This window comes from Saccopteryx bilineata, chromosome 4 (genome assembly GCF_036850765.1).
Source record: "Saccopteryx bilineata isolate mSacBil1 chromosome 4, mSacBil1_pri_phased_curated, whole genome shotgun sequence".
NCBI classification, from domain to species: Eukaryota; Metazoa; Chordata; class Mammalia; order Chiroptera; family Emballonuridae; genus Saccopteryx; species Saccopteryx bilineata.
This window is the reverse complement of record NC_089493.1, coordinates 25005538-25148147: the sequence shown is the minus strand read 5'-3', so window position 1 is coordinate 25148147 and position 142610 is coordinate 25005538. Positions and strand designations below refer to the sequence as shown.

At 48.4% G+C, this 142610-nt stretch overlaps 3 protein-coding genes across 11 annotated transcripts; 2 read left to right on the top strand and 1 right to left on the bottom strand.

The window, feature by feature from the left end:
* Nucleotides 1-51458: 51458 nt before the first annotated feature.
* VASH1 (vasohibin 1) lies at nt 51459-71668 on the top strand. Of its 7 annotated transcripts, none has more exons than XM_066272241.1 (9): nt 51459-52175; nt 52488-52550; nt 52755-53133; nt 58698-58786; nt 60061-60117; nt 61787-61861; nt 63702-64083; nt 66660-66772; nt 67631-71668. In XM_066272241.1, the coding sequence occupies exons 3-9, from the start codon at nt 52837-52839 to the stop codon at nt 67701-67703; spliced, it is 1086 nt and encodes a 361-aa protein (XP_066128338.1). In that variant the 5' UTR covers nt 51459-52175; nt 52488-52550; nt 52755-52836; the 3' UTR covers nt 67704-71668. The 7 variants fall into 7 exon arrangements, with proteins under 7 accessions (XP_066128338.1, XP_066128337.1, XP_066128331.1 ...); XM_066272240.1 differs by having other exon boundaries at nt 52483-52550; XM_066272234.1 differs by lacking the exon at nt 52488-52550 and having other exon boundaries at nt 52805-53133.
* Nucleotides 71669-74119: 2451 nt separating this feature from the next.
* Nucleotides 74120-105676, bottom strand: ANGEL1 (angel homolog 1). Its single transcript, XM_066273648.1, has 10 exons — nt 105546-105676; nt 101701-102276; nt 99847-100073; nt 99326-99395; nt 98299-98732; nt 95913-96039; nt 95518-95628; nt 78465-78534; nt 77786-77949; nt 74120-77070 (listed from the first exon to the last, which is right to left on the bottom strand). Exons 1-10 carry the CDS (start codon nt 105607-105609, stop codon nt 76910-76912), a joined length of 2004 nt encoding a protein of 667 aa, XP_066129745.1. The 5' UTR covers nt 105610-105676; the 3' UTR covers nt 74120-76909.
* Nucleotides 105677-114693: 9017 nt separating this feature from the next.
* Nucleotides 114694-140182, top strand: LRRC74A (leucine rich repeat containing 74A). 3 transcript variants are annotated; one of them, XM_066273650.1, is made up of 13 exons: nt 114694-114730; nt 116544-116672; nt 119312-119481; nt 121324-121431; nt 122274-122370; nt 125071-125120; nt 125492-125573; nt 130700-130785; nt 131260-131436; nt 134120-134215; nt 136978-137124; nt 139296-139403; nt 139554-140182. In XM_066273650.1, exons 1-13 carry the CDS (start codon nt 114694-114696, stop codon nt 140028-140030), a joined length of 1764 nt encoding a protein of 587 aa, XP_066129747.1. In that variant the 3' UTR covers nt 140031-140182. The 3 variants fall into 3 exon arrangements, with proteins under 3 accessions (XP_066129747.1, XP_066129746.1, XP_066129749.1); XM_066273649.1 differs by having other exon boundaries at nt 131242-131436; XM_066273652.1 differs by lacking the exons at nt 125071-125120; nt 125492-125573 and having other exon boundaries at nt 131242-131436.
* Nucleotides 140183-142610: the final 2428 nt, after the last annotated feature.

The following is a 142610-nucleotide window of genomic DNA, read 5'->3' as shown; positions in this document are numbered from 1 at the left end:
TGAAGACCAGCCCATCAGAGGAAGGGGTCATTTCAGATCCTTCAAATCATGTCTTGGCAACACAAGGAGCCACACCTATCAGGCTCCTGTGACTCCAACCTGTGGGCTTCTGCCCTAAAAGAATTCCCTTACTGTCTGTCACCCTCTGACACAGGTTCCTCTAGGCTTGCACAGAGGGCTGGTGTCTCTACCTCCTCCATGCAGCTAGTCGCACTTGTGCAAGGCTCCAGGACAAAGGCCCGCAAGATTCTGCCTCTTTTTCAGCACCGCCCCTTCTCTTTCATCCCCAGCCTTTGCTGCTCCCAGGACATCCAGCCCTGGGGGGGGGGGGGGTAAAAACTCAACCCTGCTCACCCTCCCCCGTCCCCAGCCACGGCCCCTGCCTGTGGCATCAGTGCCCTGCACTGCTGGGCCTCCCGGGAATCTGAGGACACCAAGAAGGCTTCCAGGAAAGCCAGGCTGGGTGGGTCTCAAGACGTGGGCTCTGCTGTACAAACTCGGCTGGCTCTTTCTAGAAGTGAGGGCAGAAACCTGATCCTACAAACTGTGACACATCAGACCAGCGAGTGTAAGACACGGGGCGACGTACTATTTCCCCTGATGCATTAAATTTGGGGACATCTCAGCCAGCCAGGATGGGCTGTAGCCACTAGCTGGGGGGCGGAAGGGAGAGAGGCCGGAGGAAGATGCTGAAGGAGAACCAGCCAGGAGGAAACAGACAAGCCAGGGGGACTCCACGGGACTCGCTGCTCCAGAGCTGAACTTACAGCTCCGACAAGGCTGACTTTAAGCCGACCTTCAGCGCTGCTCTTTAGCAATGTACACCGGGCAATCGCTGGTAAATCTTTATTAATTTTAATTGGCGGCACCCATTTATAAGAACCATTAAAAAGGATAAATTGAGCCCATCCGGCGTAATGTCTTTTGTTAATTAGTTTGTCAGCACTGTTTTAATATCCCCTAATGACTTCATATTTCAGACCTGACATTAAAGGAGACGCCGTGAGAGAGGAAATGGTCTTATCGCCGTGTACGGTAACGTTTTTCTTTTCTGAACAAAAAGTGTCCTTCCACACGCTGACCAAGGTTAGGTGTCATTTAATTCTCAAAGGTGGGCGGGTGCCCGAGGACCGCGGCCTCCCATTCCGTAGCCGCATCCTGTGGGGCCCAGCACCTCCACTCGCCTCCCTGACAACCGCCTCCCACCTCCCCCAAAACGCGCGTTCATTTCTTCCTTCCCTCCTTCATTTATTCGGCAAGCATGGGTCCAGTCCCTCAGAAGCAGGGAACGAGGTTGGAATGAAGTCAAGCAAGACACAGATACCTTCTAGAAAAGAGACATAAAGGCTTTGCATTCTCCAAACCACTGAAAGGGCTTTTCTCACAGATTTGGGGCTATTGTTTTCGTTGGGGCAGGAAACAAAAAACAGAGAAGAGAAAAGACAGAGAGCTCAAATGGGCCTTGACTCCTGCTTCGGATGAGTTTTGCTCTGAAATCAAATGAAAAGCAAAACTGACATCCAGGCGGTTCTCCCTTGGGAGGAGAGAGAGAGAGAGAGAGAGAGAGAACTTAAAGGATAGGGCCCCAGGGAGCACTGAGTGCTGGAAGCCTTTAAAGCTAGTGACACACTGCTAAAGACTAAACAGAAACAAGGGCACGAGGCTTTGCTGACGTGCAATGTAAGGTGTCCGTGGGCCTCTGTGACTTAGAGTAAGGTGACAGCGTGGGGGGCGTTGTTATGAGGGAGGGAAGTCCACAACACCCGCGTGGGCTTGGTTGCTTCCTGCATGTGGCCCCACTGCAGCGTACCCCTGCCCCGCTCAGTGAATTTACAGGTGCTGTTATGTAAGCCGAATTAAAGGACGCTCCCAAAAAGCACAATTAGAAATCGTCGCGTAAACCTCAAGCTGACATGAAAAATGGCAGAGCTGAAATTTCTCCCAGTCCTGGTACACGCTCTTTGTCAACCAAATTATGAGGCAAAAATAATGTTGATCTAATCACATCTGACAAGCAATTGGCTAAAAAAAAAAAAAAAAAGTATGAAAAATTATCAAGAAGACTATTTGAAATGTGGGTTTTACATCTACTATCATTCACAGTAAACCTTGCCCTGGGCACATCCTGGGCCTTGAGATATCAGCTAATTTGTGCTGTATGGATAAATAAATAGACATACGTGGAGGTGCGTGCATGCTTTGAAAAATTCTTGCTGATAAGGATTGAGACCATAAATGTCTGGAGACCATCCCAGTGTGGGACTACTGGCAAGTACTGAACTCCTCGGCTCCTCAGTTTTCTCATCTGCAAAATTGTAACACTTCCACTACTTTGCAGGATTGCTGTAATGACTAAAGACGAAACATTTTAAAGTGCCCGTCACAGAGCCTGACACTGGATGTACGTACATCACAGAGAGAGCTATCAGCATCACGCTCACCAACATCTCCATCCTCATCATCACACCAGCAAGAGATAGTCTGTGATCCTTTCAACAGCCGGTAGTATGATTGAATCACTGAAGATTTATAAAGAAAAAACTTGAGCCCCCTTTAAAGAGGCAATACGAGTTTCCTGCAGAACTTGAAGCTCTCTGGATGGGCTTTCTCAGAACTCTCCCCTGCTCCCCATTTCCTGGTTTTGGTAGAGAAGGCCTCCCAGCTCCAACAGACACAATGAATACTAGTGAAGACAGCCTCAGGGGTTCGGGGGACCACTGATACGGTAGTTTTCAACTCTAGAAGTCCATTTGATTCATTTTATTTATTTATTTATTTATTTATTTATTTATTTATTTTTTACAGAGGCAGATAGAGAGAGTGAAGGATAAACAAGGACAGACAGGAACGGAGAGATGAGAAGCATCAATTATTAGTTTTTCGTTGCGCATTGCGACACCTTAGTTGTTTATTGATTGCTTTCTCATATGTGCCTTGACCATGGGCCTTCAGCAGACCGAGCAACCCCTTGCTTGAGCCAGTGACCTTGGGTCCAAGCTGGTGAATTTTTGCTCAAACCAGATGAGCCCACGCTCAAGCTGGTGACCTCGGGGTCTCGAACGTGGGTCTTCCGCATCCTAGTCTTCCGCATCCTAGTCTGCGCCACCACCTGGTCAGTGGATTCATTTTTATATCACTAATTTCTTCCATCATTATGCTCATGTTTTCCTTAAACCCATGTATATTGAGCATATTTTTTTCTTTTAAATATTCTTTTTTTAGAGCAGTTTTAGGCTCACAACACAACTAAGCAGAAATCAGAGTTCTCGTAAACTCCCTGCCCCCCCCCACACACAGACTCCCCCACTATTAACTCCCTGCTCCAGAGTGGGACATGTGTTACAACTGATGAGCCGACACGGACACCTCCCCACCACCCCAGTCCATGGTTTACGTTAGGGCTCACTCTTGGTGCTGTACATTCTATGGGTTTTGACAAACGTATAATGACAGGTGCTTTGTCTATTTATCAGTTCCAGCCTTCCTAAACCCTGGCAACTACTGGTCTTTTTACCGTCTACATAGATTTGCCTTCTTCATAATGTAATATGGTTGGAATCATACAGTATGTAGCCTCTTTAGGACTCTTTAACTTAGTAATATCCACTTAAGTTTCCATGTCCTTTTGCGACTTGATAGCTAATTTCTTTCTAGCACTGAAAAACTACAGTTTATTTATTCATTTGCCTACTGAAGGACATCTGACTGCTTTGAAGTTTTGGCAGTTATGAATAAAGTGGTTATATATGTGTGTGTAGGCAGGGTTTTGTGTGAACATAAGTTTTCAACTCATCTGGGAGCACGATTGCTGTATCACATGGTGAGAGTGTGTTTAGTTTGGTAAGAAACCACCAAACTGTCTTCTGTTTTTCATTCTCACATGGAGTCAATGAGAGTTCCTGATGCTCCACATTCCTGTCAGCATTTGGTGTTGTCCGTGTTTGGTTTGGGGCCATTCTGAAAGGTCTGTAGTGGTAACTTCCTGTTGTTTTAATTTGCATTTCCCTAAATTATATAGTATGTGGAACATATTTTCATGTGCTTGTTTGCCATATTCTTCTTTGATGAGGTGTCTATTCAGGTCTTTTGTCCATTTTTTTAATTTTTTTATTTTTCTGAAGCTGGAAACGGGGAGAGACAGACAGACTCCCGCATGCGCCCGACCGAGATCCACCCGGTACGCCCACCAGGGGGCGATGCTCTGCCTACCAGGGGGCAATGCCCTGCCCCTCTGGGGCATTGCTCTGTTGCGACCAGAGCCACTCTAGCACCTGGGGCAGAGGCCAAGGAGCCATCCCCAGCGCCAGGGCCATCTTTGCTCCAATGGAGCCTCGACTGCAGGAAGGGAAGAGAGAGACAGAGAGGAAGGAGAGGGGGAGGGGCGGAGAAGCAGATGGGCGCCTCTCCTGTGTGCCCTGGCCGGGAATCAAACCCAGGACTTCTGCACGCCAGGCCGACGCTCTACCACTGAGCCAACCGGCCAGGGCCTGTCCATTTTTTAACCAGACTGTTCATTTTCTTACTATTGAGTGTTAAGGGTTCTTTGTATATTTTGGATAACAGTTCTTTATCAGTTGTGTTTTTTGCAAATATTTTTTCCCAGTCTGTGGATTATCTTTTCATTCTCTTGAGTACTGAGCATATTTATGGTGCTGATGTAAACGCAGTAAACTTCACATATTCTGCCCAGGGTTCTAGGTGTTGACAGTGGGAGGGTCATTTTGGAAGCTGTTACTCCCTCACTGCCTCCCGTAGAAGTCTTCTCGTGCATTTCTAGTGCTCTTTTTCTACCAATTCATGTATTGGCGTGTAAGAGAAAGAGTTTATGTGAGTATCTCTAAGAAAATGTCATTAACATTTATTTGCAACAACCCAGTTGCCTAAGTCAAAGTCCAGAGATGCATCTGAGACCTGCTGGACCTTTCCCTCGCTTCCCCTGTGACCAGGGCCCCTGTGTCCATTATGAAGCCGCCCCCCACCTCAGTGTTCACTCCTTTCATCAGACCATAGAATAAACAGAACCCTTGGCCAAGACGACACTTTTAAAGAAATAAGTTGGTTTCTGCGTTTGTTTACCCTGGTGTGGCTGGGCCCCGTGAGGACAAGCTTAGGTGCCTCCAAGCTCTCCGTACTCTGGGTCACCCTCCACGTTTATACCTGGGTGCAATCTCATCGTCCCCACACTAACAAATCTTCAGTGAATCCCCAATTTCTTTAAGAAGATAGTCCAAATATTAGGCAGGTTTCCAATCTGGTTCCTAACAGAACCTCATCCACTCTTACTCTCCGCCTAGTGCCCTAGGGCTTTCTTCCAAGTGCCCAAGTACCCAGATATATTCTAGGCTAGCCTGTTCTTTGGGCGCTTGGGGGCAGGGAGATTTACCTTGTCCCCTGTGCCATCACATCCCCAAGTTCTATCACTTCAAAAGAATAGTACATTTTGGTATCCAATATGGGGTCAAAACTATCAAAGATGGGGTAAAAGTATAGATTCTAGTCTACTTCTTATAGGGTAGTCACTTTGCATTATGACGGCCCATTTTTGAGCCGCGATGTCTGTAACTGCTGTGGGAGTCACAATACCAGCCCCAACTCACACACAGTGTGGAAATGCAAGAGGCTTTCTGTGTCAGTCAAGGTCCAAACAGGAAACAAGAACCAATCCACGTGTTTACCACAGACAGAAGCTAATGTACAAAGTGATGGAAGACTGAGGAGCTGACATAGGACAGTGAGGCAGCCCAGGGCTTAGGAAGGCAGGAAGCCACTACCACCCCTAGGCTGCAAGACCAAAGTGATGGAAGACTGAGGAGCCAACACAGGACAGCGAGGCAGCCCAGAGCTTAGGAAGGCAGCAAGCCACTACCACCCCTAGGCTGCAAGACCAAAGTGATGGAAGACTTAGGAGCCAACACAGGACAGTGAGGCAGCCCAGGGCTTAGGAAGGCAGGAAACCACTACCACCCCTAGGCTGCAAGACCAAAGTGATGGAAGACTTAGGAGCCAACACAGGACAGTGAGGCAGCCCAGGGCTTAGAAAGGCAGGAAGCCACTACCACCCCTAGGCTGCAAAACCAAATGGAGAAAGGAGAGTTAGCACCGTCTTGGAGCCACGGGAGAGCAGAGGAGCATCGTGCAGGAGCTGAGCCCTGGGCCAGACACAGATGCTCTGGGGGTACACCCTGAGCCAAAGAGGGAAAGAGCACTGGCTTCTCCCTTCCTCCCACCCTCCACTTTCCCACAGGGCTGCCCCTTGGCTCCACGCAGCCAGGTGACTTGGGAGCCTGGGAGTCACAGCAGAGATCAGTTCCCAGGTAAAGAGCTAAGTAACAGATCAGAGGGCTCACAGGCCCAAGATCAGCCCAGTGTTCAAGAAAATACTTAGAAATACGAATGCCTTTTAGAAGTGTTGGTCATAATAATAGGCTATCTGGAGTGAGGCACCCATTCACCAACCCTTAAAAGAACTTCCTTTCTAAAATCCCCACTTCACAGATGAGCTCACTGAGGCTCAGAGAGAGACTCAAATAAATGCCAGAGAGACTCATGAAACTTCAAGTAATTTTAAGTACGTGCTTGTGACTAAAATGACTGCAATCACCAGTGAGCGGTGTGATTCTGAAACTAAGGCCATAAAAGGCATTGGACTCCTTCCTTGTTTTCTCAGATCACTTACTCTGCAGGAAACCAGCTGCCAGGATGTGAGGAGAGGCCGAGGTGGCAAAGATCTGAAACATCCCACCACAGCCAGAGAAGAACTGAGACCTTCTGTCATTGGCCCTGAGCGAACCATCCTGGGAGCAGCTGCTCCCTCCCCACTCAGGCCTTCAAGATCACAGTCCCTGTTGACATCTTGACCACGGCCTCACGAGAGACCATAAGCCCAAACGACCCTGATAAGCCGCTTCCAAATTCCTGACCCACAGAAACTAAGATAGTAAATGCTCACTGCCTTCAGCCACTAAATTTTAGAGGCAGTTATTTGTGCAGCAATAGACAATACTATGGTGAATTGCTCCCCTAAGACCTTTGAAAATCCTTTACCATTTCCCTTTTTGCCATCTAGGTGAGCATGGCTGCCCCAGTCCGCCCCAAATGGTTCAAGATCTCAGAGTAAAGAAGACTGAGTCTTGATCCCTTCCTTTCCAACTCTGCCACATTCAGCAGCTGCCAAGCTCCCCCTGCCGATGGGCGTGGGGGCGTGGGGGCGTGGGGGCGTGGGGGCGTGGGGGCGTGGGGGCGTGGGGGCGTGGGGGCGTGGGGGCGTGGGGGCGTGGGGGCGTGGGGGCGTGGGGGCGTGGGGGCGTGGGGGCGTGGCAACAGGACGCCAGGCCCTGCCGGGAAAATGTTTAGCTCTCCCACTCCCGCAGAGCAATGAGGTAGCTACTTGCTTTCCATTTGTACCTCTTGAGCGTCTAAGTTTGATTTCCCCACAACAACCAGCTGCTGTCGCAGGGTGAACTGACAGAAAACTCCAGAGACAGAACACTGCTAGCAAAATGCGGAGATCTGTTCTCCAATTTCAAAACAAAGCAAAATTTTTAGAAGCGTTTCTCTTGGCTCCTGCCTACAATACTGTTTCCATTGACCCTCCCTGTGGGTCACAGAACAGAAAGTTTTATAAGCACTTCTGCCAGATGACCAGTGAGCACATCCACAGCCCCCGCCCCAGGCACAGACACACAAACGTAGCATGTTGCACCGTTCAGGGCCTTCTGCCATAGACACCCAATAGCTATTGTTGAGGGTCGCAGGGCCTGCCTCCCACCATGGAATCTGGGAAAAGGACATGTGACCACTTGGGACCCACAAAGACATAGAGAAGTGGGGACTGTGAAGATCCTGCCTTAGTGACAACAGCCCCAGCTTTCAGGGCCAGCAGGGTGGCCGTGCCTGCAGTCCCACGCCCATGTCTGACAGTGAGGCCAGGCACATGGAGTGGCCAGTGTTTAACAGCCGTGGCGGCAGCTCTGTCACCGTCGGGCTGGTCCTTGGGATCATCTCTACACTTCTCGGTCTCCACATCTGCCCAGACTGACTCCCCAGCCTCCCTAGGCAGCTGGAGGCTCCCCACATCTTTTCCAAAAGACCTACGTTCTGTAACTTACAACTAAAACCTTCCTTCCCTAAATCAGACCAACAAAACTTCAATGTAAATTCAAGGTTGTGTGAGTGAATTCCGAAGAACCCCAAACCTGAAACTAACTCTAATCACCACCAATTAATGGTTGTTTTCCATGACCTGTGTTTGCATTGTTGTAGGTAACATAATACCCCTGAAATGATTAACTTTTTTTTTTAAAGTGTAACCTTCTTTTTCAGAAGAAATAAAGGGTACATAGGTGAAGGCTTAGACAAAAAAACCAGAAAACCAAAGCAAAAAAAAAAAAATGAAACATAATTTATGAACTGAGCACATAAAAGGCACAGAAAAACAGGCTTCAAAGATATTACAAGAAAGAGGAGAATAAAGAAAAATGCTGCTACTTTATTAGATGGGGACAGAGAGGAATGAGTAGCAGATGATAGGGGAAAAAAATAAAAAATAACATTTTGATCTTGATCAATATAAAAAAATGATAAGGTGCAGAAAAGCCTAGTTCACACATGGACTTGGAAAAAGAAAGGACGACATTACAGACAGCTTGCAACTAGGTAAGAAACAAAGAGAGTTCATTCAAACGAGAGCCGAGGCCCTGCAGACAAGGATCTTAGGAAACTAAGCAAAGTCACTGCCAACAACTGGGAACTCGACAAGCATACATGGAATATTACTATTTTCACAGGGCCGGTGATTTCAGACACGTCCCACTTTATCCTCACAGTAGTGCGTTCCAATAAGAATGCTTATCCCTAATCCATAGGTTAAGAAACTGGGGGTAAAAATCATGCGATAGATGTGGCAGAGTTGGGGCTAAACTATGCCCAGTCCCAGTGCAACCCTTTCCACATCTACCTTCCTCGGTGGGGAGATGGAGAGAGAGATACTGAGACAGAGAGACAGGGAGAGACACAGAGACCACAGGAGAACCAGCCTAGACCCTGCGCCAGATTCACGTTAGCAGACACTGCAGGGTAGGTAGTGGCAGAAACAGAAAAGCTGAAAGTGCAATGGACCACAGATCAGATCTAGGTCCTCCCCCAACTCTAAAGCCTGCTAGTGTGTGACCTTGAGAAAGTTAACTTCCTGCTCTGGGTCTCAGTTCCCTAGTAAAGTGTGGAGACTGATCCAGAAGGCCTTTGCCATTGCTTCAAATTCTAAGTCTGTGATCTTAGCTATGATTCCAGAATTCATAGACAGATTCTGGGGAAGCTTAAAAAGCCTGAGAAAGACTGTAGTTTTCCATTTACAGAGTAAATACATATTTATCTGGATTTTTGTTGATTTACCCAACATCCCTCTCAGCCTCTTTCTGAGGATAACACCCTGCTCTCACCTTCCTGTCTTTCCTTGATACACTATCCTTCCCACATTCCATGGGATTCTGGGAGGCTGCCAGTCACAGCACTGAGCCCCACCTCTGGACATAGTGACTGGCAAAGGTTGGGCACCTGACCCAAAAAGACCAATTAGAATTTTTTCCTGAATGTTTATATGTGGATACAAGGAGGGAAAAGGTACTCACTTCTGGTGTTGTAGGACTGATAGACACCTGGAAATATCCTCTCCCCACCTTCATTCCCCTCTTCTATATAGGGACTTCCTCACTTTTTCACCTCACTGAGGGGCTTACCCAGCATGGAAGAGAAAAGTGAGGGCAGGAGACAGCAGGAGGAAGCTAGGACAGGCTCTGTGGGACTATATTGCTTGAGCACCTAAAATATTAGCTCCACTCATGGCTCCTCAGCATGTAAACTGCCAAATTCTACATATTTGAGGGGCATATTCATTTCTTATGGCTGTTGTGGCAAATTACCACAAACTTGGTGGCTTGAAACAACAAAAATTTATTCTCTTATGGTTTCAGAGGCTAGAGGTCAGAAATCAGTGTCACTGGGCCAAAATCAAGGACTTAGCAGGGCAGTGCTCCCTCAGGCTCCCAGGGAGGATCATTCCTTGCTTCTAGCCCCTGGTGGCTGCCAGCATTCCTTGAGTTGTGGTCACATCACTCCAATCTCTGCCTCTGGGCTCACATTGCCCCCTATTCTGTCTCCATCAAACCTGCCCCTTTCTCTTAAAATCACACTTTTTTTTTTTCTGAAGCTGGAAACGGGGAGAGACAGTCAGACAGACTCCCGCATGCGCCCGACCGGGATCCACCCGGCACGCCCACCAGGGGCGACGCTCTGCCGCGACCAGAGCCACTCTAGCGCCTGGGGCAGCGGCCAAGGAACCATCCCCAGCGCCCGGGCCATCTTTGCTCCAATGGAGCCTTGGCTGCGGGAGGGGAAGAGAGAGACAGAGAGGAAGGAGAGGGGGAGGGGGGTGGAGAAGCAAATGGGCGCTTCTCCTATGTGCCCTGGCCGGGAATCGAACCTGGGTTCCCTGCACGCCAGGCCGATGCTCTACCGCTGAGCCAACCGGCCAGGGCCAAATCACACTTTTGATGGCATTTAGGGCCCACCCAGATAATCCTCATCACTGGATCCTTAATTTAATCACATCTGCAAAGGCCCTTTTCCCAAATAAACTAACATTTACAAGTTCCAGGGATAAGAGCCTGATATCTTTGGGTGACCATTATTCACTCTAACTATTAGTGGGTGAAACCTCCCAAAAAACAAAAGTCCTGGACCAGATGGTTTCACAGATGAATTAATACCTATCCTTTTCAAACTTTTCCAAAAAATTAAAGAGGAGAGAAAGCTCTCAAACTCATCTTATGAGACCAGCATTGCTCTGATAACAAAAACAGATAAAGACACTACAAAACAAGAAAAGAAATTACTGGCAAATATACCTGTAAAGCCAGTAGCCAGGGCCACCATCACAGCAGCCAGTCCTCTACTCCACCACTCAAAGGTGGTAGTGGCTCCATACCAATCTGTATTGAATCCTGCCACAGACTGCGCCAAATGTAAAGCCAGTGGCCAGGGCCACCATCACAGCAGCCGCCTGGCCCATGCAGGTTCACATTGGATTCGGACAGTCGGTAAAGAAACAACGGAGCCAAAAACTGATGGGCTGTCATCTTTAATCTTAGCTTGCACCCGGCGGGCAAGTAAAAACACACACTGGGCTCCAAAACCCACTCACATTCAGTGCTCACAAAGCTACTGACTTATCCGAGTTTCCTAGAATCAAAAGTTTCTAGCTCACCATTCTTATTCACCTCTGTTTCCCATCTCCTTCCTCCTCCCCGCACAAACTGCACAAATTGGTTTCTCACTCAACACTCCGCCATCTTGGCTGCTTCTCGTGGCCTTTCTCCCCTCTCCTCTCTGCTCTCTCCTCTAATGATAATCTCAGGAACCAAGAGCGCAAGCTCCTGTTCTGCCCCCATTTTATAGTGTAGATTCAAAACCTTTAATCCAATATACAAAATAGGGAAGTCTCCAATACAAAGTCACTTCTCTGAGGCATGATTGGATTGTACCACCCCACATCAAAAAGGGTGGGAAAGGCTTAATCCCAAAACCAAGCCCCAGGCTACAACGATCCTGCCTGCCCACAGCCTGCCCCCAACACACGTTAATATCACCTGGGCAACAGCCTCCACGTGGGCAGCGCCATCTTTAAAAAAGTGAGCATAATACATTTTATCTGCCCAACAATACCTGATGAACATAGTTGCAAAAATCCTCAAAAAAAAAATTAGGAAGCCAAATTCAGCAATACATTAATCCTTTGAGTAGTATAAATGTTCATGTACGTCCTCATGCCTCCTGACCATCCAGAGTACAATCATACAAAAATTTTTATTTTTTAATGTTGTAAGGCAACATTAAAATAAGACAAACATATGTTCTTCTTGTTTCCATAAATTGGTTATCAAACAAACATGATTATAAGTTAATAAAACTGGAACTGGAACTAATTTCATTTTTTTTTGGAAAAAAAACTCACTTCTGGGGATCAGCGAGCATAAAACAACTCACTACTCAAAGGATTAAAAAGACCATATACCATCATCAAGTGGGATTTATTTCAAGCATGCAAGTTTGGTTCAATAGTTGCTGTTGGGCAGATAAAATGTATTATGCTCACTTTGTTAAAGAGGCCGTTGCCCAGGTGATATTAATGTGTGTTGAGAATTGTTGTAGCCTGAGGCTTGGTTTTGGGATTAAGCCTGTCCCACCCTTTTTGGTGTGAGGTGGTACAATCCTATCATGCCTCATAGAAGTGATTTTGTATTAGAGACTTCCCCATTATGTATATTGGATTAAGGGTTTGGATTTCTACACTATAAAATGGGAACGGAGCGGGAGTTTGCGCGCTTGGTTCCTGAGGTTAGCATGAGAGAGCAGAGAGAATAGAGCCAGCAGCGGGAGGAGGCCACGTGGAGAAGGCCAGGAAAAGCAGCCAAGATGGCGGAGTACTGAGTGAGATGCCAGTTTGTACAGAGTTTGTATCTGGGATAAGGAAGGAAATGGGGAACTGAGGAGAATAAGGCTGTTGAGCTAGAAACCTTTGATTCTAGGAAACTCGGATAAATCAGTAGCTTTGTGAGCACTGAATGTGACTGGGTTTTGGAGCCCAGTGTGTATTTTTACTTGCCCGCTGGGTGCAAGCTAGATTAAAGACTATGGCCCACCAGTTTTTGGCTCCATGGTTTCTTTACTGACTGTCCGAATCCAATGCGAACCTGCATGGGCTGGGCTCCTCTGATAGTGGCCCTGGCCTTGGCTCCTGGCTTTACAGTTGCAAATCAATTAAAGTGATACACCACATTAACAAAATGAAGGATAAAAATCATATAATCGTATTGATAAATGCAGAAAAAGCATTTGACAAAATCCAACATCCATTTATGATAAAAACTCTCAGCACAATGGGGATAGAGGAACATAGCTAACATAATAAAGGCCATACATGACAAGCCTACAGCTAACATCACACTCAGTGAAAAGCTGAAAGCTTTTTCTTAAGATCAGAAACAAGTTAAGGATGTCTACTCTTACCACTTTTATTCTACACAGTATTGGAAGTCTTAACCACAGCAATCAGACAAGAGAAAGAAAGAAAGAAAAAAAGAAAGAAAGAAAGAAAGAAAGAGAAAGAAAGAAAAAAGAAAGAAAGAAAGAAAAGAAAGGGAAAAAAAGGCACCCAAATTGGAAAGAAGTAAAACTGTCATTATTTGCAGATGACATGATACTATATATAGAGAATCCTAAAAATTCCACCAAAAAACTACTAGAACTAATAAATAAACTCAGTAAAGTAACAGGGTACAAAATTAATATTCATAAATCAGGTACATTTTTATACACCAATAATGAACTATCAGAAAGAGAAATTAAGAAAACAATCCTAGGTCCTGGCCAGAGAGCTCAGTTGATTAGAATATTATCCCAATATACCAAAGTTGCACGTTTGATCCTCAGTCAAGGCACATACAAGAATCAACCAATGAATGCATAAATGATTATGTAACAAAAAATAATCAATATGTCTCTCTCTCTCCCCACTTCCTTTCTCTCTAAAATCAATTTTTTAAAAAATGAATCCTATTTATAATTGCATCAGAAAGAATAAAATGCCTAGGAACAAATTTCACCAAGGTGGTAAAAGATCTGTACTCAGAAAACCAAAAGACATTGAAGAAAAAAACTGAAGAAGACAAAAATAAACAGGACATACCATGTCCATGGATAGAAAAAGTTAACATCATTATAATGTCCATACTATTCAAAGCAATCTACAAATTCAATGCAATCCCTGTCAAAATGCCAAAGGTGTTTTTCACAGAACTAAAATAAATAATCTTAAAATTTATATGAACCCACAAAAGAACTCAAATAACTAAAGTAATAATAAGAATTAATAAAGTTGGAGGTATCACACTACCTGATATCAAACAATACTATAAGATTACAGTAATCAAAACAGCATGGTACTGGCATTATAACAGACACACAGGTCAATGAAACAAAATCCAGAGCCCAGAAATAAACTCAGGCCTAGATGGTCAATTAACCTATGATAAAGGAGACAAAAATATACAATGGGGTAAAGACAGTCTTTTTCAATAAATGGTGTTGGGAAAACAGGACAGATACATGCAAAAAAAAAAAAAAGAAAGAAAGAAAGAAACTAAACCACTCTATTATACCATATATAAAAATGAACTCAAAATGGATTAAAGACTTAATATAAATCTGAAACCATAAAAGTCCTAGAAGAAAACATAAGTAATATACTCTTTGACATTGATCTTAGCAATACATATTTTTTTGGATATGTCTTCTAAGGTAGTGGTCCCTAACCCCCAGGACGTGGACCAGTACCAGTCCGTGGGCCATTTAGTACCGGTCCGCAGAGAAAGAATAAATAACTTACATTATTTCCGTTTTATTTATATTTAAGTCTGAACGATGTTTTATTTTTTAAAAATGACCAGATTCCCTCTGTTACATCCATCTAAAACTCATTCTTGGAGCTTGTCTCAGTCACGTTATACATTTATCCGTCCCACCCTAAAGGCCAGTTCGTGAAAATATTTTCTGATATTAAACCAGTCTGGTCCCTGGCCAGTTGGCTCAGTGGTAGAGCGTCGGCCTGGTGTGCAGAAGTCCTGGGTTCGATTCCCGGCCAGGGCACACAGGAGAAGCGTCCATCTGCTTCTCCACCCCTCCCCCTTTCCTTCCTCTCTGTCTCTCTCATCCCCTCCCGCAGCCAAGGCTCCATTGGAGCAAAAGTTGGCCCGGGCACTGGGGATGGCTCCTTGGCCTCTGCCCCAGGCGCTAGAGTGGCTCTGGTCGCGACAGAGCGACGCCCCGGAGGGCAGAGCATCGCCCCCTGGTGGGCATGCTGGGTGGATCCCGGTCGGGCACATGCGGGAGTCTGTCTGACTGCCTCCCCGTTTCCAGCTTCAGAAAAATACAAATAAATAGATAGATAGATAGATAGATAGATAAATAAATAAACTGGTCTGTGGCCCAAAAAAGGTTGGGGACCACTGTTCTAAGGCACAAACAACAAAAGCAAAAATAAACAAATGGGACTACATCAAAGTAAAAAGTTTTCACACCACGAAATAAACCAACAACAAAACAAAAAGGCAACCTACTGAATGGTAGAAGATATTTGCAAATGATATATCCAATAAGGGATTAATATCTAAAATATATAAAGAATTTATACAGCTCAACATAAAAAAACAATAAATAATCCAATTAAAAATGGACAGAAGACATGAATAGACATTTCTCTAAAAGGAACATACAGATGGACAACAGACACAAGAAAAATGCTCAACATCACTAATCATTAGGGAAATGCAAATCAAAATCACAGTGAGGTATCAGCTCACACCTGTCAGAATGACTATTATCCATAAATCAACAAACAACAGGTGTTGTTGAGGATATGAAGAAAAAGGAACCCTCATGCACTGCTGGTGGGATTATAAACTGGTGTAGCTCCTATGGAAAACAGTATGGAGGTTCCTGAAGAAATTAAAAATAGAACTACTATATGAGGCAGCAATTCCACTTCTGGGTATTTGTCTGAAGGAATCCAAAACACTAATTCAAAAAGATGCATGCATGCCTATATTCAGTGAAGCATTACTTACAATAACCAAGATGTGGAAGCAACCTAAGTGTTCATCAATATGCAAATGTCTAAAGAAATTATGGTACATATATACACAGTGGAGTATTACTCTGCCATAAAAAAGGACAAAATCTTACCATTTGTAGCAACATGGGTGAACCTAGGGGGTATTATGCTAAGTGAAATGTTAGAGAAAGACAAACATCATATGATTTCACTGATATATGTAGAATCTAAAAAACAAAATAAATAAGGTAGAAATAAACTCATAGATACAGAGAACAAATAGATGGTCACCAGGTATTAGGGGGGTTGGATAGGTGGGTGAAAATGGTTAAAGAGATTAAGAGGCACAAACTGGTAGTTATAAAAATAGTCACAGGGATATAAAGTACAGCATAGGAAATATAGTCAATAATATTGCAATAACTATGTGTGGGACTAAATGGGTACTGGACTTAGGATAAGATATATAAATGTCTGACCACTATACTGTATACTGGAAGCTAATATAATATTATATGTCAACTATAACTGAAAAATACATTTCAAAAACCATCTACAAAAAAGAAAGAAAGACTAAGAGGAATTAGACCAAAAGGTTAACAATAAAAGTCTCAGTAAGAAGAATTATGGGGGCCCTGGCCAGTTGGCTCAGTGGTAGAGCATCTGCCCAGCATGTTGATGTCCTGGGTTCATTTCCCAGTCAAGGCATACAGGAGAAGTGGCTGTCTGCTTCTCCACCCTTCCCCCTCTCCTCTCTCTTATGACTCAGTTGGAGCAAGTTGGCTCTGGGTGCTGAGGATGGCTCCATGGCCTCACCTCATGCTCTAAAGTAGCTCATTTGTCAAGCAACAGAGCTACGGCTCCAGATGGGCAGAGCACCACCATAGGGGGCTTGCTGGGTGGGTCCCAGTCAAGGCACATGTGGGAGTCTGTCTCTCTGCCTCCCCACTTCTCATTTAAAAAATTAAAAAAAAATAAAGAAGAAGAAGGATTATGTGTAATGTGGGATGTGGAGATATGAGCTATTTTTATGTTTTTACATTTTCCAAATTTCCCGTGTGCATGATACAGTGAGTGGGTGCAGGAAATTAAAGGGAAGGTGTCTTTTTCTCAAATTCCCAATTCAGAAAAATATCAATGTGAATATAGAATATTTTTAAAGTCTCAAAGGTAAGTATTCAATGTGTTTATAGAGATAGCTGTGTGGAATTTATTAAACTATTGTAGCTGCCAATTAATTAATGGTGATAAAATAGATAAAAATAATTTATAATTAACAAATTGATTGCTTTGAAAAGAGTCCTTCTAAAATTCTTGAACTTCTTTCACATGGACTAATCATACCCCATATAACCCTGTTTATATTCCATACATTTGGGGCTACTTTAACAGCTTCAAAGGAAAACCTGCCTAATCCCTGCTTCACTTATCACAAATTTGTGCACTCCATGGACATCTTATTTTCTTCTTCTTCTTCTTCTTCTTCTTCTTCTTCTTCTTCTTCTTCTTCTTCTTCTTCCTATTATTATTATTATTATTCTCCTCCTCCTCCTCCTCCTCCTCCTCCTCCTCCTCTTCCTCCTCCTTCTACTTCTTAAGTGAAAAGCAGGGAGGCAGAAACAGACTCGCACATGCGCCCCAACCAGACTCCACCAGCAAGCCCCCTACCAGGCAATGCTTTACCCATCTGAAGTTGTTGCTTTCTTGCTGGTCAACCAAGCTATTTTAGCTCCTGAGGTGAGGTTATGGAGCCATTCTCAGCACCCAGGGCCAACTTGCTCCAACCGAGCTATGGCTGCAGGAGGAAGTGAGTGAGAGAGAGAGAGAGAGAGAGGTGGAGAAGCAGATGGTCGCTTCTCCTGTGTGCCTTGACCAGGAATCAAACCCGAAACATCCACACACAGGGCCAACACTCTACCGCTGAACCAACTGGCCAGGGCCTCCATGTAGCTCTGACCTGAGCCTTTCACCCTGGCCAGTCACAAAGGGGAGACCACCCTGAAGGAAAAGGCCGAGAGGCTCTCATCCCAGCTGTCCCAATTCCCTGGGACGTTGTTGGGGGTCATCAGTCCCTATCTCCTCCTGGACTCAGTTTGCTGACCTGTAAAATGAGGGGTGTGGCCCAGACGTGTCAAAAGTCTCGACACACTGTTCACTTACTCATCCTTACTTAGTGAGCACTCGCAGCTCCTGGCACTGGAGACGGCACTGAATGAAGCAAAGCCCTGGTTTCCTTGGTGTTGGCTCTTCTTCCTGCACACATGCAGCTTTGACCTCTAACCTTAATTACAGACCAGGCCCCTTTCTGCACTTAGTCATACCCTACTTTGTGCCATGTGAGCTTAACTAACCCGCCAACTCAGTTGAGAACCCCAAGGGAGAGAAGACCAGGATTTCTTCTACTGTACTACATAGTCCTTAACACAACTGTAGGCACCCTTAACATTTCAACAGGAAGGCTTAGTATCTGCACATGGTGAGGACTGGATGAATGTCTGTTGAGTGACTAGTAAAGGTCAGACAATATGTTGGACATTTACAGACATTATCTCTGATAGTCCTCATAACAGCTGTAAATGGTGGCAATTTATGGACAACAAAAGAAGAGTTTATGGGACCTGCTCAAGACAGACAGTTAAGTCCCGGTGGATCCTAAATGCAAGCCCAGATCTCCACATTCATGAAATACAATGCAATATGAAACAAGGCCGTTTCCGAGTCATGCTACACGCATGGTGGGGACAGTAAGTTCTTCAGAGATGGGAAGGGTTTGTGAGGGCCGAGCGGGCAGGGAAGAAATTATGGCAGAGATGGGGCTTCAGCTGGACAGACACTGAAAGATGGGGGAAGGGAGAAGGGTGGCAACAATAACACAGCATGAACCCAGGAGACGGACTCACGGTGCCTTACCCAACTGATCAGCCGGATGCAACAGCTGGAAAGTGATGAGAAAATAATTGTTCAATATGTGCCAGAGATCACTAGGCTAACCAAGCATGTGGACGAGCTTGAAACAAAGCCAGACGCCCTCCCCGGCGTGAAGTCCAGACGGCAAGGCAGAGCGGATGGCGCTGAGGCGCCCAAGCCTGACCCTGTGCAAGGTGCTCTGGAAGGGACCAGATATCCCACTGGGGTCTCAGTGAGGTAGGGGAGGTCCCTTAATGCACTGTTTCTGCACAGCCTCGACCTCGGCTGTGCACACCCTGATCTAGTGGCCTTCGGGGAAGAGGTTATTTCACAGATGCCGAGACACACCCTCAGGCCTCCCAGGATGACACGGGCAGAGCACCCTGGATGTTGATCCTGGCGACCAGGCTTCTGGAGCTAGCTCACCATGCACGGCTGTATGACTTCGAACAATTCACAGCGCCGCTTCTGGTCTCTAAGTAGCAGTCTAGAGCAGTGCCATGCCTGCCTCGAGTCGTGTACGGTCCTCACTTAAAATCAATTCAGTGCATCAAGACCCAGCAAGACTTCTTGGAGTGGTATGAAATAGTATAGAACTGGAAATACCTACGTGCATCACATGTTTGCTGAAGCTTACATTTCCGTTACGTACACGTAGTGGGTCGTCATGTTAAAATTATTTCTCACTGTGCACCACGCTCAAGAAAGTTTGAAAGCCCCTGGTCTGGTGTCTGAGTGTGAAGAGTGTGGAGTCAGAGAGTCTGAGTCTGAATCCGGCTCGGGCACTGGCTAGCCATGTGTCTCCGGGCAAGTTACTTCACCTCTCTGAGCCTCAGTTTCAACATCTGTAAAGTCAGGAAAACAATATTATTAATTCCATAAGGTTGTTGAGAGAATTAACTCATTCAGTAAATATATATAGAGTCCCCAGGCCAGCACTTGTCCTGAAATAAGTGAACATTGGCTGCTGCTGTTTACATGTTTGTCGCTGAGGCAGCTGGACCAGAAACTTAGCTCTGACCGTAGGCTCTGCTTGTTGGGATGAGAAAGGCCCAGTGAGGTCCCGAGACGGACCCACGGTCATCTGGCTACTGCTCAGTTCAGAGAGCCCAGTTTCACTTTCCTGAAGGCTCCACTGTGATCCACGCAGGCGCAGAAAGAAGGCTGGGTGACCAGGCATGTTTCTGAGCGGGTTCTGGCTTCTTGTGTTCAGGCCCTGAGACTTGTCCTGGGGCTGGCCTTCCCTCTGAGGCAAGAAGCACCGGCACCCTCTGACAATAGGTGTGTCCTGGAGCTCCAACATGTGCTAACTCAACCACGAGAGAAACGGGAAGAGAGTCCGGGTACTAAAGCCCTGGGGACGAGAGAGCTCGTGTTGGTAAGGAAGACGGCCAGCAGCCTTGTCATTTTGTCTTTGCTCGTTTGTTCCTCCCAAGTAACTCACAGATGTTACAAAACATGAACTGCATCATATACACATACACAATACACATACACACACATACACATACACACATACACAGACACATACATACACATACATACATACATACACATACACATACATATTCAGTATGCATGTGATACTCACTGATTTGTAAGTATTGTGAGTAAATCTATTTCCTTACAGCTTCTCCAGCATTGGATTTTACCATTTTATATTTGCAAATTTAATAAGCATGTAGGGATATCTATTCTAATATAATTACCTGTAAATACAGTATAATGAAATTGACCACCCTCCCTCCCAGGCGTTTACTTCCCACTATTCTTATTTCTTAACATATAATCCTGCTGACTTTTTAGTCAACAACACTTACTGGAGAAACCAAACCTGCGGACACCGTGCTCTTGGACTTCCAGCCTCCAGAACTGAGGGAATGTAGATTTCTCTAGTTTAAGCCAGCCAAGGTTGTGGGATTTCATTTTGGTAGATTAATATACAATGACTCAATAGGAACCTAAGGTTTGGGGACCCCAAAGAATGGACACCCCTACAATAAAGTTTTGAGGTTCCCCCTCTTAAAGTTTTCTCCATCCAAGATAGAGTTGTCACTGGTCAGCTTCTTCCTTCCAGCATCCCCCCAACACCTTGGGGACACTAGCGATGGGCCACACTGTGTCCGCAGCTGTGCACTATGTCTGTGACTCCCGGCCATTCCTCCCACACCCCTCAGGGCTCTGTGCCAACAGAGGTCACCAACTTCAGCCAGCCTTTTTTCCTCCGCACCATCCCGTCAACCTACCTGGAGCCAGGCCAGGATGTATCTTATCAGAACACCAAACATTCTTCCCTGTCATCCTTCGCCATTCTGTGTACAAAGACCAGAGCAAATTCAAATAGCTCACTGCTGTCATCTCCAACAGGCTTGTTCATTCAAGGACAATGGCGCCGGGATGGCCATGACAAGCTCTGCCATTACTGTATCAACTCTAAAAACATGTACCAAATGAATGTCACTTCTGACAAGGCCCAAGCTATCCTACTGCCAAACACAGCTTATAACAGCCACTTTGCCGACAGCCCCCCAGCCAGGAAGTCACCGAAGTCCCAACAGTCACCAGGGCCCTCTGCTCGGGAGCCTGCACTCCCCTGGGGCTGTGGCCCCTGGGCAGTCGGCCCGCCCAGTTCTCTCTCCACTCCTTCACCCCTTTCTGTCTCCCCAGCTCAGGCCACCGCCCGCTTGCTCCGGGGTTATTACAGTGGCATCCCGGCTGGCTTTCTTCATCTCCTCCTCTCCCCTGCCGTGCCCTCGTGCAATCTGTCCGCACACTGCGGCCAGGGTGAGTTTACACAATGCAGATCCGATCAAGCCCCTCTTCCTTGTTCCCACCCTTGGGAGGACAGAGGAACCAGCCCTGTGAGCTGGTCCCTGCCTGTTGTCCATCTTCATCTCATGCGCTCTCCAGCCCTCTCAGGAAGATCCGGCTGCCTTTCAGTTCCCTGGGGGAAGCCTGCCCTTTTCTGTCTCAGCAGGTTTACACTCTCTTCTACTTCTGCCTGGAACATCCCACACATGTGTGCACATACACGTGAACATGCTCTCTCTCTCTCTCTCTCTCTCTCTCTCTCACTCATATGCAACACCAGTGTTATCAACTCCCCGGATGTATGTGTTGTTATGTGCTGCTGAGTCGGCTCTGACCCTGGTGACCCTATGACTGAGCGATGTCCACAACGTCCTGTCCTCAACGGCCCCACTCAGCTCCTGTAGACCCACGTCTGTGGCTTCTTTCATGGAATCAGTCCATCCCACGTTTGCTCTTCCTCTTTTCCTGCTGCCTTCTGTTTTTCCCAGCGTTATTGTCTTTTCCAAAGAACCCTGCTTTCTCATGGTGTGTCTGAGGTAGGACAGCTACAGTTCTGCCATTTTTGCCTCCAGTGATGTTTCTGACTTAATTTGCTCCAGGGCCCACTTGATTGTCTTTCTGGTGGTCCGGGGAATCCGTAGAGCTCCAACACCATATTTCAAATGAATCAAAATTTTTCCTATGAGCCTTCCTCACCCTACAGCTTTTGCATTCAGACATGGCAACTGGGAACACGAGGGTGGGGATGATGTCAGCCTTGGCTCTCGGGACACGTCTCTGTTCTTCGTGAGCTTTCCTAATGCTTCCATTGCTGCCCTTCTGCATCTCAGCCTTCTCTTGATCTCTTGGCTACAGTTTCCATTTGAGTTGATGCTGAACCAAAGTAAGCCAGATCTTCAACAATTTCTGTGTCTTCATCGTCTGTGTTACAGTTGTATATTTCTTGCAGGATTTTTATCTCCTTGATTCAGCTGTTCAGATGCTGTCCTGCTTTCGGACTTGGTTCTCTCGCTTCACCAGAAGACATTTCAAATCGGGTGTATCCTGGTCAATGTACTCCTCTCTAGACTGTGGATTCCACCAAGATACGGGCTGTGCATTTCTACCAGCGTGAACCCCAGCACCCAGCACTGGTGGGTGCTCAATCATCCTTTTAAATTAATAATTAGTTAGGCCAGTGGTTATCAGCCTTTCGTATTCCATAACCACCAGTTCCTGTTTTATATCCCCTAAGACATGGATGGACATAAAAGTGCCTTGTATTCTTATTTTAAAAATATCTTTTGGCTAGGCAAATAGTATGATAGGTCAACTTCTTTCTAGTCTCAAGGCTGGGGGCCATCTTCAGATTCCCCTGCTACCCCTGAGCAGTTAGGTCAGTCAATTAAGAGCGTCCCACCAAAACAATAAGGTTGTAGGTTCAATCCCTGGTCAGGGCACACATGGGAGGCAATCAGTGAATGTGTGACTGAGTGGAACAACCAATGAATGCTTCTCTTGCCCCTCCCTCTCCCCTCTCTGTTCCTTCCCTTTCTCCCTCTTTCTATCTCAAAATTAAATATAAATTAAAAATAAGTAAATAAATAAATAAAATAAGCCCTGGCTAGATAGCTTGGCTGATTGGAGTAAATCCCGGTGCATGGAAGTTGCCGGTTTGATTCCCGGTCAGGGCACATAACATACAGGAGCAGCTCGATGTTCCTGTCTCTCTCTCCCTGCCTCTCAAAAAAAAAAAAAAAAAAAAAGATTCCCCTGCCAAGCCTTGATCATGGCATGCAGCTTCCTGTACTCTGCCTGTCAGAAATAAGTTATCAGTTGAGATTTTCGTCCCTCCCCGATTCACTACAGCCAGGCTTTAAGTGGGGACACATGAAGGAGATATCACCCAGGAATTAGCAGGCTGGGGGTAGAGATCCAACAATCTCCTTTATAAGGATATGCTGTAAGACAGAACTCCAGCTTGCATCCCTCCTGGGAGCCTGAAGTCTTGAGAGAGACAGTATCTTACTGATCCTTACCATCTTAGGCTTCCGGTTAGTCTGCCCAAGTGCACATTGAGGGCACAGCAGGGCCTGCAGGCATAGTTTTGTAGCAATTAACTATGAATGCAAGAGGCCTCCTTTCTCATGTGGTCAGCCAAACCACAAGTGTATTCCTTTCACTCATTATACTGTAGCTAAGACAACGAAGAATTGTAACTGTGGCACAATTAAAACCCCTGTAATTAAGGAAGGTGGCGGTGAGGAGAAAAGAACTCTTAATTCTGAAAGCTTAGCAAAAGAGCAATATATATATTCACCACTGGGTGGCAGGCTTCCTGCTTTATTCCCCACAAGCTCAATTTTAAAACTAGAAATGATTCCCAGCGGGCACTCCAACACACCAGTCCTCCAAAGTACCCAACCACATTGAAGCTCATTGAATGTTAAGGGTAGACAAAAATTTGGGGGGGGAATTTATTTATTTTTTTTTTGCTAAACTTTACATTCACAGACAAAGAGACCAAGAGGTCAGGAGGCTGGGATTACAAATTTTCCCAGGCCAGTTTGCTTTTCTGTTATTCTACCCTGCCTGTTGACAAAAGGCCATCCAAAAATACTCTGAAAAGGATGTATGATAATGGGCACTTTTCTGTGTGTATAATCCTGAAAGGGAGAATAAGTATACCACAAAAGGAGCGAGAGGTTTGCCTCCTTTTGGTCTTATAAGTATTTGTGAGCTTGGCTGTCCTTGGCTAGTGAGCAGTCTGCAATAGCGAAGGGAAAAGAGAAAGAGACAAGCTGAATGTCTAAGATCAGGGGAAAGGTTTAATAATAATAAATGTGCTTCACTAACCCAACGGAGTTATATATAAGGTCTACCGGAAAGTTCTGTCCGTTTCTATCACAACAAGTTTCGACACGTAAGCACATGTTTATTTGGCGCGTGTGTGCCTCTCTATTTTTATCACTTAATGTATACATACTGATGTAGCAAATTAACTAAAACAGAGTTGATTCACGTTAGTCTTATGTGTAAAGTGATAGTGTACCCATGGCTACTGATAAAGTTCATTTACACCACTGTAATTTTTATAAATTTCAATAAGGAAGAAATGCTACAGAAGCATGTCTGTCGCATCCACCATATTCCCCGGACTTAGCACCTTCCGACTATCACTTGTTTTTGTTCTTACAAAATTTTTTGAAGGGCAACAAATTCAAAAATGAAGAAGATATCAAACAAGCACTGGTTCAGTTTTTCGCATCAAAAGATAAAACATTTTTCAAAAATGGGATATACAAATTGCCCTCACGCTGGCAAGAAATCATTAATAATAATGGCAATTATATTATTTAATAAAGTTTATTGATGGTAAGAAAAATTTGTATTTTGTTTTATTCCAAAAACAGACAGAACTTTCCGGTAGACCTTATATTATAGGGTAATATAATAGTAACATGACTATATGATATAATGTGAAGCAAAAAGATAAAAATTGGTATTGCCACTAATTGTAAAAATGTGAGATTAGGAGAGGACCTAATTGTAAAAATAAAAACATTAGGTCCTGGCCAGTTGACTCAGCAGTAGAGCATCAGCCCAGTGTGTGGAAGGCCTGGGTTCAATTCTCAGTCAGGGCACACAGGAGAAGCACCAATCTGCTTCTCTACCCTTCCCCCCTTTTCTTTCTCTCTATCTCTCTCTTCCCCTCCCGCAGCCAAGGTTCCATTGGAGTAAAGTTGGCCAGGGCGCTGAGGATGGCTCCATGGCCTCTGCCTCAAGCACTAGAATGGCTCTGGTTGCAACGGAGCAATGCCCTGGATGGGTGGAGCATCGCCGCCTAGTGAGAATGCCGGTGGATCCAGGTCAGGCGCAAGAGGGAGTCTGTCTCTCTGCCTCCCTGCTTCTCACTTCAGAAAATAGAAAATAAATACATAAATAAAAAAAGATAAAACATTAAACACCTATTATGTTATGTTTGGATGTTGATATTATGGGTGGTTGCCTTTCATTGAACTGCATTTTTTTTTTTTTTTACCATTTCACCATGTATAATATTTTGAAAGCAGGATCTTTAAGTTAACATTTGAAGAACTGGCTCCCCCAGGTCTCACACACCAAGGCCAAGAGGTCAGACTGTCTTATTCCATTGAACAAGCTAGAAAGCTTTCTGGTTTTGAAATGCCAGCTTCCCCCAGCAGACCGCAACAGAAGCCACTGTCTCACAGGCCTGCGGGAACACTCTGTGGCAGATGGAAAGTCCGTATGAGCACACCGCCGCCCTGGCTGACGCAGCGGCACCTGAGACGGTGGGCACCCAACCAGCTCACAGCCTGGCGGCCAGCACAGGGGGTCTTTGTGAAGGGAACAAAACGTCACCTCCCCCATCACCACCAGGAGTTCTCCAGCATCCTCTCCTCTCCTGCGCTGACCCTCATGCCCCCCCACCCCCACGGGCGCGCGCGCGGACACACACACACACACACACACACACACACGTGTGGATTTGTTTTGCTTCCTAGGTGCATAATCAACTCCCTCTTAGGCAACTGCTTCTGAGGTTTTCAAGTGAAAAACATGGCCGGACGGAGGATGCATTGCTCAGGACTCCTTACCTTCAGCCCATTAACTTCCTGTGCACATCTTTCCCGAGACCATCGGGCAACTCCCCTTCTTAACTCCACACGTGCTTCTGGGACTAGTTCAGACACCCAGGGCGCCGCACTGTGCGAAAGAAATGCACCAGATAATTGAGGAGATGGCTTTATTCAACCTACTATTACGGGGAGGACACTCTTTATTGCAGAGGAACATCTCAGCGAACAGGAAAGAGGGCCTGGGGTTTTACAGAGAGGCAAGAGATGGAGGAGGAGAGCGGACAAGTCTTACTGGCGGGTGGGATGGAGCTGGCCGGAAGGGGGGATGGGATACGCCGACTTTGTGAAGGCAGGACGGTCCTTTGCAGTTTTTCTATTGTGGCGGCTCCCCAGGTCTCTGGGAGCACGGGGCTCAGACACACTTGGATGCGCGATCAACAGGTGCCAAGCATAGGCCTCCCTTGTAGCTGGGAGGGGAGGAAACAGTGGGGAAAGTGAGGTCCCAGACGTATCCAGTCGAGGTGGGGAGGGGACTGCAGGCAGTGGAGGAGGGGCGGCAGTCACGCCCCCAGGAGCTATTCTGGCAGCAGAAATCTTACTCCTCAAATTCGGAAATCAGCTCCCATGCTATTCTCTCCCTTTCTTTCTCAAATGGCAGGTAGGAAAGAAAACCAGTCCAATTCTTTCCATTCCCCGAAACCACACACATGGAGAAAACTGGGCACCACCAGAAGATTCCAGCCAAATACGGGGTTCCTTAAGAATGTCTTTTGAAGTGAAAAAAAAAGAGAGAGAGAGAGTTGAAATGGTTGAATAGCTACCGTCACAATGGAAACTTATGATTTTCCTTGGCAGTAAGAACAGCCTTTTTCCTAGCGTCTTCTTTGATAAAGGCCACCCCTCCTCAGCTCCTTCGCCCCAGCACCCTCGTTTCCCCCAATCCAGGCAGATGTGTGAGGTTTTTCCGTTCACGCGGCACGGGGTTTAAGGATGGAAGAAAAGATGAGTTGTTTCCCCGCCAGCCTCTCTTTCCAGCCCTGCAGACACCGGGGAGGATTTGTGCTGCTGGCTATAGATAAAACAAGGGGTGGGAGCTGCTTTGGAAAGAGGGGGGGCTGGGGATTTTTCCATCTGGAATCACAAGGCTGTTGGTGGCAGGGCCAGATGGAACCACGGTCTGTCCGTGGAGACAAAGCTTCTCTTTAAACTGGTCGTGCGAACAAGAATATGAGGTTTTTGACAACATGATGGCCATGAGACAGGAAACTGAGACTGGTCATGAAATGCCAAGGGCAGATTGCTCTGACTTTGGTGAATTAAGCCCCGAATATAATTCAGCAAGGAGCTTCCTTCAGATGATGAAAACAGGGATCCTAAAGCTTCACATTCAAACTGGGACGTTAGGAAAACAACTCACAGTCAGCCGGTCTCCATCCTCTGAACTTAAGCCACCTTTCAGCTGCGGGCGAGCACGCTTCCTCAGCGCACCAGAACAATGTTGGGACTGTCAAGACCGTTACAAACGCTGAGTCTCCCTGTCGACACTATTAATGAACATCCTCCTCTAAGTTGCACTTAAGCCAAATTCCAAGGTATAATTAAGGATACCGAACAATGATAGAATGGAGATTGCAAGTTTGCTGGAGCTCCCAACATCCAATTAGAGGGATGGTAGCAGATTTCCCAGAGCACTGGAGATGAAAACCATCTGTCACAGCCTGCTTCCTAAGCCCTTCCTTCCAGGAGAGCTCTCCGTGTCACCTAATGCCTAAAGGAACGCCTTCTTGGCCTTCAAACCCTCTTCCAACCAGAGATGGGTTAAGCCCTGTGCCCTACTAGATAGAGCAGGTCACTTCCCCCCCTCTGAGCCTTACTTTTCTCTTCTACAAAATGCAGCACAGATTGATGGTTTTCAAATGTTTTTAAAAAGCAGTGGAAACTTCCCTCTCCCCCCAAACAAAAACTTTATAATGGAACCCAGTTTGTAAATATCTCTGTCCTTAAGAGCAGTGGTCCCCAACCCCCAGGCCGCGGACTGGCACCGGTCCGTGGGCCATTTGGTACCGGTCCGCAGAGAAAGAATAAATAACTTACATTATTTCCGTTTTATTTATATTTAAGTCTGAACGATGTTTTGTTTTTTAAAAATGACCAGATTCCCTCTGTTACATCCGTCTAAGACTCACTCTTGATGCTTGTCTCGGTCACGTGATACATTTATCCATTCCACCCTAAAGGCCGGTCCGTGAAAATATTTTCTGACATTAAACCCATCTGTGGCCCAAAAAAGGTTGGGGACCACTGCTTTAGAGGAAGTGTAATCAATATGCCACACATCAGACTGATGGAGGGAAATGGCTCACTCAATTCTTTATGTCTTAAATCCCCAAGTAGATGAGTAGTTCCAATGTATTCGATCACTCCATGCAGATATTAAGTGTTTTATAAATATTGTGCAGAGAAATAGCGTGTGAGTCAATGGAAAACTATGCATCATTTAGAGCACACTCTTCTGGGCTATGGGCTTGTGAAGCTGTGGGGGCCCTTTCATTGCCTTTGAGCTATTTTACAACTCTGTAAATTGTAGGAAATGACAGCAATACAAATAATTCTTGTTTCTAGACATGCAAATAAATTCTGTCCTGTGGAGCTTTGATTGACATTCCTCCTCATCCCCAAGGGAAGAGCCAGTTTCCTTCTATATTTGTAAATTTATTTCATCATTCCTTTACTCCATATAAATTTGTGTTTTGACTTCTCATGTGAATGGGCTATCACATCTTACCAGCTCTCATTAATGAATGAAATAAAGTCTTTACTGTGTTTGCTTATATTGGTAGGACAGTCCTGATTTGAGCTTTCTTTGAAAATTACCTTCTGTTGAAAATGTATTATTTTATCATGATTCTTACCAATCCTAATCAAACTGGCCACCTCCAAATGAAAAGAGCCACTTTACACCAGGCTGTAAAGTCTCAACAAATACCCCAACTTGGCTTGCCCATTATGAGAGGTAACGGGGCCCCATGGAGTGAGCACTCCGTTGGGCGCAATGAACACCACCCTGCCGTCCCAACACACTGTTGTGGTCATTTGAGGAATATAACTGTGTGTGAGCCTGAATTACTCAGGAGGGTTTCTTTCCTGCTCAAATTCAGGGGCATGATGGCATAAACATTCTTTCCTTTTCCTATGAGGATACAACAATCTAGAGTTTGAGGGGCTGGAAGGAATCCAGGAGATAGTCTAATCCCTCCCCTCCTTTATGGATGAGGTCACTGGGACCCACCAGGGTGGGTCAGCAAGAGGCTGGGACTCAAACTCAAGTCCTGCAGCAAGGCCGGGTATCTTTCGTCTACTCATTCTTTCACTCACTCATTTTTTTTTTTTTTTGTATTTTTCTGAAGCTGGAAACGGGGAGAGACAGTCAGACAGACTCCCGCATGCGCCCTACCGGGATCCACCCAGCACGCCCACCAGGGGGCGTCGCTCTGTTGCGACCAGAGCCATTCCAGCGCCTGGGGCAGAGGCCAAGGAGCCATCCCCAGCGCCCGGGCCATCTTTGCTCCAATGGAGCCTTGGCTAAGGGAGGGGAAGGGAGAGACAGAGAGGAAGGAGAGAGGGAGGGGTGGAGAAGCAGATGGGTGCTTCTCCTGTGTGCCCTGGCTGGGAATCAAACCCGGGACTTCTGCACGCCAGGCCGATGCTCTACCACTGAGCCAAACGGCCAGGGCCTCATTCATTTTTAACAATCACTAAGTGCCTGCTGGGCACCATGCCTCCGGACATGCACTCAAAAGTAGGGTTACATTTTTGAGATATCTGCCTCCTTTGCCCCTCTGCCCTTTTTAAGCAGATCCATATTCTTTGCCTCTTGAAGGTAGTGAATGGGCAGAAAGCTGAGAACAGCCTGTGAGAGCTCTAAGCTTTCAGTCCCTAAAGTCTAAACACTTGCAAAGAACAAGACTGTGGAACGACTCAGGGGTGACCTACAGGACCGATAACCTGGGCCAAATGCACTGGCACAGTTAGGGTCTTGGCACCCTAAGACCCTGAAACTTAAAAGAAAAAGTGGAGTGGTATTGCAGGTAGTGGGGCAGATAATCAAAGCTGAGGAAGTTGCAGGATTTCTCCCCAAAACTGGATCCAGAGGACAGTGCCTCTTCCTGCTTGGGCCAGAGCAGTCAAACTCTGACCAGCACTGAGCAGTCACTCAGTAGGAGAAAGAATAAAATGCTTTCTGCACCCGGGTTGTAAGGAACTCAACAGAGCGATCCTGGGGGAAACGACGCTGGGTGATGGATGCTGGGGATGCTGTTAAAATACTCCCTGGGCCCTGGCCATGTAGTCAGGTGGTTAGAGCATCATCCTGGCTCACCAAGGTGGCTGGTTCCATCTCCAGTCAGGGCACATACAAGACTCAACCAGTGAGGGAATAAATAAGTGGAACAGCAGATGGATGTTTCTTTCTCTCTTCCTCTCTCTCTAAAAAAATCAGTAACTAAAATAACAGAGCCCGGATCCCGGTGTTTTCTGAGGGTCATCTCAGTCCAGGAGTAGGGCTGGAGGGGAGGGAGTAGGGGCGGTCTGCCAGGGAGGGTCAGGGAAGCACAGCCGTCTCACTTCCTCTCGCTTGGAAATGACCCTGGAATGACCCCACAGGTGTTCCCCTCCCCTGCTGGCTGCTAGCCAAAGCTCAGATGACAGTTTTTCCCACTGTTCAAGAGGACTAGACTTTTCAAAAGGGGGAAGGAAGGAAGGAAACAGGGGGAGGGAAAGAACGGATCATAAGACAATGACAAGGTTAGGAGAGGAGAGAGGGGTGAGGAGAGAGGTTGACAGGGGAGGGAAACTCAGACAGGTGGGAGAGCAGCGAGTGAGGAACTCATTGTGAGATTATGTCACCTGAGACTCGGGCACTTGTGGTCAACTCTTGCCCGGGGGGCTTATCCCAGGGGACTCAGGGGGCTGTGTTTATTCACACCACACCTCAAATTGAGATTTGCAGAGGCCTCCAAAGGAAATGCTACTGAGAAGCAGAGACCTGCATTTTACCAAGATGACGCTCAACCTTGCACTGGCAGCTCGTTGTTGTCCTGGGTCACCCCAGCGGCCGGGCACCACGCCTGGGTCAGTTCATTCACAAATTCAGTGGTCATCCTGCCCAGCCCTATTGCAGCGATTCCTTTGTATTCAAAGAGCTAATCTGTTGAAGGCAAACATTTCAAATAAGTCACCATTTTTATAATGCCGTTAGGGTTCTGCTCTTCGTTTTTTAATTTACAAGGAACCTTTAAAACCACAGGAGACCCAAGTCTCCCCCAATCTCTGAGAGGCCTCCGATGCCTCCTATTGCCCAAGGCCTCTATGGGGTCAGAGTTTAGCCTGGAGGACACCAACGTGCACCAGGACAATCCCACCAAATGCTCAGGAAGGAAGTCGATGTGACGCCGTAACTGTTAAATATCATCTGACCCCCGTCAAAACTGTAAGGAAGACTTTATTTGGGACTATCCCAATAGGTGTTAAGAGCATTGCAACCGGGAAGAGAGAGGGGGCTCCACTCCAAACACAACAAAAACAAATGGAGATTTACAGCCAAGAAGCAGGTTTGGGTGAGGGTCAGTGGACAGGAAATGACTAAGAGGAAGTATCAAGTAGTCCTTGCTAAGCTGACTTCACAGGATTCCTGCTGAAGGCGGCCTGGCCAACCAGATATCAAGGTGGGAGGACTCTCTAGAAACTGACTTAGGAGGACTCTTGCTAATAACTGGTCCAGGCAGGCCCAGCATGGACAGGGCCAACCAAGGCCAAGTGGAGAAGGGGGCCCAGAGGAGCCTGACTCCAGTTTGATCAACGAGACAGTCTTTGTCAGTTACAACCCCTTGACCCCAAAGGGACCCACAGCTATTGTGACACCACAAGAATTCATTTTCCTGCATGAGAGTCTAAGAGGAGAGGAGAAAGGAGACGATCTGGACACCAACTCAGGGAATTTTTATCCCCGGTACTGTGGCCCCCAAGTGTTGGTGACCCGCCCAACAGCCTTCCCTTGACTCCTCCCACCCACGAGGTTGCTCGCCTTCCCGGCCTCCTCTGCAGCTAGAAGTAGCTGTGTAACCCAGTTCTGGCCACCAAGGAAGAAAGAAAATTCTCCTGCGTGACTTATAGGAAATATTTTCCCTTTGGATGGGGTGGGGGGGATAACATGCCTAGTACTAAGGCATCCCCACCATTGTGAGATGGCAAGTCTTGGGGCAGGAAGCTGAAGATAGAATGAGAGAAGGGAGCTGGGTCCTCAGTGACATCACTGAGCTGTGGCACCAGCCCTTGAACTGTCTATATCTGAACTTCTTACTTATGTGAGATAATTCCATAGCTTTTTGACTTAAACTACTCTTACGCAGGTGTCCTTTCTACAGCTTGCAGCCCAGAGTATTTCTAATAGCCAGAGCTGTGCTAGGATTTGTAAAGGATACAGAGACATCTAAGCCTTGGACTCCTCCTGCTAGTGTAGATGTTTATAGTTAAGGGGGGGAGCCTAGACATATATGTACATTTGTTCAATGCCCATCCAGATTAACTCAGAATAGAATCAAGTTGTAAACCAAAAGAAACAGAGCAATTCCGTTCCTATGAATTTTTCTCCAGAAAGTGTTTAAAAATAGGCACTGAACCATAACATATAATGGAGAAAAGGCAGGCGTACCCAAATGGTCAATAATAGGGGTTGAAATTACAGCCCATACATAAATGGAAATTAAAGACGGGGAGTCGAGGCCAAGAGATATCTGTACAAACAGACCTTGTGAAGATAACTCTTACCTTCCTTTACTCTCCCCATATATCTTAGTTACCTCTCCACAATTGCTGTGCCTTGTTCACCCTATTATATGAGCACTTGGGCCTCTCTGCTTCATTTTCCTATGGCAGCCCCCAAGTACATATTGAGATCTGTATGTTTTTCTCCTGTTAATCTGTCTTACATCACTCTCAGGAGCAGCCAGAGACCCTAAAAGGGCAAAAGTAAAGTGATGCTTCATCTTACAATGGTCTACATGTATTTACTAAAACTATTGGCTGGGCGCCCTGAACCACCCAAGATCTACATAACATTTATTCATCCCACATTTTCATGGTCACTTCCACCTCTGAGCCACTTCTGCTAAATTATTTAACTTTAGGAAGTTAAATAATTCTCCCATTCCTTCATGTAGCCATTGATCTACATACCATGGACCCAGGAATTGGCTTCAGATCACCTCCCCAATTTGCAGAGGGGTGTGTGTGTGTGTGTGCGCGCACATGTGTATGTGTGTTGAAGGCTCCACTAAAAATCAATGCACCGCCCTCTCGCCTCTCTCCTGCCGCCCCCAAATGCAAGAACTGGTTTGTCTTTTTTGTTGCTTAGGCACCTGCTGGCCAGTGCCGTCAGCATCTCTGATTCTTTATTCATTCAGTCAACAACTAGTTATTGAAGGCCTACTATGTGCCAGGCACTGTGCAAAGTCCTGGCGTGGGGGGAACAGTCATGGTCCCTAACCTCAGAGCGCTTACAGTCTCATGTCAAAGACAAGCCTGATTCAAAGACTCACACAAATAGTCTCTCCAAATGCCTTTTCTTAACTTCTTATTGTGAAAATAACTTTAGACTCACGTAGAAATACATACTACAGAATTCCCTGTGCCCAACTTCCTTCAATGATAACCTCCTACATAGTCACAGTACAATGATCAAAACCAGGAAATTTACATGGGAACCTTACTATGAACTAAAGAATCTTACTGGGTTTCTCTAAGCGCTTTTTATTACACTAATCCTTTAGTACTTATAACAATTAAGGAATACTGTCACCCTTATCTGACAGATGCAGAAACTGAGATTCAGACCAGTTACATAATGGGTCAAAGATCCCTGCTTGCAAATGGCAGCGTGAGGACTGCAAACCCCGGGCGCAGGCCTTTGCTCCTTGCCGATGAACATACCGCCTCGAAACATTAGCCACGCCAGCCAGAGCAGGTTTTCTAGTCCAAACCCAAAGAACCTGACTATCACAGCACGGCACTGGACGGCTGGGGAGCTGCTAGAAAAAGTTGTAACGCTTGGATGCTGTCTTTAAAGCCAAAACATTTTCTTCCAAAATCAAAGTTTGTTTCCATGGCAAAGGCTCCCAAAGGAAATTGCTCTTTTAATCACTGTGGATGAAACAATGTCCTTTGGGGCTGAGCTTTCAAACATTTCCCTCTGGTTGAAAATAACTCTAGCTGAAACATTTTGACTCTCAAAAGGAAGTTTAAACTTTGTGAGAAACTGCAATAAATGCAGGTGCAGTTAAGGCACACCCAAAACAAAAGTTTCAGAAAACACAGGCTTCCTCTCAAAATCGCACCATTTCCAACTATTGCGTTCCCACATAACTCAAGGCAAATGAAATCTGCAAGAATACATATGTGGTTTGCGGTTTGACCCGCTTTGCATTGGAGAATATCAATTGGAGAATATCAATCCCACGGTCAGCTGGAGAGAAACAGAAAGAAATTGAACAAGAAAGAAAAAAAATTTTTTTAATTGCCTCATTATGCATCTGTGGCCTGTGTACTTGCTACCAAAATGCTGAAGTTCCTTGGTGACTGCAGAGCCCGCGAGCTCTGACGCAGCACAGCTGAGCATGCCCGAAGGTAGCTTGATGTCCACAATGGGGATTCTCTTCTTTGCAGGTATCACGGCTAACGCTAACCCTTCACGATTCCACCTACAGCAGCATCACTTAAGATTATAGTTTGGTTTTTCTCTCTGCTACTTTCATCTTTCCTGTGATTCCAAGCAGGTAGCCAGGCCCTTTGGAGTTGCTTGCCTTCTGGCTTTGGCAGAGCAGTAAACAAAAGAGCTTCAACTCAGTGCCTCCTCTGCCTCTTGTTGGGTGGGGACTGGGAACAGACAAGGCCTAGTGGAGAGCTGTGTCCTCACAGGGCAGTAAGAGTAGCAAAGGGCAGAAGAGAGAATTTCTGTCCGCAGTGGGAGGCCATGCATCTCTTTCTAGAAAGACCTGAAGGGACTGGTGGCTATCTGGTGCACGCAGACTGCTGAGTCCCAGGCACTAAGGCTTCCAGTCTTCTCAAGGGTCCCTTGCCCCAGACGTGGTACGGACGCAGCAGGGACCTGCAGGGCGCGTGCAGCTGGGACACGGGGTCTCAGAGTGACAGAGTGCTTCAGAGGAGGCCTTAGTGCTTAAGGCTCTAAGCTTTCTGTATAACCTGCAGAAGCTGGGGCGCTAAGGGGGAACCCCTCAAATCACTGAAATTTAACTTCCCACCAATTCAGCAGATGGGATAAATGCAAGCTGATTTAAAGAATCAGAGAGATGTTAATATTCTGGAGCTTCTGAGCTTGTGGACTAACATTCACACTGATGGACATTCATCCATTTGTTCATCTGAGAAACAGATGCTGAGCGTCCATCACGAGCCACACCCTGGGACAGAACCTGAGGACACTGTGGTTCCCCAGGCTCCCAGCGGTCACACACTCAGAGGTGCCCATCCCAAACCCAGGACAGGCTGCTGCAGAGCAGCCGATGCAAAGACGAGGCCCCAGGGCATCTCACAGTGCCATCATATATGACCCAGGTTGCACTCAAACTCTTCACTGTTAAATAATGCCTAATGTATTGAGTTTCAAATTTTTACATCCAGGAATTTATTCCACAGATGAATGCAACGATTTTGCTGGGAGAACGTTTGCCTTATTGTCATATATAATAGCAAAACCCTGGAGACAGCATGAATAGGTTACACATACTGCAATATAGCCACTCGTCAGAACACAATGCAGGCAGTAAGGAGGAGGCTGAACATGCTACTTTTATAATAAATAATAAAATATTAACGGAAAATATGTTAGAAAGACATTCAATAACATGGAAAGGCATGAACAATATATTGTTAAAAATTATAAAACTGAGAAAATATAAATATATTTTTATAAAAACAACATATATATCTGGGTAAATGTGTGTTATATACACGGGCAGCAGGAGGATATACAACAAAATATAAACAGTGGTTAAGTTCAGCCAGGATGGCATTTTGACTTTCATGGGTAATAGGCACATTTTTTTTTTTTTTACAGAGAGAGTCAGAGAGAAGGATAGATAGGGACAGACAGACAGGAACGGAGAGAGATAAGAAGCATCAATCATTAGTTTTTCATTGCAACACCTTAGTTGTTCATTGATTGCTTTCTCTTATGTGCCTTGACCGCGGGGCTACAGCAGACCAAGTGACCCCTTGCTCGAGCCAGCGACCTTGGGTCCAAACTGGTGAGCTTTGCTCAAACCAGATGATCCTGCACTCAAGTTGGAGACCTTGGGGTCTCGAACCTGGGTCCTCCGCATCCCAGTCTAATGCTCTATCCACTGTGCCACCGCCTGGTCAGGCGGTAATAGGCACTTTTGACTTCATGGATCCCTTCCTCCATTAAAAAAAAAAAAGTTGAAAATTATATTTTATGATGGCATTGATATAAAGACGGACACAATCCAGGCTAGATCCATTGTTATATATTCATTACTATTATAGTCATTTTCCTCCCCCCTTGTTTTAAGAGAAATAAAATTAAAACATTTGTGGGCCCTAGGCTCTGTACCTCCTGGGCGTGTGAGGAGGAACAAACAAAATTACTTGACTTTTTTTTTCTTCTTCCTTCTTTTTGTCTATTCACATTTTCTAAATTTTCAATTCCGAAGATTTATTCTTTCATTATAATGAAAAACTATTTGAACAAAGAAATTAATCTAATGGCCCATTTTCTGCGATGCCAACACACAAAAACTGGGGCCAACTGCAGCCTCCAGAGGCGCCCTCCAGGGACTTGGGGGCGTCCCCACTGGGAACAGCTGGTGTCCATCTGCTGCTGCTGCTCGGCTCTTCAGATGACTCCTGCTTTAGCCAACCAACAAGACAAAACCTTTGGTTTTGGGGACAAAGTAGCTCTCTAGTTACCAAAGAGAATGAGTTCATGCCTTGTCCTTCACACGAAGGTGTACACCACCACCCACACTGGCTTTATTTCTCTAGGGGTGGAGATGGTTTGCCAAATTCCAGCACACTCTCTGACCCAGCCTGACAAGCGTTTAGACAAGATGGGCAGGCTTAGATAATTATGGAAAGGCACTCACCAACCCTCCTGGAGTTTCACCCATGGCACCAATACATTATAAACTGGTAGTCTTTGCCAAGCTGTGAAGTTTGTCAAGACTTAATAGGTTTGATTTTACAAAGTCAGCCTTTCAAGTATGGGTTTTTGATTTATACATTCACTGATTTATTGCTATGTTTAGTAAATATTGGTTAAGTATCTATTCTGTGCCAAGCACTGTTCTGAGAGCAGGAGACACAGTGGTGAACAAGACAGACACAGGGGGTGGGAGAGGGGAGGGGCACAAAGAAAACCAGATAGAAGGTGATGGAAGACAATTTGGGTGAGGGGTATACAGCATAATCAAATGTCAAAATAATCTGGAGATGTTTTCTCTCAACATATGTACCCTGATTTATCAATGTCACTGCATTAAATTTAATAAAAAATAAATAAAAAAAAGACACAGTCCCTGTTCCCATGTCGCTGGAATGAGACACACTGAACAAGGTGCAGAGTTCTTTGAAAAGGGAGGATCACTAAGTGCATTGAGCATGTGTGGCAAGGGGACTGCACCCAGGCTAAGAACTCAGAGGACCCAGACTTCTCAAGGAATGACACCCAGGCATGGAAGGTAAGTAGGTGCGGGCCAAGCAGGGAAGGGGAAGGATCAGGGGGTAGAAGAATGTACCAGGTAGAAAATATGCTTATGCCCAGAATCTACAACTAGGTCTGTGACTCGCTAAGAACTGAAGACATCCAAAATGGTGTTATGGGAGAAGGTACGACTGAAAGGGCAGAGAGGAGCCAAAATGAGAAGTGCTAGAAGTCCCAGTTAAGGAGCTGGGACTCCTGTCCTTACTCCAATGGGAAGCCATCACAGAGTTTTAAGCAAAGAGGTCTTTGTTTCTGTGCGAAGAATGAATTTCCTAAAACTCCAGTAGTGTCCCTTGAGTCACTGGTAATGGTTGTTGTATAGCATAAACCCTATGATAAGGCTTACTCCAGTCTGGTTTATTTTTTATTTATTTATTTTTTTTTATTCAGTGAGAGGAGGGGAGGCAGAGACAGATTCCCACATGCGCCCTCATCGGGATCCACCTGGCAAGCCCACTAGGGTGCGATGCTCCGCCCGTGTGAGGTGTTGCTCCGTTGCTCAGCAACCAAACTCTTCTTAGTGCCTGAGGTGGAGGCTTTAGAGCCATCCTCAGCACCTGAGGCCAACTCACTCCAATTGAGCCATGGCTTCAGGAGGAGAAGAAAGAGAGGGGTGGGGAGGAAGGGGTGGAGAAGCAGAGGGGCGCTTCTCTTGTGTGCTCTGACTGGGAATCAAACCTGGGACATACACAAACTAGGCTGACATTCTACCACTGAGCCAACCGGCCAGGGCCTGGTTTATTTTTTTAACTTTTTTTTTTTAATTTTTAGAGAGAGAGAGAGAGAAAGAAACATCAATTTGTTGTTCCATTTATTTATGCACTCATTGGTTGATTTTATTTTTTGTTGTTGAGAGAGAGAGAGAAAGGAAGAGAAAAAGAGAGACAAGAAGGGGAGAGAGATGAGAAGCCTCAATTTGTAGTTCATCACTTTGGTTGTTCATTGATTACTTCTCATAGGTGCCTGGATCCAGGGCTTCAGCTAAGCCAGTGACCCTTTGCTCAAACCAGTGACTTTTGGGCTGAAGCCAATGACCATGGGATCATGTCAATGATCCCACACTCAAGCTGGTAACCCCGCACTCAAACCAGATGAGCCCGTGCTCAAGCCGACAACCTTGGGGTTTTGAACCTAGGACTTCAGCATCCCATGTCAATGTTCTATCCACTGTGCCATCACCAGCCAGGTCCATTAGTTGATTCTTGTATGTACCTTGACTGGGGATTGAACCTGCAACCTTGACATATTGGGATGATGCTCTAACCAACTGATTTACCCAGTCAGGACCAGCCTGGTTTAGACAACTGAAAAAGGCAAATCTGTGCACGGGGGCCTCTGTGCTTCCTCAGTTCTCCATCCCAGCCTTCAGACCAGACAAGTAATACAGAATAAAATGGGGCCAAAGGAGGAACACGTGCTGCCCTCAGCACTACAGATTTATAACATCCTGATTCTTCTGGCATACATCTCCCAGCATTCCTTTTCTTCTTCCAGATTAACTTTACTCTGGGCTCTTTGAATTTCCATATGAATTTTAGAATCAGCTTGTCAGTTTCCACAAAATAAAATCTGCCGGTATTTTGACATGGCTTGCACTGACTCTAGAGATTAATTTGAGGAACAATGACATCTTTGCAGTATTAAAGCTTCCAATCTATGAATGAGGGCTCACCCTCCATTTATTTAGGCTTTCTTTCATTTCTTTCAATAATGATATGCTCTTTTCGGCAAAGAGGTCTTGCATGTTTTGTTAAACTTATTCCTCGTTTTGTGATATTTTTAGGTGATTAGAATAGGCACATGTTAAAGATATTAATTAAATGAAATAATAGCCTGAGAAAGGACTTTACCACATGTAAAACTTGACATAAATTTGGGATACTTGTTCTCACTAGCCACCGAACCGATCATTTTGGAAAGCCAGCCCCGCACAGTCTTACGGCTCCTCTCCCACTAGCTATTAATTAACCAAGATGCTGCAACTATACAAGCAGGACAGCCAAAAAAGTGACATCAGAGGTCAAGAAGAAAATTACTGACCTGGAATAAACTCTAAGAAGAAAACAAGTTCTCACTGTGAGTTTGAATTTTACCCAACAGCCACCAGATGGCCCCAGGAGAAAAATATCTCAAAAAGCACATAATTCAATCAAAACTCAGGGACTTGATATACTGGATACAAGGTCTCGTTCAATCTGAAACTGTTGCTGAACATTAGCCTCGACCAGCCCTCAGGGTAGCTGAGGTCCCACTGCATCTTCACGGGGATTCTCATCTGCAGAACAGACAGAGGCCCAACCTGGCTTCTTTCTGAGAACAGTCCCTGCCACTACTGATGTTCTCACTGTCAGCTGCCTTTGAGCCTGAACCAAGAACCAGTGACCTACGCCACCTCCCCCAAGCCAAGCCTCACAGGCAGCCCCCTCCGCCTGCCAAGCCCTGCCTGCCACAGACACGGGTCTGGTTCTCACCTCCTTCCGCTTTCCACCAGCCCGGTTGAGAAAAGGGCCAAGAAAGAGGTCTTTGGGACACTAAGATTACCTATAAAACACAGAAAAGGAGAAAGACTTTGCTGTTACTTAACCCCATGTAACTCCATTCCAGTCTCTTGGTCCTCCCTCCGACCTTGATCAATGTAGTAATAATCATTATTCATTGAAGCAACAAATATTTACTGAGCATCTACCATGAATCAACAACTATATTAAGCACCTGAGATACAGCACAATAAAAAATCCCTTCCTTGCTGTAGCTTATGTCGCTGGGAGGAGAGGTGAGCAAGCCCCCAGGGAAAGCAGAAACAGGTAGGGAACGGGGCCATCAGTTGCAAATCTAAAGGATTTTAGAAGCCTGGGGCCTCAGTTTGGGTTTCCCCAAAAGCAGACACTAGGATAATTTGAGAGTCAGTTGCGTATTGAGAAAGTGATCCCAGCAAACAGGTGAGCAAGTAGGAAAGTGACAGGAAAGGAGCAAAGCCAACGACAGTTCGTTAATGAGAGAGTTACTATTATGGGCAACTGAGGCTCAGTCCTTGGGGTCCCTCCAGAGACCATACATAATGTGCTGCAACAGTATCTCCCTGAAGGGCAAGGAAGCTCAGGAGTTTCCCCTCCAACTCCAATCCCTCATTAGTAGAGGGTTTGCTCCTGGGGTCTTCACTCCCTGGAACCTCAGGCAGAGGGTGGCATGTGCCCTGAGCATGTACAGGAACTGTCTGCGGTGACTCTGGGACGGATTATGGGTATGTGGGTGGTGCTGGCAGCATCTGCTACTCCCAACCATCGTATTCCGTTATAGGCCCAGCATACATAATACAGACTTCAGGTTCATAGCAGACACTTAATAACATTTGTTGAGTAACTGGATGATTTACCATTTGGAGATGTCTTTAAAGCTGTTCCAGAGTCAGCAGAACTTGGGACTTAGAAATAGTGGGTTTAAAGCACATTAGGCTGTGTGACCTTGGGAGAGTCCGTTCTCTCTCCCTATCTCTGTCTTCACCGTCATAAGACACGGACTCGAACACCTACCTGCCTTGCCTGCTGCACTGGATAGTGATGAGGAGTCAATGAGAGAAATGCTATGAAAGTGCTTTATAAAAAACTAAATTTTTAAATTGAATTTATTGAGGTGACTAGTTAACAACATTAGACAGGTTCCACGTGCATAATTCTACAACACACCTTCTCTATGCTGTAACCGTGGGGTGACTGCTGGGGGTAGGGTGTGGAGGAGGAAAGGGTACATGGTGATAAAGGCTTGACTTTGGGGCGGGGGGTGGTGAAAGTGCTTTGAAATACCAGAATATTCTAGAACTACTGTCTTGTGGAAAGAGCCTAGACTATGAAATAAGATCTGAAAAGATAGATTCTAGGTCAAGTAAATTCTCTGAGTCGGTTTCCTCACTTATACAACAGGCACAATGATAGTCAGGCCACACCATGTCTCTGGGTGCTGTTCTGGGGCACACGAGGCAAGAGCATGGATGCAATAGGAAGGACGCACCCGTCCTTCTGAAGCTCCACTAAAATGGCAATTAAGGGACGTGGGTTTTTAAAGGGACAGGGTCATGATGACGAAACAACAGGAGAGGAAATGAGGGCATCACAATGCTGGAAGCCAGCAGTAGACAGCCAATTAACAAATTAACAAATGACATAGAAGAGAGAGTTAAATATTAAAATAACACTGAGGACAGCCAAGAAGAAAGGTAGCTTGGCCCAAACATTAAGGCAAAGAACAGGAAGATTGTCTGAAAGTCTTTTTAAGAAATTAAGAGTTCCAGGCTGGTGGCTCAGTGGATAGACCATCAGCCCAGTGTATGGACATCCCACGTTCAATTTCTGGTCAGGGCACACAGGAGAAGTGACCATCTGCTTCTCTCCCCCTCCCCCTCCCCCTTATTTCCCTCTTCCCCTCTTGCAGCCAGTGGCTCAATTGGTTCGAGCATGCCTCTGGGCACTGAGGATAGCTTGGTTGGTCTGAGCATCAGCCTCGGGCACTAAAAATAGCTTGGTACTCAAGCATCAGCCCTAGATGGTGTTGCCAGGTGGATCCTGGTCAGGAACATGTGGGAGTCTGTCTCACTATCTCTCCTCCTCTCACTTAAAAAAAAGAAATTAAGAGTTTCTCGACGACCTTGGCAGGAACTTGGGGGGAGGGACCTAGGAATGTGTGTTCTACAAGGCGTCCAAATGACAGAATGGACTCTCTGGGGGTTATCTGATCCTACAGGCTTGCACACAGTGGTTGTCTTTCTATGGATGAGGCTATTTTACATCCCTATAAGGATAGAGGTTTCCTTGTAGAAAAACTGATACTGATGCAATTTTTTCCTGTCCACAGAAAGGCAAGATAAAATTTGCCCAGTAGAGATGCACTGGTTTTTAGAAAAGATTCCAGTTTATTACCCTACAGAATATTAGCCAGTGTCATTTCCACTGGCAAATTCATTCCAGTATTACTAATTATATACATATATATCTGTTCAGATTTTCCCCTGAACTGGTTTTAACAACTTCCTGGTTCCCTCAATAATTAAGAAGCTAAGTGAATGCTATCTCTAATACAAATTTATTTTATATGTACGTATGCGAACACTAATTTTACCTTTTTGAAAAGTACACAAATCAATGTTTCTCTCTCTCCCTCTCTCTCTCTAAAATCAATCGATAAATTTTTTTTAAAAGAAAGTACACTTCAGCATAGCAATTGCCACAGTGAATTTCTCCACCAGCTGCAGCATCACTTGGGAACTTTAGTTAGAGATGCAAATTCTCAGACCTCACTCAGTCCTACAGAATCCAGAGGCTTTGTGGGCGGGGCCCAGCCCTTCCTGCTGTAAGGAGCCGCCAGGCTTTGATGCACACTCAAGTTTGAGAAGCACGGCTTCAGCACATCCATCAAATGCTATCAAGATGCTGCTTTATTCCCGACTTCTGTTGAAACGTTGGAAACCTGTCTACGTGGTCTCTAACAGAGTTGGTCTGTGACAGATGAGAATGGGTCAGGCCACCCTGCTCTCCCATCTTGAAAGAGGCCTCTGCCAGCCCATCACCCACTCTCTGTCTCTCCCTGCGGCTCGAAGGGATGGAACAAGGGTCCTTTGTGAGCCAGACAGAACATGAATGTCAAGTTTTCCTTGAGGGGGTTCATCCAGGGCCTGTTTGCACCTGCTGGTCTGACTCCATGGCAACCAAAACCCCCAAGCTTCAGAACTGATGGTCCCAAAGAGGCCATGACCCCAGAGAGAAGTGAGAACAGAGAAAAACCAACCTCAGCGCCCAGCCCCAAGCATTGTTTATTTATTCCCTGCCTCCTGCAATAATAGAGTGTTATTTCATTGCTGGCAGATGCAAAATTACAAGCCCATTGTGTGCTGATCTGGAGCACATATGTCACTCATTTGTCTTGTAGCCCAACTGGGAGACACTGGGAGCTTGTTCACAGGAAGCCCTCCCTGATAGCCAAATACCATACAAGCCTGATACCTGCCCTTCCCCGGGAAGGAGCCACCAGAAACACTGCCTTCCCTTCCTCCACACATCTGATAGGATGGGCAGGACATTCTAGCCACTCCCCACTGCCACAGTCTAACACCCCCACCTCACCCCTACCCCTGCCAAGCCAGCTGCCCATCGCTCTCCTGGGAACTTATCACAGGGATACAGAAAGCCCAGAATCCAAGCACCCTTGGGAGACAGTAGAACACAATGATTAAGAGAAGAGACTCAGAAAGGTCTAGGTTCAAATCCTGCCTCTACCATTTAGCAGAGGCATGAACTAGGGTGTGTTGTCTCCCTTCTTCTAACTCCCTTTTCCCCTGGAGAATGGGGATGACAATACCTTCCTCTAAGGGTGCTGTGAGGACTAAATGAGTTGATGATTATAACTATAGCCCTTAACACAGAGTCACTCTCCAGTAAGTACTGGGCATTGAACTAGTGGTGGTGGTTGATGACAAAATAGATTCCCTAAAGGCCTCCTGGAAGGAGAACAGGGGTCAGAGGATAAAAATAGGCATCAAGTGGCCAGGAAGGAGCTGGTTACAGAGGACCCTCGCAGAGACCGAGAAGCACCCCCGCAGGCACACAGTCCTGGGGCAACTTCACGTGGCTGTCATCGGCCTTGTATGGGGACACAAGCAAGCCACAGGGCCACTGGAAAGACCAGACTGGAAAATCTAAGTGGAAGCTCTTTGTCAAGTGGAAAAACTAACTCAACAAATTGATTTCCTTCTCCTTTCTTCAATTTCCAAAAGCCTTGTTTGTCTATAAGATCCTCATAGGCCCAGGTGGAAGACTACTTCTTACCTAAAACCACTGGTTCCCATTGGGAGTGACGGTCACAACAGGGGACTCACTACTAGCACCTGATGGGTAGAGGCCCTGGATGCTGCTAAACATCCTACAGTGAACAGGAGAGCCCCCCCTCAACTATGAATTGTGCAACCCCAAATATCAATAGTGTCAAAGCCATTGTTGCCTGGATCATAATACATGTCTCTCTCCTGCATGCTCTTCAGACGCCGTGTTTGAGCCTGATGGGGCATTGACGTGACTCTGCCAGGAACTGTAGTTAGCTGGTGGAGTCCTGGAACAGCGGAAAGGGCACAGGCTCTGAATCCTGGCTCGGCCACCTAATGGCTAGGACCCCAAAAAGCCATTTAGCTTCTCTGACACTTTCTCCTCACCTGAAAAAATGGAAATTAGAATCCCTATTCACAAGGTGATGGTAAGGATTGCATAAAACACTCTGTGCAGAGCACTTAGCACGTGTTAAGTGCTCAGTAAGACATTTCTTACTAGGTACAGCCCAGAAGGCCGTGCACGGGAATGTCCTGTATATCTCCGCATCACCTGCAGCATCTCAGGCTATGCCATGCGCACAGGAGGCACTCAGAAGTTGTTGCTGAACTAAAGTGAAGTCGTCCCTGGGAGCCAAGGCTTGAGAAATAAACCCAGCCCACCTCATGGATCCGTAGTCCTACAACTTTAAATGGTTTTGATCTAGCCTTCAGGATGAACCAATATCTCAGGACAGCTTCTGCTTCTCCCCGTCTCCAAGTCTCAGGCCTTCCCAGTGAGCAGGGAGGCTGAGATTGACCTTTTGATTATTTCTGGGCCTGCCAGTGCTTTGGCTACTGTTTGGGAGCTACTGCTGCAGCCCAGCCACCCCTGGCTGACCGACTTGATAATCTGCCACTAGTCACACACCTGCTACTGGGCATGGAGAAAACAGTCAATGGAAATGCCAGTTCCTAGTAGGAAAGATGCAAATTGTCCTTGGCTGGTAGGCTCAGTGGTAGAGTGTCGGCCCAGGGTGTGGAAGTCCCAGGTTCAATTCCTAGTCAGGACATACAGGAGAGGAGATCTTCTGCTTCTCTACCTGTCCCCCTCTGCTTCTCTCTTTCTCTTTCTTTCTCCCCCTCCCACAGCCATGGCTTGATTGATTCAAACACATTGGCCCTGGGTACTAAGGATGGCTCTATCAAGCCTCCAGCTCAGGTGCTAAAAATAGTTTGGTTGCAAGCATGGCCCCAGATGGGCAGAGCATCAACCTCTAGATGGAGGTTGCCAGGTGGATCCCGGTAGGGGCGCATGTGGGAGCCTGTCTTTGTATCTCCCTTCCTCTCACTAAAAAAAAAAAAAATAATAAATAAATAAATAAAAAGATACAAATCTGCATGAGTATAATTTGCCTGGAAAATTAGAGGGGATATCACCTAGTCCTCCAGATTCAATAGAACCTTCCTAGATATACACCCAGTCCACACCCACCCACTGACACACACACAGCTTGGCCACACCCTGAAACCAGTTCTGGAAAACCATGTCTACCCCTTGCCACTGCAAAGCTTTAGGGGCTCATCTCCTACCAGCCTGTCCCCCTGCTAGAGGAGACATCAGGGAAAGCACAGGTCTCTCTCCTGCATCCAAGTGGGACACCTGCCTCTAACTGGCTGAGCAATTTTAAGCAAGTCCTGTCACCTCTCTGAGACTTAGCTTCTCATCTATGAAATGAACCCTGGACAAGAAGTGTCCTTCAGGCTGTGACAGTCTGCGCTCTTTTACAGCCAGTTGTGGCTTCGTTCCCACACAGACCTGCTGAATGTCATACAGACAAGCCCTGATCCATTCCAACTCCAGCCTTTACTGCTCCACAAGGCCTGCATCTCCTGTTACTGTTCGGGGTGGCCCCCGGAGAATGGCAGGGGAGAGATCTCTCCCTGACTGTTAAAGTTCTCTGGAATGAACACAGTGAGTCCTGCCCCTTCTCAGCCTGCCGCGGCCAGGCCAGGCTGCCCAGGAAGTATCAGGTGGGGACTCAGATTGCACAGATACATGGCGACACAGACACTCTGCCAGCCCACAGGAATCCAGGCCAAGAACAGACAATGCCTATACCAAGCATGCACCATAATTGCTAGGAGTCTAAGAGCTAACTGCTCCAGGTACAACACTGCTCTTAGCTGCTTCATCCAATTCCCTTAACAAAAGCAGTCCAGGCACAGCCATTAACTAAAAGGAGAACTCCACTCCAAATCCCCTTACCTGTCTTACCCCGAGCCCCCCTTTGCCTCCAGGACCCCAGCACTATCACTGAGCTCTGTGTCCAGGTCACATCAGCTCTGGGGATTCCCCTGACACTTACCTTCTGGGTTACTTTCTTTCCTGTGCAATTCAGAGCACAAGACCACCGCCTGCCCATTGTCCTGTGCTCTCTGCAAAGGGACAGGCAAAGAAAGCACACAAACTCTGCAGTTGGAACCCCAGCTGTGCCAACATGGATGAGTTTAGAATCCTTAACCTCCCGGCATCTTAGCTTGTTCATCTGTAAACTGGTGGCAGCAAAACTCACCTTGGGAGAGTGTTGCAGTGGTTAAACAAAACTGTAGGAGACGTGCCTGACAGACACTAGGTGCTCAGAAAAGGGTATTATTATTATTATTTTTTGTATTTTTCTGAAGCTGGAAACAGGGAGAGACAGTCAGACAGACTCCCGCATGCGCCCGACCAGGATCCAACCGGCACGCCCACCAGGGGCGATGCTCTGCCCACCAGGGGGCGATGCTCTGCCCCTCCGGGGCGTCGCTCTGTGGCAACCAGAGCCACTCTAGTGCCTGGGGCAGAGGCCAAGGAGCCATCCCCAGCGCCCGGGCCATCTTTGCTCCAATGGAGCCTCGGCTGCAGGAGGGGAAGAGAGAGACAGAGAGGAAGGAGAGGGGGAGGGGTGGAGAAGCAGATGGGGGCTTCTCCTGTGTGCCCTGGCCGGGAATCGAACCGGGGACCCCTGCACACCAGGCCGACGCTCTACCACTGAGCCAACCGGCCAGGGATATTATTTTTATAGGCATTTCATTCACTTGGCTGAATAATCAGTTCCAGGCATGAAAGAGATAAACAGTTTGAGAAAGAGGTCATTTTAAACCGGAAGGGCTTTTGGCACTTTATTCTTAGTGAATTGGATTCCCTTTGGATTAAGGAACAGATGTGTTCTCTTAAGAATTCTGCATTCTATTCACACAGGTGCCAAATCCATGGAGAACTCTGACTTTGACACAAGATCCCCAAAGTAGAGGTTTAGCCCTATGTAGATTCGGGTTTTCAGGTTATCAGAGGTAAATCACATCTCTGTCAGACCAGACTGTAATGGTTTTCAAGCCCAGCTGCACATTAGCAGCAGCACTTGGGAGTTTTTCCAACTCATGGGTGTGCAAGCCCCACCTCAAGCCAATTTCACCAGACTCTCTGCTGGGTGAGTCTCAGGTATCAATACTTTTAGGAACTCCCTAGATGATGCAAATGTAAAATGCACCAGACAGAAGCTCTCCAGGAGTCCTCCCAGGCATCCTGGTGCCTGCAACAATGCACAATTCAGAGTAAACACTTATTATATGTGTGTTAAATAAAGGAATAAAGATTCTGACTCACCTATTTTGCTATTTCCTCACTCTAGGAGGTAAAAGAAGAAAAGAGTTGAATTCTAAGCAAGAATCCCAGAGCGGCCCTGTCCAATAGAAATGTCTGCAATGGTGGAAATGTTCTAAAATCTATGCTGTTCAGCACAGTAGCCGTAGCCACATGCGGTTCTTCAGTAACTTGAAATGTGGCTAGTGTGATTGAGGAATTGAATTTTTAATTGTAATGTTAATTAAATAGCCACATATGACTTCTGGCTGCCATATTGGACAGTGCAGACATAGTGATTGCCTTTTATAAACACATTTATATCTGTGCACCTGCATGTCCCTCTTTTACTAGCTGCCCATTTTTAATTAAGGAAGTGCCTTGCCCCCACTGCCCACAGTCTTTGAGGAGCAGCTAATGAAGTTGCCTTGCCTTTCTCTGGCCAAGGGGTAGGCCCAGGACTCAAGCTAAGTCAGCCAGACTCTCCTCTCTGGGAACTTGATTCTAGCTTCAGTGTCACAAGAATAGAAAATTAGTTGAAGCAGATTAATATTAATGCTGATGCCAATATTAATGTTGATAACCATTGAGACACTGGGTGTTAGTTTCTAGAACATGAGTCCAGAGTGTGAGGATAAACGGTAGCGACAATGTGCGCTAGGCATCGTTATCATCAACATCCCTGTCATCATCAAAGTCACTTGCATCCAGCAGCTGAAGTGCCAGCTCCTGAACCAGGTGCTCAGGTTGCTTAGCTTCCTGTGCATCATCTCTTCATCTGTAAAACGGAAATTAACTTATCCTAACTTCTTCCGGAGCTTTTGTGAAGACAAGGGATGGTCCTAAGAACTGCGCCAACAAGGAGTTACCAGGTGTCTGTCGGAGGTGTTGTTCTCTGGATATAGGAGTGGGGGAATCACGGGAGAGTGTGACGCAGGACCCAGTATCTGGGCCCAGTTCACAAGCTGTGTGACACCAAGCAAAACACTAGTCTTCTAAGGGTTTTCGGCTCAAATGAGCTAGAGTTAGACACCTCCCTTTCCAGTTTCACCATATCCTAATCTATTTGCATGCTGTCCCACTTTGCCTGACACTGCTCTACTCCCATGTCTACGAGCACTTCCCAGAGAACTCTCCAGCCTAGACCATGCTGGCCTTGTACACAACTCATTTCTTCCTTCCCCCGCAAACCACCTGGCCAGGGAGTACCCTGAGCAAGCTTTCTGTACTAAGCCTCTGGCATGTTTAACCGTCGCCTCCACCAGCAGGCCATAAGCCCTACAAGGACAAAGACCACATGCCTCTTGTTCACTGCTGTATCCCCAGTGTTAGCACAGAGCCAGGCACAGTGAAGGCGCTCAGTAAGTACTTACTGTTTAAACAAACACCCCAAATTTATTTTATTATTTGTCATCTCAGGAAACCCACAGTATTAATTATCTAATGCTGCATAACAAAGTATCCCAAAACGTCCTGGCTTAAAACAACAATCTTGATCTCTTCGTTTCTATGGGAGAGAAATTCAGGCAGGGCATGGCGAGGTTGGCTTGTTTCTGCTCCATGGCAGGGACCTCAGCTGAAAGACTCCAAGGCTAGGGCTGGGCTCATCTCAGTCCCCTACCCGTCTGTGATTGATGACGTCAGCTGAGAGCCTGGCTGGAGATGTCAGCCAGAACACCTCATGTCACCTCTCTGTGTGGCCTGGCCTTCCTCACAGCATGGTGGACGGGTTCTGAGGAAGGGTGGGTGTCTGAGGAAGTAAGAAAGTGACAAGAGGAATGCCTGCTTTTTATGACTCAGGCTTACGGTGTACATTACATCACTTTCACCATATTCTATTCATTAGAAGTCCACACTCAAGCGGAGGGGAATTAGAATTCTGTATTCTGATAGAAGTGGTTAAAAAAAACAAACAAACAACCTGTAAACATTTTAAATCACCACAACCACTTCCCTAGCAAAATAGGCAAAGTGAGGGTGATAACAATCTGAAAAAGTTAAGACTTCAATTCAAAGTATTCTTGTGATCTAAGGGAAATCACTCTCTCAGACTTGGTTTCCCCATCTATACAATGAGCAGGTTGCAAGTCATTGGTCCTGGTGGTTTTTACATTCTTGGAGTCTTTTTGCCTCAGTGAGCTGAAGTGGATCCTCTCTTAACTAGCTTTCTTCAAGTCCTGTGACCCTTCCCATCACTGATCACCCTGGAGGTAGCAAGAGACTGCTATTGGGAATCAGGGGACCTATTAAGTTCGGACACCAGAAACTTAAGAAACATATAGGGAACCATTGAGGACCTCATTCTCCAAGGCTTTCCCTGTTCCAGCCCAAGTGTGGAAACCTCAGATTGCCAGAGAAGGGGATGGTGAGAAACGCCGCCACCACAGACCTGAACCCAGGAGTCTGCCTTTAACCTACGAGGCTGTTACATTAACTCCCGGTGGTAGGAAGGGGAGGCCTTTTAAAGCACTCAGGTTGTCTTTCTCAATTTAGAGAAGTCCCTCGTTTATGCTCCCCGTTGGCGCCTTCTCCGCGTTACAGCTCTGGGGGCGGGGAGGGGACGCTAGTCTCTGCCATCCTGGGCCGGCTCACACAAGGGGCCGCTTCACCTTCCTCTGGGCCGGTCAGCCGGCCCCAACCATCGCCTTCCATTCCCATGGGTTGCGGACCCAAGACCCTTGGGCGCAGCTTGCTCCTTGCCGGAGCCGCGTCCAGAGAGGCGGGCTAGAGGCGAACCCTGCGCACCCCGCTCCCACTGGTGCAGGTCCTGGGGTGAACCAGAGTGGTTTTTAATAATCCCTTTCACTTCCAGAGCTAGTGAGCCTGACTCCCAGATATCTACCTTTCAGGAACGCGCCCGCCGGCTGGGCTCTACGTTCACCCAGTGTTGACTGTCTGGGACATTGAGGCCCACTGAGGAAGTGACCTTTTAGATGACCCACAGAAAAACAGACGCTGAAACCAGGTCTAGAACGCCGGTCCTCCAGGCATGCGGTCGCTTCTCCACCCTGAGGCTCCCTGCGAGGTACTCCCCGTAGGAAATTCCCGACCGCGGCCTTCTGAGCCCAGAATCTCCCTGGAGTTTGTGCACAGTTTGGCATATTGCAAACTTCTGCAGCTCCGCACTAGCCTCGGGGCGGCGGGAGAGAGAGGGGAAAAGGGAGCAAACGCCCGCCCCTATCCTAGAAGTATCTGGGAGTGAAGGGACCGCAGCGGGAGGCGGAGGACCCGGCCCGGAGCGCACTGGCCCTTTAAGGGGGGGACAGAGCGCATGCGCGCCGCGAGCCGGGGCTCGGCCGGGTGGGCGGCGGGAGGGCAGGGGACGCGGCCAGCTGCCGCGGGGCCCTGGGGCGACAGGGACGGCGGCGGCCCCAGCTTTGCCTTGTCGCGGAGCTGCGACCTGCGCGTGCAACTCGCGATCTGCGGGCTGCTCTCCGGAGACTAGAGCAGCTCGTGCTCGCCGAGGCTTTATCACTGCCGTCCAGCTCCATCCGCGGGCCCGGGCTGCGCGAGCCGCCGACTTGCCCTCCTCACCCCGCCCCGCCGATCCCGCCTCTACCCGCTTAGCCGGGGCCGCAGGAGCCCGAGCGGAAAGCGGCGGAGCATCCTTCGGCCGCCCCGGCCGCGCCACCGCTCATGCTGCAGCCAGTCCGGGGCGGCGACCCCGCAGCCGGAGTCCGCCGCTGGGTGGCCTCAGCCTGGCCTCTGCGCGCCGCACGAGGCGACCCCGCTGAGCCCCGGGGCCCGGAGCGAGACCCGCACCCCGCGATGGCGCGGCTGGTGCAGCGCCGCGCCAGGCGCCCGCTCTCTGCCTGCTGAGACGCGGCCGGTCGGGGACCCGCGGAGCCTTGCGTCTCCGCGCCGCGCCCTCCCCCTCCTGGGGGCTCCGCTTCAGCTTCCCGGGAGCGAGGGGACAGAGAGCAGAAACAAAGCCCACTTTGTGCGGGGAGTTGGCTGCAGGCGTGGAATGTGCGCGTCGGCGCGTGCTCCCTCCGCGCGCCCCGCCAGCTGTGAGTCTTGGCGCCCGGACTGGTCGCGGTGAAAAATCGTGTCCCCTCGCTGCCCCGGGTCGGGCGGGGGGGGTCCTGGTTTGGAGTTGATACGGCCTGATGTCGCCTCGTCCCCCACCCTGCCCTTTCGCCCCAACCCCGGAATGTGCGCAGGTGTGAGTGTGCGGTGTTTTGTAGAGGAATTTGTCTCTCCAAAACCAGGGCCAGACGAGCCCAGTCACCGTGTGCACCTGTGCCTTGACCCTCTCTGTGACCGCAGGTTTGAGCTGCCTGGCCTCAGTTTCCCCCCGGTTTTTCTCTTTGCTAGCCCAGACTCCTGCCAGTCATTGTTCTCACTGTCAAATGGGGATGCTTTCTGAAGGCTGCGAAGTTGGGGTGTGTACTCTTTATCCCGTTTTTCAAACAGTACAAGGCCTCTAAGGCTGATCCCGGACCCCCAACGCCCTGCACCCGCTCCATTTCACGTTGAAGCACTGATTTTTTTCCCCTCTTAATGAGTAGTATTTTATTGTACGAGAGCCACACCCTGGTTTCTTAAAGGCGCCTTGCACTCTGTTTGGCCATGTGTTATCTTTGCAGCTTGTGTGTGGGAGGCCTCCTGTGAGCCACCTATTTTTCCTGCCTCCCAGTACATCCTTCTGCCCACGTCAAGGATTTGGGGATGCCAGGAGGGAAGAAGGTGGTCGGGGGCAGTCCCGCCCCCACTACAGCAGCTGCTGCCTCCTCTGGGGTCAGGCGTTTGCAGACCAGCGAAGGGGCCTCAGCCCAGAGAGATGATGAGCCAGAGGAAGAAGGGGAAGAGGACTTGAGAGATGGAGGTGTCCCCTTCTTTGTCAACCGGGGTGGGCTCCCTGTGGACGAGGCCACTTGGGAAAGGATGTGGAAGCACGTGGCCAAGATCCACCCGGATGGAGAGAAGGTGGCCCAGCGAATCCGTGGGGCCACGGACCTGCCCAAGGTGAGCTGTTTGTGTGTATTGGGGGCGAGGTGGGGATATCTCGGGTTCACGATCTCGAGGTTGGGAGAGCAAAGCTACACTTTCCTCGGTGGGGTAGGTGACCCCTGGCATGGTAAGATTTTAAAAGTACAGACTGGTTGTACCTGTCCAGAAGAACTTTCTCCCAACTGCAATTGAGGTTGTTCTGTGAGGTCCACACGGTCTGTGTCCGGGAGGCCCTCCTTCCACTCTTTTGAAATGCCCATGTTTTGTGGGCAGGGCAGCAGATTAACAAGTACAGTACTGTGGCTTGACATCTTACTTGCTAAGCCAGAAAACTGTAGGCAGAGAGATAATGAATGACTAAGGAGGCTACAGGGCTTTATATGTTGAAAAAATATTTTCATGCATTATCTCACTGAATTCCCCAGCAGCTTTGTGAAGTGCAGTCCGAGGACTCATTTTCCAGATGGGAAATAGGAAAACTCAAGTCGAAACTCAGGGTTCTATAACCAGTAAGTGGTAGAGCTGGGACCCAATCCCCAATTTTCAGGTTCCAGGTCATTTGCTTTGCTAGATACTAGATTGAACCAGTTAGAAGAGGTACTCTGGAAAGGGGTAAGTTAAATAGGGTTTTGGTGCACGGCTGGAACTCCTCCATGATGGCTGTCTTCAATTGTGTCACCGGTGAAGGCTGAGGCCGTGTCTCATTCATCTTTGTCTTTCCAAAAGGCCTCCAGCGTGCCTGGCGCGGAACAGGCACTTAAATGTGTTTGCTCCATGAGAGGGGGCTTGAGACTTTCTGGGCTGTACAGTACTATGTGGAATACATGCCTGCTTTTTTTTCCTCCTCTAACATTGGTGGTTAACTAAAGAAGCACTCTGCCAAATGCAGAGGCCTGAAATACCCAAAGGAAAGCCCTTTGGACAGAGGTCAGAATCCAGTGCTTAGTCCTGCTGCTCAGGTGAGAAGGAAAGGGGCTGGGAGCGTGGCAGTCAAAGTGAACTAGACCAGCGCTCTGTTTTGTTTTTACCCAGTTATTAGTAAAGCTATGAGAAATTGTCTTTTGGGGAAAGGGAATTCAGAGGTTGAAGTTTGAGCACCTGCCTAACATTTCCAGAGGAAGTCAAATGTGGGTTAGTTATGAAGGGCTATGCAATTCCCTTTTGCTGACTTAGAATTTACCTAGCTAATCCACTATGGACATGTTTTTTCCAATGAATATATTCTTGGAACACTATGGTGAACATTTTTTTATGTAAATTTGGGGGTCCATCTCTGGTTATTTCCTTGGGAGAAACTCCTAGAAGAGAAACTATTGAGTCAAAGGATATGATCATTGGCTCCAGATTGCTCACCTTAGCATTTGACCTTAAGCAGTTACCTTGAACTTGTTTGAGCCATAGTTTTCTCATCTGTCATATGGGGTTGATTGTGAAGATTAAATGAGAGGCTATGTGTTAAAGCACTTGACAAACTCAAGCCTCAAACCAGTAGTGGTTATTGGACGTTCATTTCCTTTTGCACATGCTCCTTCAGGAAGGGAGGCTAGATTTCACCCAGAGCATTCATGCCAAGGAGGCCAGAGCTACCCACGTCTCCCACAGCTTCTTTGCATGAACACGTTGGTGGTTAGCAGACATCTCTCCAGCCACCTTGCTTATGTCTAAACCAGACTATAGAAGAATGTGAATGGTTCTCCTGGAGAGTAAGAGAAAAAAAAATCAGTGAGTTTACTAGCGACTAGTCTATAACGTCATCTTGTCATTCTCAACCTTCACGCGTGGGAAAGATGTCAATAAAGGGTTGAAGGCGCTGTCTGCAGAGCAGTGTGTGTCATGACTGACAGAAGTATGGTAGTGTCGAAGGAATTTTGTGAGAAGATTGGGAAAATTCAAAACTTCTCCTCCTCAAACCACAGGAGAAAGCCTCGCAAATAGAAAACCCGGCCCTGTGTGTGTGTGGGGTTCCCCCTTGACCTTGGTGCAGAGTAGAAGCAGCCCGAGTCTGACAGGCGTCAGTGGTTGGATCGCAGAGCCCCAGCAGCAATGGACTGACCACTAGACTGGACCGTCCCCGGGTGCTCATGCCTTTGGCACAGAGGCATTCTCCGCAGAGTTCACACCATGGTGGGCCCGAGAGGTGTTTTGTTGGGACAGCACAATGTTTTAGAAGACCATAGAAGCCAAAATTTTAAATTGGGAGATTTCACATGAAGATCCAGATTTTTGGCCTCTTTTCAGAAAATGAGAAGATCGGGGCACAGAGAATCTGTGATCACACATGGCAGTGGCAGCGGGAGCTGAGGAGTGGCTCTGCCCCCTGTTGGCTGCAGTCTCCACCACTCACTCCCAGCCTGCCTTCTCCCTGTGTTACCCGAGTGGTGGCTCCCGGCCTGTGGCTCCCTGCTGGTGGTTGAGTCTGGGGTCCCTGCTATGTAGTGTGATAAAAAGAGAGCTCTGCAGTCAGATCCGCCATGTTAAAATCCTGGTTCTCCCATGATGGCTCCTTGTGCCTCAGTTTTCTCAGCTGTAAAATGGGGATAATAGCAATATCCATTTCCAAGGATGTTGGGAAGAATTGATGAAGTAAAAGCATGTGAAACAGGTGAGCATGTAATTCATACCCAGCAAATGGGGTGAGGACTGAGGATGCAGCCCCCCACGGGCGCTTTGGGGAAATGTCCTTTAAAACAGTGGCACGAGGACGTTGAAGGGAGCTGCTTCTGAAAGGGGCCTAGCTTCGGGTACAGTTTGTGTGTCTTCATAAGAATCTTGCCTTGATGTTCCTAGTGGCCACCACCTTTATAAGTTCAGTGGCCACTCATCCCAGTCCCAACTGCTGAAGGTCTTCTGACTGTGGCTCCGGCCACAATGTACAAAATACTAATTTGAACATTGTGTCAGCATGCGCCGACCAGGAGCTTTGGCACGCACTGTAGTTCTAGTGACCATGAGCAGAGCTGAGCTTTGCTGTGTGCCTGACCCCGTTCTAAGGCCTGGACGTGAGTGTCTCATTGATGCTATGAGGTTCTATTATGGTGCTCCTTTTACCAACAAGGCGTCTGAGACACAGAGACATGAAGGGGCTTGATGGCAGACGACAGGGCTGGGATTTGGACAGTGATGGTCTGGAGCCCCTCTGTCAACCTCGAAGCTGTCCTGTTTCTTGTCCACACACTCAGCTGCGGGCTGCCCTCCCTCCCCCAAGCCTCCCTATTGTGCTGGACTGAACCAGACTTCACCAGGGAGAATGACCGAATAGAACTCAGGACTTCAGGCGTTCCTGCAGCAGGGTAACTCTTAGCCTTGGGAGTGGAGTTTTCCCCGAAAGAGATCTGGCAAGTCAATATCACTCACACCTACTGTACCCTGACCCTTGACAGTGATAATGCATTTCCGGGCTCCTGGTTTGGAGGTGGGGGTCAGGGCAAATCCAGGCTACCAGTCCTAAAGTGGGCCTGGCCAGTTGGAGGTATAGATATTTGCTTGTTTGTTTCTAAGAGAGTACTTTTATGAACATTCGGAAGAATGGTGTCTGCACTGTCTGCAATGGTTGAGATGAGTTAGCCTGAGTCTCGCAGCTGGCCAGATAGCTCCTTCCAGCTTAGCCCCAGTGATGGTGGCCTCTGTGGTACTGCTTGGGAATCTCAGGTCTCTTTTCACTCTTTGGACTCATTTCCTTCTAGAGCAGCCAGTGCCTGGATCCTCCGGATGGCAGGGGTTATCTTCATGGGTGCTGTGCGGCGCTGGCCCAGGGCTGGGGTGAGCTTAGGCAAGGGACCCTGGGACTGCACTCAATTCTCTCCTTGTTGGAGTGTCTCAGGGGAGGAGGCATCTGTAGTCTGTAGCCAAAGCTCCTGGAAATCACTGGGTGCCCTCACCTGAGAAGTGGAGGTGGCCTCTCAGGGGCCTTCCACCAGAGGCGCTCAGGTGCTGTTCACAGTAAAGCGTGAAGTAATCCCCCCTCCCCCATATCCTGACACAGGGAGGTCAAGCCAGGCTCTTGGAGAGTTCTGGGGCCCATTTGCACAGAGCGGTCAGGCAGGAACAGGGAACTCCCCGCCCACCTCCCCTATCCTGGGACTTTTATCCCCCTGGTGACTGTAAGTGGTGACACCAGTTTGGGCAGCTGTGTGATATGAAAGGGGAAATAGCTCCTTCCAGACAGAGGTGTCAGCCTGGGGACTGCCCAGACAGGGAGGCGGGGACCAGCGAGGTGGGGAGCGTGAGTAAGTGTCTGTCTGGTGCCCCTGGCCATCAGCAGCACCCCAGACGGGAGTGCGCAGTGACCTCTGCGCCCCTTCCCTCGGAGTCAGAGCCCCAGCCACTGCCGCCACATTTAGAAGGCTGCGCCTGGTGGGCTCAGCATCTCACGACAGGGAAAGCCTCCCCCATCCCAGCCCCACCTCCGGTTCCCAGGGGGCTCCTGCTTTTCCCCTTCCCTTCAAACACCCCTCTGCCCAGCAGACTGTGACTCACAACAGACCCAGCCTGCTGGGTCGGCTCCGTGGGGTGCGGGTGGGGGGCTTGGGGAAAGAGGCGGGACCTCTCTGTGTGAGGGGCCTGAGGTCACCTCACAGCTGGCAGGGCTGGTAGCCAAGGGGGAGCCCAGAGGAATGGGGCTTGCTCCTGGAAATCTGGCTCTCCTACCCAAACAAGTCTGTTCTGTAGACCCAGAGGACCCTAGCTGATGCTTCTCTAGGCCTCTTTGGCTTGCTGACTTGTTATAGCCAAACTGACAAGGATCTGGGCTCCTCTGGCCAGAAGGGGGCCTGGGACCCAAGGACCCACACCATCATGGTGACACCTTTTCCTGGAGACTGCCTGGTGGTAGAGGGGACAGCCTCCGGGGTCTGCAGCTTCTGACCTAATTCCCACGCCCGCCAGTTCCCAGCCACCAAGAGGTGCCAGCCCGACGCCCTCATTTCCCCCTTCCTGGGCTGGACACTGGGACGTCTCTCCTGTGGAGCTGGCAGGGAAGGGAAGCTTTGAAGGGGAATCAGGGCTCCTGTGCCTCCATGACCCCCCCACACAGTAAGACCTGCCCCAAAACATGTCCTTCTGGCCTGTCACCTCTAACTTCCTCCAGCTCAGGTGGAACTGGAAGGCCTGGGCAGTGTGCCACAAGGGGGTGGATGACATCTGCTGGGGGCATGTTGGTCTCTGGCTGGAGTGCTCCCCCAGCCCAGGCCGGGTCCCTAGGACGACGGGACACCAGGTAGACCAGTTTTCATTCAGGGCTGGAACCAGAATGCTCCCTACAGCCAAATGAACTTAACCACAAAATTGACGTTCTTCTTAAGCTTTAAAGTTAATGACTATTTAAAAATTCAAAGCAGCAGTCAGTGAGTCAACCTGTGTTTTTCTAAAATTATTAAAGAAACACGAAATTGGAACATCAACATAAGCTCCAACTTAGGAATGCTGTGGAGTGCCGGAGGCCTGACTGGAGGCTCCGTGAAGGGTTGCCAAGGAGAGGGACGCAGGGTAGGAGAGAAGCCAGGAGGCCCTGTGGGATGTGGTGGGCTGCAAGCTCCAGGGCGAGCCTTCCTCTGTGACTACAGCCCTTTCTCTCTCCCTAGATTCCCATACCGACCGTGCCTACGTTCCAGCCCTCCACACCCGTCCCCGAGCGCCTGGAGGCCGTACAGCGCTACATCAGGGAGCTGCAGTATCCTCCCAGGTCCCGGGTCACGGCTGCCGTCTGGCTGGGGTGCTGACCCAGAGGCTGAGTGGGGCTTGTTTTCGGACTGGGCTGGAAAGGTATTACTCCAACTCCAGGGCCACTGTTCACGTGGCATCTCCACGCCCCTGGAGTTGTGCAAGCCCAGCCTGAGCCCCCCTTGGTATGGGAGGGACTGTGATGACCACCAGACCCACTCTCTGCCACCTGCCTCCTTCTCCTCTGTGTGATGGAGCAGACGTCTCCTGGGTAACCTGCTGGTGGGTGGCCAAGTCTAGGTTCATCAGCCCGGACACCCTCTGCTTTCCATCCAGCCCACAGGAGACAGGGGATGTTCCCCAGGAGGAAGTTTAAGAACTAGTAGTTTTAAAGGCAGCGGGAGTCGGGGGTGGGGAGCCGATAGAGGAGAAAAAGCATTTTATGCCCAGGAAGTAACTTCCACATCTTGGAATGTTCTTCCAGTTCTTTGCCTGTTTCTTCCCTGGTAGGGGGCCAGTTGCCCAGCATGGAAGAGCTGGGCCCCCTGAGCCCGAGCCCACAGTGTCCCTGCTCTGGCCTGGCACCCTCTGCTCTCTGCCCTGTGTGTCCTGGGTTCCCTCCCCAGCCCTCCCAGCTGCAGTAGGCAGAAACGGAAGGACCCTGTATGTCCTGGGTTCCCTCCCCAGCCCTCCCCGCTGCTATAAGGCAGAAACGGAAGGCCCAGGTCCTGAGCAGGAGAAAAGCCAGGCTGATCACTGAAACTTCTATCCCGCCTGCCCTTGGCTGGTGGGGAATTTCGGCCTTGAAGGGGGAGGAGGTTGGCTCAGGAGCGGCACCCCTCAGTCTGGGCACGCAGGACGCCACACCCCAGCCTTCTCCTCTCGGTTCATGCTGCTCCTCAGCTGGCGGGAAAATGCAAGTGCTGCGGAGCGCTGTCTAGAGCGCAGCCACTTTCCGGGCCTGGCTGCCCCGCTGCCTGCTCAGCAGCGCCCTTCCTGGGAGAGAAGACCAGGGAGAGCAGGGTGGCAGCCAGAGAGAAGAGAGAAGGACAGAGCGTCCGTGTAGGGAAGGAGAAGCCACATTCTGTGCCCTTCTCCCCACCCCAGTCATTCCTCTGGCACCCTCCCCGGGGCCTCTGGGAAGTACTTTATGGGGTTCTTACCCACTCGCACCCCTCCCCCCCGCCGGGAGCGCTGGGCCCTAGGGTCTGGGGGAGGGGTGGGGGGAGGGGTGGGGCACGCCTCTTCCAGACCGAGCCAGCAAGCCCTGAACCAGCACCGCAGGTACAATCACACAGGGACCCAGTTCTTCGAGATTAAGAAGAGCAGACCCCTCACAGGGTAAGTGTGGGTGTGCCCTGTCCCTCTGCACCATGGTGGGGCTGTGCTCCTCGGTGGGGGCCACGTTTGCATGGAAGCTTGGGAGGCAGGCGGAGCCTCTCCCAGGGAACACGCTGGCAGGACAACGTCCCACTGCCCTGACACTTCCCCTCCGCTGCACAGCTCAGGGGCCCCAGGAGGCCGCAGGGAGGGAGCTCTGCCCACACGAGCAGCAGGGCTCCTCTGATGGAAAGGGAACCCCAACATCCATGCTGAGCTGGGAGAGTGACAGGCAGCCCCAGCTTGCTCAGTAGTGACAGAGTGTGGTCCCACGTAGAAGTCTGTATATAAACCATATATATATATATATATATATATATATATATATATATATATATATATATATATATGGTTTATATATACACACACACACACACACACACACACACACACATACATTTTTCTTTTAAATGGGAGGTGGGCCTAGCTGGAGAGAGCTCTCTTCATTTCAGGGAACCAGTGTGTCACCCCGTTTGCCTTCCTGGACTCTCTTCTGGTTATTAAGTACACAGCCCGGTGTCTGAGCAACAGGGACCCCGCTGTCTCTCACCTCCTAACCCGCCATCCAGTGTGTGGACCCTTGGCTGGGTGCGGACCCTTGGCTGGACAAGCCCCGCAGAAGCCTCGAGGGCAGAGGAGAGTGAGAACTAAATGCCACTTCCTCACTGGGTCTGGGGGCTCAGCCAAAGCTGTCCATAGGCTTAAAACCCTATGTTTTAAAAAATAATATGAATTTACGTCCTGCTCCACACATAATCTGTCCATATTCACTTTCTTGTGAAAATACAGTAAATGGTTTATTAGCTAAATTACTTAATTACTCCCTCCCCAAGCTCCTGGGTGGAATCTAGCCTCCTTCACCCTAACAGCTCTGTTCTTGTCCTGTGGCTGCCGTGAGCGGAGGCCGAGCTCTAGCCTCAGGGGGACGGAGGGGTCCAGCACCCTCCGGGGCCCAGCCAGTGGCCAGGTTGCAATCCTAGACCTGGAGGCAGCATTCAGTGAGGAGGGAGGACCAGGCCTCAGGAACAGGCGGTCTTAGCGTGGCCTGAATTCCGAGTTCAGCAGCAGGCTGGGGAGTCACTGGGCTAACTCCCTGAAATGCCGTGTCCAGGACCCAGGCAATAGGTCAGCTGTGGGGGAGCAGTTGCAAACAATTACAAGCCCTTTGGAGATGCCATGCTTGGATCAGGGCTGTCCGCTGTGCTCCAGACGGGACAAGATCAATGCCAAGGTTCCCAGCAGCCAGGCACTCTTTCCCACTGCCCCACACCACCGTTGCAGAAGGCCCCCCGCCCAGGGGCTGTCGAAGAACTGCTGGTGACTGCATGGCCTCCATTCATGCTCCCCACATCCAGCGGTCCTAGGAGCAGGAGCCTGGGGTGGGAGGAGGAAGTGAAAGGAGGGAAGGGGACGGGTCCTTCCTTATCTTCAGTGGCTGCCTCTTCTCCCACCCTCCCTGGCTCAGGATGGACATGGGGGAGGGGAGGGAGGTGCCGGACCTGAGTCTGGACAGCTTGGAAAGGAGGGTGGCTCTCTGTTCTGGAATTTCTTGTCCACCCTCCTCTTGACCCTACCCCACTGGAAATGGCCAGAGGTTCTGTCCTCATGTCTCTGCCTCCCTGCCCTTCAGGCTGATGGACTTGGCCAAGGAAATGACCAAAGAGGCTCTGCCAATCAAATGCCTGGAAGCCGTGATCCTGGGAATGTATCCTTCTTTAGCCCTGGGAGAGGCAGGGTAGGCACAAGCTCAGGCCCTCGGGCTCCAACTTCCTCCTGTACGGAGGGCTGAACGGGCTGCAGGGCCCTCCCACCTCTCTCCCAGCAGTCATGAACTGGGCTCCACAGTGACCGGGCCTGAGGAGGTCTCAGTGCCCCATGCCTTGGTTGCCAACGTGGAAGCTGGTCCACTTAGGAGCAAGTCCTCTCAGGAGCCTTTCATGGGTTACCTGGTGGCTTGTGGGCAGGAATAAAACAGGGCAGAGGGCCTCCCCAGTGTCCCTTAGTTGCTGCGTACATGGTCGCCACAGAGTTTGTTCCTGGGCCTTCTCCTCTGCACTCTGAGCCTGTGCCTTGCTCACCCCTGTGTCCTCAGTCACTTGCAAGGAGTCAGGCTCAGTAAGGATTGCATTGACTAAGAGCATAGACTTTGGTGTCTTGAATCCTAATTCTGCTACCTACTTGCTCTGTGACTCCTAGCAAGTTCCCTAACATCTCAGCCTTGGCCTCATCCTCTGCAAAAGGGGACAATGGTAGTGCCTAGTGCCAGTCCCACAGGTTGTGGTGAGTGTGCCCTAGGGGAAATAGAGTAAAGCAGACTCTACTTTAGAAAGGGAGGTCAGGCCCTAGCTGGTTGGCTCAGTGGTAGAGTGTCAGCCCGGCATGTGGAAGTCCCGGGTTCGATTCCCATTCAGGACACACAGGAGAAGTGACCATCTGCTTCTCTCCTTCTCTCTCCCTCCTCTTATCTCTCTCTCTTTCTCTCTCTCTCTCTCTCTCTCTTCCCCTGCCCACAATTGTGGCTCGATTGATTTGAATGCATCAGCCCAGGTGCTGAGGATGGCTCTGTGGAGCCTCTGCCTCAAGTGCTAAAAATAGCTTGATTGCGAGCATGGCCCCAGATGGGCTGAGCATCAGCCCCAGACAGGGTTTGCCGGGTGGATCCTAGTCATGGCGCATGCAGAAGTCTGTCTCCCTATCTCCCCTCCTCTCACTTGGAAAAAAAGGGTGGGGGGTCAGTGATGATGGCCCAGCCTATGGCATTAGGAGGAGCCAACGGCTGGCAGAGAGCAGCCCTCTGGGTAAAGCTAGTGCAGAAGGTCCTTGGGGGGACATCCAGGTGGACAGAGAAGCCTGACCTGTGGTGGCGCAGTGGATAAAGCGTCGACCTGGAAATGCTGAGGTCGCCGGTTCAAAACCCTGGGCTTGCCTGGTCAGGTGGACAGAGAGGTTGAGCTAGTGGAGCGAGGAAGGGAAGAGGTTGGCGTGAGCTGCTGGGCCAGGCAGTGTTGGCTCCTAGGCCTTGGGAGCTTGCACTTGGTTTTCTTTGCAGGGCGGTGGGCAGTAAGTGTGTGTATGTGGGGAGGGGGTAGGGAAGAACAGACTTGTCTGTGCCTCCGTGAGGAGATGGACTTGTGAGAGAGAAGACAATGTGAGAACATGTCAGAGAGCAAGTAGGGGTGAGGGGATGTGTGTGGGACAGAGGGAAGGAAGCAGAGAGGGAGAAGTGGGGGTGCTGGCAGGCTTCTCACCTGCTCCTTCAGCCACAAGGACTTTGGAGAGCCCTGCAGTTTGGAGAGAAGGACTCACTATTAGCTATTATGTTGTGATGACACTGAGAGCCCTGCCCCTAGAGATCCCGTTTATTGAGCACCTACTGTATGCCAGGCTCAAGGCTAGACAGCAGGATATAGCGGTGAGCAAGGCATGGTGTCAGGGGACCAGAGACCCCTCACACAGGCTGTCCCCTGGGGTGGGGGGCGTCCAGCCCCTGTCCTGCCCCCATGTGCTGGCCCTGGCTGGTTCCTTAGCTGGGCTGACATGGCCAGTTACCTCACCAACAGCATGCCCACCCTGGAGCGCTTCCCCATCAGCTTCAAGAGCTACTTCTCAGGGAACTACTTCCGCCACATCGTGCTGGGGGTGAACTGCGGGGGCCGCTACGGGGCGCTGGGCATGAGCCGGCGGGAGGACCTGATGTACAAGCCGCCGGCCTTCCGCACGCTCAGCGAGCTCGTGCTGGACTTCGAGGCCGCCTACGGCCGCTGCTGGCACGTGCTAAAGAAGGTGAAGCTGGGCCAGTGCGTGTCCCACGACCCGCACAGCGTGGAGCAGATCGAGTGGAAGCACTCCGTCCTGGACGTGGACGGGCTGGGCCGCGAGGACTTCCGCAAGGAGCTGGAGCGGCACGCCCGCGACATGCGGCTCAAGGTCAGGGGGCGCTGGCTCTGCCCCTGAGCAAAAGGCCTCTGCCCTGGGGGGGGTGCCCGCTTCCTGGTGGGACACATACACGGATGCCCTGGGGGGGGGAGTGCCCGCTTCCTGGTGGGACACTCATACACGGATGCCCTGGGGGGGGAGTGCCCGCTTCCTGGTGGGACACTCATACATGGATGCCCTGGGGGGGGAGTGCCCGCTTCCTGGGGGGACACTCATACACGGATGCCCTGGGGGGGGAGTGCCCGCTTCCTGGGGGGACACTCATACACGGATACCCTGGGGGGGGAGTGCCCGCTTCCTGGGGGGACACTCATACACGGAGCGCCCTGGGGGGGGAGTGCCCGCTTCCTGGTGGGACACTCATACACGGATGCCCTGGGGGGGGAGTGCCCGCTTCCTGGTGGGACACTCATACACGGATGCCCTGGGGGGGAGTGCCCGCTTCCTGGGGGGACACTCATACACGGATGCCCTGGGGGGGAGTGCCCGCTTCCTGGTGGGACACTCATACACGGATGCCCTGGGGGGGGAGTGCCCGCTTCCTGGTGGGACACTCATACACGGATGCCCTGGGGGGGGAGTGCCCGCTTCCTGGGGGGACACTCATACACGGATGCCCTGGAGGGGAGTGCCCGCTTCCTGGTGGGACACTCATACACGGATGCCCTAGGGGGGAGTGCCCACTTCCTGGGGGGACACTCATACACGGATGCCCTGGGGGGGGAGTGCCCGCTTCCTGGGGGGACACTCATACACGGATGCCCTGGGGGGGTGCCCGCTTCCTGGTGGGACACTCATACACGGATGCCCTGGGGGGGGAGTGCCCGCTTCCTGGTGGGACACTCATACACGGAGCGCCACCACCCTGCTCCCTGCCCCACCCCCACCGCCACCCAGCAGAGGTGGTAGAGGAGATGGTGGGCGGGTAGTTTCAACAGTGCCTTTGCTCAGAGGTCACTGTGGTTGAGACAGTCCCCTCAGATGGGCAGGCTCCAGAAGGAGGCAGGAAGCGAGCTGGGTTTGGGGAGAGGGCAGGGGTGCCACACTCCAGGGGGCGGGCAGAGAGCTGTGAATACAGATCCATTGGTGGGAAGTCATGGCCTGTCTGGAGGGCATGGTGGGGTTGGGTACAAGTAGCCTTCGTCACTTCCTGTGTGTATCCTGACTCTCTTGACCCCTAAGCCCACCCCACCCCCAATAAAGGACTAAGAGGAAGTCAGAAAAGGGAAGGAAGTCAGACCATGGGAAGACGATGAGATAGTTCTTCTCCCTCTTTCCCACCCCTGTGAGCAGGAAGGGCAGAGGCTGCTGTCCCCCCACCAGGCCAGCTGAACTGTTGTGGGGTTTGCCCCCCCACCCCGGCTTTACAGTGGGCACAACCTTGGCCTCGCCCTAGGTCCTCTGGACTTGGCACCTCCCCTGGGGTCTCAGTCACTGATGTGCTATGACTCGGTCCTTCCTGGCAGCCTGGTGCCAACACCATGACCTCGGCACTTGCACATGCTCTGATGCTCCCCACAGCCTTGCCCTGAGAGTCCCTGCCCTGCCGGACCCTAGGCCCTGTCTGAGGAGGTGACCTGCCACTGCCAGGGGCCACCCTCCTCCACTCTGCGCACGGGTCGCCCAGCTCCCTGGCTCCTGCCACTGCCAGGGGCCACCCTCTTCCACTCTGCGCACGGGTCGCCCAGCTCCCTGGCTTCTGCCACTGCCAGGGCCACCCTCTTCCCCTCTGCGCACGGGTCGCCCGGCTCCCTGGCTCCTGCCACTGCCAAGGGCACCCTCCTCCCCTCTGCGCACGGGTCGCCCAGCTCCCTGGCTCCTGCCACTGCCAGGGCCACCCTCTTCCCCTCTGCGCATGGGTCGCCCGGCTCCCTGGCTCCTGCCACTGCCAGGGCCACCCTCTTCCCCTCTGCACACGGGTCGCCCAGCTCCCTGGCTCCTGGTACCAGAGTGTTGTGCCTCTCCACCGAACAGGTTGGACCTCGAGTTGGAACCAGAGTTACCTAGTCTTTGTGCTCTGATTCCCAGTCTGTTTGGTACTAAGGACTCCCCGTATTATTTGCCCCTCTCCAGCACCCCCTTGCTGTGCCTCACGTTTTCAAATTCAGATCAAGCAGACTGTGCTGCATATAGGGTCGTTCATTTGCTTTTCTCTATTGTTTCTTAATAGCTACCGGTCTGAGTTTCTGATTGGCTGAAAATAACCAACACCTTGGGGCTGGTAGGACCCCAGCCCGAAGCTCAGACATGGGCTGCTTGCCTAGCTGGCACCTCTGCCTGGCATGGGCCCTTTTCTCGAGGGCCCCTTACCGTATCACAAAAGCCCCCACATCCGTACTATTTTAGGGCCCAGCTGGGACTGAGCAGTCCTGCTGAGGAGCTTCTGGCCTGGCGCATTAGTGCCAGGAGACCAGGTTTGGAGAGACCTGGCGACAGGACGCAGGACCAGCAGTTGCTGGAGCTCCCTGGGTCCTGGCCGGTGCTGCCTCGGGGCTTGTGGCTCCTGCAGAGCAGGACAGGCTCAGGGGCAGCCCGGAGTGAGTCTTTGTTTCTTCCTCCCCACCAAGATTGGCAAAGGGGCCGGCCCGCCCTCCCCCACCAAGGACCGGAAGAAGGACGTGTCCTCCCCGCAGCGGGGCCAGTCCAGCCCCCACCGCAGGAACAGCCGCAGCGAAAGGAGGCAAGTGATGAAGCGAACCTGGGGGGCCAGGGAAAGCCTCTTTCCTTTCTGCTCATCTTCTAGTCCCCCCCCCTTTTTAAGCCCACTCTTTTCATTCCCAGTGTTCTCTTTTGCCCCCACTGGAGGGAGGTGACTTGAGACTGTGTGTTTATGTGCTGACACCTCCCAGCAGCAAAGCAGTCCCATATCCTCGCAGAAAGCAACGCTCACTGGCCCATGGGTTACCCTGGTGCCAGGCAAGAGGTCCCTACAGACTCCTGAGGCTTCATATGTGGGCGGCAGAGGAGCAGGGTTGGGCCCCTGCCTGACAGAGCTTCTCCCAGGAACACTGCTGAGGACAGTGTGTGTGAACCTCAGATGGCAGCCCAGACAGCTTAGGACGTAACCTCTGCGCCTGCAAGCCCGTGGCTTTGCCTCTGTCTACATGGCAGAAACATCCCGTTGAAACACCGGGCTACCACCTCCGATTCGTCTCCTACCTGTTGGTCTGGTCCTTGCTTTCAATATCATTGTCATCCAGGAGCCACCTCTCTGGTATGATTCAGGGACACCACGCAGACCTCCAATATCCTGCACCGTTCACTTTGATCCAGGACAACTCTGTAGAGAACAGGGTCCCTTGTACAGGCCAGCTGACCCCTGGCAAGAGCAGGAGCCTGCAGGAGAGAGAGGGACTGCACTCAGGACAGCACAGGCAGGCCAGGATTCCGGAAACACCCTTCCTTCCGCAGGCTGCACAGCTGCATTTGGGGCGCCTTGAGGAATGGAGGTGGGGGAGGCACCAGGGCAGCTACCCCCCACCTCACCCCCAGCACCCCCGCTCACTCTCCTCCCTTCTCTGTTCTCTCCTCCCTGCAGGCCTTCGGGTGAGAAGAAGCCTCCGGACCCCAAAGCCATGCCAGACCTCAACGGGTACCAGATCCGAGTGTGAGGCGGTTGGCAGCACCGCAGCCTCACCCACTCCTGGGGGCCAGGGTCACCTGCCAGAGCCAGCCTGGCCCGTGGGAAAGGCGGGGCTGGTGATGGGGCAGGTGAGAGGTAGCAGGAAGACTGTGCCCCAGCCCAGCCACCAAGCTGCCGCCCTTCCCGCTGGGCCAAGCCTCCTAACTTTGGGCGGAGAGGCAATAGTATTTTATTCGGAGTTTTTAACTTGACAACTAAAGTTTACGGTATTTGGTATCTTATGTAATGGATCTGCCAGTGGCTAGCAGGCCAGCGCTTAGGAGAGCTGACCGCCATGGGGCCGGATGAGGAGGGGTCACTGGCCCTGCTGGTGCCCCTGCCCCTGGCACTCTCTGGGGTTTGGGTCCATCCCATCTGTGGAGAGTCTGCCAGCCCACTAGGCCTGTGGCAGGATGGCAAGGGGGTGGTGGAGGTGTTCCTCCACTTCCGCCTGCCCTGGCAGCATCATGACACAGGGCAAAGGAAGCAGGGTAGGAAGCATCCTGGGAGAGGCCAGTGTGGCCCATCAGGAGCTTGACATAGGTGACATCTCCTCCAAGTGCGGGAGTCCATGCCCAGGAGAGCCGTCATACCCTTGCAGCCCCATGGACAGATTGTGCCCTGTGGACTGACACTGCCTGCGGGCATGCCCCCTGCTGGGAGGCTGTGGAGAGAGCCCAGGGGACAACCACTGGGGGAGGAGTTTCATCCCCTCTCGCTCAGCCCAGCTCTGCCGCTGAAGCTGGGTCTCCCTGCAGGGAGCTGGGCTTTGCTGAGGATCGGACTTGCACTGGGCTCTGTAATTGTGAGCATTGGGCAGAGCTGGGGTCCAGAATCTGTGGCTGGGGACAGGGTGGCACACACAGGCCCGGGGCCGGCCCCTAGCGGTCCCGGTGGTGGGCACTGCTACTCCCCCATTTTATTACCCCAGCTCTTGCTGGGGAAATGAAGACCTGACTAGAATGCTTGTGCCCCAGGCCTACCTCCCTTCATTTAGCAGTCTGTTTAGTTTTTTGGGGTCCCAGGAATGATGAGGCCTGTTGTCAGGGAGGAACCTGAACAGCCTGCGTCTGCACAGCCTTCTGTCTGGCATGAGGGAACTGGTGGGCAGGGGAGAGGTTGTGGAAAGAGGCTGTGGGGGCTGGGGGAAGGCTTCTGCAGGTTCCAGCAACAAGGAGGTGCAGGGCAAGGTTGCAGTGTGGCCCCCAGGAGGGGCAGAGCCTGAGAGCTGGGTGTGTAAGTGAGAAAAGGATATAGGGGGAGTTTAGAGTCAAGCTGTCTTAGGGAGTAGTAAGTTCCCTATTGTTGGAGGTAATCAAGCAATGACTAGATGGCTACTTGTCAGGAAGCTGTTGAGAGGGTTCAGGTTATGGAAAAGTAGCTGGATGGGAGGACCCTTTAGGTTTCTTTTTACTGAGAGGCTAGGAGTCAGCCAGGGGCAGCTATCAGTAAGGCTGCAGAGGAGCTGGGAGCCTGGAAAAGGGAGGTTCAGAACTAGAGGTGCAAACTCAATGCCTTATAGGTCCTGGCAAGTGACAAGGAGGACTGCAGGGCTGGGTGGAGACTGTGGCAAACTAAAGAGGGCATATACCCCATTAAAGCAGCCACTGCCACTCAGCTTTTCTGAGTGCAGGCCTTGCATTGCCAGATTTTCTGATTTTTTCAGAGGTCAGAATTCTGAATTTTTATGTGAAATACCTTGATTTTTAAATGTTGGCAATCAGGTCAGGAAATTTTTTAAAAACCAACACGAGAGAGAAGGCCTATTTGTAATCTGATGTGCAGCCAGTGCTGGGGAGAAGTCCACTGACGTGCTGTGAGGTGGGAAGTCTGGCAGCTCCAGGCTTCCCAGGGCGGGCTGGGCCAGGGCAGGGCCTCGGGCTGAGGCCTCCACAGCGGGCGGCCAGCCCATGTCCGTCCTTTCACTCTCCTTGCAGACCGGAGACACCCCTGAGAGCCCTGTGAGTGCTGTGTCAGCAGAGGGTGGAGTGCAGTAGAGTGCAGTTCTCAGCCTGCCCTGTGGGGCTGGAGCCCAGGAAGCAAAGAAAGGGGCAGGGAGGGGAGGGAGGCAGGTGTCCGAGCACTGGTCAGGGAAGGCAGCAGGTGCTGGCAGCTCTTCATATCAGCAGCTCTTAGCCAGTCAGACCCAGCAGGGAGGCCAGCTGGTCAGTCTGGTGGGTCTCTCATGGGTCACTGGTCCCCGGGCCTTATTTAATCTGCACCTCAGTCAGAGCCATCAAGGACCAGGATGACCCCTGACTCACCAACCCATCCCAGGTTTCCAGGAGTGGTCCCAGTGTTGCCATATTCACCTGAGGCAGAGGTGGCTCGCTTTGGGGAGGTATCGGGGTGAAAATGAGGCCGTGCCTGGGCCTGGATGTGAGTGCCTTGTGCAGGCCACTCATCAGCAGGAAGTGGCCCCGGATGCCCCAGTGGACCACAGGGTCTGAGGGGAAGAGATGTGAGAGGGAGCTGGGAGCTTGGCTCAGGGAATGGGAGCGGCTCCCGATACAGGATACAGGATACAGGAGCCAAGAAGGATGCTCCAACCCACAGGCTCTTCCCACAGAGCCCTCTGGGGAGGAGGAAGCAGAATGAAGTCCCTGCCCCATTGCTGTCTGAGAGGGAGGGAGCTGATCACCCCAAGCTAATCCCTGGGCACCCCTCTCCTAGCTGAGACCTTGGGCCTGTGGAGCCCACTACAGGATATAGAGGTGCTTTTTAATTTATTTTTAACTGTTTCTCATATGTAGCAACCCCTCCTCCCCTCCGGCATGTTTACACAGGCTCTGCTCCCTGGGGCTGGCCTGGCTGCAGAGCTTCTGGGGAGGCAGAGGCAGGGACTTCGGGGCCTTAGTCACCATCACCACCTTCAGTGTCACCTCATCTCACTTCCTGTGAGGGACAGGGGCCTGCCTCCTCCTGACTCAGGACTGCTTTCCAGCGCCTCGCATGGGCTCTTCTGCGCCCAGAGGTGCTGGCTGCTGGCTGAGGAGGGTCCAGGGAGGTCAGGTGAGGGGGGTCAGTTGTGGGGGGAGACTGCCCCCCAAAGCCTGGCTCCTCAGTGCCAGGAAACTGGGTTTAGAGAGCCTGCCCACCACCTACCCACCTGCCAGCTCTCTCCCTCCACAGCCTCAGCACATGATCACCTTCACCCATCACACCAGCCAGCCCACCCTTCCTGGGCCTGGCCGAGTGGGGAGAGCAGTAGCCCCAGCCGGGGGCGTGATGGTGAGGCCTAGGGCCAGGGTTCTGAGGAGCAGAGAGCTCAGAGCGGGGCATGCCTGCTTGGGGTCCTGTCGTCTCACCCCCCTCCTTCCAGCTGGGACTTGACTTCCTGGCTCTGGGGTAGGTCTCCGTCCAGCCAGCAGCCTGCCCAGAGCCTGTGTGCGCCTGGGCCTCCTGTCCGGGTGGTTTCCTGGCTTAGCTGCAGCAGCTCCCCGCCGCCCTCTGGCCCCGGAGCAGGCGCAGGGCAGTGAGAGCTGGGCCGGCTCATTGATCGCATTCTGTGTCAGATCTGCTGTGTCGACATCCCACTTCCCTCGTTCCCAGGGAGACTCCGGCATGGAGGGCAGGGAGGTCCTCCAGAGGAGTATGGGGTTGGAGTGGGGACGGCTGCCCCAGGCCAGGCAGGGCCCCCGTGGTGCTAGCTGCAGGGCCATCAGTATTGTCCCCCATCACCCCATCTCAGTGCTCCAGAGCCCCAGGTTTCCCTTTTTCTTCAAATCTGACGAGAGAAGAAGCGGGGGTGCTTGCCCCAGGCCTGGTGATGGCGGCCGCCCCGCCCTGGAGTTTGTGTTGGGCTGCGTGTTGTGCTAGAAGATTCTGTTCCTCTTCTCATACCAGTGTTGCGCCTCCCCTTCCACTTTTACACTTCGTCTCATTCCTGTTCTCACTCCCCCCCCCCCCCCCAATAAAGTCTCCCGGCTCCGGCTGCACGGGCTGGGAGGAAACCACGGCACAGCCTCGTCTCCTTTCCTCTGGGACTGCGGCCCTGCTGTCTGGAAAGAACCTGACCAGAGGCCAGGGGCGCCCGAAACAGCCGAGAGGAAACCCCTCAGCGCCCGCAGTCATGCTGAAACTCCTGGTTCCCAGTCTGTCACCCAGCCTGCTGCAGCCACCCAGCTCTTGTTAATCCTAATCTGGGAGTCTTTCCCGCTGGCTGTAAACGAGCCCAGAATCCTCCCTCCCACAGCCAGCGTGGTCCCGCAGGGAGGCTGACTCTGCTCCCAGATGCAATACATCCCAGAGCCCTGCTCTTCCTATCCCAATCCCCAGCAGTCCACCCGGAACAGAGGAGGAAGGGAGAATGTCCTCCTGGGAGGTGAGGTCATTTCAGGAAACCATAGCAACGGATCTGAAGTCCCTTCTCCTCAGTCACCAGTGTGGAATGTGTAGTAGGTAAAGCCCCAGCTTTGGAAGGCACGTCTGGTCCCTTCTACTACCTGTCCCCCTGGCTCTGGGCCCCGTCCCATGCTTTTATATAAGCCCAAACGGTTGCACACAGCTTGCACAGAAATGTCTTTTAGACCCTGAAGCATTTTTCACCTTGAACCCTCCCTCCCCTCTTCCACTCTCCTTTCATTCAGCTTGAGAATAAAACCTAAGAGGAGATAGGAGAGTTCCTACTTATCTCAGCCAGTCCCCACAAAGGCCTAACTAGAAGTGCAGTTTAGCATAGCAAGATTCCCTCCTCTGGTGTGGTGGCGAGTCGCCGCAGGTGGGGAGAGGAGAGCCCATGTGCTAGCGCCCCCATGTGGCTCGGACTCTCCCCGTGAAACAGGCAGTTATGTTACTTCTGGACTCATTTCAATCCAGGCTGATACCAAAAAGGGCCTTCCAGTAAAGGTAACCAGAATTTGGGACTAACTAGGATTATATACCTTTACACAAAGGCAATGTTATAACTTACATTCAAATCCAGCTAAAATACCAAGTAAAGGGCCTCAAGCGGGGCTTCGGTATGATCAGACTCACGGGGCCTCTGGGCTGCTCTCCTGCAATTGAGAGCTGGCTAAGAGTCAGGTAACAATCTGTCAGGAGTCAAGCAGGCTCATGGTGGACAGGCGTGGCCACTTTCGTAGATGTCATGGTGGACTCCAGGAGGAGCAGAGCCCCACTTGCTGGAGGTTATATTTCCTGCTGCCCTGTTTCTTTCGGGCTCACAGCATGCGCCTGCGTAACTTAGACATGTGACTAATTTGGGTTGGGTTGGACCTTTGGATGCAGGGAGCACTTCTCTGAGCCCTGAACAGGAGGAGGTTGAAGCTCTGCCACCCCATCTGCCTGGACTGACATCTTGGCCAGTATGTGGAGGGCGGTGAAGACAGGCAGTGCCAGTCAGACCAAAGACTGGCCAGATGCAGGCCGCCTGGCAATCCTCAGTGTTTGCCACGGGATGCGGGGACGTGCTGCTGAGGCCTGGCAGGCGGGGGGAAGGGCAGCTCTCTGAAGCCAGCCCACTTGGGAACCTGCCCTCTCTCACACCTGCAGCCGGAAAGGACTCGGTAGCGGGAAAGACAAAACCTCCAAGAACTGAAGTGTAGAGACCCCTCTCCACCGCCGGGTGAGGTCTCAGGCCTTCGGGGCACAGGAACTGAGTAGGAATGGGGCAGAAGACAGAGCGCCCATCCAGACACTTTGTTTCCATTCCCCTAACCCCAGCGAGCCTGCACCCGGAAGCTCTCACGCGGCTGGCCTCGCCCGGAACAGTTTTGTCTTGCACATTTGCTCAGGAGGGGAAACAGAGGAGGTGCACCAGGGAGTCTAGAAGAGCAGGGCTGCGGTCAGCTCTGGCCCCTGGTGCACACTACAAGAAGTGGGTCCCTCCCGACACCTGGAGGAGAGAAGTCACACTTTGCATTATATAACCAATCAAAACAAACAGTCTAGTAGCTACACCAGGGCGAGAATTGGGAGAGAAAAACGGAACAATTTAAAAAGAAAAAGAAACCAGTAGCAGCCTGGTTGGTGGTTTCCCTTCCCCCAGGCCAAGCGTCTGCCCTGTAAAATAACCAGTCTCCTACTGGAAAGGCTGTGTTCTGAGGAGCTTGGGGTGGCCAGAAATAAAACAAAGGACATTCTCAATTTCCTTCCTTGGGATTTCTGTTCCATCAGATGCAAAGGTAACATATGGGCCCCTGAACTGCCCACCACAGTGCTGTCATCTTCTCACAGTGGAAACCGGTGATCAGGTGCTGGCTGTACATGTGCCATGTGACTCGGGCAGCTAGGAGCTTAGGAGCTGGGACGTAATTCCTGGTCCACGGGCCAGTCGTCCAGCCTGGCTGGGAGAACCACCCACCCTCAACTCCCATGAATACTCTAGGATTCTTAGCATCCCCCTTGCTTACCAAGGCCTGGACAATGCAATTAAAGATCTGAAAATCCCTCGCAAATGGCAAAGATTATATTTTAATTTCCAATTCATCAATATGTAAACTGAAACACAAATATTAATGGAGCCACAGTCACCAAGGGACCAGCCAAGATGGCCAGTGATAGTCCTAATCCCAGGCTGTTTCCCGTCCACCGAGTCCCACTCAGAGGGTCAACAGAAGCACCCGGGCAGCTCTCAGTACCTCAGATTCTCAGAGGCTGCTTCTAAGTGTGGTGGGTGTCTGGGATTCTGTTCCGGGAAGGCGGAACACGCCCCTGGTTTCAGGACTTGCTGCTTAGGGAGGCTGGAGGAAGATAAAAGTGCCAGGCAGGGAGGCCCAGGAAGGGAGAGAAGCCCTCTAGCAGCAGATGGCCCGCAGCTCAGCTCTGGCTCCAGAGTGCAGAAGAGATGATCAGAAATAGATGCTCAGCCCGCAGCTCAGCTCTGGCTCCAGAGTGCAGAGATTATCAGAAATAGACACTCAGCGCGCAACTCAGCTCTGGCTCCAGAATGCAGAGGAGATTATCAGAAATAGACGCTCAACAAGAAGCATCTGCTGCACACACTGTGCCTCACGCAGCTGTAGCTTTGATCAGGAAAACCCTTCTCGTCCCACTTGCCATACAGACCCTCCTGAAGTGCAGCGTGGACGGGGTGAGGGTAGGGGCCATGCCAGAGCAACAGACGGAGCAAGAACAAAAGCAGCGGAAAGAGCTATGCTCCTCTAGCTGGAGGGTGGAGAAGAGAGCTACCCCAACAGCAGTCGGGCGGGGGCTTCACCCAGGCCCAGAACAGTGGGGCTCTACCTCAGTGATCGGAGGGGGATTCCAGTCCTTGTCTCTGGTCTTGATTCAGGACTTGAGACGCCACCCAGGATCAGCCCCTTCCCCTCCGCCCACCTCCTCCAGGCCTTCTCTCCCCTGTGCCCTGCAGGAGCCTAATAAAATAACCAACAATGGGGGCGGGGCAGTAAACCTTTATTTGGAAAAGGGAATTTAACCACTTAAAACTCCCATTTCATTTCCAAAACAGAAACAAACAAGAAAATAAAAAGATTACCCATGGGGCTACCTACCCTCTGCCATCGTCAGCGGTTTTTAAACTGCACCTCCTGGCAGAGCACAGTGATGGGCCATAGTCTTAGAAAAGAAGGGGGCACTGACCTGAAGCCATCTCAGGAGGTGCCCGGGGAGACAAACAGTGAACAGTGGGGTATGGACAGACAGGCCTGGGGCTCAGACAGGCACGTGCCCAGTACCCAGGAAACTGTTTACAAATACACACGCACTGATAAATTTCCCAGGACCCAGATGTGGAAAGTTTATAACCACAAACCCAGTAGAGGAATTCAAGCTAGGTCTTTGGCTTTCAAAAAAAAGGAAGAGACCATTAAGCCCCGGCTAAATGTCCCTACCTCCAGCTTCTCAGCTATCCTGTCTCGTTCTGGAGGCCAAGTGGGGCTACAGCAAGTCGCATCTGCCAGGGCCGGCAGCTCCTCTGAGCTAGGGATGTGAGGAGCACTGGCCCAGCAGCACCGAGGCCACACGCAGCAACAAAAGATTAAGGCATGCAGGCGGCATGTGTGGGCCTGGAAGCCCCCTGAACGGGCCACGGTACCCCTGTGCCGGGAGAGTGGGGCAGAGAAACAGCAACCCAGGCCTTGCTGGTCTGAGCAACACCTCAAGCACCTCTGCCCAAGGCTACCTTTCTGCTGGGCAGGCAAGGCCTGAGCTAACTAGCAGGCTTTCCTAGGGAGAAGATGGAGGGAATGAGGGAGGCAGCCACCGTAGAGCGACGGGAGGAGAACGAGAGTCCCTGAGGTCCCGAGCCCCAGCTGAGGCAGCTGCAGAGCCGGCCTGACCGTTCCCCCTCCTGGCCTCCCACGTGCCCAGTTCTGCGGCTACAGAGTCCAGTGAGGGAATTGTTTCCTGAAGGTTCTTGTCCCTCACCCTTAAAGAGTTTTAAACCTCAAACCACTCACCCGCCCACTGATCCCACACAAGGTTTGCCCTCCTCAGGGCAGCCTGGGGGAAGGGCCATGCCCTAGAGAAAGCATTCGGGCCTGTGGGGGGCCTGTGGGGGGCCTGTGGGCAGCTGCGGGCCAGAGGCTCAGAGGCCTTGGGGGCAGGAGTGCATGCCCCAATTCACTGCTCGGAGAGCTCAGATAATGAGGGTGCCCTGGCTGGCAGGATGAACACCTGATGAAACACAGAGGAGAGAAGGAGAAGGCCGTGCCGTCCTGCTGCCTGGCAACACAGACCCCGGTCATGCTCCACCCCGCCCATGGGCCGTAGCCCCAGTGTGGAAAGTGGGCTGGTCAGAGGCAGGCATGGCCGCGCAGAACAGTCCCACCTCAAGACGATGTATACACATACTACACACATGTCACATGTGTGTGCCTGGCAAGAGGGCTGGGCCCAGAGGTTGTGAAGGCAAGGAAAAGGTCAGTCAGAAGGTACCACAAGAAATGGCCTGAAAGCAAATAACCAATGAGATCAATAGCTCCTACAACCCTGGTAATTAAAAATCAAGGGGGAGCGCTGGATACATGGAAGGGAGGGGGCACCCTCCTCCCACCTCTCCCAGGGCCACCAAGTATGTGGCACAGGACCAGGAAGAGGCTGGGGCGGGGGAGGGACCACAGGCAGAACCTCAGCAGGCCAGAGAACATCCACCACGGGAGCAGGGGACAAGGGAACAGGAGGGGAAGGCAGGGGCTGTAAGTGTCTTGGATCCAAGTTTCCAGAAGCATGGGATATATGCAGTCTCCGACCCAGCGAGCTCTGGGAGAGAAGCTCTCTTCCCCAGGGGCCCCGTCACGGGCCAGTCACTTCCATCCCGAAGCTGGCCAGCAGGCAGAGGTGGTCTGAAGAGCAGAAGGGGTTGGGTAGGCCATTGGCAGCCCAGAGAATCTGTTCAGAGAGGAGGGAGAGACGGCCCAGGAGCTTGAGAGTTCCATCTGGACATGGCCCGCGACCTGGGGCACAAAGCGGAAGCCAGTGAGTAAGGCAGGCACGCTACATGGCTGGTGCCTTGTGGAGGCTGCACCCCTGGTACCCCCCAGCTCCTCCTGCTGCCTCTAGTGAGACCTCCCCTCCCCAGACACTCATGATGTCTCAGTGAGTGAAGCCGGGTGGGTCCAGGAGGCTGAGGCAAAACAGAGCATATGACTGGCCTACCATTACAAGCTCTCCTGATTGCCCGTGGTAAACTGGAAACCCAGATTTTCTATAAAAAATCTGATTTTTAAACATAGGCAGTCAATCTAAACATTTTAAAAGACCTGCTTTAAACAAACAGACATGGGGCTGACAGACTGCTGCGCTGTGAGCACCAATGTGAGGTGAGAGGACAGCAGCAGGGTCCCTAACCAACGAGGTTCCTCATTAACCAGCTGCCACTGAACAAACCCAGTGGCCTCCTAGTGCTCTATTTTTACTTCCAAAATAGGCCCGGAGAGAGCTTGTGCTGCCCACCTCTCCCTGATACTGCGAGGGTAAGCAGAGAAGGCAGACGGGCGCTGAAGGGAAGTATGACAAGGATGACCAGTGCCAGGCAGGTATGAAGTCTGCTCTCTGGCTGGCCGCGTCCAGCAGCCCAGGCCATGCACAGAATGCCTGACCGACCTACCCCTAGCTGTTCCCGGGACTCGTGGGGGTGGCTTCTAGGAACCCAGGACCCACCAGGCTTACCAGTTCTGTGCCCATTCTCACAGGACTCGGCTGAGAAGAAGATGTAATCCACTGTCGTTCCAACCCCCAAGGGCATGGTGGTGACCTCTGGGCAACCATGCTGGGGCAGGAAGTGAGTATACACCGAGGTCAGGCGGAGGCAGTGCTGGACGGTGCCCACGGCCCTATAGGGATGGGGGACAGTTTCAGTCAGCAAACACTGAATTTTCCTCAAGGTTGCTTTCTCTGTGGGTTTTACGAAATATTTTCAGTGAATTATCTCAAATAACTCAGGCTCAACAGAAAGTCCTCCCCATGCTAATAAGAGGCTGATAGTCTTAGCTACAATGAGCCTAGAGACACATTCCTACTCAGTCCCCCTGACACTCCTTACCCCTGACTCTCCTCCTGCCAGCGAATGAAGCATATTTATCTAACAGACGCCAGCTTGGGGCAGCAAGTTCTCTGGGAGGCCCTGCTCCCTGGAGGAAGAGAGTGTGGGCTTTCCATCTGCAAGCACCTGGGGGGCCACCTCGGGCCTCTGCGCACCTGTACACCTCTCCATCAGCTTGGCAGGTACTGGCCGAAGGGAGAGCTCAGCAAAAACACTCCCTAAATTAGCTCCGGGCAACCAACCGGAACCTTCCCCATACCTCGACAGGCGGGCGCAGCAAGCCGCCGGAACCGGAGGGAGGCTCACCTGGGGAAGGCCGGCTCCGGCTCAGGGGGGTCTTCCTCAAGGACAGGCTCGGCCCAGCCAGCAGGTTGTTCTGTAGAGACCGGACAGAAAGATGTCTTATCATTTGCCAACAGTGAAGCAGGGCCAGACTCTGCACCCTGAAATCCTTCTCAGATCCTCGCCTGAATTGCTCCAGAAGGGAAAGAGGAGCAGACGAGGGGAGGGGAGGAAGAAGACAATGGACCCAAGTCCAGAGCCTCAGGAAGGCTGACAGAGGCCTCTAACACAGACATGAGCTTTCTCGGCTCAGCACCTTTTCCTAAAGCTTACATTTATTTCTCCGCCTGACCACATGGTGGCACAGCGGATAGAGCATTAACCTGGGATGCTAAGGACCCAGGTTCAAAACCCCAAGGTTGCCGGCTTGAGCACGGGCCCATTTGGCTTCAGCGCAGGCTCACCAGCTTGAGCGTGGGGTTGCAAGCTTGAGTGTGGGATGAGAGACATGACCCATGCTCGCAGGCTTGAGCCCAAGGTTGTTGGCTCAGCTGGAGCCCTCCAGTCAAGGCACTTATGAGAAAGCAATCAACGAACAACTAAGGTGCTGCAACTATGTGTTGATGCCTCTCATCTCTCTCCCTTCCTGTCTGTCTGTCCCTGTCTCTCTCTCTCAAAAATAAATAAATAAATACATTTATTTTTAAAAGGTAATATAGTCACATGGTACAAAAATCAAAATGTAGAGAAGAAAAATCAAAATATCAGTGAAGTCTCCCTCCCACTCCAGGGTCCGTGCCTCTCCAGAGGCAGCCAGTGTACCAAATTCCTGGTATATTCCTCCAGAGACTTTCTACCACACACCATCCATTGTGTGTGTGTGTGGCACATACACATGCACACATACACATACTTATACACGTACATACATACAAAGAAAAAGACACACATTATCAGTATCAAGAAAGAAATGGGATGTTATTACAGATCCTATTGACATTAATGGGTGTTACAAACAGAATGTTTGTGTCTCTCCAAAATATATTAAAATCCTACCCCACCCCCGTACTGTGATGGTATGAAGGGGTGAGGCCTACAGGAGGCTGGAGCCCTCATGAATGCAATTCATGTCCTAAGAAAGGGATCCCAGAGAGCAAATATCATACTTAATGATGAAAACAACAACTAAGTTAAAGGTCTTACAATTCTCTTTCTCAGACTTATACAAAGCTAAAATAATCAAGGCAGTGTGATTCTGGCCAAAGGATAGACCAGAAGCCCATATCCATGGTCACTGGATTTTCATAAGGGGGTGGGGAGGGTGAGTGGAAAATGACTGCTAAGGGCTACGGGGTTCCTTTGAGGGATGATGACTTTAGTGATGGTTGTACAACTCTGAATATACTAAAAGTCACTGACTTGTACACTTTAAATAGGTAAATTTCATGGCATGTGAATTTAATCTTATATAATAAAGCTTTTTATTTTTATTTATTTTTTAGCAGGAGGGAGAGAAAGAGAGACAGACAGGGACACACAGACAGGAAGAAGAGAGATATGAGAAGCAGTAATTCGTTGCAGCATCTTAGTTGTTCACTGATTGCTTTCTACTATATGCCTTGATGGGGGCTGGGGGGCTCCAGCTGAGCCAGTGACCCCTTGCTCAAGCCAGCGACCTTGGGCTTCAAGCCAGCGACCTTGGAGTCATGTCTATGATTTCACGCTCAAGCCAATGACCCATGGTCAAACTGGTACGTGTGTATTTGTAAACAGTGTCCCAAGCCAACACTCTATCCACTACGCCAGTGATCCCCAATCCCCAGGCTGCGGACTGGTACCGGTCCGTGGACCATTTGGTACTGGTCCATAGAGAAAGAATAAATAACTTACATTATTTCCGTTTATTTATATTTAAGTCTGAATGATGTGTTATTTTTAAAAAATGACCAGATTCCTTCTGTTACATCCGTCTAAGACTCACTCTTGACGCTTGTCTCGGTCACATGATATATTTATCCGTCCCACCCTAAAGGCCGGTCCATGAAAATATTTTCTGACATTAAACTGGTCTGTGGCCCAAAAAAGGTTGGGGACCACTGCGCCACCGCCTGGTCAGGCTCAATAAAGCTCTTTTTTAAAAAGGATAAGGGAACGTTACAACTTTATGCCAATGGTTTTGATAATTTAGATGAAGAAATATTGTTTTTTATACCTTACATTTCCCTGTTAATTTGTATTTTAATTTTTGTTGCTGTTATAGTTTTTTCATTGTATCTCTTAATATGTCCTTTTTATATATGAATACTATGCCTTTCTGTATATTAGTATTGTACCCAGAATTATCTTAATGCTTTAATAGTTGTTAGTTGATTCTCTTGGACCACCAGTTATAGAATGATACTCACAGTGATAATTTACCCCTCCTTTCCACTCTTCACTTCTATTTTCTTACCTGTGTTTCTATTTTATACTTCTGATTATGTTGGCTGGCATCTATGAACTCAGTTGAATAATGATAGTGATCAGCCTTGTCTTGTTGCTGACTTTGCAACTAGCGTGTTTTCTTTAAGGAAAATCCTGATTTCTGGAGCTGAGATATGCTTTTATTTTCAGACCCACAACAGATACACTCCCACTTCTTGCAGTCTCAGAGCCTAACTGCCACAAATGTTCCAACTAAGATGCTGGCGTCAAGATATTTTCCCTTTAATTTAAGAGGAATCTTTTTTAAAAATCTAGAATGGAACCTGAATTTTAACAAATGTCTCTGATGTCTATCTAGAGGATGCTTTTCATACATTTAAATAGATTTCATATATCTATTAGCATGATTAATTATATTAATAGATTTTACAATATCAAACTATATATTTCTGATCAACTCCATTTGGTCGTGGTACACTGCTCTTTCAGTGTGCTGCTAGATTTTGTTTCTTGACGTTCTATGTAATTTTTTGTGTCAATATTCATAAGGGAGACTATTAGTCTATAGTTTTCTTTTTCTGTGTAATTTTCAGATGTTGGTGTCAAAATGCTTGCTTCATAAAAATAACTTGGTCCCCTTCCTCCTCTGTGCTAACAATTTAAATAGTAGTGGAATTACAAGTTCTTTAAAAGGTCTGATGACATTCTCCTATTAGTCTGAGCCTAGTGTTTTTCTGGGACTGCATTTCTGGAAACTTTTTTAAATCCCCCCCCCCAACTTTGTGGTCATTAGTCTATTTAGATTATCTCTCTCTCCAGCAATCATTTTTAGTAAATTACATTTTCTAAAATTAATACATACAACTAAGTTTCCATTTCTTTGCATTTAGTTGAGCAACCCTTAAAATCCTATCAATTCTTGTGCATTTGGATACTTTTGCCTACTCCTCAAACAGGTTAATGAATGGGCTCATTGATTTGACAACTGTTTTTTGCCCAAACCACCAACTCTTATTAAAGTTTATTCTGCTATTTTTCTGTCTTCTAAGTTATTTTCATCTTTATCTTCTTTCCTTCTGCTTTCTTTTAGTTTGTTCTTTTTTCCAGCTTCATAACTTGGATGCCTAAAGTACTTACTTTCATTATTTTTTATTAAGTAATTCTATGATTCTAAATATTCTATATAATTGATTTTTTTTTACTGAACACTGTTTAACTATAATCCCACAAATATATGGTATTTCATTATTGTTATTTTTTAGATATTCTGTAGTTTCAGTTTAAATTATACCTTTGACCCAAAAGTTATCTAAAATATTTTAAATGTCCAAGTGATAATATTTTGTTTTTAATTTTTATTTTTACTGCATGTGTGATCAGAGAAAGTTGACAATACTACTTCTACTATTAAAACTTGTTGGTTTTTAGGTAGTCTACTATATGGTTAATTGTTAAGAATTTCCTATGGATACTTAGAAAGATGCCTTTGCTCTGCTTTCAGTGTTGAAAGGTTAATATGTATCAATCAGATTTACCTTATATCATGTTATTTAAGTCTTCTATATTCTTAGTTATCTTTTATCTACTCGATCTGTTACAGAGTAAGAAAGATGAATTAAAACCTTCTACCATTAGTTTTTATTTTTATTTATGTATTTGAGAGAGAGAGAGAGAGAGAGAGTGAGATGAGAAGCATCAACTAAAGGTTGTGGCACTTCAGTTCATTGATTGCTTTCTCATATGTGCCTTGACCTGGGGGCTCCAGCTGAGCCAGTGACCCCTTGCTCTGACCTTGGGATCAAGCCAGCGACAATGAGGTCATGTCTATGATCCCATGCTCAAGCTGGTGACCCCATGTTCAAGCTGAATGAGCCCTCATTAAAGCTGGCAACCTCAGGGTTTCAAACTTGGGTCCTCAGCATCCCAGGTCAACGATCTATCCACTGTGCCACTACCAGTCAGGTATTAGTTATTTTCTGACTATTATTGCAGTATTATTCCTTGTTAAATCCTAAAGTTTCACTTTGTGATTGCTGATGCAATGTTATTTGGAACATAAATATTCATAACACAGCAGTACACTGAAAGTGGTTTCACTCAATCCCAGGCTCTACCTATGCAGCCCTGTGTGGGCACAGCACAGAGTATAGACAGTACTAGAATGTGGGCCACATCTTCTTGGCCCATTCAGCACTCGAGTAAGTAAGTGGAAGCCAAGCAAGTAAGTTCTTCTGCAAGTACTAGGGAAGGGGATAATAAGTTGTGCTGTGCATGGGCCAGAGGAAAAGCTGGATTTAGAACTTCCCTCATTAAAAAATTGATTAGACAGCTTTTACTCTATGACCATCTGGTCAGATTGTAAGTAGTGGTTTACAAAAATCATCTATTAGCAATTGTTTCTTCCTGTAATGCACTTAATTGGGCACATGGTTTGTGGTTAAGTGTTAAAAGACCTGAAGAGTTCAATGTAAGTTCAAAGCTCCAGAGTTCATGTAAACATGCAAGCACTCATGAGAAAGAAAGCATAGTAACCCCTTTCAGTGTCTTTGTAAACCATATTGGAGAGATAAATAATTAATCAAAAAATATATAAGGGGAAAATAAAATTTAGAGTCCCCTCTTATTAATTATTCCCTCACCAAGAGAGTTGGGGAGAGTGAAATCACAATGTTTTTATTATACAACTGGGTGACGGAGAACACTCCAGTGAAATGTAAGGTCAAATGTAAGGTCAACTTGTGGGAAAGTCAGACCATCACTACCTAGCACTGCAGCTCCTTTGCAACTCAGATGCTTCTCATTCAAGTCAGTGTCACACAATCAATAGTTCAAATGCTATAGAGTTGTTCATCTGAAACCCATGTACTCTTATTGATCAACGCCACCCCCGTTAAATGTAATTTCTAAATTAAAAAAAGAAATAAAGTCAATGTCACAGTTAAGTGACAAATTCTGATGGACATAGTGGGTTGGATGACTCTGGTATGGGACTGGAAATACTATCTGGTAAGACAGCTAAACATACCCTCTAGAAAAAAAGATCACACACTATGATCTCACTATACTGCACTTAAGTCTTTTACTCATGGTCTAAAATGGTGGTGGGTTTTTAGGTCTGGAGTTTTGTTTGTTTTTTTAGCGAGAGAGAGAGACAGACAGGGGCAGACACGGAGAGAGATGAGAAGCATCAACTTCTTGTTGCAAAACCTTAGTTGTTCACTGATTGCTTTCTCATATGTGCCTTGACCAGGGGGCTCCAGCTGAGCCAGTGACCCCTTGCTCAAGCCAGTGACCTTGGGCTTCAAGCCAGCAACCATGGGTCATGTCTATGATCCCATACTCAAGCTGGCAACCCCACACTCAAGCTGGTGAGCCTGCGCTCAAGCCAGCGACCTCAAGGTTCTGAACCTGGGTCCTCAGCATCTCATGTTGATGCTCTATCCACTGAGGCACCACCTGCTCAGGCAGATCTGGAGTCTTTAAAAGAGATTCATCAGGAAACTGTTCAGCCCCAGGTCACAGTACTAAATAAATAGAAGGGCATGTTCACAGTATGTGGAGAATGGGTGTGTTTACCCAAATTTAATCTCAATTTTTAAAATGCTATTATTTTACATTGTTAGTGAACTGGGTAGTCTCCCCCTATATAATGATTCTACTTACATACTGACTGTCAGTATGTATTTGAAAGGTTTGGGGGTTTAATTTTGTTATTAAACTGAAATGTTTATTTTATGTTTCAAGTATGGCACTGATTTAAAAAGAAATAATGTATTCTTAACATGAAATTACTTATGTGGGATCATACTACGTTTAACTTTAGGATTTCATAATCTTAAAACACTGAGCCACTGCTTCCCTGACTGAGCCCAACTGGTACAGCACTATCCCAGTTCTAGGCACATCCGCATTGCTCAATGCATGGTAGCCATCATCATCATCATCACCATCATTATTACATACTGCCACAGTTGTAATAGTACATTTTCCTTTGCAATTAAAAGAAAAACTGAGCCATTGAAATGTTCACTGCTCTGTGCAAACTACCAATTTAAATTAAATTCCCCCAGTGACGTCACGGAAATGGCGCCGTGAGCAGTGCGTCCGACAGATCTCCCCTAAATCACAACAAATTTATCAACTAGAAACAGAAAAATTTATCCTCGGAGCATTCCGGAGTTCCACACAAACTGAAAGCGAAAGGACTGTTATCACTTGATTCTGAGAGACGAGGGTGTGGAGGAAGCTACAGCAGCGACGTTCATTCAAGCCGCGAGGGAGTGCGCCTGTGGTGAGTCAGCCCACACTCGGGAGCCACGAGCAGCCGCGGGCGCGCGCCCGGTCCAGTTGCAGAGCGAGCACCGCCCACACTCCGGAGCGGCGAGCAGCCACCGGCGTGCCCGGTCCGGTTGCAGAGCGAGCACCGCCCACACTCCGGAGCAGCGAGCAGCCACCGGCGTGCCCGGTCCGGTTGCAGAGCGAGCACCGCCCACACTCGGGAGCCGCGAGCAGCTGCGGGTGTGCACCCGGTCCGGTTGCAGAGCGAGCACCGCTAACGTTCCCAGCAGCCCGCGCACTGCGAGTGAGAGTCGCCAGCCACCGGTGCCCGGAGCACCCCATTCGCGCGCGTGCCCTGGGCATTCCATGCGCCCAGAGCGCCCTACTGGCCCGCAAACCCAGGGTGCCCCATTATCCTGCGCCTGGTGCGATCCAGCCGCCAGCGGCAGGGCGAGCGGGAGAGGCACCAGGGTGGTCTTCCCTACTTGGGAGATTCTCTCCGTGGGCGGGGCACCTCACCCAGCCATTCAAGCTAACAATCAAGCGTTGGGGGAGGGGTGCGCGCAGGCAGCCTAAAATACCTTCGGGAGCACAGCTGTAACCCAATCACTGAAATTAGCTTAACCCATGAAATCTGCGCACCCTCAGTTCTAATTGATAAGATCTCTCTCAGTTCAGCGACCTAAGACAAGAGGCGTGATATTTTTTAGTGCCTCTCGCTAAAGGGGCGGGGGCAACTTCTGATTGATAGAGCCTCCATATTCAGGGATAAACGCTAACAAGAAGGACTTGGCAGATAATAAGATCTATACTACTCTAGTCGCAAGCAGAGACTAGTGCCTCTTCTTCCCAGCCAAAACAGGCTACAAAGTGTGGAAAGCCTGGGTTGAGAGGTCCAACTGAATGCTAGGCGCTGAACAGTCACCTTGACAACAATTGACTCCCACCCCCGCCTGATTACACTGGAGGCCCTGACTGCCAGAGCCTTTCCCAAAGCCTTGCACTGAGTGGGGATAGAGTGGGGATTTCCCAGCTCTTTGAGCCTCTTACTCCCCAGGCAGAAGCAGTTGCAGCCTTATAGCTGGATCACCAGGCTGCTAATTCAGAAAGGGGGGACTAGGAGAGAGAATCCAGGAAAGCAAACTCTCTCATCGTTGGACCCTGCAAACGCCAACAAGCCTTGACTACCAGCAAGACTAAAGCCAATTATATGACATTGCCATAGAATCCCATCAACTGCAAATCCCTACCTAAGTGTGACACAGGGGCAGAGCCTGGGGTACAGAGTCACCGACCAGGAAGAGGGAGAGAAAAGAAAAAGGAAGAAGTTAACCTCTCAAAATCAAGAAAAATCCACAGACTTTACAACTTGTTCCACTAATTTTTTTTTGTTGTTGTTTGTTTCTTCTATCTTATTGCCTTTATTTCCTCCACCTCGGTCTTTCTATTCTCTGCCCATCTTATGCTTCCCTTTTCTTGAACTACACTACCCAATAAAATTTTACATTTTATTTCTCTTCTTCATCCTCACCCTCCTTTAAGGTTATACTCCAAAACACTTAACTCTCACTCTCTCCTCTTTTGTTTTTTTGTTTTGTTTTATTTTATTTTTTCTCTTCCTTTTTTATTTCTTCCTTCGTTTTTCTCTTTTTCTTATTTTTTCCTTTCTATTCGTTTTTTCTTTTCTCATTTTACTTTCCTCCCATTTAATCCTCAATCACGAACAAATTAGTTAATTTGGGACTCAAGGCCTTTTTTGGCTTTATTTTTCTTTTTTGCTTTTGTTTTTGTTTTTTTGTTTGTTTATTTTTGTGGCATTTTGGGTCCTCCCAACCCAAGGTCTCCATTGTATTTAGTCTTCGCTCCACTTAATACAACAGATTTTTACTTATTATTTTTATTTTTTTTCTTCTTTATTATTCTTTTTTTGGTCCTTTTTTCTGGTTCCCTCTTATCCCTCTCATTATATCTCTTAGTTGACCATCACTTACAAGCAAATCATCTTATGCTTGTCTAAGATTTTCTTCCTTTTTTTTTTTTTTGCATTTAGTAGGTCCCTACTCCCTTTTTTTGCCCCTTGAACTCTTCACCCCAAATCAGGCCCTCCATTATAGGCACGATATTTCCCTGAGGAGGGGAGAGGAGGGAAAGAGAAGAAAGAAAAAAGGGGGAAATAATAAATTATTACTGTTTTTTTTTGTGGGGTGTTTTACTTTTTTTTTTTTTTTTACTTTTTACTCTTTATTAATTCTAAATAGTGCTATCAACAAGACCACCCTCAGATGCCAATAAGAAAGAGGAAATCGAATATTATGGATACAAAAGAAAGAGAGGTAACACAAATAGATGTGGAAAAATCTATGGAGAAAAGACTTAACATATTGGAAGCCTTGGAGCTAAATGACAGAGAATTTAAAATAGAAATCTTAAAAATACTCAGAGATATACAAGAAAACACAGAAAGGCAATATAGGGAGATCAGAAAACAACTCAATGAACACAAAGAATATATTACCAAGGAAATTGAAACTATAAAAACAAATCAAACAGAAATGAAAAACTCAATTCACGAGCTGAAAAACGAGGTAACAAGCTTAGCTAACAGAACAGCCCAGATTGAAGATAGGATTAGTGAAATAGAAGACAAACAACTTGAGGCACAACAGAGAGAAGAAGAAAGAGACTCAAAAATAATAAAAAACGAGAAAGCCCTACAGGAATTGTCTGACTCCATCAGAAAGAATAACATAAGAATAATAGGTATATCAGAGGGAGAAGAGAAAGAAAATGGAATGGAGAATATACTCAAACAAATAATAGACGAGAACTTCCCAAGCCTGTGGAAAGAACTAAAGCCTCAAATTCAAGAAGCAAACAGAACACCGAGTTTTCTTAACCCCAACAAACCCACTCCAAGGCACATCATAATAAAGATGACACAAACCAATGACAAAGAAAAAATTCTCAAGGCAGCCAGGGAAAAGAAGAGTACAACATATAAAGGAAGGCCTATTAGATTATCATCAGATTTCTCAGCAGAAACTCTACAAGCTAGAAGAGAGTGGACCCCAATATTTAAAGCCCTGAAAGAGAGGAACTTTCAGCTAAGAATACTATACCCATCAAAGCTGTCCTTCAAGTATGAAGGAGATATAAAAACATTCACAAATACAGAAAAGATGAGAGAATTTATCAACAGAAAGCCCCCACTCCAGGAAATACTAAAGGGGGTTTTCCAACCAGATTCAAAGAACAAAAGAAAACAACACCACAAGTAACAGCTCCACCAAGAACACAATAAAACCAAACTTAAACTGTGACAACAAAGGAAAAAAAGGGGGGAGAGGATGGAGATCAACAGTAGCAAAGGACGATGAAGTGCAGAAATACTTATAAGATAGGGTACTACAATGAATATGGTAGGTACCCTTTTCATTACTTAATGGTAACCACCCTTGAAAAAACCACCATAAAAACACTTGACTTAAAAAAGGTAGCAACAGAGGAAAGAAGTATGGAACACAAACAAACAAAAACAAATGATAGAAAAACAAAAGAGAAGAATCAAACTAGATACAAAACTAACAGAAAGCAATTTATAAAATGGCAGTAGGGAACCCACAAGTGTCAATAATTACACTAAATGTAAATGGATTAAACTTACCAATAAAAAGACACAGAGTAGCAGAATGGATTAAAAAAGAAAATCCAACTATATGCTGCCTACAAGAAACACATCTAAGCAACAAGGATAAAAACAAATTCAAAGTGAAAGGCTGGAAAACAATACTCCAAGCAAACAACACCCAAAAAAAAGCAGGCGTAGCAATACTCATATCTAATAATGCTGACTACAAGACAGAAAAAGTACTCAGAGACAAAAATGGTCATTTCATAATGATTAAGGGGAAGTTGAATCAAGAAGACATAACAATCCTTAATATATATGCACCAAACCAAGGAGCACCAAAATATATAAGACAGCTACTTATTGACCTTAAAACAAAAACTAACAAAAATACAATCATACTTGGAGACCTCAATACACCGCTGACGGCTCTAGATCGGTCATCCAAACAGAGAATCAATAAAGATATAGTGGCCTTAAACGAAATACTAGAACACCTGGATATGATAGACATCTACAGGACACTTCATCCCAAAGCGACAGAGTATACATTTTTCTCTAGTGTACATGGAACATTCTCAAGAATTGACCATATGTTGGGCCACAAAGACAATATCAGCAAATTTAGAAAAATTGAAATTGTACCAAGCATATTTTCTGATCATAAAGCCTTGAAACTAGAATTCAACTGCAAAAAAGAGGGGGGAAAATGTGGAAACTAAACAACATACTTCTAAAAAATGAATGGGTCAAAGAAGAAATAAGCGCAGAGATCAAAAGATATATACAGACAAATGAAAATGAAAATACGACATATCAGAATCTCTGGGATGCAGCAAAAGCAGTAATAAGAGGAAAGTTCATATCACTTCAGGCCTATATGAACAAACAAGAGAGAGCCGAAATAAACCACTTAACTTCCCACCTTAAGGAACTAGAAAAAGAAGAACAAAGACAACCCAAAACCAGCCGAAGAAAGGAGATAATAAAAATCAGAGCAGAAATAAATGAAATAGAGAACAGAAAAACTATAGAAAAAATCAATAAAACAAGGAGCTGGTTCTTTGAAAAGATCAACAAAATTGACAAACCTTTGGCAAGACTCACCAAGGAAAAAAGGCACAGGACTCAAATAAATAAAATCCAAAATGAAAGAGGAGAGATCACCACAGACATCATAGATATACAAAGAATTATTGTAGAATACTATGAAAAATTATATGCCACCAAATACAACAATCTAGAAGAAATGGATAAATTCCTAGAACAATACAACCTTCCTAGACTGAGTCATGAAGAAGCAGAAAGCCTAAACAGACCAATCAGCAGGGAGGAAATAGAAAAAACTATTAAAAACCTCCCCAAAAATAAAAGTCCAGGCCCAGACGGTTATACTAGTGAATTCTATCAAACATTCAAAGAAGACTTGGTTCCTATTCTACTCAAAGTCTTCCAAAAAATTGAAGAAGAAGCAATACTTCCAAACACATTTTATGAGGCCAACATAACCCTCATACCAAAACCTGGCAAGGATGGCACAAAGAAAGAAAACTACAGACCAATATCTCTAATGAACACAGATGCTAAAATACTAAACAAAATACTGGCAAACCGAATACAACAACATATTAAAAAAATAATACATCATGATCAAGTGGGATTCATCCCAGAATCTCAAGGATGGTTCAACATACGCAAAACGGTTAACGTAATACACCATATCAACAAAACAAAGAACAAAAACCACATGATCTTATCAATAGATGCAGAAAAGGCTTTTGATAAAATACCACACAATTTTATGTTTAAGACTCTCAACAAAATGGGTATAGAAGGAAAATATCTCAACATAATAAAGGCCATATATTATAAACCATCAGCCAACATCATATTAAACAGCATAAAACTGAGGACTTTCTACCTTAAATCAGGAACAAGACAGGGTTGTCCACTCTCTCCACTCTTATTTAACGTGGTGCTAGAAGTTCTGGCCAGAGCAATCAGACAAGACAAAGAAATAAAAGGCATCCATATCGAAAAAGAAGAAGTAAAGGTATCACTTTTTGCTGATGATATGATCCTATACATCGAAAACCCGAAGGACTCCACAAAAAGATTATTAGAAACAATAAACCAATACAGTAAGGTCGCAGGATACAAAATTAACATACAAAAGTCCATAGCCTTTCTATATGCCAACAATGAAATATTAGAAAACGAACTCAAAAAAATAATCCCCTTCACGATTGCAACAAAAAAAATAAAATACCTAGGAATAAACATAACAAAGAATGTAAAGGACCTATATAATGAAAATTACAAAGCATTGTTAAGGGAAATCGAAAAAGATACAATGAGATGGAAAAATATTCCTTGTTCTTGGATAGGAAGAATAAATATAATCAAAATGGCCATATTACCCAAAGCAATATACAAATTTAATGCAATTCCCATCAAAATCCCTATGAGATTTTTTAAAGAAATGGAACAAAAAATCATCAGATTTATATGGAACTATAAAAAGCCCCGAATAGCCAAAACAATCCTAAGGAAAAAGAATGAAGCTGGGGGCATTACAATACCTGACTTTAAACTATATTATAGGGCCACGATAATCAAAACAGCATGGTATTGGCAGAAAAATAGACGCTCAGACCAATGGAACAGAATAGAAAGCCCAGAAATAAAACCACATATATATGGTCAAATAATCTTTGATAAAGGGGCCAATAACACACAATGGAGAAAAGAAAGCCTCTTCAACAAATGGTGTTGGGAAAACTGGAAAGCCACATGCAAAAGAATGAAACTCGACTACAGCCTGTCCCCGTGTACTAAAATTAATTCAAAATGGATCAAAGACCTAAATATAAGACCTGAAACAATAAAGTACATAGAAGAAGACATAGGTACTAAACTCATGGACCTGGGTTTTAAAGAACATTTTATGAACTTGACTCCAATAGCAAGAGAAGTGAAGGCAAAGATAAATGAATGGGACTACATCAGAATAAAAAGTTTTTGCTCAGCAAGAGAAACTGATATAAAAATAAACAGACAGCCAACTAAATGGGAAATGATATTTTCAAACGACAGCTCAGATAAGGGCCTAATATCCAAAATTTACAAAGAACTCATAAAACTCAACAACAAACAAACAAACAATCCAATAAAAAAATGGGAAGAGGACATGAACAGACAATTCTCCCAGGAAGAGATACAAATGGCCAACAGATATATGAAAAGATGCTCAGCTTCATTAGTTATTAGAGAAATGCAAATCAAAACTACAATGAGATACCACCTCACCCCTGTTAGATTAGCTATTATCAACAAGACAGGTAATAGCAAATGTTGGAGAGGCTGTGGAGAAAAAGGAACCCTCATTCACTGTTGGTGGGACTGTAAAGTAGTACAACCATTATGGAGGAAAGTATGGTGGTTCCTCAAAAAACTGCAAATAGAACTACCTTATGACCCAGCAATCCCTCTACTGGGTATATACCCCAAAACCTCAGAAACATTGATACGTGAAGACACATGTAGCCCCATGTTCATTGCAGCACTGTTCACAGTGGCCAAGACATGGAAACAACCAAAAAGCCCTTCAATAGAAGACTGGATAAAGAAGATGTGGCACATATACACTATGGAATACTACTCAGCCATAAGAAATGAAAACATCAGATCATTTACAGCAAAATGGTGGGATCTTGATAACATTATAAGGAGTGAAATAAGTAAATCAGAAAAAAACAAGAACTACATGATTCCATACATTGGTGGAACATAAAAATGAGACTAAGAGACATGGACAAGAGTGTGGTGGTTACCAGGGGTGGGGGGAGGGAGGACATGGGAGGGAGGGAGGGAGAGAGTTAGGGGGAGGGGAAGGGGCACAGAAAACTAGATAGAGGGTGGCGGAGGACAATCTGACTTTGGGCGAGGGGTACGCAACATAATTTAATGACAAAATAACCTAGACATGTTTTCTTTGAATATATGTACCCTGATTTATTAATGTCATCCCATTACCATTAATAAAAATTTATTTAAAAAAAAATTAAATTCCTAAAAGAAAAATATAAATTCATTCTTACCACCAGTCCATTTACTATAGTTGTGTCCAGTCATTGCTTGGTTGTCTTGTTAGTCTTCCAGCATCTCTTCAAGAAAGGCTTTCCATTGATTATAAAATTCTTGAGCTATACCTTCTTTTCTAGAAGCCTTGTTCCCCTGTCTTCTAGAGTTGAATGTTAATGTTAAGAAGTCTGAGACCAGCACTGGCCTGTTGGCTCAGTGCTAGAGCGTTGGCCTGGTGTGTGTACGTCCCGGGTTCAATTCCCGGCCAGAGCACACAGGAGAAGCGCCCATCTGCTTCTCCACCCCTCCTCCTCTCCTTCCTCTCTGTCTCTCTTCCCCTCCCGCAGCCAAGGCTCCATTGGAGCAAAGTTGGCCTGGGCGCTGAGGATGGCTCTGTGGCCTCTGCCTGAGGCGCTAGAATGGTTCAGGTTACAACAGAGCAACGCCCCAAATGAGCAGAGCAATGCCCCCTGGTGGGCATGCCGGGTGGATCCTGGTCGGTTGGGTGCATGCGGGAGTCTATCTCTCTGCCTCTCCGCTTCTCACTTCAGAAACCTACACACAAAAAAAGAAGTCTCAGGCCCTGGCCGGTTGGCTCAGTGGTAGAGCATCGGCCTGGCGTGCGGAAGTCCTGGGTTCGATTCCCAGCCAGGGCACACAGGAGAAGCGCCCATCTGCTTCTCCACCCCTCCCCCTCTCCTTCCTCTCTGTCTCTCTCTTCCCCTCCTGCAGCCGAAGCTCCATTGGAGCAAAGATGGCCCGGGCGCTGGGGATGACTCCTTGGCCTCTGCCCCAGACGCTAGAGTGGCTCTGGTCGCGACAGAGCAATGCCCGGGATGGGCAGAGCATCACCCCCTGGTGGGCAGAGCATCACCCCCTGGTGGGTGTACCGGGTGGATCCCGGTCGGGCGCATGCGGGAGTCTGTCTGACTGCCTCCCTGTTTCCAGCTTCAGAAAAATACAAAAAAAAAAAGAAGTCTGAAACCAACCTGATTATATTTACCTTTAATTTTGGCACCCATTCTTTTTGGTTCAACTGCCTAAAGGGTTCTTTTGTCTTTGACTTCTAGTGACTTCCCTGGGATGTCTCAGTGTTGCTTCTCCTCTGTCATTTTCTACTGAGACATGGCATGTCCTGTGAATCTGAAGGTTCAGATTTTCCATCTTTGAACAATCTTCCCTGAATCACACCTTGAAATATTCCTTTTGTGCTGTTATGTGGATTTTTTTCTTTGTGAACTCCAATTATATGTTGAATCGCCTTATCTTCCACTGTTGTCATTTTTTCTCTATGTCTCTTCATTTTTTAACTTCCTTTTTATTTTGCTTTTTCCCTCCTTGGCCTATTTTTTGTCTTGTTTTCAGTAATACCTATTCTTTCTTGTGCTGCATCCAATTTTGTCTTCATTTTATGTGATTTTTAAAATTTTTATTCCGTTTCTTTCCCCAGCTCTGCAGCTTACAGTTCGTCTTCTGATGCCTCGTCATGTGTCTGAACTTATTTTTAAAAGGCAATGATTTTATTTTTGTGCTCTTATTTTATAAAGGCAATTGCTTCATTTTTTTATACATAGAAAAATAATTATAATTTTCATATGCTCCATGGCAAGAATTTTCATCTTTGAAGTAAGTATTCTTTCTCTGCCTTTTATTTTTCCTATGCCTTTTACCTTTTTCTTCCTGTAGTATTCTAGTACGGATCTCGTGCTGGTTTCTCCGGGGCAGCCCAGCTTTAAATTAGTTGAAGTTTCTCTACCAGTTATTTGTACAAAGTTTAGATAAGAGAAGAATAAAATATGCATCCCAAGTAACAGAAATTCTCCTTCTGACACAGGGTGTGTATAAGTTCTTTAAATTTTTACTTCTCCCCAGCCACAAGACATGGAGCTAGCTCTGCATATCCCCCCACCACTCAGACTGCCTCATGCAAACATGGCTCCACTCCTTGATCAGTCTTCTATCCACTGCCTCTTAGGACTAGAACAGGTTGAGACAATGTCCTATCACAACCTGTGTATCCTTTTCTTATTGATGAAACAAGGATTTTGTTTTTGTGTGGCAAGGTGCACTCCTCCCCTTGGAGAAGTGCAGTCTGCTGGTTCTTTCTGAGATCCAGCCGGCCTCACAGATAAGTCTCCCCATACCCCCTCCAGCCCCCTGCACGGTCTCCAGTGCTTCTCACGCCCTTCCACTTGTGCTCCAGATCTACCTGTTTTCTAAATGATGGAGATTACATTTCTTTTTTCCATTTTCCTTGTTGCTTTGGAGTGATTTCGAATGTTGAGTATACTCTGCTACGTTCAATCTGGATATTTGCAGTAGAAATAATGTCACCTTTTGATCGTCAAAGCCCTATCATGTTTATCTTCTCTCCCATGTATACTGTCCACAGTAACAACTTAAGCCTAACGATGTTAAGCGGCTTACTCACAGTCTCAGGCGGTTAGAACCCAGGTCTCAGTTCCTGGTCCATGTTCTCATGACACTGCACATCCATGCATGCATATGGCCACGAAACTTCACTGACCTTCCTTCTAAGCATAGTTATTATTAGAAACTGACCTCTACGAACTATACCCAGGAAAGACTATGAAATCATACACTTGACAAATACCAGGGATAAAGAGGGAAAAAAAACAAGAAATCAAGCTTAGGTCCCATTACCTGGCTTAGTGTCTGTCACTCCTTCCACAAGAACCAGTCCTGCTGGCCGCTGGCAGGCGATGCTGCAGAAGCGAAAACGCAGCAGGAAGTCCCGGCTATACTTCCGTCTCTCTGTAAACCAGGAAAAACCACATGGTAAAGGGAAGGAAGGGGAGCCACACACTGAGATCTCATGAATAGCAAGAAGTTTCCAGCATAGGGACACACACAGAGGAAGTCTGGCTCAGACGACAAGGAGATTTTCCAATGGTTGTAATTTCAAGTTGTCCACATCATTGGTGACCATGAGGACAGTGAGAAAAACAAAATAACTTCCTAAGGAAAGTGAGGGAATTAGACTTTCTCCCAAAATGGGCATGGAAGTACAGCCAACCAAGAACATGGCACAGGCTCACCTGATCTCTTGGGATGACAGAAGGTGACGTACTGACAGCAATCAGTGATGCCCAGGGCGCTGGGCCATAGTGGAGCCTGCAGCTTCCTCTGGTAAAGCTGATGGGAGAAGTCTTCCTGTCCAGATACCTACCAGGAAAGAGCAGGTGGGAATGAGGAGATCAAGATGGAGAAAGGAAACAGCCCATTTTGGGGACATACAGATAAGCATACACACACAGTCATATACTACATACATTATATAATAAGCAAATCCCCGGGTCGGCAAACTGTGGCTCACGAGCCACATGCGGCTCTTTGGTCCCTTGAGTGTGGCTCTTCCACAAAAGACCATGTGCAGGCGCTACCTCGATAAGGAATGTACCTACCTATGTAGCTTAGGTTTAAAAATTTGGCTCTTAAAAGAAATTTCAATTGTTGTACTGTTGATATTTGGCTCTGTTGACTAGTGAGTTTGCTGACCACTGAGCAAACTGTATATCTTAGGGGAAGATTAAAAATAAGAAGCTAATTAAAATCATATTTTTACTAGAAACACTGAAATGTCCATCAGACAGAAATGAGGGGTAAGAGTGAGATATGTGAGTCAAAGAGAATAGAACATGGGCCTGACCAGGCAGTGGCGCAGTGGATAGAGCGTCGGATTGGAATGCGGAGGACCCAGGTTCAAAACCCCCAGGTCGCTGGCTTGAGCGCGGGCTCATCTGGTTTGAGCTCAGTGCTCACCAGCTTGAACCCAAGGTCACTGGCTTGAACAAAGGGTCACTCAGTCTGCTGTAGCCCCAGGTCAAGGAACATATGAGAAAGCAATCAATGAACAACTAAGGTGCTGCAATGAAGAATTGATGCTTCTCATCTCTCTCCCTTCCTGTCTGTCTGTCCCTATCTGTACCTCTCTCTGTCTCTGTCACACAAAAAGAGAGAGAGAGAGAGAGAGAGAGAGAGAATAGAACATGGATCCCCTAACTTTTACTTCAGGTAAATCTTCACAATTCCCCACAGAGAATACAACTTTCAGGGGCTTTAATGTGCAACGGGAAAAGGTTTATCCTGATCTTTGGATTCTCTGGATCAAGGGATAGCATCTTTCCCAAGGTGGATTATTGGGAAACCACAGGGTTGAACCAAATGGGAAATGCACCAAAGCACTTTACCATATTTACATCAACATCCTCGGTCAAAGTCAATAAGCAGCTTGGGATGGGACAGAACATAGTAGGGGAAACATTCAGCAACATCAGTCATTTGCACATCTCAAATGTGTGTAGTAAAATGCCCTTTATTTTTTAGCAACAAATATTTGAATGCCAACTCTGTGCAAGACATGAGCTAATCGGTGCTGGGAAGAGAGCAGCAATAGACACATGGCAAGCTGGACATTGTTGGCACTTGAGCAACCTCATTAAAATAAAAGCCCAAGGTGCTTAACAATAATTCAGTCAATCTAGGTCCTTTCTCCAGTGTGGCTTGCCAAGAATTTAGCAATAAGATAGATGGATCAGTAGAAACAAAACAGAGGAACAGGGAGATTAAGTGACAAAAAATTAGCACAAGCTGAATGCCCAACAGCACAGCTAAATAAACTATGATAAACTATGAGATATCTATACTACTATCAACATTCAGCAGTTAAAAGAATTAGATCCATTGATAAGTAAAAAAAAAAAAAGCTACAAAATGAAATACACAGTATTACGTCAGGTTTATAAACACACACACACTAGATTATGTATCAGCTGTTAGAAGCAGGCACAGCAGAGTATTGGAGTGCGAGAGCTCTGGGGTCAGGTCATCCAGTTTCAAATCCTGGCTCCACCACAATGACCTGCATGATCCAGAGTAAGCAAATTACTAATCTTCTGTGCCTGAGTTTCCTTATTTTTAAAATTGAGGCAACAATAGAAATTGTGAAAATTAATGAATTAATACATGTAAAGTGCTTAAAATAGTACCTGGCACACAGCTTAATAAATGTGAATTACAATTACATTGTCACAGGAACATAGATATCACTATAAATACACAGAAAATGATCTGGAAAAATACCACCAAACTTCAAACAGTTATTACTTGACTCTAAGTGGGGGTGGGGGTAGGAATGTAAGTAATAAAAAGGGGCTTTTGCCTGATTTTATGACACTTGAATTCTTGAAAGGATATACTTATGTATTACTTATAAACTAAAAAGAAATTGATGATAAAAGCTGAAAGGATTCCAATATGCCAAAGGCACTCACGAGTCCCTAACTCCCAGGCTTTGGGTACAAGAAAGCAGGAGGGAGCCAGGACAGGGGTAACTGGGTCCTTGCCGCAGAGGCAGCACTGACGCCAACACCGGAATCTCTGCCCAGGCCGTGGCCCACCCCCGCAGGGGCCTGCCCCGTTCACCTTCCAGGCGGGCATCCCATGGTACTGGAGCTCTCCGTCCCTGATGAAGTTGTAGAGAGGTGAATTAGGGACGGAGTTCAGGTCCCCACACAAGATGATGGGGCAGTGGCTGCCATCTGACAACCTCGCCACCTTGTCCACTTCAGCCAGGAGAATGGCCATCTGAGCCAGCTTGACATCACCCCGGCGTGGGTTGTACAGGACGTGGGTGTTTGCCACGCACAGTGGGGCCACCGAGACTCGCCCCAGGCCTTCTGGGACTAGTGGCTGCAGCAGCAACACTAAGCCCACATTGTCCCGATTGAGGAGCTCCAGGCCAGGCCGGAAGTACTCCACAGGGCTGGCGCAGAGCAGACGGAACCTCGTGGGCTTGTAGCAGACAGCACAGCCATCCGTCTTACACCCGGTCCTCCTCTTGTAGAAACAGGTAAAGCCTGCAAGGAACACCCGCCAAGGAGATGGATCAGAGTCCTTGAACCCTGACTCCCTCCAGCCAGCGGCGGTGACACAGGCGTGTGTGCACACAGGGCATTGCTCCTGCTGCTCAGTAATGAGTCCTTGCCCTTGCCGATTCCCTGCTTCTGCGAGGCTCCCTTACAACTTCAACCAGATGACTAAGAGGCTCTAAGGGGAAGGACAGAAGGTATGAACCAATATAAGTTGATAGCAAAAGTATGGAATCTAGAGTCAGACCAGTGGGAGTCCTAGCTCCCTGGCATGAAACCTACTAGCTTTGTAGCTTTGTGACTCGGAGCAAGTCACAGAAATTTTGAGAACCTCAGTTTCCTCATTGTAAACTGGGAATGATAATAGCCTCACAGTGTTGGTTGCTTCAAGGATTAAATGGTGACATAAGTACAATTGCTTTAAAACTGTAGAACTCTACATTCTCACCCACATAAGAAGGAGCTAGCTCACAGGCGAGACCGAGGGTTTACTGAGACGACAGAGAAAGATGGTGTCCTCAGGACAGACAGACAGGGCTACAGAAACAAAGACTAGCAAGCATGCCAGAGAGCTGCATTACCCATCATTCGCAGAGAGGGCTCCAGCTGCTCCCAGTAATGATTTTCCTGGACTTCCTGGAGACACAGGATCTGGGAAATGACAGGGAAACTGATCACTTCACAGCGCCTGGAGTGCTGAATGTGACTCCCACCCCGGGAGCAGGCACTGTGGCCAGGTGGGAAGCTGCTGTGGGTCTCAGGCAGGGTCACACTGAAACTCCCCCACACGGCTGACCCCTCCTAGACAGCCGACCCCAGCAAGAACAGGCCCAGGGTTAACCTGAGAAGAGCAGACACAACACTGGGTTTTGCCATTCCTTGAGTCCTTCAAGTCTCCCTCACTGCATCAAGGTGCTAGAAACTGCACCTGGGGAGAGTCTTCTCTGCCTCTGCCAAAACTCATTTACTGCAGGCAGGCAAGCTCCAGCCCCAGGAAGGACTCCATTCATACGAACAACTATGGGAATGCACTCATTTTATAAGGAGCACTGGGAAACAGCCCACGTCCAAGCAAATGACACTGCCCCATCCCTTCACTCACATCAGGGTCCCAGTGCTGGAATTCCTGTATGAGATTTGCAAAGCGATAGTTCCAATTGAGGATATCCGGATGGCAGTGCAGATACAGCTCAGAGCTCTGCTGCATCAGGTCCTGGGCCAGGATGTTATAGGACATCAGAGTGAACTGGAACTGAGGGCCATCCCCTGCCTCCAGGCCCTGAGCATCTAGCTGAGTGGAGAAATCCTCCCATTCTCGCCACAAGATTTCTGCAAAGGGGTTGGGAAGAAGAGGTCCATGGCAAGGACCTGTTACTCACAGGCCCTACTGTCTCCACTCCTGACTCAGTGATGTTGTGTCTCCAGTTCCTTTTCTCATCTTCTGAGTCACCCATCTCTCCCTGTGGCAATTTGAGCAGAATTCTAAGGACATTCTCAGACTAGACAGTAATCTCCATAAAGCCAGAGACAATCTTAGCCTGTTCACCACTGTATTCTCTAATACCTAGCACCTAGTACCTGCTCAATAAATACAGGCTAACAATTTCTCATTTGTGACAAATTCATTGGTCTCTAGGGAATCACTCAGATGAATGTGCTTAATAGTCACTTGAGGTTCAATCTCGGCCATGGGTGGTCTCTTTTTCTCAGATGAGAGGAGGGGAGACAGTGAGGCTGACTCCCACATGTGCCCCAACCGGGATCCACCCGGCAACCCCATCTGGAGCTGATGCTCGAGTACCAAGCTATTTTAAGCCTCTAAGGCTGACACTTGGACCAACTGAGCTATCCTCAGCACCCAGGGCCACACTAGAATCAAACGACCACTGGCTGCGAGAGGAGAAGAGGGGGAAGGGGGGAGAAGCAGATGGTAGCTTCTCCTGTGTGCCCTGACTGGGAATCAAACCCGGGACATCCATATGCTAGGCCAACACTCAGGCCAGGGCCTGCCTTGGGTGTTTTCTAACCTCTAAATATAGAAAAGTTTGTAGGGTGAGAACCACATGTCCTCCATCTCCCTTAAAGCATGAGTGAGCTGCACAGTGAATTTCAAACCTATTTGAGTCACAGAACTCGTTCTTCACATTTTAATGAAAGCCTAATATGTACCCCAGATAGAACTGGAGTTATTCTGGCCCTGGCCACTTGGCTCAGTGGTAGAGCATCAGCCTGGCATGTGGATGTCCTGGGTTCAATTCCCGGCCAGGGCACACAGAAGTGACCATCTGCTTCTCCACCTCTCCCCCTCTCCTTCCTCTTTCTCTCTCTCTCTCTCTCTCTCTCTCTCTCTCTCTCTCTCTCTCCTCCTCTCTTCCTGCAGCCATGGCTCAATTAGAGAAAGTCAGCTCCAGGCACTGAGGATAGCTCTATGGCCTCCGCCTCAGGCACTAAAAAATGGCTCGGTTACAATGGAGTAAAGGCCCCAGAGGGGCTGAGCATCGCCCCCTAGTGGGCTTGCTGGGTGGATCCCAGTCGGGGTGCATGTGGGAGTCTGTCTCTGCCTCCCCTCCTCTCACTAAATTAAAAAAACAAAAATGAGTTATTCTGCTTGAGGCAGAGTGGAGCCCCCACCCCTCCTCCCAGGAAGCCCTTAGATCACCTCCAAAGAAACAATATGGAGAAGCAGAAATAGGGTCTGCTTTGTTCTGCCACGATCTAGTTATGTGACTTTAGGCAGGTCTTGCTACCTCTCTGCACCAGGGTTATTTCATCTAGAAGAACACAGGGCTAAATGAGATGATTTCTAAGATCCTTTTAGATTTGACACTGCAAGAGGCTCAAGAAAACAAAGAATGCAGTGGCTGAGCTCCCCAGAGAGACTCTTCTTCAGCAATGGCTCTGCTGACACCCAGGCTACCCTGCTAGCCTGGCTCTCTCAGCCAGCTGTCAGACTCACCATGATAAGGAATTTCCACTGGGGGAAGCTGCAACTGCCCCAGGCTATCAAAGGACCAGGTGGGAGCCTCTGCCTCGGGCATAGGCTCAGGGGCTATTCTCCAGGCAATCACAGCAGGGTCCTCTTCCCACTGCTCTGCAGCCAGGGAACCCATTGGGAGGACAGCACAGTCTGTATACTGAGGGCCTGTCTGCATGGGGACAGCTGCCCACACTGGGTCTTCAGCCTCTGGCAGTGGCTCTTCTCCTAGGACCTCAGGAGAAGGCTCCTCCAGGTTCTCTGCGGCTTGCAGGTCACTCAGCTGCCTGCTGGACCCCTTGTCCTCCGATGTCGCATCCTGTTCTCCAGGATTATCCATCAGGAGTGCCAGGCTGCTCTGGGCTAGTGCCTTATCTGTTAGCGGACCCTGGCTCAAAGTTGAGCACACGTGGCTCGACCCTTCTTCTTGCCACTGCTGCAGCAGACCCTCACACTCTTCCTGGTCCAGAACTTGAGGGGCCATGGCAAAGTTCTCTTCTACCTGGGAGGACGAGCTCTTCGCCAGGAGGGCATTTTTTCGACATGCAAAGAAGGCATCTAAGGAGAAAGCCAAAATACCATGTGGTAAGAAGACAGTACCGCCCTACCCTATCCCAACTAGAATGTGAATTCCACAGAAGTAAGAATCATATTCACCTTGCTCAACCTTGTTCCATCACATTTTAGTGCCTGGAACTTCATCATCACCAGAGCAAAGGGCTCGCTATATAGCAGGCACTGTTCTAAGAGCCTTACAAGTATTAACTAATTTAATTTTTTTTCTTAGATTTTTTTTATTTATTCATTATAGAGAGGAGAGAGAGAGAGAGAGAGAAGGGGGGAGGAACAGGAAGCATCAACTCCCATATGCGCCTTGACCAGGCAAGCCCAGGGTTTCGAACCGGCAACCTCAGTGTTTCCAGGTTGACGCTTTATCCACTGCGCCACCACAGGTCAGGCTATTAACTAATTTATATGATAAGGATCTGATAAATATTCAGTGTGGGAATAAAAGAATGGCTGGCCCACATAATCTAGGAGAGATGGTCACATATAACCACACCTCTTTATCTAGAGATTAAGACTCCTATGAAACATCAACACCCGGGCTCTAAGAGCCACATTACATTGGAACAAGACTTTGACCATGAATTAGAACTGTGGGTTATGGCCTACTGCTGAAATGAACAAAACGATGTGACCTTGGATAATGTCCCTAGTGAGATGAACTCAGTCTTGACTGTAAAATGGGGACACGGGAAATTTGAATTAGATAATATCCAGTTTTTCTAGTTCTATAAATCCCCCAATCTATGAATACATTCCAAAAGAAAAAGTTCTAAAGTAGCCAAGAAAGGTGTCTTAAAATCTATTCAATTTACTTCTTAATAAAGGCCCTTGGCCCTCTTCTCAAAACTATTTATATTATTCATAAATCTTCACAAACTTTATATTAGCTTTCCCATTCTATAACATAATCAGAAGGTGCCAAAAAGTGACAGCAAGAGACAGCTGTCTTTCTGCTGCAGCTGCCACAAATGACAGCCAACAGGCAGGAAAGCAGGTGGGGAAACCACTAACATTAGAGCCCCAAACTCCACACACACCGCTTTGCTGCAAGCAAACACTCCCTAATCACTAAATCGTTTCTGGCACAGGACAAGTGGCATGTATGATGCTGACCCTCAATCACCAGATTTATTTTATCCGCTGTTTTTTATTTTAAGGCAAGAAAATATGTCAGAATAGTTCAAATGTTCACACTATCTTTTGGCCTCTGTGGATTTAACAGTGGTTTTCAAAACCAGTGGTGATTTTACTCTTAGAGGACATTTGGCCTAGTCTGGAGACACTGTGGTTGTCACAGCTGTGGGGATGCTACTGGCATCTAGTGGTTAGAGGATAAGGATACTGCTGAACATCTTACAGTGCAAAGGACAGCACCACAACAAATTATCTAGGCCCAAATGTCAGTAGTGCTGAAACTGGAAAAACTCTGCTCTAAACTCAAGGTCTGGGTTGCTGGCTTTAGTATCAGGGACTTGCTAATTCCCTGTCCCTTGAAACATCCTCTATGTATACCAGATGGCAGGGGCTCTTTGATTTATCCTTGTGCTGTTACTGGTTTCCAAATTTAGCAGGTTTTTGTTGGTGGAGGTAGATTGTTTTTTAGCAGCAGAATTCTTTTATTTTTTTAAAAAATCTGTAGAAACCAAATGTATAGCCTGACTAGGTGGCGATGCAATGAATAGAGGACTGACCAGGGACACTGAGGACCCAGGTTTGAAACCCCAAGGTCCCAGCTTGAGCGCGGGTTCATCCAGCTTGAGTACGGGGTCGCTGGTTAGAGCATAGGATCGAGGACATAATCCCATGGTCACTGTCCTGAGCCCAAAGGTCACTGGTTTGAAGCCCAAGGTTGCTGGCTTGAGCTGGACCTCCTTTTCACCCCTATCAAGGCATGTATGAGAAGCAATCAATGAAGTACTAAAGTGCTGTCAACTAGGAGTTGATGCTTCCCATCTCTCTCCCTTTCTGATTCTCTCTCTCTCTTAAAAAAAAAAGAAAGAAAGAAACCAAACGCACCAAGTTAAAACAGATGAGACTACTTTAATGGGTATGTGGGGGATGAGCTGGTAAGGGAAGTAAGTGACCCTCCCTCTGAGGTCCCTAAAATTCTTTGTCTAGAAATCTCTGGACCAGTATTGTCACTAAGGCTACCATTATGGACATTGAAAGAGCTCCAGAAATGACAGCAACATGGTTAAAGGAATATGCCTTAGTTCTCGGAAAACAATTAGTTGTGTGGAGTTTCTCACCTCGGAAGTATGTACACAATGGGAGCCATTCCTAGATTGTCTACTGTAGTCTGGGCAGTGTGCTAGCACTAGAGGCCCAGTAAGCAAAACAGGCATGGCCCTGCCCTCCTGGAGCTTGCACTCCAGCAGCCAGCACCAAACAAACCTTTTATATGAAGTATACATATAGCATGCAATGTAAGTATAAATCGCACACCTACATTGTGTAAAGTTCCAGAAAGGAAAAGCACAGAATGCATAGCTGGGCCACTTATTTCTCAGAAAGTACTTGTTGGCCTGTCCTGCCCCCTGCTTGGCCAGAGAGGATTGCTGAGACTTACTGATCCTCTAAGAGCCTTGGGAAAACAAAAAACAAACAAACAAAAAACCCAGGAGCGAAAAGGGCAGGTGAATCATGAAGTCAAAGAATAACTCTCTCTTCTCTCTCTAAAGTATCCACTGGGCATTGCCTGCATCCCACTGCATCTCCAAGCGCACAAGAGGCTACTTCTAAGCTGTTTCACATGCGGTTCTCAATTCTGATCACGTTTTCAACCAAAGCCCCCACTGAGAAGTGGCGGGGAAAGGTGAGTGTGGAGATAACCCTGGGGAAGACAGGTACGTCCAGGTCTTTAGCCCACTGACCCTGACCCCTACCCACGGAGAATCCGGGCATGCGCCTTCCCCCGGGGCTGCCAACCCTCCGACCCCCAGAGCAGTGACTCAGCGAGCGGGCCGAGCCTGCCTGCATCCCCGGCTGGGAAGGGGTTGGCTTCTGCCCCTTGCCCAGCCTCCTCCACGTTAACTGTGGCCCAATGCCACCAGCGTGAGCAGGGGGCCAACCACGAGGGTCGTCGGCCAGACCTGGGCCTCCTGGACTCCAGGACGGGCACCAGGTCGAGGGCTGCTTTCCTACAGCTGGGCACTGCCAGGGAAGGTGGTCGGGAGGCCCGCCGCACCGCACGCCGACTCAGCCCCGCGGGGCCTGCCCGGGCCTGGCTCCCGCCTGTCAGGACGCGGGGCCAGTACCTGAGAGGACGCGGAAGAGGCGCGCGACAGGCAGCAGTAGGTAACACAGGCAGGACGCGATCATGGCCGGCCCGCCGCGCCTGAACCCACCCCTCCTTTTCACCAGGCCGTCAGATCTCCCCAAGCTTGGCCCCGCCCCGGACTCGCCCCGCCTCTGACTCCGCCCCCGGCGGCTCACGTGGTCCCGCTGAGCTTCAACAACAACTTTATTAGGACCGTAGCGCCAGCGGAGCTGGGCGGGGCGGGACGGAGCGGGGGCCTGTTGCCAAGACAAAGGCCTGGTTTCAGGAAGCCCTTCAAGAGCAGGAGTTTTAAATTAAGCGCCTTGCTGGCGGCTACAAAGTATTATTCAAAGGACATGACTATATTCCCACTCCTGCCGCTTAACGTGGGGACCGCCCCTCAGTGTGCTCCTCTGTAAAATGAGGGCCAGGTTTCTCTAAGGCTTCACCCAGCCCTGGTTTCTGTCTTCTCACACTTGTCAGCCCAGGGAAAGGAGAGAGCGAGTTCTCCATATTTCTTTTTTTCCTGACTCTACCGTCTTCCCCAGTGCATTATCAGTTATCTCACTAATGAGTCCACACCTTCCTCATCCTGTGCCAAATGGGTCCTAATCTAGACCCATTTTACCTAATCTAGAAAAAAGAGGGTGATCCATTGGTATGGGAGTCAAGAGTGAGGTGGAAACTTTCACAAGGGCAGGGACCAAGTCTGGTTGGTTGGATTTCACTGAGGTATTTCTCTAGTGCCTGCAACAGTGTCAGGTATCTAGTAGGGATGAAACAAATCTTTTTAAACTAAACAAAGAATGTGTTACTACACGAAGGCCAGATCTTGTAGCAATTCTGTGCTACCCAAAGACCTCTTGGAGTCTCTTCTCCCCCGCATTCCCTCACCCACAGTCTTCTGAGTGTGGTTAGCCACACTCGGAAGAAGGAAGGATTGCATGTATTACCAATTTCAGTGCCCAGTGTCTGAGCTGCACAATTTCCAATTTGTGGCTGGAGCTTTGATTGTTCGGGGAAGCCCTCCGGGGAGTCACCAGATCCAGGACCAGCTGAGTACATCATAACACTGAAAGGCTAAGAGGAGGAAGAAGGAAACAGTCAGTATTGTGGCCTTCCCTCCATTTTCCCTTAGCTCCAGAGAAGTAGCTGCCTTCAGGCAAGAGTGCTCCTGCTGGGGTCTCCCATGCAGCAGATGCTCCTAGGGCAATCTGAAGGTTGGGAAACCTTTTGGAAACTAATGCACAAACGTTACCTACCCAAGGATCCCCAAAAGTCAGGCCCACTCCTTTGATGTGACTTAAATATGCCTTCCTTGTTCTTGCTTTCCATTTTGCCCCAATAGTTACCCAAAAGTACAAGTTCCAAATCAGATCCTAAGTCAAAGTATTTCTCTAGAGACTACTTCTAACACTTTGTGAAATTAGGGTTTCCTTAATCACTTGAAAATTTTCTTAAAAATTTCTAGGCCCTACTTCCTAGGCTCTATCAGGTCTGAGGTGGGGCCCTTGAACACGGACCAGGTTATTCTGGTGTCTGTACATTTTGGGAATCTTTGCTGAAGGACCCAGCCTCAACTAGGCTGTTCACCACATGTCTGGGTAAAGTGCGTCAGACTAATTGACACCATGTTTGTTCAGAGGCTTTTGCTGAGGCCAGTTAAGCGAGGCTGCCCTCTTTTTGTTTCCTGATCCATAATCAGCTCTATTGGAAAATGTAGGATGATGTGAGGATCACAAGCTTTGAGGTTAGACCACCTGAGTTCAGATCCTGGCTCGGCCACTCACTACCCATGGAACTCCTTAGGTTATGTAGCCTTTTGGAGCCTCGGTGCCCTCACCGTGCCCGGCCAAGGGTCAACTCTCGGTGTTTACTGTTATGTGTCTTTTAGCATAGGCCGAAAACAGCTCTGGCTACCGATAATGTAGTGTCATCTTCTACAGTCCCTGGCAGAAACAAGGGCCCTTCCAACTGTAATGTGGCATTGTTCAGCAAGCCGTCACTGTAGGTTTCAAGGAGACTTGGCCTGGAGAAGTGCAGCCTTAGGCTTCCTCAGTCAAAGGAAAATTACAAATACAACCTGCACCATCTGCAGCCTCATGACGTCAGAAATATTCTGAGAGACCGGATGAGCCCTCCAGTTCACCCAGACTGTGATAACAGTGGCAACGGTTTCAAGAGTGCAGGCCTATCTAATGGAGCAAGTAAAACTGTTTAACTTTGAGGAAGTTAAAAATGTTCTTTTAGAGGCAAATTTCCTGTATATAGAAAATGTAAGCACTTGAGGTTTCCAATTTTACTTATGCCAAATTCAATGGCTGCCTTTATTAATTCATTGGTTGACTATACAAGGTGGCATAATGCTTCCTTAGGGATTGCAGAGGCTACTGACCAAGGCCTAGATCACTGTTGCTCAAGAGAAATATGATGTGAACCACATAGGTAATTTAATATTTTCTAGTAGCCTCAGATAAAAATTAAAATAAAAAAATGTAGGTGATATTAATTTTAATAATATATTTAGCCCCATAGATCCAAAAATAATTACCGTGTCAACAGGTCATCAATATTTAGAAATGAGCCTGACCTGTGGTGGCGCAGTGGATAAAGCGTCGACCTGGAAATGCTGAGGTCGCCGGTTCGAAACCCTGGGCTTGCCTGGTCAAGGCACATATGGGAGTTGATGCATCCAGCTCCTCCCCACTTTCTCTCTCTGTCTCTCTCTCCCTCTCTGTCTCTCTCTCTCCTCTCTAAAATGAATAAATAAAATCAAAAAAAAATCTTTAAAAAAAAAATTTAGAAATGAGATATTTTATGTTCTCTTAAAAAAATTTCTTTTGTAGTCAGTTTTTGAAATCCAGCATGTGTTTTATGTGGACAGCACCTCTCAATTCAGACCAGCCACATTTCGAGTGCTTAGTAGCCAGAAGGGGCTAGTGGCTATTGCATTGAACCTGTGGAGGTCTAGCAGGCTCAAACAGCCTCTCAGATATATGCAGGAAAGAATTGTCTATGTTTAAGTCTTATGATAACCTGAAACCCGTACACTCCCAGTAACTTGCCTTCTCTGAGCCCAGTGTTTCCTCTGGCATCTCAGGCTAAATATTCCCAGAATGTACCAGATTGGGCTGAGTTGATTCATTCATTCACTCACTTATTCAATTCATGCATTCATTAGAGAATTATCATGCACTCATCAGTGTTTACCCCATCCTTGCCCTTGTCATTTCTTGACCTCACTCCTTCCTCTCTCATTGGAGACTCTAGTGCTAGACTCACAGTATTCCCTACCTCCAGTCCTCCATCATTAATCTGGACCAGCCATCTCAAATCCTAGAAGCGCCTTATTACCACCCTCTCACTGACCTCATTCCCACTGTACTTCAGACACCCATGATGTGCCATTACTGGTACCGCTCCACCTCTGAAGTCATAAATTAACACACCCACTCTGATGGATCACCCCTTGTCTTTCTGCCTTTCCCAGTTCACTTCTGCACAATGTTCTTTAACTCCAGCAAACCCCTGCGTTCTCTATTCTGCCCTCGAGCTTCCCCTTAGTCATCATTTCTCTATCAAACATGGAATCCCCACGAGTCATCCTTTAAATTGTTCTTTTCCCCGTATTAACTCTCTTGCCCACCATTCCTTAATCACACCTGCCTAAGTTCAGTTAAAACCATTCTTCTTCTTGGCTCTTACATCTGGGCTGCTGAGCACTGGTGCATAAAATTACCAACCACACAGATTGGAGCTATTAGCGTGCTGGTCTCCAGCCTCACTTCAGCCCTCAACCCTCCCCAGCAATCCTGTGTTTTTAATTAGGTTTCTGTCCCATTTCCACAATGACTATTCTTCTCAAACTTGCTATCATATTACTCCCTTCCTGCTCTCTGGAGATCATCTCCCTACCAACTTTAGAGGAAAATAGAATCACCAAGAGAAAACTATTCCTTGTTGTCACACTAACACACTGTCTAGCATACACAACCAATTTCTCTTCCTTCTCTCCCAACACAGTGGCTGACAGCTCCACCCGGGCGTGGAGTCTCCTCCTCAGGGGCTGGGCTCCTTCTGTTTACCCCTCTCCTTTTCTTCCCTGACTTCTTAACATAAACATTTAAACATGCTCACACTGCTCCAATATTATGTTAGTACAGTATATTTTACCATGATTTAAAAAATCTAATGGTTCATTAGAACTAATGTAAAAGCTAAAATTATAAATCATCTAGGATAAAACACAGGGGAAATTTTACATGACCTTGGGTTAAGCAGAGAGTTTAAATATGGTATCATAAACAGATCCATAAAATAAAAAAATCAAGAATTTTGATAAAATTTGACCATCAAAATTAAAATTTGTATTCTGTGAAGGACACTGTTAAAAGTAAAGTGATAAATCACAGACTAAGAGAAAATATTTGCAAATCACATTTCTGACAAAGTCCATACCTGTAATATATCAAGAATTCTCAAAACTCAATAAGAAAATAACCCAATTTAAAATTGGCAAAAAAAAACCCTGAACAAACAACAAGGGAAATATTCAAATGACCAATAAGCATATGAAAGGGTGCTCAGCATCATTAGTCATCAGGGAAATGTGAGTTCAAACCACTGGGAAACACCACTACACACATATTAGACTGGCAAAACAAAAACAACAAACTAGCAATCTCGGCAGTTGGTGAGAATGTGGAGTAACTGAAGCTCTCGTATATTTCCAGTGGAAATTCAAAATGGTACAGCTACTTTGGAGAACAACTTGGCAGTTTCTTACAAGGTTAAACCTATACCTTCTATGGATATGACCCAGCAACCACACTCTTAGGTTATTTATTTAGGAGAAATGAAAACTTCTGCTCACACAAAAACCTCTATGTGATTATTTATAGCTGCTTTATTTATAATCACCAAGAGGAGGAAAATATGATGTGTTTTAGCAGGTGGGTACATCTCCACAATGGAATATTACGCCACAATAAAAAGGAACCACTGCTTTATGTGCTGACATGGGTGCATCTTAAACGCATTGTTCTAAGTGAAAGAAGCCAACCCCCTCCCCCAAACTACACATTGTATGATTTAATTTATGCAACTTGGAAAAGCAAACTATAAGGATGGAGAATGGAACAGGGATTGCCAGAGGTTAGGGTGGGGGAGGAGTTCATCATACACAGGCAGCATGAGGGAAATTTTTAGGTGATGGGACTGTTTGAACGGAACCATGGTGGTGGATACATGACTCTCTGCATTTGTCAAAACCTACAGAACTGTGTACTGCAAAGAGTTCATGTTACTACTGTATGTAAATTAAACCAAAGCAACCAGAATATGAGGGAGAGATGAAAGCAGACTCTGACAAATGAATCTAACTGTGATACAAATTAATCAAATAGCCAGATTGAAGGGAGCAGGAAGAAAAAAAATTGAGGTAAATAACTTGGGGGGGGGGGAAGCGTTTTGACTGGATATTATAAGGATAAGCATGCACAAAAGCTACATACCATCAAACACTGTACTCTAGTTGGTAAATTTATCTCCAGGGATACAGGTTTGACCCTGGAACAATGCAGGATTTAGGGGTATATAACTTCTGGCTCCCCAAAAACTTCAACTGTCCCTTGTATCATGAGGGACCGTTTCCAGGACCCCCTGCCTGCAGACATAACAACCTGTGATGCTCAAGTCCCCTGTATAAAATGGCCTCGGTCCGTGCATACAGCTGGCCCCGTATACCCAAAGACCCCCTAACGGCAGATCAAAACCAGTATAGGCAGTGGTGGGATTCAGCTGGTTTGCACGGGTTCGGCAGAAGCGATACCTAATTTTTTGTTGAGTTTGGCAAACTGGTTGTCAAAATGACACTTGTAATCAGGATTCTCTCTAAGGTGGGTGCCTGGGTGTGGAAATCACAAATTGACATTCCTTACTCTTTTTAAACGTTCATCTGCGCAGCAGTGTATTCTAAGTGCCTGTAGCAATGTTCATTCCGTCCATAGGTGGAAAAAGTTGCAACTGAGGATGCCAATCAAGAAGCAATATGGAAATATCTTAAATAACAGTTTTATTGTTGTTTTTCAGGTATTATTTAATATTTTTTCATTATTATTTTAAAACTCTTCCTTATAATCTAGTTTTGTGTACCTCTTTTATTGTTCTTATTCAAGCATTAAATGCATGAAATCATAAACTACCTTTTGATATATATTTTTTTATACTTAAAACGGTCATTATGGCAGAGAACCGGTTGTTAAATTATTTGAATCCTACCACAGAGTATAGGTATTTACTGAAAAATATCTGCACATAAATAGATCCATGCAGTTCAAACCCATGTTGTTCAAAAGCCAACTGTACACTACAGATGAGAAAATAAGTAAATATTGTAGAAAATCAGAGCTAGATTTTTTTGAGGAAAGAGATATGACAAATATGGGGCAAAACATGAATGTCTCCTGCGGTATTGGACTGGAGTCAGAGGTATCGGTATAAACTCACATTTTCATTTAAGGTATGTACGGATAGATGGGTGTAGAAATAAATATAGCTGTGTATTATGTGCAGGTTAGTATACATACATATGTACATGTATTTCTAGCTCCATCCACTGAAAGGGACTGGAAACAGTGACAACGAACAGTGATGAGCATTGACTTATGCAAATATAGATTTATATATCTATTTATATTTATTATATATATTATAAATTTTATATATAATAGATATCATATTTATATATATATTGCAGTCCACCATTATAAAGAAAACCCTGATTAAACCACACTCCCATTCAAAAATCTTCAGTGACTCCCTATTGCCCTTTTTTCCCCAATTGCCTTTCAGTGACATTGGAATCTATCCCTGGAATTGCTCTGGTCCTGTGCTTTCCCACTTCCCTATTATTCCTCGCACCCTTTACTCCCCAGAACCCACCTGGCTTGGCTTCTTCCCTTTATCCTGCATTCCCAGAAATGCCCTTCCCCCAGACTCTACTTGTCCAGAGCCCATGAACGCTCCCTAGTGTAAAGAAACTTCACCCTCTCTGAACTCCTAGAGAAGCTCCCTCATGGCCCTTATCAATTTCCAGTACTGCCTTTTAGATCCAGGCAGTGGTGCTTGTACCCAGTGGCTATTTGGAGTGCCTTTCTCCAAACTTTCTAATTCACCTTTTGTACCCAGGCAGAGCACCCAGAGTTTAAACCAAGACCTACATACTCTCTGGTCCCCATTTCTCACCTTTAAGGACCATTTCATATCCTCTGTATCAATGTGGGGTTGACCAGAGGATCTGAGGGTCTCCGGGACTTGTGCCTACCAAATTATGCCAGGAGTTGATTGTTCCATTGGCCTGTTTGATATTTCTTTCAAGGAACCACATGAGATTGGACCACTAGAGTGGTGTCACCACGCTGATTTAGGGTGTCTCAAGTTGTTTATATGAACAGGAGCTCTACTACAAATATATATTTGCCCAGAACCCTCACACTCTAAGGATAGCCTCGTCGATTTCTATCTTGTTATCTATAATATACCCTGAAAGCTCTGCGTCTTGATCATACTGGCATCCCCTCCCCACAATGGTGCCTAGGTTAGTGCCTTGTACATAATAGATATTTTACTTTTATTTCAGAATGAATGCCTGAAGAAATGAGTAACATCTCAGGTTTACATATTTCTTTTGATCCAAGCTTCTATGTTTTCCCTACACAAATTCCTTGATCTTCGTCATTCTTCTGAGCGGCAAAGAGAGATTTTCATGTCCCCAGGCCCCCTACTCACTGACCTGACTGTTGATGTGCTGAAAGTTTATCAAGAAGAAGCAAACACGCCTCCAGGTTCTCCTGACAGTAAACTGCAAGTGAACTTCAACTCCAGGACATGTGAAAACAGCCAAACGTGGGGATGATGATTGAGAGGTTTCAAGTTAGGCAGCCCAGTAATGGATTGAATAATGGTTTGGCTGCAACAAATTGTAGTGACAGAACAGGGGTCTCTCAAACTCAACTCAGCATGTGGGCCGCAGAGCAAGATCACAGCCGTTCGGCGGGCCGCACTAGGTCTACAAAAGGCAACTGTTACGCAACACTTTTCTCACTGCAGTTGAAAACAAAAAAAAATCAGTACAACAAGCACAATCGTACATGCAGTTTACTCAGTGTCACAAAACGACCAGAAACTGTAGTTCGCATCACAACTGCTGTTAACTAAGCTAATATCTAGCTAGGATGCTAGAGAAATGAAAAATACAAGTAGGCCCCTAGGCTTACTTAATTTTATCCAAAATATTTTGAACTTCGTGGATTAGTCTGCGGGCTGCACAAAATTGTTCAGCGGGCCGCATGTGGCCCGCGGGCTGCGAGTTTGAGACCCCTGTGATAGAACATATGTTTTGTTGTGCTTTGCTTTTGATCTTCTGCTTCAAAGTTCAGAATACTCTCCCAAGGGGGGGAAGAAAAAAGGAAGAGAAACTGGGTAAAAGAAAACAGACTTCACCCATCACTGAAATATTTCATACCTGAAGCACAGCCACCTTGAGAGAAGAACATGGTGATGGCTCTTCACAGTCACCTGATTAAGGGGCTTGGGTTTGGTCCAAACTCAGAGGGAAGTACAGCAACACTGAGAGGCACCCCCTACCACACCTGCGTGTGATCACAGCCACGCCTTAGCTTGGCTCCAGCATACATATGAAAAAAGATGACTGTCAGCGCCACCAAAAGGGTGGCAGGCTTGCTGTTGCCAGGTCCGCTCACATGAATCACAATGTCTGCATGAGGTCATGGAATGTTGCCGATGAAATGAAAGTGCTCCTAAGTCATAAAGTTGCAGGCGGGTGGGCATCCTCTGACAGGGCTCCTAGGAATTGAGCTGTACCACTCTTTCAGATGAGTCCAGGGAGTGGCCAGCTCTCCCAGAACTGGGGCCAAATTCATACATGTCCAATTCCCACCCAAGCCCACTCTCCCCAGGGCTTGCTGGGATAGACAGATAAGTACACCCCCATCCACGGGATTTGTCTATTTGAGGACAGAGTGCACAAAGTTTGAGACAGAGGTGAATGGACAGGTGTGCTTCTTAGGGAAGCAGCAGAAAAGTGGCAAGAAGCTGGCAGCAACCCCCGAGAGGGCCCTGGCACCATGGATGATGACGAACCTCTTGAGTCCGAGACAACAGGTGAAAAAGCATCCCACCTCTCACCTTTCAGGCCCTTCCAGGCCTCCTGAGTATAGCACCCAGTGATCTCATGAACCCAGAAACCTGGTGGCCTACTCACTTGGGACCGTCTAGACTTGGGATGACATGCTACAGTGACTTCAGGACTTGCCAAGTAGAGAGTGAGAGATGAATGCATGTTGTGCTGGAATCGGCTCCTACCAGTTCTAGCTGACTTTACATTTGATTTTTTTTGAGCTGGCCAATGTCACGTTGGTAGTTTGAAATCAGCCACGTTAGGAACATTTACACCATTAGAAGTGGCTATCACTACACATTAGGATTTTTTTTTTTTTTTCTGACAAGCCAGTTAAACATTTACCAGCAGCATTCTACTGCTTGGATGGATTTCTAAAATTGTTTGGGTAATGAGGAAATTAAGACTCAGAAAGCCATAACTTTAAAAAAAATTGTTTTCCATTGATTTGAAAGAGAGAAAGGAAGAGAGTGGGGGAAAAGGGAGGGAGGGAGAGACGTATCAACTTGTCATTCCTCTTAGCTGTTCCACTGAGTTGTACACTCACTGATTGCTTCCCATACATGCCCTGACCAGGGTTCAAAGCTGCAACTTCTGGTGTGTCAGGTTGACGTTTCCTCCACTGAGCGCTCCATCCAGGGCCCATAATCCAGATATTTTTCAGTAAATACCTATACTCCGTGGTGGGATTCAAATAATTTAACAACTGGTTCTCTGCCATAATGACCGTTTTAAGTATAAAAAAATATATATCAAAAGGTAGTTTATTATTTCATGCATTTAATGCTTGAATAAGAACAATAAAAGAGGTACACAAAACTAGATTATGTTATAAGGGCCCTGGATGGAGCTTCTCGATTGCTGAATTTTCTGTCTTCTAACTGCCAGACCACTAGCTACGTCATCCCCTTATCACACAGACTTTGTCTTCCAGGCTCGAAAGTCAATGTTGGGGTGTGGGTCTGGGGACAAGGACTAAGAAAGACATAGACTGACATGGACTCATTAGGAACCCCAGTCTTAGAACCTGGGTGGTCAAAGTTTGGGACCCTGCTACGAATGCTCAGCCATCCAAAGATTAGGTGAACTGAGTCCTGACCGGCCGCCTGGCAGGGCAGCCTGGCCTCCCCAAACCACTGCTTCCTGCTGGACATGCTGTGTGACTCTGGGGAACCCCCGTCTGGCCCCAGATCCATGCCTCAGTGGCGGAGGAATCACGTCTACCCAGAGAAGCTCAGGGTGTGTGTATTTCATCAAAGCAATTTTCAGAAGAATTTTCAGAAATAACCCCAGGGAGATTCTGCAAGCCCTTCCTTCTTTACGGCCATAACCCAGACCTGGGGTTGGAAGGAGGAGAAGTAGGTCAAACTCTTAGGACTCTGGTTATCCTTCTGGGTTCCTGGGACAGCTTCTGTTCAGGCTCATTTTACATTTGACCAAGTCACCTGCCAGGCCCCTTGCCTTCCTCAGCATCGCTCATTCCTGCCAGTAACACATCCCTCTCCCCACAGAGACTTTGAACCCCACCCAAAACAGAGGGAGCAAGAAGCCAACGTCCCAGGCAGGCCCAAGTCGGGGACTAGAGCAGCGAGTCCCAGAGCACACAGGGGTGGGTGCAGCGTAAGACCCCTCGGTGACTGGGCTGGAAAGCAGCAGTGTCCACGAGGGAGGGCTCGCAGAACAGAGTGCCCCGGCGTCCTGTGCCACTGCAGCCAGGGCCTGGGACGCAGAGGAGGGAACAGAGGCGGAGTGGGGGGAGGCTCCACCTGAAAGCCTAGGGCCGTGCTTTCCTTCCAGAGGAGACGAAGGCCCAGCCAGCAGCGCGGAGCAGCGATGAGATGCTCTACTGTGAGGCTGAAGCCCCGCAGGTTGTTGATAAAGAGAAGCTGTCCTGGGAGAGTTCAGAGACAGACCTTGAGATTGAAGGTGAGACTGGGCCTTCAGATGGCGGGGGGGCAGCTGGCCTCCTTCCCCGGAAGCTGGAGGGACCTGTCAGCCCAGGGGGCCGTGGCCCTGCCCCGTGGGTCGTCCTGCAGGAGGAAGGAGGCAGCACGGCACATGCTCAGTTGTGGTCTTTAAGGCCGGTGGCAGCAATGTCGCTGCCTTATGCTGTGGCCTGGTTCATCGGCAGAGCTGAAAACTGAACCAGTACACAAACAGGGATTTCTGGCACTCCAAATGTTTCCACGTGTGGCGTCTCGTGTCACCTTCAGCGTCGTCCCAGCAGCTAAGCATTACCTGCCTTGGCAGAGGAGGAAACTGAGGCTTAAAGAGATTGTGTGAGTTCCCCAAGTCCACTGAGAGCTTACTAATATTTGCTGATCCCCAGTTCACCCTGCCCTGCCCTGCCAATCTGCCTCCCACATTCCATACTCTAGGGGCTCCTGAAGTGTTTGTGGCCCATCCTGCATCCACAGGACTGTCCTCTGCTCACATGAGGTCTTGTTCCCCGCTACTTGTGAGCCCCATGACTAATGCATGGGGAGGGCAGTGAGGGAAGACGCTCTGAGCTGCAGCAAAGACTCTGTTACTGCAAATGACACCTCCATCCTCTCCTCCCGCCCCGTTTCCCCAAAGAGGGAAGTGCTACAAGGAACACTCGCGATGCAAGGCGAGAGCAGTCCTGGCCCGTCAGGCTCCACAGGCGGAGGCCAGCCCAGCGCCCCTTCCTCTCCTGTGTTCTGACAGCTGGTGGCAAGCAGTGGCCAGAGTTGGCAGAGATGCAGGGGAGGCTGTTCTGCCCAATTCAACTGTCAAGTTCCTCCTAGAGTCAGTTCAGAACCCCCACTATGGTCCACAGACAACGGGTCCTGCACACAGACCTCCTCCCTGCCAGGCTCTGGGCATCTTGTTACATCGTTTCCAACTTCCTTTCCACTTCAAGTCTGTTGCTACTGTTACCCTCAGCACTGAATTGTACCTGGTTGGAAGATGCTGCAGGTAGAAACCCTGAATGTTTTGTTCGGGACTCCTGCTCTTACTCATGCCCCCTCCTCATGGCCCACTCCCTGCAGGTGATAACAGTGTTATGAGCCGCCTCTAAAATATTTATGTAACCACAGTGGATGCAGCTAGAAAGGGTCAGCTGAATCAAACAGAGCAGAATCAGTGCTAAGTGCAGAGCTGGGGGTTCCCTGCACTGCTTTGGCAAACAAGAACCTCTAACGATTAAATTTGGTGCCAATTCTGCTGAGACTGAAACTCAGGGCTCTGTGGCTCAACTCCGGGTGCCCCTGTAGCTGGTGCTGATATGCTGGGACTGAGGCAGGAAGGGCTTCCGAGGACGGCCTGAGACATGAGCCCAGGTGGGGAGAGCAAGCTGGTGCGAGGCTGTAAGAGAGGGAGAGGGGGGAGCAGAAGCTGCTCACTCACCTCGCGTTGTTTCCCCTATATAACTGTGGTTCTCACTCAGAGGTGATTTTGCACCCCAGGGGACATTTGGCAAAGTGGGATGGGAGGATGCTACTGGCATCTCATGGGTAGAGGCCAAGAATTCTGCTAAAACTCCTACATTGCCTATGACCACCCCCTTACAACGGAGAATTGTCCAACACCAAATGTCAATCAGTAGCACCAGGGCTGAGAAACCCCGTTCTACAACCACTGCGAAGAGAAAGCCTATTTGTGGCTGGGCCTGCAAAATCAGCTTCCTTGTCAAGCTGTGGTCCTATCACCGACAAAACTCCCATTGTCTGCTTTAGAAATGTTTAGGGTGGGTTGGCCAAAGGCCCTGGGACCCGAAGGGAGAGCAGATGCAGGCTCAGACCCCAGCTGGCCGTGGGAAGTCTTGCCATGGACGGGCCTTGCCTAATGAGGACACAGCTGTGGGGGGCATCCAGACTCCAGGCAGGCCCACTGCCCACGGGCCAGGCTGCGCGAAAGCCTACAGAACAAAGGCTCCGAGAAGTTGGAATGAAGTAAAGGCCCTCATTCTGCTAGCTGGCTTTAGCACTGATCAGCTGTGTGCAATCTGAGGCTAGATTTGTCATTAGTAAAAGAAGGATGACAGCCCTTTTGGGAGGAAAAATAACATGCAAGGCTTGGAAAGAGGAAAGCCCACTCGCATGCAAGTTTCCTTGTTTCCGGCTGACTTGGAGGTCTCTCCACCTCACATTGATTTTCCACCTGAGAAGCCCACTCTGTCTTACTTGGGCATCTTAATCTTTAGTCATGCTTCAGTTATGGCTCACCCTTTAACAGTGTTAGCAAACCTACCACCGAAATGAAGACTCCCTCAGCCATCACAGATCACCAGCTTTTTGTCTGTTTGGTTTTTCAGAGCTGTCCCAGCCCAAGAAGGTGGAGTTGGGGCTCCCTCTCTTAGAAAAGCCTGGTGCCTGAACCCAGGGGTCTTACCTCTTCCCCAAAGGGAGACGTCCGAACTCTGGACTTAGAGTTTCCCTTGCCATCACCGGCTGACTTCCCAATGGGGTTTGCCCTCTAACACACACACCCATAAGGACAGATCCTCAGACACGAGCGTGATGACCTGGGATTAGATGATGAGAGATGAGGCGAAAGCAGAAGAGAAACCCCATTTCGTGCATTGGCATCTTTTTCTGCAGATTCAGATAAATTTTTCACTGGACAAAGGGAGCTGTACCTGGAGGCCTGCAGACTGGTGGGTGTAGTGCCTGTCTCCTACTTCCTCCGGAACATGGAGGAGTCCTACCTGAACCTGAACCACCATGGGCTGGGCCCCAACGGTACCAAGGCCATTGCTATAGCCCTGGTGGTGAGCATGCCAGTGGAGGCCCATGAGGCCTGGCAGGGGTGGGGGGGCGTTGACAGGGTGCTGGGACCCAGCGTCAGAGAGACCCCAGGGGACCCTACATTGCATTCTTTATACACACCTTGCACAGGTTCTGCTTGACTGCCAATTTCCCTCGATAGGCATGGACCGCCCATTAGGTCCTGGGAGGGAGGCTATGAGAGATCTGGGCGGAAAGCAAAGGCATCATCAGCCCATGGGCCCCAGAAAAGTGGCTGTGCTGGTTGCTTATTTGAGAGCACAACACAAAATGTCAGCCTGGGTCTCAATGCCAAAGCTCCCCTTTGCTATAAATGGGTTCACTGCTGAGCCGTTTCATTCGATGTCTGCCTTTTGCTACATTATGATTCTTAAGGATCACACTGTAGAGTGGATCATGTTTTCCCATAGGAATGGTGTTCTCTCTCGGCTTGGCATGGGTGAACAAGAACTTGACCTTGAATTCATCATAGCTTTCTATAATTCTAATTGATTATGCACAGAACTGATTTCCATCCCAGGAAAACAGAAAATCTAACAACTGTATGTCAGCACTATATTGTTTGTTCACTTTGGGCAGTAGAGAGAAAGTTTAATTAAAAAAAAGATAAACCACTCACTCATTTTTGCAAATATTACAGCATTTGCATTTAGCTCATACCCATTAAGAAGTTACATAAAATGTGAGCTTGTACTGCTTTCTGGGCAGGGGAGGAAAGGAAGAGAAGTGCAGAGAAAGAACAAAGCCATCCTGAAATTTATTGAGCGTTGAGAGACTGATTAATGACGTGTTAGGAATGCACCATTACCTCCTGAGTTTCATGGGGGGAAAAATGTATCATAATGAAATCCTCTCGGGACTTGGAGCACGTGTTTCTTAGCGACAGCAGTTCCTGTCTGGAGGGGTGTGTGGGGGGGTGTTCTTCCTTGATTCTCTGTATCGCTCATTGGACAATCAATCACTGTGACATGCTAGAGGATGCAAGTTGTAGTCATCTTTTGTACTGTTGAACTTCCCACATGTTGCTTTTACCTGGTGTCGATTAGAGGTGTCCTGATAGCAGGGATCGTATTTCACACCTCTTCACTTCACTTGTATTCCTCTACTGCCTGCTTGGTGTTCATCTTTCTTCCCCAGTGCTCAGCTCAGAGGGTGACCAGTACATACTCGCCCGTGTGAGATGAATGTGCTCAAACTTGGTGATTGGGCTGCCTGCTGTACCACACAGCGTGCTGGTCCCCAGGGTGCCCATGGAAGCAGTCATTTGACCTGTTCCTGGACACGGCTAAACGACACCTAGAAGTCACCACCTGAGCTATCTCCCTTGACTTTGAGCACATTGGAATGTTGCCCATCCCAGAGAGCTGAGACCAGAAGACGTTTCATGAACGCCCTGGGTGGCCCATTCTGCATTGCAGTAACTCGCTATCTCATTCTCCCTTTGTCGGAGGCTAGAGCTGCTTACTGCTTGCTGCTTCTCTCGCTGCTTGGCGTACTTCGAAAATGCTCACAGCCAGAGATGTGTCTGTTCTCTGTGCTTTTCTGCACTGGGAACATGGTGGGGAAGGGAAGGATAGAAACGCTGGTTAGAGCTCACCCCAGCCCCAGCTAACCCCATGCTCCGATGCTGGCCATTCCCTCCCTGTGGGAGTGCAGACTAGCTTGGGTCTAGATATCTATTTAAGATTTAAGTCCAGCCCCTTCCAAACCCAGCTCCTGGGTGTTCAAGAGAGGGGGCAGGTTCTGGGCAAGGTCAGGGAAGTGACTAGGTTACCAATCACCTCTGTCTTTCCCCCTACCCCCACCCCCACCCCTTGTGACTGAAGTCCAACACGACTCTGATCACGCTGGAGCTGGCAGACAATTGTATCATGGAGGAAGGCATCCTGAGCCTGGTGCAGATGATGCGGGAGAACTACTACCTCCAGGAGATGGTACTGTGCCTGCCCCCTGGTTCCCTCCGCCACACCTGGGGTCTCTGAGCCCCTGGAGAGGAGCCCGCAGCCCCGACTCGAGCCCAGCCCAGCCTCCGGGCTCTGGGAAACCTTAAGAAACCATTTCTGTTCGGACCTCATATACCTCTAAATAGATGAACTCAGTTGTGTGTAGTTTCCTTAAAGTAAAATTTAAAAAAAATAAAGACACAAAATAATTTCATAAAATACAATGTACCTGTAGAGAAAAGGATGGTGATGATTGCATAACAATGTGAACATACTAAAGATCACTGAACTCGACACTTAAAAATGCTTTGGATGGTGAATGTTGTATTATATCTTATTTTACCACAATGAAAAAGTTAAACTAGTAGAGGCTGAGATGTATCAAGTCCCTCCCCCTGGCCGGAAAGGACCATGTGCACTTGTCTGCCTGGCATAGCCATGAATCCGTGAATGGAATTTACAAGTGATAATTTACTCTAACCTCATTTTTTCAATTGTTCTGTGCCAAACTGGTGGAATATAGCTGACTTGGGTTTTTAAAAAGTTACAATGTGCTTATCTAAATAAAGCAGCAGAGCTAAATTGGGGGAAGGGGTCACTGAAGCTATCTTCAGAGGAAAGTGCGTCAGCCCCAGGGCTCCCAGCGAGGCAGGAGTAGAACTGGGGCTCCCATCATTGGACCATGCTCATCCTAACCGCCCTTTGACCCCCGGCCCCTCTCCGCACCCTACTCCCTTAGCGCAGGTCTCACATCAAGCCTACCCTGCCACCATTTGTTACTGAGGGTCCTTGACTGGGATTGGTGCCCACATAACTGTTTTCTTGCCTTTTAGAATGTTTCCGACAATGCTCTTGGTTTGGAGGGGGCCAGAATCATCTCACAGTTTCTCCAGAAAAATTACTCTTCACTCTTGAAACTTCAGTTGTCAGGTGAGCCCATGGGGAGAGGAGGGAGAGAACATTAGGGAGGAAGAGGAGAGAAGACGGTGAAGGGCAGAGAGAATCAGAGTGGAACTGAACCAGGCCAGGCCCTCCTGATTTCAGAGACCAGAACACTGTGTCTACCCCCATGCTAGGGCCTTCCCTACGTCCTGGCCCCCTCTCCACGGCCACACCAACACACCGGCTTCCTGGCTTTCCTGGAAAACCCTCTTCTGATTTGTTATGCAGCATTCCTGCCTCTGCTGCAATGTCTCTTCCCCCAGATACTTTGCATGGCTCACTCTCACTTTCTTCAGGTCTCTGCTCAGCCGTCATCTCCTTGGGGGGAATACTCTGACCACCCTGTAGAAGCAGCTCCTCTCCATTACACTATTCTCCCTGCTTGGTTTTCCTTAATTGCATTTCTTACTACCTGACCCCTTATTGTATACCTATTTTTATTAGTTTATTATCTGTCTCCCAGAAAATAAAAAGTCAGTTGAGGATTTTAGTATCTATAGACCTGCCCACGGGTTTGTGGTTTGAGTTAATACTACCTGCAGGATCCGGGAATCCCTAAGGCAAAAAATTCACACACAAAGTGATCCTATGCTGGTAATTCCCTGAACCCTGCAAGAGAAACAAATATAAAAACATTTTTGGAGGAGCAACCCCTTGGCCCATGCTCTATGCTGCTTGGGATTCCCACAGATAAAGCTTTCCTAAAGATGGGCTTGCAGTCCAAAATTGCAAAACAAAGAAACAAACACCTTGAGAGTTATCAGATTCAACAAGTGGCAGCATCAGGCTCTCAAGGATTTCAGAAAATATAATGTTCAAATGTGCATTATACATTGAGTGACCCTATAATGTATCCTTTAAATAGCAGAGGAGCACTATTAATTAAGTGAAACTACAAGCAAGCAGATACCTCACACTCAACTATAAACCATATTTAATATGATTAAGGAAACAAAAAATAAATACATATTTTTAAAAGCTCTCTCCCCAAACAGAAAGAAGTTCTGTTTCTAGAAGAGAAACAAAAATATATAATCATTGAAATTAAAGACTCAATGAATAGATTCAACAGCAAATCAGATATAGGTGAATTCATGACCTAGAAGACAGATAAAAGGATATTTTAGTTATCTTTGTAGTAAAGAAGATAAAGAGATAGAGACTACAAAAGATAAAGAATGTAAAAGACTAAATAGACTCAATATAGCTAATAAGAGTTCCAGGAGGAGAAAAGATCTGGTGAACAACAGTAGCTGAACAAACTACAGCTAATGTGTTTCCTGAATTTCTGAATTCTAAAATTTATCTAATTTTATACATTGACTAGCTTCTGAAGTCACTGTATTGCACCAGTACCACACACAGCCAAAGAAGTGTTTATATTTTGGTGGATGTATTCATTCGTTCATTCATTCATTCATACATTCATTCATTCAGCATTTACTGAGCAGTTGTTATGTGCTAGCCATTAGGTGCTAGAGATACAAAGATTATTAAAGGTTCAAAGAAAAAAATTTAGGGATAAGTCCCTGTGTCATTTATTTCCCAGAAATCTTTTAGACTGCTCAACAGGCAGGGGTTGGGATAAGATAAGGGAGAACTCACCTCAGTTCCACAATTTAAGGGGCACCAAAAAAGATCATGAACTAAGTAAATAATAATACCTTGGTGCAATATTTTTAAAAGTCAAAATTGATATAAAAATAACCTGCAATGAACAAGAATATCAACGCTTTAAATCAGGGGTAGTCAACCTTTTTATACCTACCGCCCACTTTTGTATCTCTGTTAGTAGTAAAATTTTCTAACTGCCCACTGGTTCCACAGTAATGGTGATTTATAAAGTAGGGAAGTCACTTTACTTTATAAAATTTATAAAGCAGAGTGACAGCAATTTAAAGCATATAATAATAATTACTTACCAAGTACTTTATGTTGGATTTTCGATGTTTGGCAAAATAAATCTTTATGAAACAACTTACTTTAGTTAAATCTATCATTTTATTATATTAATATATACTTTGGTTGCTCCGCTACTGCCCACCATGAAAGCTGGAACGCCCACTAGTGGGCGGTAGGGACCAGGTTGACTATCACTGCTTTAAATGAGAAACAGGATCTAAAAGGAACAGATCCATGTGAAATGATGGAGGCTTAGCCAGGCAAGGGCAGTGTCAGAGCCTGCTTTTATTTAAAATTTAAAAAAAAAAAAATTGTTCATCATAGATTTTTTGCATTGGCTTCGATTCTTTTTTAATGTTAAGATATTATTTATTCATTGAGATTACTGAGCTTTTCAGCACCCCTTAGATTTTACACGCAAAGGTGAGCATCTCACTCATCCCCTTCTGGCCTGTCTCTGCTGCTTTGACTACATTAGCATAATTAATAACATTACAGACTTTAGGTACTAGGATAGGGATTGCCAATAATGGGCAGGGTATAGTGTATAGGCTCCTGGAATTCCCTGAACAGTCCCGGCAGAGCAAGAAGGGAACATTAAAGGAGATGGTAAATAATTATTCTTTTTTTCTCCTGTTGCCTTCTGTTTCCATATTTTAGCTTGAAGTACTTGCCACCTTTCCTACCTCTGATTGTTCCAGAGGGAAGGGACTGGCAGCACTTTGGTCTGGGAGGGTAAGGGAGCCCTAGCCTGGAGAGCATTGCTAACCCCCTCCTTCCTTACAGGAAATAACTTCAAGGACGAATCCGCAGAGCTGCTCTGCCAGGCCCTGTCGGTAAGAAGCAGGGGTGGTCCAGTCCAGCCCTGTGGGAGCTGTCCCTGGAGACCTGAGGGACCTGGGCATACCTCTGGGTGTAGGGAAATGAGGCCTCCTGCATGGGTTAGGGAGCTGGTGAGTGTTCGGACTCTGCCGGTCCTGGCAAAAGCCACAGCGAGAGGTAGGGCTGTTTGGATGGCAATAGACTCCCAGGTGTCAACAGTTAAACGGAAAAGGAATGAGAAATGGTCCTCAGTGTGAGAGCCCTAGTCCCCTCTAATCTGGAGATATGGGACCCTCTATCACACAGGCCTAAGATACATGAGGCATTTGCAGTCACATAGAAGACCGGCATTACTTCTTTCTCCACTATTTTTTTTCCCCTCTAGGCCAATTACCTAATTAAGGAAATGGATCTCAGTCACAACCATTTCTCTGATAAGGGAGGGGAGGTCCTGGGACAAATGCTAGGTGAGTCCCCACGGAGGGAGGGGCCAGCAAAGGAGAGGGCCTTGGCAAACAATCACTTGTCAGAGCTGCCTCCCCTGTTCTTGCTACTGAGTGTTCTCATTATAAAAGTGACGTAAGCCACACCCGAAATACATTTTCAACGTGAGAAGTAAAGCTTCAAGATGATTAGAAGAGCATATAAGAGAAATCATCGGCTGACCTCAGGGAGGCTAACGATTTTTACACACACAGAGTGAGTATCAACTGTAACCCAAATGATTCGTACATTTGACAACATTAGGTTAAAAGCCAGGGACGATAAAAGACATTGTGTGGGGCAATGCCAAATGCCAAGCGACAGTCGAGAGTAGATATTTGCAGCACGTGTATAGTGTAAAAGATTACTGTTCAGAATGTTGATAAAAGAGCCTGCAGATCAACTAGACAATGAGAAACACTCTCCCCCCCCAAAAAAAATGGTCAAGGCACATGGACAGTAAAAAAAGAGAGCCAACATCCAACCTCTTTAGTAATTAGAGAAATACCATTAATAACACAACAGAAAGATTCCCCTTTGTCATCTACCAAAGCTGCAATGTCTTCAGTCAGAGGATATGCAGTGCGGTGAGCACAAGGAGGAATGGGAGCACTCAGCAGCCGCTGGCTGAAGGCACTTTGGAGAGCAGTCAGGCAGCAGGCAGTAAAATTGGAAGTAGTGTATAGACGCGAGGATGCAGCAGTTCACCCCGACGTGTCTCAGAGAGGCTCTCTCTGTCACAGATGTCTAAGGAGGTTCATTGCAAACTTGTTATAAAAGGAAAAGATAGAAAGAATTGTTCTAAATGTTCTCCCCCGGGGGGAAAGGAGTAGATAAGGGGGGACAGTCTTCGTGGTGGGGGTGGGGGCTGCTGATGCAGGTGGGGTGGTGAGAGAACGCCTCATAGGGGAGGTGGCTTTCTGTTGAAACCTGAGTATGATTGAAGAAACAGCCGAGCTGGGTTCTAGAAGCTCAAGCACGCCAGGCAGAAAACACAGAGCGTGGTGTGTTTGAGGACCAGGAGGCAGGGGGGCTGGAGCAGAGTGGACAGCAGAGGAGTTGGCAGGAGAAGAGGGCGCTGAGGGGGCCTGCAGCCTCTCGTGCCAGTCTCTGTGGGTTTGTACAGGCACGAAGTCTGGATTGTATTCTACATGTGATGAGAAGCTGTTGAAGGGTGTGAGAGTGGGGAATGACGTGGTTTGATTTGTATGGTTTCAGAATTTCTTTATGAAGAATGCAACTGAGGAGAACAAAAATGGAAGGAGGGAGGCCAATTAGGAGGCTTGTGTGGTTGTCTGAGCAAGGCAGGATAAGAGCTAGGGCTCAGGGGGCAGGTGGTGAGGGAGCAAGTGGAGGGACTCAGAGTATACTCTGGAGGTAAAGCCAAAAGGACTTGTTGACATGAAGAATGTGGGAAAGAGAAAGAGACTTGTGGGGGTTATTTTGTTTTAGATACTGGTCGGATGGTGATGTCATTTACTTAGATGGAGAAAACTCAGGAAGTCACAGGTATATAGGGGCAGGAGTTAGGAGCCAAGATTTCCATCTGGGCCATGATGCCATCTGACACGTACATGGAGATGTCAGTTTGCTATATGAGTTTAAAGCTTGGTCAGATCTAGACAAATACATTTGGGAGCCAAAGGCATATAGATATAGATATATTAAAAACATTGGAAAGGTGGCCCTGGCCGGTTGGCTCAGTGGTAGAGCATCGGCCTGGCATGCAGAAGTCCCGGGTTCGATTCCCGGCCAGGGCACACAGGAGAAGCGCCCATCTGCTTCTCCACCCCTCCCCCTCTCCTTCCTCTCTGTCTCTCTCTTCCCCTCCCGCAGCCAAGGCTCCATTGGAGCAAAGATGGCCCGGGCGCTGGGGATGGCTCCTTGGCCTCTGCCCCAGGTGCTAGAGTGACTCTGGTTGCAACAGAGTGACTCCCCGGAGGGGCAGAGCATCGCCCCCTAGTGGGCAGAGCGTCGCCCCTGTTGGACGGGCCGGGTGGATCCCGGTCGGGCGCATGCGGGAGTCTGTCTGACTGTCTCTCCCCATTTCCAGCTTCAGAAAAATACAAAAAAAAATAAAATAAAATAAAAAACATTAGAAAGGTGAAACTGTCTAGGCAAGGAGCATAGATGGAGTTGAGCAGGTGGTTATTACGCTGATTCCTGGGCCACCCCAATATTTTTAGGTGTCACGGAGGGGGAAGAATGAGCCTGGGAAGGAGTGATCAGTCCAGTAGGAGGGAAAGTGAGGCATAAAAGGGGCACACGAGGGAGTATTTCAAGGAGAAAGTGGTTAGCTATGTCTAGCGTTGTTTAGACGCCAAATCAGATGAGTCCCGAAATGTGACCACGGGACTTGATAACCTGGAGCTAATTGGCGACCTTGGCCAGTGCTGTGTTAGTGAAGGGCATGTGTATGGACCCCGACTGGGGAGGGTCGCGTGGACTGAGTTGAAAATGGGAGGCAGAGAAGAGGAAACAGCAACACAGGCAACCCAGAAGCTCTGCTGAGACAGAGAGATGGCAACAGGGAGGACAGGAAGGTCGTTAAAGACGGAAATTACTGAGAGAGAAAAAGAAGAAGAAACTGATGATGCAGAAGGAGGAGATACTCGGAGGAGCAAAGACTTTGAAAAGGCGGGAAATGATGGCATCTGGAACAAAAATGGAGGGGTCACCTCAGAGAGCAGCAGGGACCTTGCATTCACTGTAAGAGGCAGGAGGCCACGAGTAGGGGTGTGCGGGGAGTCAGGCAGACGCGGGGAGGGTGAAGCTCGCCCATCTCACTGCTGCCCCAAGTACGAGGCAAGATCTCCAGCTGAGGGTGGGGCACCGGCCAACAGGCGCAAGCAGAGCAGAGCCGAGAAGGTACCAGAGAACCTTGAGGAGGCGAGGAGCAGAGTGTGAAAGAATTGTTGGGCAGTCGGAGTCTCTATTCAAAAACTTACTTTCAAACATTTTTAAGCTTTTAACTTTTAAAAACATAAAATTAAAGTGAGACAACATTCCGTTTTCAATGGTAATTATCCTACTGCATATACAGCTTTTAAAATAATTGTTATTAAAGCTACCCGATATTAAGGGATTACCATGTGGCAAGCCCTGTGCTGAGTCCTCACGACAACCCACGCAGAGGTCACTGCAGTAGCTCCATTTTACCAGGGAGGAAGCTGAAGGCCGGGAAGGGTAATCTGCTGCCCAAGGCCACACGCAAGAGAGTGGTGAAAACAGAATTAAAGTTGAAATTTTGTGGCCATTTAAGAGATGCAGGCGCCTGACCTGTGGTGGCGCAGTGGATAAAGCATCAACCTGGAATGCTGAGGCGCCAGTGAAAAACCCCTGGCTTGCCTGGGCAAGGCACATATGGGAGTTGATGCTTCCTGCTCCTCCCCCACCTTCTCTCTCTCTTTCTCCTCTCTAAAATTAATAATAATAATAAGAGAAATGGAGGCATGCAAGGTATAAATAAGTGAGGGAATTGATAAAGAAGAGGAAATAAAGGTAAAAGAAGAATGAGAGAGAGAGGAGAGAGTCTGTTCTCAAATACTATACGGTGTCGTGTACTTGACTGAAAATGCACTCAAGGTTGGCACGAGACAGAGCCGTGATCAGTACACAGTACGCTGTCTATTTAGAAAACAAAATGAAAAAGCAAGATAGGACAAGGCGGCGTCCTCCTGAGCCCGGGCCTGAAGGCAACGCCTTCCGTTCAGCAAAACATCAACAGTGCCCCAGCGTCCGCTTCGGCGGTGTCCCCGGCATAGCAGTGCGTACGCCTTCCGTTCAGTAAGACATCAACAGTGCCCCAGCGTCCGCTTCGGCGGTGTCCCCGGCATAGCAGTGCGTACGCCTTCCGTTCAGCAAAACATCAACAGTGCCCCAGCGTCCGCTTCGGCAGTGTCCCCGGCATAGCAGTGCGTACGCCTTCCGTTCAGTAAGACATCAACAGTGCCCCAGCGTCCGCTTCGGCAGTGTCCTCGGCATAGCAGTGCGTAACAGTGACCATGGGTTTAAGTGGGATGTTTCCCCAACCCTACGTAGCATGGAAGCAAAAGCATCTTTAAGTTAAAAAAAAAAAAAAAAGTGCAATTTCTATGCACACCTGGCTTCTGGACAAGCCTGCTTGCTGCCTGACTCCTTGTCTCCATGTCAACCATGTCAACAACATCACGTGATGTGGTTGCGCGTCACAACCTCCCTGTGTAAACACAGCCCATTTTCCAGCCTATCTCCATCTACTTTAAGGGTTGCATAGTATTCCACCAGATGGATTCTATGATCCACGTTACCCATCTGTGAGTCCCAAGCTTTCCTTTTATTTTATTTTATTTATTTATTTATTTATTTATTTATTTTTTTTTTTGCATTTTTCTGAAGCTGGAAACGGGGAGAGACAGTCAGACAGACTCCCGCATGCGCCCGACCAGGATCCACCTGGCACACCCACCAGGGGGCGACGCTCTGCCCATCCTGGGCGTCGCCATGTTGCAACCAGAGCCACTCTAGCGCCTGAGGCAGAGGCCACAGAGCCATCCCCAGGCCCGGACCATCTTTGCTCCAATGGAGCCTTGGCTGCAGGAGGGGAAAAGAGAGACAGAGAGGAAGGCGCGGTGGAGGGGTGGAGAAGCAAATGGGCGCTTCTCCTGTGTGCCCTGGCCAGGAATCGAACCCAGGTCCTCCGCACGCTAGGCCGACGCTCTACCGTTGAGCCAACCGGCCAGGGCCCAAGCTTTCCTTTTAGAAGTGATGCCACGGCAAACGTCTACAAGCGCAGAGTGCTTCCCGCACCATCTCCTTAGGAAGAGTCTCAGAGGCGTTATGCTGTGTGATAGGGTACACACTTTCACAGGACAGCATTTGTGACCAGATGATATTCGCCAAACAGATCATATTGCTTTGCTCGCCACCGGGAATATATGAGTATGCCTACTTTACTTCATCGTTGGCAACGTTGGAAAATCATCTTACGACTCTGTATTTAAATGAGTAACTGAAAAATGTTTTACTTTTCATGAGCATTGAGTGGTCCTCATCCCCAATGGCATGGGTATCTGCCAACCCTGAGAGTGGGTTCTCTGGGGATGCTAAGTTAAGCCCCCTTCTCCTCCAGCCCTCAATGTAGGGCTCCTGTCGCTGGATCTGAGCTGGAATAACTTCCGCTCGCAGGCAGCTGTGGCCTTGTGCACCGGCCTCCGGGTAAGGCGCTCCCTGGGAGTGGTGCATTGAGCCCTGGGGAGGGGATGCAGCAGAGGCCCCCGCCCGGCCATCTTGAACTTCTTCCTCATGGTCACCATTGGTGTGGGTATACAGAGCTCTCATCACGTGCTCTCCAAATTGGTCGCCTCTCTCCCACAGTTCCTGGATGCACGTTATTCTTTAGCATAAATTCTATTTAGAGAAATTCACCCTGCTAGGGCCTACGTGGCATTTGGGGGGGGCACTTCAAGAGAGCAGTTTAATTATGGAGAAAGGAATGACCAGAACCCCAAGGGAATGAGTCTCAAGAATACCTGAGACTCTCGGCCCATCTGGGAGGGGTCTGGCGAGCTCTGGCAGTGATCTCTCCCCTGGAGACCACTGAGCTCCCGGTCTGGGTGCCAGCAAGGGTAGAATGCAGCCGCGGTGCTGTGCTCCTCTCCCCTCTCCCTGGAGGCCAACGTGACCCTGAAGAAACTGGATGTCTCCATGAATGGCTTTGGGAACGAGGGCGCTGCGGCCCTGGCAGAGGTTCTCAGACTCAATGGCTTCCTGGCCTACCTCGACGTCAGCAGCAATGACATCAGCAACGACGGGGTCTCCAAAATCAGCAAAGGACTCGAGTTCAATGAGAGCCTCAAAGTTCTAAAGGTACAGTCTCTGCCTAGCTAGGGATGGGCCACTCTGTGTGTGCACTGTGTGTGTGCACGTGTCCACGCGTGCATCCATGTATGTATTTGGGCATCGTGTGTGTATGTGGGTGTCTACGTATGTTGGGATGAGGGCAGCGGGGTGATGGGACTGGATATTGCTGGAGACAATCGCTGGGAACATTGGCCTCATGTGTCACATGTGCGTCCCTTCCCGGCAGTCGTCTGCTGCAAACCCGAGGTCACCCTCCGCCCTTCCCTGGTGCACGCACAGCAGTCATCTCCTAACTGGTCTTCCTTCCTCCCATGTGGGTCTCCTTCAGGTTCTTGTGTTTAAATCTGACTTACACCCCCATCTACCCTCCTCCAGCTTAGACCCCCCCCATGGCCTTCTGCTGCTCAAATCCTGTTCTCTCAGCCTTGTGCGCCTCTCCAGCCTCAGTTTACCCCATGCTCCCACCCGAGTCCTCGGGGTCTCCTTTCACCTCCTTGGTCCTGCTGGGCCCCACTCACACCATCCTGAGCCTGCAGCGCTCTCTCCCTGCTGAGGGCCTCCACGTGCCGTCATCGCCACCTGCCTCAGAGCACAGCTGGGGCAGCAGTTCCTCGGGGACCCTGCGGGAGCCCCAGCACCCTGTTCAGCCCTCCACGCAGAGCTCACCAGAGTTTCTCTTTATCCTGTCACGTGAATGACCGCCTGCCTTTGACCAGGGTGAGAGCTCCAGGAGAACAAAGACTGTGTGTGTGGCACTGCCCATTATTATACCCCTAGCATCGTGCTGGGCATTCAGTCGGTGCCCAGTGAATATTTACTACATGAATGAATGAGCACATATTTCATTTTAAGTTAATTTGCCTGTAGGTGCAAATGTATACCATAGGAGCCTCGGGGAAGCCAGAAAACAGACGAGAGACGAGGCTCCCCTTCTGAGCTCCTACTATGAGCCAGGTCCCCTAGCAGGGGCTGTGCCTCCTTACTCACAGCCTGACCCTGCAAAGTGGGCTCCATTAGCTCCACTTGTCTGGCAAGCAGGCTGAGCTATGTGGCTTGTTCGGGCCATGCTGCCAACAGGAGGTGGAGAGAAGTCAGCTCCTCCTGGCTGTTCCACTGCAACGCTGATTCCCGCCAGATGTGGGGTGTGGAGGGGGGGGCGCACAGAGGTGAGGGCGCCGGTGGAGGAGGAATGGCAGTCACCGGTCAGTGAGGATGAGCTGCTGTCTGAGAAGACAACCACCTCAGAGCTGCTGAGGTGACCAGAGGAAGTCGGATTCTGACCAGCGGAGGGAACACAGTGACTGGACACCGACCAGACCAGACAGCCATCTGGTGACTAGGAGAGCTGAGACGCGAGCCCAGCTGGAGCAGGACCACGGCTAGTTAACTCAGAGAAGAGGGACTGACCCAGCCTGCAGGTGACTCAGCCTCAGTGGCCGACGAGGCCAGGGGAAGCTCAGAGAAGCTGAACTGGGAAAGACTAAATGTTGCCTCGGCAGAATGTCGGCAAAGGTCTTTCCTGGTTAGTAGGTTCTAGGGGGATTGAACAATTTTTTTCTACTTCCTTTAAGTTTTTTTGTTCTACAGTGACCATGTATAATAAATACCTTTTAATTTTTTTAGTGTTTTAAAAGTGAGAAACAGCTTAAATTATAACAGTAAGGTCATAGGCGGAGGCCACATCAACTCTGCCACCGGAATTGTTTCTCTCCACAGCAAGCCCAGCCCTCCTTTCCCTAATCTTGGGAAAATAATTCCCCTGGGAAGTGAGTCAAGCAAAGAACTGCGGATGCTGAGCCCTCTGAGGGCAGGGCTCACGTCTGTCTTTTCTCATTGAAATGCCTCGGAGCCTGGGAAACAGCGGACACATAGTAGATGCTCAATGAGAGCTTCGGCCTGCCTCATTGTGAAACCACCCAGCTGGACGCCTTCAATAATAACAACATTCACTGGCTGCTTACCAAGCGCTCTTTTGAATGCTTTGCTGGAACTGCTTTATCGCATCCTCAGAGCAGGCACACAGTGGTCGTGGAATTAACACAAAGCCAGAAAGCTAGTAAGCAGAGCCACTGGACTCCATGTTCCCAGCTGTTAGCCTCTGTACCACACCCCAGTGGCTCCCAGCACTGTTGGGATAATGCCCTGAGCACTTAGCTAAGCCCACAAAGCCCCGTGTGATCCAGCCAGCTCTGTGGCCCCGTTCTCTCCACTCCTGGTCACAAGGCATTCGCTCTTGCCCAAGCACCTCTGCTCCTGGGCACTTGCTTACCCTGGTCTTCTTTGCTGCGTCTTATTTTCTCCTCTGGTTCTGTCCCCACCCTTCTTCTGCATACTCACTAATCCCCATTCATTCTGCAAGGCTTTGCTCAAGTGTCCCCTCCTCTGTGCTAGAGGCCCCTTTTCTTGCTCCTGTGATATAAGTGTGCAACCTGTGATATAAGGCCCCCAACAAATGTTTGTTGGATGGATGAAGTGATGGAGGGAGGGTGGGGGGAGGGAAAGATGAACAGTAAGATGTATAGGCAGATGGATGATTGGATAAACAGATGGACAGGGAGACAAATGCTTTATAGGAAAGCCTGGGTAGAAAACAGATTGTGATTTGATGGGAAGAAATGGAAGCCGTGCTCTGAACCAGCCACTCCTGCCCCCACCTCAGCCTCCTCCTGTGTCTCCCTTCTTCCCACAGCTTTTCCGAAACCCTATAAGCATGGATGGGGCTATGTTACTTATCCTGTCCATCAAGAAGAACCCCAAATCCAAGATGGAAAACCTTGACATTTCCGTAAGTAACCCCAGTGGTAGCTGCTCACGCCTGTTACCATGCCCACACGGTGTCAGCGCCATCCCTCACAGGCCTTCACACAAATGCACCATGAAAAGGGCGCTCCTTGGGGGGGGTCAACTCTGCCCCCTCCAGGGGTCCTTTCAATAGAAGTAGCCATTCAATCAACGGCATCGAGGTGTGCAGTCACCAACCAGATCCTGGGAACCCAGGACCCGCGCACCTGAGAGCGCCTGGAAAGAGGCAGGAAGACCCCCGGACAACACTGGCTGCGTCAGCTCTGCCGACGGGTGGCCTGAGTCCCAGGACGGTTCTAGAATCACTATCTGAGTGGTAAAGCATGGACAAACGTGTATTTTCATTTCGTAACTCAGCCTGCTCTACCCAGAGCAGTATTTGACAGTTAAAAAAAAAAATCTCTTGATGGACGAGAGAAGCCTGAGGAAGTGACTCCATTCTACCAGGTACTCTTGCCTGAATCAGCCGATAATAACTGTATCTATGCTGTTGATCATTTTACACTCCCTTTCTTCCCAAAGTGATTTTATATGTGCCAGCTGATTTGATCCTGCTCTGAGAGGTAGTCCCAGAGCTGCTGTAGCAAAGTGCCATGAATTGGGGGGGGGTTAAACAATAGAATTTTATTGTTTCACGGTTCTGGAAGCTAGAAGTCCAAGATCAAGGTGTTGGCAAGGTTGGTTCCCTCTGAGGGTTATGAGGGCGAATCTGTCCTCTGCCTTTCTCCTAATGTCTGCTGGCTTTCCTCAGCTAGTCAGTGCCTCACCCCCGTCTCTGCCTTCGTACCCACCTGGCATTCTCCCTGTGTGCTTGTCTGTCTCTGTATCCAAACATCTCCTCTTTATAAGGACACCAGTCATGTCAGAGCAGGCTCACCCCAATGACCTCATCTTAAATCAACGACCTTATTTCCAAATAAGGTCGCATTCACAGGTACTAGGGTTAGCACTTCAACATCTCTTTTTGGTGGGGACACATTTCAACCCATAACAAGAATTTTTCCTCATTTTCCCATTTTATATATAAAGAAAGTACAACAGAGAGGTTAGGTCACTTGCCCAGGAGCACACAGCAAGGAGTAAACCCAGGGCTTCTGCTTCCTACTCCATAGAGTTCTTAGAGAAGGTATGGTGGTACATTTTCTTAATACCACACAAATATGAGGTTTTGCTAAGATCTGAATGTCTTGCAATTACATCAGTGATGCTGTTTTGAATATTTCAACCGAAGCTTCTTAGAACTGAATGATAAGTAAGTTTTTAACTTAATGTTTGCCACGAGTTATAAAACATTATCAACACATACCTACTTTCTTTTTTTTTTTTTGCATTTTTCTGAAGCTGGAAACAGGGAGAGACAGTCAGACAGACTCCCGCATGCGCCCGACCGGGATCCACCCGGCACGCCCACCATGGGGCGAGGCTCTGCCCACCAGGGGGCGATGCTCTGCCCATCCTGGGCGTCGCCATGTTGCGACCAGAGCCACTCTAGCGCCTGAGGCAGAGGCCACAGAGCCATCCCCAGCGCCCGGGCCATCTTTGCTCCAATGGAGCCTTGGCTGCGGGAGGGGAAGAGAGAGACAGAGAGGAAAGCGCGGCGGAGAGGTGGAGAAGCAAATGGGCGCTTCTCCTGTGTGCCCTGGCCGGGAATCGAACCCGGGTCCTCCGCACGCTAGGCCGACGCTCTACCGCTGAGCCAACCGGCCAGGGCACCTACTTTCTTTTCACCGTGTTCCCTCACCCTTTGCTCCCTGTCCCAGCCCGGCTCCTTGTGCTCCGGAGTCCCTCTCCTCAGAGGCCTTCTCCCACCCTAACCCCCCAGCTCTGACCTCGCAGCCCACAAGGCATCTTAGCTCCCACCTGCCCTGCCTCTGAGTCTCAGCCTCAGGCCCAGACTGTGAGATATTCGGTGTCCCCTCCCACGGAACCGGCTGGAAGGTATGGACCCGGGCACTACCCTGCGGTGTCTAAGGGAATGCTGGAAATGATGCTGCTCAGGCCCGGATGGCATATAAACCCATGAGTCGGAATCACACTGCCACTTAACAAGCCTCCCAGAACCAATGAGTCTGAGCTGCCATAACGCTAAGTGGTGTTGGAATGCCTTCGTTGGAGATGCTTCTAGAACTTTCTCTAGACTATCTACAAAGGGAAGAGGGTAAGTCATCAGCCCTGAAGCCTGGGTTTAATTCTTTGAAAGGCAAAAGGTACTCAGAACCACATCTGAGGAACGAAGCAGGTTGACCGAACCCGTGGAGGCCAGGTTTGATGGAATGCTATTTCACGGAACACGCTCTCTCCTGCGGCCTGTGGCCCAGGTCCAAGGGCTCTTCCGTAAGGGAGTTAGTTCCCAGTACGTTCTGAGCCGTGCCCAGATGGTTGAAATGAGGGGTCCTCTTCCAAAGCACCTGCTCTGAAGACCAAAACTGGTGTAGAAATGGACATTTCACGGCATTCGTTTCGGGACCAGTCTCGCAACCCCATCGCTGGGTCTCATCCGTCACACAGACGCTTATGCTTGCCACCAGAGAGCGGAGCCAAGATGACAGTATGTGACGAGCTCCCAGCATGCAAATAGAACAGCTGATCAATTACCTTTACAAACTAAACCTCCACCTAGGAGCAGCACTGCAGAACAACCTGGGAAAGACGAGACCCTCTGACTTTGGCTCGAGTGGTGTGGGCAGGGGAGTGGCACAGGGGTGGTGCCCTGCCCAGGACAGGTCTCTTCTCTCCCGGCCTCAGAATGTCCTGGTGTCGGAGCAGTTCATGAAGACGTTAGACGGGGTGTATGCCGTCCACCCACAGCTGGACGTGATCTACAAGGCAATACAAGGTCTCTCTGTCAAGAAAAACATCTTCCAGTGGACGAACCCCATGAAACTGATCCAGGTAAGCCCCTGATTTTCTCTCGCACCGCTCAGGGACCCCTGGACAAAGCTGTCCTTTGATTCTAATCAGCAACCCAAGAGTCTCCCCTCCCCCAAAGTGTCTGCACAATCCTTTCCTACAAGGAATATCTCAGACATGGACTATTCCCCATGGTTTGGGGATCCCTCAGCAGGAGGGTGTGGGAAGGGCTTGGATCAGGATGCTTTCTGTCAATCGGGCTCCTCCCCTTGCTGTTGAAGGGCCAAAGGCAAGTCACTGAAGCTTTCTGTGCCTCAGTCTCTTCACTGTAAAATGGGTATTAAAATGTACACATCCTAGCAGGGCTGCTGTGAAGATTAAATTCTATATAATATACATGAAATGCTTAGAGCCATGTCTGGCATGTAAGCAGGCTCTTTCCAATAGCGGGTGAGGATGCTGAGATGCCCCTGTGGTCAGCACAGCTATTTGGTGGCTTCAGCTAAAGAGGGACCCTCGAGTCCTTTCTATCTAGCGGTAACCTGGCTTGAGTCTTAGGTTGTCTCTGGGAATCACAGGAGGCAGATGGAACAGTGAAAAATATCAGAGGCCATTAGAGCTACTAAGGGATATTAGAGCATCTCTGGTCTAACCACCTCAGAGTAGCAGCCAGCCCCAAGCCTGGTATTTCCGCTGCTGGCAGTCACCCCAAAGTTCTAGAAGGCAAAGGGGTATCTAGTATCTTTATATAGATACTTTATAAATGCTTGACCTCGGGTGGAACCAAGGGGAAACCTGATCTGCAAGGGAAGCAGGAAGGGAGTTATCTGATGCACAGTGGGGGACCTGCCCCTTGTTTAAAAGAGCACAGAGAACCAACCTGCTAGTCACATGTGCAATGCAAAGCAGTCCCTCTCCTCGGGAGCCAACAATCTGGTTTGGAAAACGGGATGGAATTAGAGGTCATGTAGGATTGGGCGAAAGAAAAGCATGCCTTCTGGCAGAGATGTGGTTAGGGAAGGGTCTGGAAGATCAAGAAGGATTCGGGTGAGCAAAGATACTGAAAAAGGACCCCAAAAGAATATGTTAACAATACTGGCAAGGTTTTCACAATGTGTTTGTAGAGTACATTTCATAAAATAGTATGCACAATAGAAAAATGATGGGTAGATGAGAGATAGATAGATAGATGGATAGATATGGCCCTGGCCGGTTGGCTCAGTGGTAGAGCGTCGGCCTGGCGTGCAGAAGTCCTGGGTTTGATTCCCGGCCAGGGCACACAGGAGAGGCGCCCATCTGCTTCTCCACCCCTCTCCCTCTCCTTCCTCTCTGTCTCTCTCTTCTCCTCCCACAGCCGAGGCTCCATTGGAGCAAAGTTGGCCCCGGGCAGCGCTGGGGATGGCTCCTTGGCCTCTGCCCTGGGCAATGGAGTGGCTCTGGTGGTGACAGAGCGACACCCCGGATGGGCAGAGCATCGCCCCCTGCTGGGCGTGCCGGGTGGATCCCGGTTGGGCGCATGCGGGAGTCTGTCTGACTGCCTCCCCGTTTTCAGCTTCAGAGAGAAAAAAAAAAAAAAGATAGATAGAAGATAGATAGATAGATAAACAGATAGATAGAAAGATACACATCAAGATGTTACCTGTGGACGGTGGGATTGGATTTATAGGTTTTCATTTCCTTCTTTCCACTAATTTAAAATTACCTTACAATGTGAGTGGGTAACATTTTTGAAATGAAAACAATAAAATATTATTTTTAAAGTACTCTAATGCAGTACATCTCCATACAAGCATTTGTGTGAAATGATGAGAGTTAAAGGAATTCTGAGAGCCAGTCCCACCCAGCACACAACATGGCTGTGGTTTGGTCTTCTGGACTTTGAGCTAACAACAGCCCGCCCACCATCCACGGTGCACCATCTGTACTGGCCTTAGTAGAAGCGATTTCAAAACTAAATAATACATGTAGATACGATCACTGACCTAGTACCTCGATGCAGGGGGCCTTCACAGCATCAGTCTGTACAGGACCCTTGATCCTGAGTGACTCTAACAGCGGGGAGACTCAAGCTGCTGGATCTGCCTAGTCACACTGTCCCTCAGCCCGCTAGGTCCGGGGCTGGGCCTCCCTGTGCTGGGCGGGGCAGGGTGGGAGGAGAGTTGATACAGATGTTGTAAGGTCAAGCGTTTGCTCCTGGTGTCTCCTGCTCTCAGAGCTATGCAGACCAGCATAACACCACGGTCTTGGACTTCTTCAAGAGCTTGACCCCTACAGGAATGATGAAGATGCCTGTGGACGAGTTCTGGAAAGCCATGGTACAGGTGTGCTGATCCCTAGGGGCCGTGGGCCGTGTGTGTCTGCCTGTGTACGTGTGTGAGCATGTGTGAGCGTGTGTGTGTGCACGTGTGGTGGCCTGGAGAGCAGGTACGCTGAGAGCACCATTAACCTCGCGTGTTCCGTCCACCCTTCAGCAGAACAAGGTCGCCCTCAGCCGGTTCCAGCTCAGGGAGCTGATCAAGCGGCTGGATGACAAGACGGGCACGGTGAACTTCAGGTCAGCACGGGCCCAGCGGCCGGTCCCCATCCAGCTTCTGTCCCGGGCGGGCCCTTGGGTCTGTACAAGACACGCTGGCTGGGCTGGCCTGAGTGCCAAGGAACACCCTGTCTTCATTTTATTAGGTCCGACTTCCCCTGCTCGCGAGCTGCCTTTGCCCCACCGCAGGGCTGGCCCCACTGTTCACCCTCCTTCCCGTCTCCCGTTGGTTCACTCAACCAGGCTTCAGCCTCAGCCTCGTGCTGCTGGCTGGGCCAGGTTCTGGGGACACAGTGCTCACAGCAGGTGGAGCAAATGGTTAGGCCCTGGCATGGTGAAACGGGTACTGGGGCACATTACTGGTACCACGGTAGCCCGAAGAGGAGGTATCACTCAGACAGGGGTTGTCACTTAGACACAGAGGAGAGGTCAGAGGGACTGAAGTGAGTGCTGGGCACGGTGCGCTGGGGAACCGCGGTTCACTCAGCTCCGCTGCAGCTCAGGGAGTGACACGGCTTGCGACTCGGGCTGAAGTCTTTGAAGAGATAGGAAACGACTGTGCTAAGAGTAATAACGATAACCAACACCTGTGAGTCTTTACCACCTGCTAAGTGCTCTGCCAGTCACCAGCCAGGCACAGGTGCCCGAATTCTCACGGCGCCCAGTGGTGGTGCTGGTATCACCCCCGTGCTGTGAACGGTGAAGCCAAGCTTAGAGGAGGAACGCGCAGGGCTACGTGCTCACTGAAGGGGGCAGCAGCGGCCCCAAAACCTGCCCCACCGTGCTGGACATCCTCGCCACGGCCGCAGGGAGGGGCAGAGTGACCCATCTGCAAACCCTGCTCTTAGTAAGGGTGTAGCCATTCGCAGAGTTCTCAGTCTCCAAGCCTTTAGAACGGGGTGGTAACCACAGCACCCAAGAGGGTTTTGTAAGGATCAAGTGGGGACAGTGCACGTAAGGAGCTGTCATCCAGCAGGGGACCCCTCGAGGATGGCTCAGACTTGTACACCATCCCCCCAGCACCCGGGCCTCTGTCCTGAACCTCCCACCTGCCCTCCCAAAAGTGGGGCCTTTGGTGCCTTGGCATGCTGGTGGAGAGGGCCCGTGGCAGGGATCAGAGAGCAGGCTCCAGGTCCAGCAAACCCTCCAGCTTTGTGAGTGAGGTCACGTGGCCGTCAACAGGCAGTACTGGGGTCTGGGTCCCTGAGTCTCAAGAACTGATTTGGGGGGGCTCTTGTGAGCATGTCACATTGCCCCCGAGATTGCACCTGAAGCTCAATTCACTCTGACTGAAGAGCAGAGTTGTGGTTTTCATTGTTGCATGAATGTTTGACTTTCATTTGTTGTTACAAATCATATACAAATTCTAAATCCACAGAAGTATGGCAAGGAGAAAATGAAGGTCCTCTTTTATCCCACAGCCCCCCAAAGTTCCCTCTGCCTTCCAGACTGCCCTCATGGACTATTTTAGGTGCATATACTTCCCACATACTTGCAATCAAGAGTGTATGTGTGTGTGTGTGTGTGTGTGTGTGTGTGTGTGTGATATAATAGTTAAAATCAAGGGTTCCGGGGCCAAACCACCTGAGTTCCAATCCCAGCTCCACTTCTACGGAACCGTGGGCAAGTTGCCCAATCACCCTGTGCCTCAGTTTCCCCATCTGTGTTATGGGACTAATAATAGCACCCATGGCATAGGAGATTTTGAGGATTAAAATAATTTAATCAATGCTTATAAAAGCATTTAGAACATTACCTGGCAAAGTGGTAGTCTCAGAGGACTCATGCGTTTTATCGTATGTTATATTACACATGCACGCGCACACACACACATGCACACGCTTTCTTATTTATCATAATAGAAGCATACTGTCACATTCCTCTGAACTCGCTCTGCCTTACAGTATGTCTTGTGACCTTTCAGTGCTAGTACATTTAGAGCCATCTCAGGGTTTTTTTTAGCTGCCACATGGTATTTCATGGAAGTCTTGTATTTTAATCTCATTTTTATGGACTTTTACTTTCTATGTTTTGCTCCTACAAATAATACTATCATCGACATCCTTGTGTCTACATGCATGTTTCCCTAACATGGGCTTGGTGGGGCAGACCAGAGTGATCGCTGGCCAAAAGCTGTGCACATTCTAAACTTTAATCTACTGCCAAACCCTTGCCAACAACGTAAAGCGGCCCTCTACTCCTTCCATGTGCCGACACCAAACGCTCTGCCAAGCTGAGACGCGGGTTTACAAACGGTCTCGCTTGGAGTTGAGCCTGTCTAATCATTCTCCTCCATCAGCTATGAGGCTGCACTGGCGCTCAACATTATCCCCTTACCTTTCAAACCAGTCTCCTGTAAATGGCGAAGCCATAGCAACAAGCCTGGCCTGGAAAGAAGTTTCTGCGACAGAGACGTCCTAGCGAGTCGGATGGTGGCAAGGAGGAAGTGGAGAGCTGGCATAAACTTCAGTGGACAAACACCAAGGCCAGCGAGGGAGCCAATAAAGTCTGGCTTGGTCTCTGCGTCCCTGGAATGCTGGTGGGGTGCCCTCTGCCAGAGGAGCACCCTCTGGTTTTAGGAGCCACCAGGGAGCGCATCCTTGGCGGCCTCTTTAAGAGCCGGGAAGACAAACTGAGAGTGTAATGGAGTTGCTAGGCGGCAGGGAAAAAGCAGTGGGAGGAGGTCAGCGCACCAAGTGGTCGCCATAGCAACTGTAAACTGTGCCGAGGGGAGAGATTTCAAGATGCAGGAGGCAGTGGCAGAGGGAACAGATGCTCACAAAATAAGGTCAGGGGCCTTTAAGCAAATGCCGAGGGGTCACGTGGAGAGAACCCAGGGCGGGAGACAGACACCTGGCTTGTAGTCGAGGCCCAGCGCTACCTGGCCACCGGCCCTTGCAGCCTCATGGTTTCACCTGAAAAGTGGTACAGCTGCAAGAGGAGCTGCCCAATCCGTTTTAGGGACCTACTAGTGCCAGGGATCTCCAAACTTTTT

What these genes read in the sequence shown, in the direction of transcription:
- VASH1 (XM_066272234.1), top strand. Translation starts at nt 52,133, where the DNA reads ATGTGCGCGTCGGCGCGTGCTCCCTCCGCGCGCCCCGCCAGCT. An exon ending in CGCTACATCAGGGAGCTGCA is followed by an intron (nt 58,787 to 60,060) that starts GTATCCTCCCAG and finishes CCAGCACCGCAG; the next exon opens with GTACAATCACACAGGGACCC. An exon ending in AACAGCCGCAGCGAAAGGAG is followed by an intron (nt 66,773 to 67,630) that starts GCAAGTGATGAA and finishes TCCTCCCTGCAG; the next exon opens with GCCTTCGGGTGAGAAGAAGC.
- ANGEL1 (XM_066273648.1), bottom strand. Translation starts at nt 105,609, where the DNA reads ATGATCGCGTCCTGCCTGTGTTACCTACTGCTGCCTGTCGCGCGCCTC. An exon ending in GCCCTCTCTGCGAATGATGG is followed by an intron (nt 98,733 to 99,325) that starts GTAATGCAGCTC and finishes TGTTCCTTGCAG; the next exon opens with GCTTTACCTGTTTCTACAAG. An exon ending in ATGGGATGCCCGCCTGGAAG is followed by an intron (nt 96,040 to 98,298) that starts GTGAACGGGGCA and finishes CTTTCCTGGTAG; the next exon opens with GTATCTGGACAGGAAGACTT.
- LRRC74A (XM_066273649.1), top strand. Translation starts at nt 114,694, where the DNA reads ATGGATGATGACGAACCTCTTGAGTCCGAGACAACAG. An exon ending in CTTGAAACTTCAGTTGTCAG is followed by an intron (nt 122,371 to 125,070) that starts GTGAGCCCATGG and finishes CCTTCCTTACAG; the next exon opens with GAAATAACTTCAAGGACGAA. An exon ending in TGGAAAACCTTGACATTTCC is followed by an intron (nt 134,216 to 136,977) that starts GTAAGTAACCCC and finishes TCCCGGCCTCAG; the next exon opens with AATGTCCTGGTGTCGGAGCA.